General features: G+C 33.6%; 13 protein-coding genes and 1 pseudogene across 21 annotated transcripts; 8 read left to right on the top strand and 6 right to left on the bottom strand.

Moving 5' to 3' along the window:
* Positions 1 to 662: 662 nt before the first annotated feature.
* LOC133668286 (uncharacterized) lies at positions 663 to 4,374 on the top strand. Its single transcript, XM_062088061.1, has 2 exons — positions 663 to 1,305; positions 4,055 to 4,374. The coding sequence occupies exons 1-2, from the start codon at positions 1,003 to 1,005 to the stop codon at positions 4,217 to 4,219; spliced, it is 468 nt and encodes a 155-aa protein (XP_061944045.1). The 5' UTR covers positions 663 to 1,002; the 3' UTR covers positions 4,220 to 4,374.
* An 8,959-nt stretch (positions 4,375 to 13,333) lies between these two features.
* On the top strand, positions 13,334 to 20,538 carry LOC133667887 (protein STRUBBELIG-RECEPTOR FAMILY 3-like). 5 transcript variants are annotated; one of them, XM_062087578.1, is made up of 17 exons: positions 13,334 to 13,505; positions 13,873 to 14,047; positions 14,426 to 14,555; positions 14,662 to 14,733; positions 15,339 to 15,404; positions 15,512 to 15,583; positions 15,671 to 15,742; positions 15,827 to 15,898; positions 15,975 to 16,040; positions 16,186 to 16,251; positions 17,186 to 17,619; positions 17,709 to 18,112; positions 18,535 to 18,806; positions 19,118 to 19,256; positions 19,534 to 19,670; positions 19,753 to 19,909; positions 20,055 to 20,538. In XM_062087578.1, exons 2-17 carry the CDS (start codon positions 13,924 to 13,926, stop codon positions 20,151 to 20,153), a joined length of 2,382 nt encoding a protein of 793 aa, XP_061943562.1. In that variant the 5' UTR covers positions 13,334 to 13,505; positions 13,873 to 13,923; the 3' UTR covers positions 20,154 to 20,538. The 5 variants fall into 5 exon arrangements, with proteins under 5 accessions (XP_061943562.1, XP_061943563.1, XP_061943566.1 ...); XM_062087579.1 differs by lacking the exon at positions 13,334 to 13,505 and adding an exon at positions 13,571 to 13,659; XM_062087582.1 differs by lacking the exon at positions 13,334 to 13,505 and having other exon boundaries at positions 13,906 to 14,047; positions 14,487 to 14,555.
* A 634-nt stretch (positions 20,539 to 21,172) lies between these two features.
* Positions 21,173 to 26,151, top strand: LOC133667888 (secretory carrier-associated membrane protein 1). 2 transcript variants are annotated; one of them, XM_062087584.1, is made up of 13 exons: positions 21,175 to 21,493; positions 21,885 to 21,950; positions 22,587 to 22,688; positions 22,781 to 22,843; positions 23,190 to 23,223; positions 23,312 to 23,434; positions 23,793 to 23,855; positions 23,931 to 24,024; positions 24,891 to 24,936; positions 25,019 to 25,086; positions 25,344 to 25,392; positions 25,580 to 25,645; positions 25,739 to 26,151. In XM_062087584.1, exons 1-13 carry the CDS (start codon positions 21,440 to 21,442, stop codon positions 25,823 to 25,825), a joined length of 915 nt encoding a protein of 304 aa, XP_061943568.1. In that variant the 5' UTR covers positions 21,175 to 21,439; the 3' UTR covers positions 25,826 to 26,151. The 2 variants fall into 2 exon arrangements, with proteins under 2 accessions (XP_061943569.1, XP_061943568.1); XM_062087585.1 differs by lacking the exon at positions 21,885 to 21,950 and having other exon boundaries at positions 21,173 to 21,493.
* A 4,313-nt stretch (positions 26,152 to 30,464) lies between these two features.
* Positions 30,465 to 31,251, top strand: LOC133706234 (uncharacterized). The gene has a single exon (XM_062131720.1). It carries the CDS (start codon positions 30,555 to 30,557, stop codon positions 30,759 to 30,761), a length of 207 nt encoding a protein of 68 aa, XP_061987704.1. The 5' UTR covers positions 30,465 to 30,554; the 3' UTR covers positions 30,762 to 31,251.
* A 6,071-nt stretch (positions 31,252 to 37,322) lies between these two features.
* On the bottom strand, positions 37,323 to 42,780 carry LOC133668639 (putative wall-associated receptor kinase-like 11; annotated as a pseudogene).
* A 3,934-nt stretch (positions 42,781 to 46,714) lies between these two features.
* LOC133667839 (uncharacterized) lies at positions 46,715 to 50,115 on the top strand. Its single transcript, XM_062087515.1, has 3 exons — positions 46,715 to 47,775; positions 48,526 to 48,603; positions 48,788 to 50,115. Exons 1-3 carry the CDS (start codon positions 46,882 to 46,884, stop codon positions 49,886 to 49,888), a joined length of 2,073 nt encoding a protein of 690 aa, XP_061943499.1. The 5' UTR covers positions 46,715 to 46,881; the 3' UTR covers positions 49,889 to 50,115.
* A 1,303-nt stretch (positions 50,116 to 51,418) lies between these two features.
* Positions 51,419 to 56,353, bottom strand: LOC133668596 (protein ULTRAPETALA 1-like). Its single transcript, XM_062088547.1, has 3 exons — positions 55,601 to 56,353; positions 53,732 to 54,056; positions 51,419 to 51,823 (listed from the first exon to the last, which is right to left on the bottom strand). Exons 1-3 carry the CDS (start codon positions 55,806 to 55,808, stop codon positions 51,649 to 51,651), a joined length of 708 nt encoding a protein of 235 aa, XP_061944531.1. The 5' UTR covers positions 55,809 to 56,353; the 3' UTR covers positions 51,419 to 51,648.
* Positions 56,354 to 71,601: 15,248 nt separating this feature from the next.
* Positions 71,602 to 76,794, top strand: LOC133668576 (beta-glucuronosyltransferase GlcAT14A-like). 3 transcript variants are annotated; one of them, XM_062088516.1, is made up of 5 exons: positions 71,602 to 71,858; positions 72,355 to 73,109; positions 74,765 to 74,840; positions 74,954 to 75,069; positions 76,172 to 76,794. In XM_062088516.1, exons 2-5 carry the CDS (start codon positions 72,482 to 72,484, stop codon positions 76,681 to 76,683), a joined length of 1,332 nt encoding a protein of 443 aa, XP_061944500.1. In that variant the 5' UTR covers positions 71,602 to 71,858; positions 72,355 to 72,481; the 3' UTR covers positions 76,684 to 76,794. The 3 variants fall into 3 exon arrangements, with proteins under 3 accessions (XP_061944500.1, XP_061944499.1, XP_061944498.1); XM_062088515.1 differs by having other exon boundaries at positions 72,297 to 73,109; XM_062088514.1 differs by having other exon boundaries at positions 71,602 to 73,109.
* Positions 76,795 to 78,333: 1,539 nt separating this feature from the next.
* Positions 78,334 to 86,425, bottom strand: LOC133706357 (uncharacterized). The gene is made up of 3 exons (XM_062131882.1): positions 86,051 to 86,425; positions 84,000 to 84,408; positions 78,334 to 78,930 (listed from the first exon to the last, which is right to left on the bottom strand). The coding sequence occupies exons 1-3, from the start codon at positions 86,072 to 86,074 to the stop codon at positions 78,389 to 78,391; spliced, it is 975 nt and encodes a 324-aa protein (XP_061987866.1). The 5' UTR covers positions 86,075 to 86,425; the 3' UTR covers positions 78,334 to 78,388.
* Positions 86,426 to 90,070: 3,645 nt separating this feature from the next.
* On the top strand, positions 90,071 to 94,043 carry LOC133706289 (uncharacterized). Its single transcript, XM_062131796.1, has 2 exons — positions 90,071 to 90,517; positions 92,265 to 94,043. Exons 1-2 carry the CDS (start codon positions 90,323 to 90,325, stop codon positions 93,864 to 93,866), a joined length of 1,797 nt encoding a protein of 598 aa, XP_061987780.1. The 5' UTR covers positions 90,071 to 90,322; the 3' UTR covers positions 93,867 to 94,043.
* Positions 94,044 to 94,610: 567 nt separating this feature from the next.
* On the bottom strand, positions 94,611 to 97,871 carry LOC133706290 (uncharacterized). Its single transcript, XM_062131797.1, has 4 exons — positions 97,561 to 97,871; positions 97,172 to 97,242; positions 96,634 to 96,720; positions 94,611 to 94,899 (listed from the first exon to the last, which is right to left on the bottom strand). The coding sequence occupies exons 1-4, from the start codon at positions 97,679 to 97,681 to the stop codon at positions 94,876 to 94,878; spliced, it is 303 nt and encodes a 100-aa protein (XP_061987781.1). The 5' UTR covers positions 97,682 to 97,871; the 3' UTR covers positions 94,611 to 94,875.
* A 3,598-nt stretch (positions 97,872 to 101,469) lies between these two features.
* LOC133668733 (probable galacturonosyltransferase 10) lies at positions 101,470 to 105,818 on the bottom strand. The gene is made up of 2 exons (XM_062088714.1): positions 105,404 to 105,818; positions 101,470 to 103,103 (listed from the first exon to the last, which is right to left on the bottom strand). The coding sequence occupies exons 1-2, from the start codon at positions 105,554 to 105,556 to the stop codon at positions 101,652 to 101,654; spliced, it is 1,605 nt and encodes a 534-aa protein (XP_061944698.1). The 5' UTR covers positions 105,557 to 105,818; the 3' UTR covers positions 101,470 to 101,651.
* Positions 105,819 to 107,689: 1,871 nt separating this feature from the next.
* LOC133668312 (protein TIC 20-IV, chloroplastic) lies at positions 107,690 to 110,675 on the bottom strand. Its single transcript, XM_062088090.1, has 3 exons — positions 110,507 to 110,675; positions 109,497 to 109,669; positions 107,690 to 108,659 (listed from the first exon to the last, which is right to left on the bottom strand). Exons 1-3 carry the CDS (start codon positions 110,659 to 110,661, stop codon positions 108,001 to 108,003), a joined length of 987 nt encoding a protein of 328 aa, XP_061944074.1. The 5' UTR covers positions 110,662 to 110,675; the 3' UTR covers positions 107,690 to 108,000.
* Positions 110,676 to 114,599: 3,924 nt separating this feature from the next.
* On the top strand, positions 114,600 to 115,706 carry LOC133668261 (uncharacterized). 2 transcript variants are annotated; one of them, XM_062088037.1, is made up of 2 exons: positions 114,600 to 115,002; positions 115,244 to 115,706. In XM_062088037.1, exons 1-2 carry the CDS (start codon positions 114,747 to 114,749, stop codon positions 115,558 to 115,560), a joined length of 573 nt encoding a protein of 190 aa, XP_061944021.1. In that variant the 5' UTR covers positions 114,600 to 114,746; the 3' UTR covers positions 115,561 to 115,706. The 2 variants fall into 2 exon arrangements, with proteins under 2 accessions (XP_061944021.1, XP_061944020.1); XM_062088036.1 differs by having other exon boundaries at positions 115,241 to 115,706.
* Positions 115,707 to 121,896: the final 6,190 nt, after the last annotated feature.

Here is a 121,896-nt window from a genome sequence, read left to right as displayed (position 1 = left end):
TAACATATTGAGAGTTATGGAAGTCGGGCTTGGGATATAGGTAAATCTTGATTTTTTACCAATGTCAACAAAGTTTTTTTTTTTTAATTTAGATTAATCTAGGTTCCAAATTAATGGGTCACACGTCATCCTTTCGCTGATTAATAACAGTATCAACAAGACATCACTTGGTTCTTTTACCATTCTAATATAGTTTAGTAAGAAAAATTAAAAAAAATAACACAAATTATAAAAATATTAAGAAAATAATATAATTTAAACATAAACAACAGCTAAAAAAATGGTTTTTTCATTCAAAATTAATTAATATATATAAAAACCAATTCAAAATTAATTAATTTATTTTAGACCAAAATAATATTGTTAAAATTATTTTTTGATAAAACGAATCTAATCATACCTTAAAAGACTATTAAATAAGATCTAAATTAATTAGAAATTTTGTTTAATGTTCATTTAATATTAATTTAGGTTTATTTTCAAATTGTTCACCTTATATTATTCTTCCAAAAATTTTACCAGCCCTTGTTATTTTTCTAAAAACAAAAATTCAGATTACTTGCATAAAATAAATCTAATTTATTTACCAACCAATGACCCAAACCCATATCTCTTCAAGAAAAAACTCAACTTTGTCATACAAAACGCTCTTGTTCCCACCTTAGAAACTCACAGTTCTCTACTCTCTCTCTCTCTCTCTCTCCGTGATTTGTAGTAAAACATTAAAACTTTGCTTTAGAAGCACGAGTCCATTGTTACTACCATAAAAGCCTTGATCTTTGCACTCATATAGAACCCACCTCTCTCTCTCTCATTCACTCCACTCTGCTACCTTCACTAGCTATATCCCCATTTCCATGCTTAACAAAGCAAGTGTTAAGACCCTATGACACCCTGAAAGAAACAGGCAACTGGGTTTGCTTTATCTTCTCTTTCTTTAATGAGAGACAAGAAGGTAGAGAAAGCTTGGATATTTTTGCTAGACATATATAATTGGTTGTAATGGGTGTGGAAGATAGTTGGGATACAGTAGTGTCACCACCAACAACAACATTGGTGCCTTTGAATTTAGAAAGAGATGATCATTGGAGACATTTTGATAATTCAGTGAATGCTGTGTCTTTTGGGTTTGTAGCTACTGCTATATTGATATCTATGTTCCTTGTTATGGCTATCTTTGAAAGGTTTTTAAGGCCAAGATCACTGTCTTCCTCTGCTGGTGCTAATGGCAGTTCTTCTTCTTCTTCTAATGATCTTGAAGCGCAAGTTGTTTTCCATGGCAAGCTTGATTTCCCATCTCCAAAAGTACTCTCTCCCTCTCATTTCATTGGCTTATATTTTGGATGCAAGAACACAATTTGGTTGCATTTTTGTTTCTGTTTCTTGCTTTTGGTTTCTGGGTGAGGAAGCGATAGTTTTTACTATTTACTAAATTAATTTTTGTGGTGACAAAAGCAGCGTTAATTTTGATTTCCTTTCTTGTTCTGTTTATGTCTTGAATGTTTATGGGATGACCTGCAAAGTGTAATGAGTATACCTGCAAGCATGACCGTGACTGCTCCTTTTGCTTTCTTTCTGTTTGCAATGATAACTAATCTATGGCAGTTTGACTGGTATTATGCGAATTGAAATATTTGTATTTATGTGTTAAAAGCTTTTTCTCTTTTATGCTTTCTTAAATTTGTCTTTCTGAAACCACCTTTTGTCTTTGGTTTATTGTAGTAGTAAGTAGTAACCAATGAGATATCTATTTTTTAATGGTTTAGGCTCTCACATTATGTATATATCTACTTACTTGACAGCAATTAAGATGAAAAAGATTAAGTCTTTATGCATAGATTAAGTATCCGATTTTTCTTGTATCTTATTTCATCAGAACTTGAAATGAGCTCCTGATTGAAAGAATACTATGTCACATGAGACAGAAGGCTGAAAGCTGGGACCTGTTGATACGCATATACACCTTCCAATTGATTGCTCTATATTGGACTGCCCATGCTGGCATGTCCTTCAAGTTCTTGCTGATTGAATGATCCATTTCAACTTTTGATTACTGGAATTAATCCCTTCCACCGTTTGATTTTCAGTATTTAATTGCCCTTCCAATCATTTATTTAGTCTACCCAGTAAGTTTTCATTTTAGTTTAACTTAATGTCAAGTAGTAAATTATCTTTAGCTCCTAGTGTCAATGAGCAGTTTTCTAAACCATGATTACATATGTCACAAGTGATTTAAGATTATGATTAAAGATGATCATTGTGACAATTAAGCTTTAGCTAGTTGAAGTATGGTGGCTTAATTTGTGGACAGATCATACAAATTTGGAAGATTAGTGGGAATTATTTGGAGCTTCTGTACTTGGCTGCATTCTGTTAAATAATTCATCATTTGCACTAAAATATTACATTATGACGGCTCTTTAACGCAATCTCATTCGATTACAAACATCTTAGAATAATAGAAATTATTATCCTAATGCATCTTCATCGTCATTAAGAACTATAATATTATTACCTTCACACCTTTCTTATTTATCATTTACAAAATATACGGTATTGTTTTCTGTGCTCGTGTGTTCAATACAGAGGATTTGATTAATTCAACAGTGTTTGTTGAGCCTTTTGTTAACTTAATTCTGTAAAAGGCAGTCACCTCAGCCAGAATCTACTGCTAAGCCAAAGTCTAAATCTACTGCTATAGTGCTGTAATTTATGAGCAGCTGGTATTGTTGACATGGCTGGCTGTTGTTATTGTGATTAAGCTGTGTGTATTATATTATTGATTGATATAGGTGTCTATTAAACAATCCAGTGCTCTTTCTGCGTGGTTAATTATGTTAAAAGCACACATGGGAAGAAAGTCATTAGTTACATTGATGTGCTTATCTATGCTAGTTTATCAGGCCAATGGGTCCATTATAGCTTTCCAGCATGTGATTTTTGTCTTTATTGCTTAACACCATTATAGTATCTTTATGGACTATGAGATTGCTTGCTAAAGATTAAATCATGAAAGAAGAAAAGTCCTGCTTTATTTACTCACAGAGAAGAACATAGGAAATGATGTGTGAAATTCTAATATGCATAGAGAGTTGTGTGAAACAGTTGTTGGCAGATCTTAGAGATTAGGGCGGCCTGAAAACTCTCAAACAAAAACATTTATCATAGAAAATCTCTCCTTTCTGCCTCCCAAGACATGTCCTATGCCATTAAATGCAACTAAACATGTCCAGACACAATGGTCAAGTTTTTCATGTCTGAATTTGTTGATTAGCTTCAAGTAACTTGCAGCAGGCCAACAGCACCACCTGATGTGATGCTGTGTGTGAGAGAAGATGTCTTTTGAAACATAACTGGTATCTATATTATGTGCCCATTGGTTTTCCATGTCTCATCGCTCCTTACCTTCCATAGTCAAGACATGCTAGGCCAGCTTATCTTTTGTCTTGTTCAATATATTGTCTTGGCATGGCTACCTAATTTTTTACCTTTCATATTTTAACATGTTTCAATGATGTCACATTTTTTCTACACTAGATGCTCGCAAATTGATTTGAAGTTGATTGAGGCCCTTGATTTATGGAAAAGAGGTATGAAATCCGGAGACAGTGGAGATAAATGTAGGAGGTATTAGTGCTTGTTAAGAAATCATTCCTACTCCACTATTTCATGCCTTTATACTTGTATCTTAAGAATGATTAAAGTAAAACCCTTTTGTCTCTTTTTGCATGGCTTCATTTTTCAGCTTCTCTCTGCTTGAAATTTGTTCGAAAGTGTTTATGTTCATTAGTTGCCGAACCTATTAAACCTTCCATGGCTGGAAAATTCCTGTACACCTTGTTTACTACATTAAAGTATGCCATGGAACTTGGAAATGATGCCTCCCACTAATATCTTGTTTCGTTGTCCTAAGGATTGCAAAAATATGATTCCTGAATAGTGATCCTTGAGTTTTACTTTTACATGTATCTGGTTAGTGCCAGCGAAATTCACAGCAATTGTTGCTGGTGCTTAGTCCATGTTTTCTTTGATAACTTCTTGTTTCATTATGCAGATGACAGTTTATGCGAAAGGGGTATCAGTCCTGATGCCCGGTGATGATGTTCCTACCTTCCTTGCACACCCAGCTCCTGCACCCTGCCGTCCGGAGCGCATCATACAACCACTCCAACAACATAGCCTATGCCACAGCTTCACCTCAACCTCTACTTCAAGCTAAAAACCTAACATGAATTCAAAATAACTGACTTGAACAAGGGGTTTTTCTCTTCCAATCATTGTCATCAACCAAATTTGAATTGAGCTGTGAACATTACTGATCATGAATTTGTGTACATTTGAATTCAATGATTACGTATCCATTTGGAGGTTGAATCTACTTTTCCTTTAAATTTGAATTTCTTTTAATAGTTTTAGATAATTTTGATGTCAAAACTAAATTTAAAAAATATATATTTTAATATATTTTCAAATAAAAAAAACTTTAAATTCTCAAACAAGTCCATGCAAGTTGGCTCTGCTTCTCTGAATCGATATCAACACAGCCGAGGGTGCCACTCCTTTCAATCTCCTTGTTTTGTTTATATTAGTATTAAAGATATTTTTTCATCAACTTATTCCTATTAAAACAAGGAATTATATATATATATATATATATAGGAGCATAGATAGTTTTTTTTTTTACGATAATTTATGTTCTATATTTTTTTTCAACATAATTTATGTTTCTGACTTGGAGATTTTGAAACTATAAAATTCGGTTTACTTGATTAGATTTTAAATCACTTGGTCAACTAAGTTAAACTCTATTCAAATGTTGGATCAACACTAAAATTTAAAATAAAATAATATCTTTTTAATTATAGATCAGAAAATTCATAAACAGATCTGTCTAGCAGGATTGCTATCACTTCTAGCCTTCTAAACAGTTCGAAACCAAATGAAAATGCAAGGGAAGAGATCATCGTGCTGTCTGTACCTTCTCAAAACCACCTTCTCTTCAATTGTTTGCTTTTAATTGTTGATTGTCTTCCATGAGATACTCCAGTGGTTTAATTTCTGGACTTTCATTTTTATTACAGATCAGAAAATTGATAAAGATTTTATTCCTTGTAATAAAGGGTAATATATTCATTTGACCACGGGGGTGGTAACTCCTGTTATTGATGTAAGAAGTAACTTCCAAACTACAAATTACAGCACTTTTTTTTTGTTCATCCCTAAAAATCACATATTCAAACCAAGGATGGATGCAGGCTTAGTATAATGTGACAATAATGCATTGTGTCAACGAGATGGAAGCGCTCTATGTTTGTTAAATTCAGTTTAGTTCCAGTAAATGATTTAGAAAACTTACAATTCAAAATTTAATTTAAATTGAATATCAAGTTAAATATAGTGAATATCGCTAGATTTTTAGTGATTTGCAAAACCTTCTAAAATGAATTGAATCAACGTCAATGAATTTTTCTTTTTTAAAAAGTAAAATAATATTATTTTAATAAAAAAATTTCCATGTTAGTACTCCGACCAAACCCCCGACAGTTATGGTCTCCAAACGACGCAATGCAGCGGCAATTGCTCTAGCAAATGACCTTGTGTACTCATTACATGGAAGAAAGATGCAAGATGCGGTCAGTCATGTCAGCAGCAGCAGCAGCCTTGAGCTAAATTACACCATCGTTTCACACATTTCCTCTGGGTCCCCAAGTCCCAATTCCAATCGCTTTTCATATTTTCAAACTTTAACATGGAAGTATTGGATGCATGGTCCCAAAGAACAAACAATCAACTCTTAATAGTCTTGAATATTTCCATTTCAAAAGAAAATATTCATGTTATCAGAAGAGAGATCATTCGAAGTTCCCAGAGAAAATTTCTTAAAAACCATAATATTTTTTGCTAGTTCTTGCGGACCTGTTGTTTCTTTAGTTCTAGCCATCATGCATGTACATGGGATGCATCGCATCTAGCAAAAGGGATCGTTAATTAACCTCTTAAGATTATCAAGTTATGTCAAATCAAAAATAAGGTAGAACAAGCTTTCATTAAGAATGTGATTGATGGCTATAAGATTCAGGTAATGGTGTTACCATCGAGCTATGAAGAAAGTGACAAGGACTCGTGGTCGCCTGGTGGTTGTGACCGGTGTGCTCTCTACGGCAGCTAAATGAGCCAGTCCCGGAGCAATGCCCTACCAACCAGAGAGTGATGGTCCCATTTTGCATCAAAATGGCCCTACTTTTGTTATCCAAGAATCTTTTTGTACATGGAGACTCTGTATAAAAATCAACACAGTGAAGCACCAGCTTGGTTTCAGCTCCCTGGTTGTCTCCTTGTACACAGTTTCTATAATAGCTAACACTCTCGAGATATATCGAATAATAAATGAAAAAGAAGACGCGACAACGTTAGAGGTATATTTTTCATGGGTAGAATTTTAAGTTGATTTTTAATATATAAAAAAATTCATATCATGTACGCATTTTTTGGATAATTTTCTTCATAGTTATCTATTTTCAAACTCAGATTCCAATCCAAATTTGCAATCTACCTTCTTACAGAATGATGTTGTTCTCCAATCTGCTCTAAGGGATTTTTATAAATAAACAGCAAAATCTATAATATACAGTAGAAAGCGATGGTGTTTATAGAAAGCAACCTTTTAAGCCCGTAAAGAGAGAGGAAGGAATTTCTTAGGAACCTGTCAATTCAAGACCGGAGGTTTAATTGTTCTGTTCCAGAGCCAACCACTTCAGGCACAAACCAACAAATGGGGCTCCGGCATGGACATTGCTGGAGATTACAAGGATAATAGATTTGTGGCTAAAAGAATGCAAGGAAAAAAAAATTGAGACTCGATGTATTTCTTCATAATTTAAATAATATGAATAAATAAATATAATGATAATAAATAAATTCATAATAAATAAAAGGACCTCAACTTGAGCCTAGATTGCTAAACAACCCAATATTTTATTGGAAAAAAATGAGAAAAAGTAATTTTTAAAAAATAATAAAAATATACCTAATTAACTAGATTAATTCGCAAACTTTGCAGCTATAGGCTTAAGATTGTGATAATCTTGTGGAAAAAAAAGTAGAAAATAAAATTTAAAAAATAATTTCTAATAAATTAAATGAGAATGTGATAATTTTATCGAAAGCAAAAAAAATAAATTAAAACATAGTTACTAGCAAATACAATATTGTTGGGTAAAATTAACAAAAATAAAAAAAAATAAAAAGTAAAACAACTTGATCCGACCATACTCAAATCAAGATGTAAAATATTTAACATAATCATAATGTTAGGTAACCACGTTTGAAAGCAAATTGAATAAAATCATGAAACTCAATTATTAAACAACTCAATGTCGAAGGATAAAAACAAAAAAATAATAATTAAAAAAAAATAAAAAAAAACCCAAGTCAACTTGAATTAACCTATTAACCCCACAACTAGGGGTAAGCAAAAAAACAGAAAAAACCGATTAAATCAAGAAAACAAAAAAAAAACGAACCGTGAAAAAAAACCGATTAAAATTTTAAAAAAACTGACCGGTTTGGTTTCGGTCTTATAAGCCTAAAATCAAACCGAATCTGAACTGAAAAAACTTGAAAAACCCAAACCAAACCGGTTGAACCAGTTGTTGTCCTAAAAACTGAACTGAAACCAGTCGGTTTGAACTGAGTTCGGTTCAATTTCAGTTTTTTTTAAAAAAAAATCAATTTAGTTATTTTTTTATATAAAAACTGAACCGAATAAAAAATAATCACCTCTATCCACAACCTTAGCTCCATAATCAGGATAACCTAATAGCGATAAGGCAAAAGAATGGTAAAAAAATCACCTTGCCACCGATATCAAATTCAAATACATTATGGTTCAAGAGCACTCTTATTATTACACTGTTATAATAAAAGGTGTTTGAGTATTGGTGAAGAATAATTTTTTTTTTAATTATATGATAATATAAATGTAAAACACAAAAAAATATTATTACCAAAATTGTCTAGGTAACTAACTTGGGATATTACCACGCAAAAAAATTGAAGCAACGGATCAATAAAAAATCAAATCAGTGTTATTTTAACTTTTTAAAAAGAATTAAAATTAATAATTCCGGAAAAATTACCAAACCTTCGACCTTGTAATGCACATGTTCATAAAAAATAAAACAATATTTTTTAGACCAAGCTTTCAACCTAACCTGTAACTTTAAAAGAAGCACAGCGAATAAGAAATTCGAGTCATCATCCTCAATATGGTCGGTGACGGTAAGAGATTCTCGATGGATGACAGCTTTGCTGGGAGGGCTCCAATTAGGATAAAGAGATAAAGACTGTTTGCCTTTTCCATTTATTTTTTAATATTTACTCCAATTGATTTCTTTTTCAAGACTTTCTTCTTTTTTGCCCGTTAAGAGGGGATAAAAAGGAGGAAAAAACTGCTTTTTCAAAAGTGGCCTTTGTTACCTGGAATTTTCCTATGTGACGACAAACGGTGCCGTAACGGTCCTTAACCCCAGCTGTAGAAAAAGTAGACAGAATTCATCACTTGCAAGTTTTACAACGAGCTGTCACCCTCACCCCTCGACCCTCTCAATTTTTTGATTTGTTAAAAAGATAGAGATAATAAAATAAAATAAATATGTTTTTCAACATAGTAATTTTTTATTTTTAAAAAATATAAGATACAATGAACATGTTTCATTTATTTATATTATCTTTGTTTTATCTATTTCAAAATAATAACTGGATGTACTTAATAAAAGAACCACTTTAAAAAATAAAATAAAATAAAAACAAAAGCAGTAATTTCATATATATAATTTGCTATAGATGATGGGTCTTGAATCTCCATTTGGTTTGAGTTTTAGTGCGGTGCAAAAAAAAATGTAAAACTTGCTTTCGATGATGGCTTTTTACGTAATAAATTGATTATATATTAAAAAAATTTATCATGAAAAACCCACTATACCTTCATTTTTAATGCAGGAATTATTAGGCCCACGCACGTGAATTAAGTTTTCATTCATTATCAAATATTTATTTTTTATAATTAACTTTAAATGTAAAAGCAACCACGGAAATAAATAATCTTTTAATTATACTATACTCTTAAACTTAGTCTCTACCCCTCAAAATAGGTATAAATATAATTAAATATAAAAAAAATTGTACATTTCATTTTACTTAAAAAAGAAAACTTATGTTGGGAGTGAACAAAATTCAATCTCTTATGTTTCCATTGTAAAAAATAATCAATCCTGTAACTTTGGTCTCCTCTACGCATGCTTTTTTCCTCTTTTTTTCAAACATCAAGAAATTATATTGTCCTTCGGCAACGATATTCACCCACATTAGTCAATGATAATTACCCCACATCTCTCATTTTTTATGTGCTTTGTCTAGGAATACCAAGGCAAGGAAGAACAATGGTATCATCGGGTTGCTGGCATGGAGATGCTCCCTTGAATTATTTTTTGTTTGATTGCTATAGCTTCTGTAGTTTCATTTTGACGATGATACCACTCCATGCCAGCAAAACATGATGGCTTTCTATAGTATTATTATTATTATTCTGTAGGATTCTAGCTCAAAAGAAAGTTGTGAGGAACTATTTTATGGTGAATAAACCTGTTTGAAAGTATATCATTTGTTTGAAATCTTGACACAAAAAAAAAAGAGATTTAATCTTCATGTACAGAGTTAATTAAATAATAATTATTAAATTCAGTGTAAATTTATGATTTGATTTTATTAAAGAATAATATAAATCATATCTTAAAATCTCATCTAACAGTTTAATCTATTGAGTTGAATTGATTTTTTGACATGCTATTACTTAAGGCTAATTAAGTCCATATTTTAGTTAAATTAAATAAAATATTAATATAGTGAAATTTAATTAACTCAACCAGGTTTTTAATAATATGGCGTGACCTTGTCAGGTTAATATCAATGAATTATTAAAAAAATATTATTATTATTTTAATAAAAATAATTGACTTGATGACTTGTAAACTGATATGATAACTGAGTGATTATAATTTTTTTTTAGATGAGTTTTCAAATCATATTTGATAATTAATGTTATTAAATCTAGTTTGGTTCAATGGATTAATTTATTGACTAGTCAATCTAGAATCTAAATTGGGTTTCATATAAAAATTAAGGGAAGCACCTAATCAAAATCCAAGTATGATTGGTTTAATTTTAAAAAAAAACTTTTCAAAATAAAATTTGTTTAAAGAAGATACTGAAACAACATAGTTTTAAATTAATCTACCTAATAGGAGACCAAGATCTTAAAACGGTACAAGTTTAATAACATTCTTGACAACTATGACTTGAATACAAACTCTTATTTCAATTTGTACATTGAAATAAGAATGGAGACCTTGACTCTTCTTGTCTCTTGAATCCCAGTGGGTGCGATCCTCTAGCAGAAAAACACAAACTACTATTCAAGTCTTTGTTAGAATGGATAGAATTGCAACGTAAGACTCGTGTCCAAATCAAACACAACATTCAAAATCAGGATTTACATGTGAGGAAAGTTGTAAAGTCAAGAGAAAATGATGCAAGAAGGACTCTATCCTCGTCAATTATCAACTCCATGCATCTTTCAATTAGTTGAATTAGTGGATTCTAATAATACTTAGTGAGGTGCGCGCACACCAATATCTTTGTAAATCATGATTGGAATGTTGAATTGAAAAATGGAATAGAATGATGATTTATTTACATTATCAAGCAAAAATAGCAAATTATTTAGCCTCTTTTTTGAAATTGTGTTTAAGACAGGAGTTCCGTAAATTTTGTTTATTTTTATTTAAAATTATTTTTTTATATTTTCATATCATTATCTGATATCAAAAATAATTTTTTAAAAATAAAAAATATTATTTTAATGTATTTTTAAGTGAAAATTACTTTAGAAAAAAACTACTACCACAATCCTAAATACCCCTTTAATACATTATTCCACTAATTGTTTTTCTTAATTACTTGGATTAAGTAATTATTTTTTGAACAAGAATATAAATGGGATGATAACCATACCAACACAATTTGGTCGGCTCAATGATTAAGATGGAATTTGGAGCAAAGTATTTTTCATCCATTCATTGAGATATCTTTTATCTCGACAGAGATGGGAGAGAGAACCTATAAAGTAAAAAATAAATAAAAAATACCATAGCTTTATGTATAATGACAAATTTGGAATAGTATGTTTGTCATTTATTCTCAACATCCAAATCAATAAAGAATCTTACTATAGAGCAAATTTTCTAATATTCGTAATGCGTACATGTTAATTTAATAATTAGATCTAAATAAAATTTATTTTATATTTATATTTTATTCAATTAAATAATCTTTTATCTGACCATTTTTATTCCGAGACAATAATCTAGTAATATTATCTTAGATTACTCATTAAATTCGGGTATTATATATATATATATATATATATATTTATCCCCTGTAATTTAAAGATTTTAAATAAATAAGGCCTTGCTAACAATTATTCGACCACGCACGTGACGCCCATAGAAAAACTGACGGCTAAAGTTGGCAATTACGACGCCACGTAATTTAACACCATCTTGGATATATTGCCGTTGAGTGCGTCAATACGCGCACTGGGAGGACGTGACAACACTGTCCACTAATATCATAGCATAAATTTCCCATAAAATGCACTCAACACTCTTTATTTTTTCTTTTAAGAAAATTTATTTTTATCGTTTAGATTTTAATTAATTATTGAAATTAAATTCTCGATACTCTTGAAAGATTTAGATGTCATCATTCAAAGCAAGAAGGTTTAAGAGTTTATTAATAGCATATTTCAGATTGTAATATTTTAAAATGTTTTTTATTTAAAAATATATTGAAATAATATTTTTTTTATTTTTTAAAATTTATTTTTAATATCATAATATCAAAACAATCTTAAAATATATAAAAAAATTAATTTAAAATTAATTTTTTAAAATATCCAAATAAAAAAATGATTGCAAGTTCAATCATAAAAGCTATTTTTCTAATCAATATTTATCACATTCAAACTTGGAAATTCAATTATCTAGATTTATATTCATGTAACCTAGTATAGATGGGTAGTATTTGCTCCTTTGTTTTGTAGGAAGGAGATATAATATTTTTACTTTTCGGCGTGTTCTAACTCAAGATCCAATTAATTTGAGGTATAAATTAGTTTTGATTTAAAAAAAAATTAGAAAAAATTTGCTTGATTTGAGAATGATTCATGACTTGATCAATCTCAGGTAAAATCTAAATAAAATCTAAGCAAAAAATTCATTGTTTTTTTTTAAATTATTTTAATTAATATAATATTATTTAAATTATTTTTTTAAAAAATTATTAAAATTAAACTCACAACTCAGTAAAAAATATTATTAAGCCTTATCTTGACCCCTGCTTTTAAAACAAGGCCATGGACAGTAGACAAGGAAGAGGAATCAATTCTCTTACAGCAAATAGAACCCTACCTATCTTGAGCCTGTTCACAACTCTACTAAAAATAGCCTCTCAACTGTACATAATTTTTGGGGATTTTCACCACAATCATGAGCGCCATCCTCAATTCCAAGACAGAAACACCCCATTCCACGCGCCATCATAGCGCGTAAAACACTATTATCACCAAGCCAGACACATCGTTAATGGTGCGTTTGGTTCTTCTACTCTCGATTTCATCTTATTTGATCTCTATACTATTCTTTGTTTCAATATCACCCCTCTTTTGTTTATTTACGCAGTTATTTGATCATTTTGTGAACTTATGGCTTAAGTACCGATTGTATCAAGAAACCGTTTAGTAAATAGATTTGGAATTACTTCCATTAAAAAAGTCACTAGATACACATTAAAGGATTTTAATTTAAATAACATTTAATTATATCAATTTTACTAGCAATTATGATAAAAGTCTATAAATAAACAGACATTTAATTTAAATGACATTCAATTCAATATAAGTAAAGATATACCATAATTGCAATTTAAATTAAAATAAATGTAGCTAAGTATATATAATAGTAAATAATGTCATTATAATGTGTATTTATCATAAAATTTATTTTAATTATTTTTTAGACAAATTCCATAAAAAAATTATTTATTTGTAGTGCCCATGGAAAATCGAACTTGATCCTTTATTGAACATGAGAGGATCCAAATCCAAAGAAATTAAAATAGAGGGATGATACGAGAGCACAAAAAAATTCAGGTAAACTAAACTAAGAACTAAGAGCAAAGTTCAAAGAAGACACACATGAACATGACTTGCACTACTCAGACACACAAATTGTTCACAGCTCTTATGCACTCCTACTTGACTGGCTTGTGGTCTTAGAGAGAGAAAAACACAGAAGGAAGCAAAAGAAAAAAAATCATACCTCTCTTTTTCTCCACATTTTCTGCTCAAAACTCTCTTTCTGCAACTCTCTTTACTGTTCTTTACGGAAGTAAGTTCTTTTTCTTTTTTATTTGGATTTGGTTGCGTAAAAAACTGTGATGTAATGTCTGCTTACGTCCATTTCTTGCTCTCTCCATCTCTTAATTCTTTGAATCTTAGCACTTAAGTTTCTCTGCTCTACTTTTAGAAAGAGCTTCAAGAAAGTAATAAATAAACTTTCTTTCATTTTTTACTGACAACAATTTGCTTCATTTAAGCTTGACATTTGTCAACTTTGTGTTTTTTCTGCTCATTACTGGTTTTTTTGTATGTTTTTTGTTGTTGGGTTTTCATGGTTTGAGTTGTTGAGCTTTGATAAGATCATTAACTGTGTGTTTTTGTGGTTTTCTTTTGTGGGGTTTGGTGGTTTTTTACAGATTGGAAAAGTGGTATAGAGAAAGAAGACATAATTGAGTTTGGGAGATTCGATGGGAGTCAAGAGATCTGGTAAAAGAGAGGACTTGAATTTGGAGATCTATGGAAAGTTTTTTACCGCGTTTGTTTTGATCTGCACAGCAAGAATTTCAGTTGGTGTTACTAATCCAAGTGATGGTAATTAAGCTTGACTTTGTTTTCTTTTGCTCTTTTTTTCCCCCGGTTTTCTTTCAGCTGTTTGGTTTATGAGAAAATGTGGGATACGGAAAATAAAGTGAAGTTTTTAGTGATAATTACAATGGTATATGCTATCAAACCAAGGTGGAAGAAGTGCTTTGATTGGTTTGGTAAACTTTCTGTCTTGCTTTAAGTTTAATTTTTCTCCAGCAACCAAATCAAGATTACTGGTAATTAGTGTGCGGTTTGGAGCTGGAAATGAAGTATTTGTCACATTTGTGTGCGTGTGCATGCGTGTGGATATAGTTGCTCGTTAATTTTGTTTTATAGTACATGGAGCTTTGAATCTTATCACCGGCATTGTTTTGATTGAATTAGTTACTGCAATTAATAGCTTATACCTTTCTCTGGGATCTCCTGTACTGCCTGGGTGGGTCAGCATTGGGGGAGATCCGTGCGGTGAAGGGTGGCAAGGCGTTCTATGTAATGTTTCAGAAATACAATCCATGTATGGAACTCTGCTGTAGTCTCTTCATGTTAATTGCAATTTTTCGGTATGGATAATGTAAAGCTGTGTAATGATTTTTTTTCTTTTAAAACTTGCTGTTTTACAGAGTTCTTAATGGTGCAAATTTGGGAGGAGAACTCGGTGATAACCTGGGAATGTTTGCTTCTATCAGATCAATGTAAGTGGTAGTCTCTCAGTCTCTCAATCTTTGGGAGCAGAACTTGTGCATATGTGCATAGGTGTGAGCTTATGAACGATGTGGTTGCCTAATTGAAACTTCTGTCCTTCCACCCCCAAACATTTTTTAACCTATTCCGTTGATGCTTTTAGAATCATCTGTTTTGATTTGGGCATTTTACATGTGCCTTTGACTGTTATTGACTACAAGAGGCATTGAAGATATTGCATGGGATTGTTTTACATGTACAGGTGCTTTTAGAATTTGAGCCGGGGTTGCTCCATTGCTTACTTGGAAAACACTGCATTGTTCGAGCAAAATGCCAATGGCATGGCGCTTTAATACTGGATATCATTCTGAAGATCCTTAACTACTTTACAGGAGCCACTAAATGTTATTTATCAACCCTTAAATGAACGGTCTAAATGTCCTGATACCCCAACTTTGCATTTCTAGTTGTTTGCTTCACTTTAGATGAAACTCAGAGGATGTATAACCAAAGTACATAAACTGCATTTGTTTGAATATTAGGCAATATTCGTTCTTGTGATATTCATGGATGCTGACATTAATCTTTGTGTTTCTTTTCTTTTATTTATTTCCAGAGATCTAAGCAACAACCATATAGGGGGGAGTATTCCGTCCAATCTGCCTGTTACCATGCAAACCTTGTATGCTTCCCCTTTACATGAGATAACATATTTGTTTCTTTGATTTCATATATCAATTCTGGGTACCCTTTTATGCAACAGCTTATGATAGTCTTTACCTTTGACAGTTTTCTTGCAGACAATAACTTCACCGGAAGCATCCCAGATTCTCTATCATCTTTAACTCTATTGAAAGACATGTAAATTTCAGCTCCTCTTTTGCTGGTGTTGATTCCGACTTGTCTCAGTTTTGTAATGCTTATATCCTAACTTTTTATGCCCTGCAGGTCTCTTAATGATAATTTTTTAAGTGGAGAGATACCGGATGCCTTTCAATCTCTTCCAGGGTTGATCAACTTGTAGGTTCTATTTTTAAAGTTGGCTTACTTTTCCAGTTTTATTAAAGGTTCTTTATGGTTAGTGTAACCACTTATTTTTTGCAGAGACTTGTCCAACAACAATTTGAGTGGACAGTTGCCTTCTTCTTTCGTAGATTTGGCTAGTCTTACAACCCTGTAAGTTGTCACAACAAGTCCATTTCTATTGCAATCACTTAATCTCCACGTGTAACGCTAACAACTTAGTTGGCAGACGCTTGCAGGACAATCAGCTGTCTGGGACCCTGGATGTTCTACAAGATCTTCCCCTGAGAGATTTGTACTATTCCTAACCATGTCTCTTATAATTTTAAATGATAGTACTTTGTTACATATTCAGGAATTTCATTGTCTAGTTTCGTATCTTGAATTTTGTGGAATAATTCTCTGCCTTACCTTTTGTCTCTTTGCCCCATTTAAAACAGGAATATAGAGAATAACCTGTTCTCAGGACCCATACCTGACAAGCTCCTGGCCATCCCAAATTTCAGGTGAAAGTCAAAATGTATTTCAGTTGAAATAGAGCTTGATGTTTGTCAAAAGCATTCATGTATCCATATGAATTGTGCCATCAGGAGGACTTGAATTGTTGAATGTTTATGTCAATGATATATCTTGTTCTCTCAATTTAGGAAATTTCTGGTATTTGATAGTTCTTGACAGTTGTATGAAAACTCCACTAAGGTTATATCTGTGAGTGGGCTAGTAGAGGATGTGGGTAATGATTAACGCATTTCCATTGCCTTGTTGCAACCAGAGTATGAGCAATCAAATGAAGTGTATCTTAAAACAATCAGGTCCTGGAAATCGTAGCAGGTTGACATGTCCAAACAATTCAGACTGATCATGTTGTTGACGGGGTGGTCTATTAGAAATGCATGGATTTTTTTAAGCCAGGATTTTTTTTGAAGATAATAAACATGCGAAGAAACCTGTGATTCTCTCTTGGAACTTATGGGGAATAATACATCCAATTCATGTATGTGGTAATTGAGGTGAATCACATAATTATATGCACATATTTGTGCCTTACAGAACTGGGAGCTGGATGAGTTCTTGAATGCCTGTCAGAAATTTGCCCAAGTTGTCTGAGCATTATTGATCATAATGTGCACAATTAAATCTTGACAATGACATGGAAATTATTCCAGAGGGACTTTCTGATCTCCACTTTCTGATGCAGCAAGTCAAAAAATACCATATGATTTTTATGGCTCCTACCAGCTATTAAATCTTTAGGCTTAATATTCTTCAAATAGCCTTGATGGAGGCATTTGCTTCAACTTGCAGTCTACTGTGTTTGGTATCTAAGTTCATAGAACTGTGCAATGTTATTTAAAGTGAATAGGAAGCCTGTTTTGTGTGGTTTGGAAAATTTGGTTATCACTTGATTCATTTGTTTGCTAATATGGTTGCTTGTTGCAGAAAAGATGGCAATCCATTCAATTCATCCACTTCTCCAGTACCTGCACCCATGTCCCCACCACCATCGACACCACCACCACCATCAGCACCACCACCACCTTCAACACCAACACCACCATTTTGGATCCCACCATCTCCTCCTTCTCGAAAAACACCTGGGAAGCAGGCTGATGGGCCGTCTTCAGCAGAGGAAACGAATTCTGGAGGAAAACAATTTTTAACTACTAAAAGATTAGTTTGGATATCCATTGCAGGGGTATTGTTGTTTGTAATACTGGCATTAGCACTTGGGCTTCTTATTCCAAAATGTAGCAGAACAAGGAAGGAGGCCAGTAGAATTTTCAAGCGGCATCAAGTTGGTGCTTATAAAGGCAACAGAGAGAACCCAAGGGACAATGGATCCTCAGCCCAACCAACTAATCAAATTGAAAAAGGCAAATGACTTATTTAACTTGAATCATCTGCTTCCATTGGAGATTTCAATTCTTTTGATCACTGACATGTTCTAAAATTTTTCTAACAGTTCCGAAGGAGACTTTACAGCAGCCAAAAGAGGACCATCCAAAGCCGCAAAATGTGCACAAGAGAAATGAACCTAAAATGGACCTTGCACTAAAGAGGGATGATTATTTAATAGACGTGAGCAGACTAGATTCAGATTTCACGCTGCCTCCGCCGCCGCCTCCACCTCCACCACCACCACCACCTCCTCCTCCACCCCCTGTTGAGAATGTCATTGTTAAGCCAAATGTTCCAGCTGAAGCAAGCTCAGGGAAGCCTTCTCGTAAAACTCGGACCTTCCTCACTTCTGCTAAGTCTTTCACCATTGCATCGCTTCAACAATACACAAAAAGCTTTTCTCAAGAAAATCTCATAGGAGAAGGCATGCTGGGAAGTGTTTATAGGGCACAGCTTCCTGATGGAAAGGTATGTATGATCTTTTATTATGATTGCTGTTGTTTGTAGCAATTTATTTATGGAGATTAATGAGCCAAGATATTCTATCAGTGGATTTGCTGTGTTATTATGTTAATTTTATTGTTTTCTTCATGACTTTGTTCCTTCTCTCTCTCAAAGACTCACTTTTTAAATCAGTTTCATTGCGTGCTCTTTTCCACAATTGCCTAAAACAATTGCTTTTTAATTGTTGAAACCATTATTACAAATCCTCAAACAAAATATATCAATGAGCTTTAAAAAGTTAGAACTTTAGTGGGTTGGTTACTCTTACTGCAACCCTCTTTTATATGGTGCATCTATCTGATTAAGCAGCTCAATTTTGTTGTAAAAAAACATATAGTTGAATGTCTTTGGTTTTCAACCTTTAATGTATTCGGTTGCTTTTGTAGCTTCTTGCTGTCAAGAAACTTGATAAGAGGACTGCAGAGCAGCAGAAGGAGAATGAGTTTATTGAATTGGTTAACAATATTGATCGGATCCGACATGCTAATGTCGTTGAGCTCATGGGTTACTGTGCAGAGCATGGCCAAAGGCTTCTGATCTATGAGTATTGCAGCAGTGGCTCTTTACAAGATGCACTACACTCAGATGATGAATTTAAAAGGAAACTTTCCTGGAATGCCCGCATTAGGATGGCACTTGGAGCTGCTAGGGCCTTAGAGTAAGTGAACCAACCACTGTGATAGAACCAGCTGTCCTTAGAAAAAAGTCTAAATTAACTAGTAAGAAACACGAATTCAAAGAGTGTGCATGTATAGAGAGACAGATTTGAATAGCAGAAAATTTAAGTCTTCTATTGCTATATCAGATGAAAAGACATAATTAAGTAGTCCAATATGCTGGAAATGGTTTATAGATTCAGGTCTATAAAATGGTCAACAGTTCGCAAACAATCTTTCTATGGGATGAAGGTGGGGGTTTTTTTTTTTTTTTTTGCCTCTTGTGCATACTTAATTTGTTCCATGTGTGAAGGTATTTGCACGAGGTCTGTCAGCCACCTGTCATACACAGAAATTTTAAGTCTGCCAATGTTCTTCTTGATGATGATCTTGATGTGCGTGTTTCGGATTGTGGTTTGGCTTCGTTAATATCATCAGGGGCTGTCAGTCAGGTAAGTCATGCTCATACAATCAGGCAGTGGTCCATGTTGAAATAGAACTCTCTTGGTAGTTGACTTTCAGACGTGTTAAATTGAGTTAATTTGCGGAAATTTATCTACTCATGAAAGTGCAATTAGAATGTAAAACAAAAGGAATTTTGTTGATCAAGTTGATAGCAATTGATGTTTTTCAGTATTTGGAAAAAGCTCTTCAATTGGTTTAGGGATGTGTATAGCTTTTTGTTTCAATGTCCACTTACTATCCTAAAATAGTTCCTCTTATTTTCAGTTGTCAGGCCAGCTGCTAACAGCCTATGGTTACGGGGCTCCAGAATTTGAATCAGGAATTTATACTGTCCAGAGTGATGTTTACAGCTTTGGTGTGGTCATGCTAGAACTTTTAACAGGCCGGAAGTCCCTTGACAGGTATAAATGTAAAAACATGCTGTGTTTGTTATCCTATTCAATTTTTTGTTTCTTAAATGTCCCTCCTTCAAATTTTGCCTAGGACACGGAATCGAGGTGAGCAATTTCTGGTGAGATGGGCAATCCCCCAGCTCCATGACATCGACACATTGTCAAAAATGGTTGATCCCTCTCTTAATGGAGAATACTCTGCCAAATCTTTATCACACTTTGCCGATATCATTTCCCGCTGTGTTCAGGTGAGAATTACACTGTTGGTTATGGTTTCCACAAAGACTTGATTCATCATTAACAAGTGAATGCCATCTAGTTGTAGTCATAGATTTTTTTCCTACATAACGAAATATAGGATCAGCTTTACCTAACCACAATGATATCTTGCAGTCTGAACCAGAATTCAGGCCACCAATGTCTGAGGTTGTCCAGGATCTAACAGACATGATAAGGAGAGACCGCCCCAGCAAAGAATCAATCAGTGACTGAGTCAAATTGGTACATAGAACTTGTGATTCAACTTGTGAATGTAAAGCTTCGAAGTATTAATCTCCCACAATGTCAACACTGGAAGATGCATCATCAACTGTAAACTAATGCAGCAAGCTAACACAATAACTGTTCACATCCACGTCTCAAGTTCATACCTCGGAGAAGTCTTCAAGGCAGCTGTAGCAAGAAATGTGAACAATCCATTCTTCTGGTCAAATGATTTGTGATTTCATTGTTCATTAAATCATGCAACCAAGCTTTTCTTTTGCAGAAATCTGCTAGCCAATTGTTTTGTATTATTATTTGTTGGCAATTCTTGACAATGAAATTTTGGTGCAATGCACCTGAATCTGAGTGAAACTTAAATTTAGCTCCAGCAAAATCCATATCATTCTGGTTCGATGGATTTTTTCAGTTCAAATGAACGGTTTGAACCCATGCTCATCCTTGAAATGAACAAGGAATTAAAAAAGGTTACCTGGCCTCTCTGTTGTGGGGTTAATTTTTGTTTGAGAAAATGAAACTTAGATAATGAAAGAACACATTGGTCTAATAAAATTTAAGGCTGATGGCGATTTGCAATGCTCTTGGGCACATGGAAACTTGTATTTTTAGCTGTAACATCCTGGGAAAAAACCAAAGGAGCTATGGGGTTGACCCGCATGGCAAATTGCTTGATAGGTCTGAACTGGCTGCAAACCTGTGTTGATTGTGACATCTTGACGGTGATCATGTGTCTCTTTCATTTTTTTTTTTTAAAAACTTAATTTAATTTCTTCATAAATCATTAGCTTCTGGAAGAAAGAAATTGATGACTCGTTATCACCGAATTTGAAAATTGATTTGGGCTATTGAGTTAAATCCGAGGCAAACTCCGAATGGGGTTTTATAACTATACCTAGAACCCTCCATTTAAAGTCCTAGAAAGAAGTTCTTTTTTTTTTTAAAAAAAGAAAAATTCTATAAAAAACTAACCAATTTTCTGAAAAAAATAAAATAAAAAATCAATTCCCGGTTCAAACCGAGTTGACACGGAGTCGATCACACCTATATAAACTCGGCACCTCTCTTCCCCCTCTCCCGCGAATATTTATCTTCCTTAACGTCCAATTTTTTTATTTTTTATTTTTTATTCTTCTCATTTTCACCGCTTCGATTTCACCAATCCGTCTCTTCCTCTCCATAAATTTGAATCTCTAATCAGTCACATTTCCTCCTCTCAGTTTTAGATATCCAAATCTGAAATTACGAGTTCAGATCTGGTGATTACTCAGTAAGAAGTAATGAGTCGGTACGATTCGAACCCGTTCGAAGAAGAAGAAGTCAATCCTTTCGCTGTACGTGTAAATATACGTATTTTACTTGTTACATCTGTGTATGATTATTAGTAATATTCGCGTATGTACGTAAATTATACGCGTAGTATTTTTCGAAATTTTGGATTCTTCGTAATGTAGTGTTTTTTTATTGTGTTGTTTGGTTGCTGAGAAAATGCGGAGGATTTTGAGAGAAAATTGAAGAAGCTCGGATCTTATTTAGAATAGAAAGAAAGTCACCCTCTCTCTCTGTTTTTTTTTTTTGCTTAATTAAGGAGAGTTGTAATGTTAGTACTTAATTTAGCAATATTAATTATAGATTTACATTCTAATCATTTTTATTTTTTTAATTTGAGTTGTTGAGATGAAGAGATGAAGCTCTTATATTTTGCTGTTTGTTTGGTAATGGAAGGATCAAGGAGGAAAGGGGAAAGGATCAGGGCAGTCAAATTATGGCGGAGGCGCGTTTTATATGCCTGTAACTTTCTGTTTTTCTCTTAATTTTCAGCATTTTAGAATGAGTTTGGGGCCGCCGTGCTGCTTTGAACATGGAAATTAAGTTTAATGTGTAGGTGTAATATGATGGATGATGAAATTTTTCAGTTGGTTGTAGGATAGTTTGTAGCATTGTTGAAGCGAGAAAGTTTTTCCCTTTCGAGAAAATTGTGAATCTTTTTTGAGCTGCTATATTTTGTTTGTATGTTGGATCTGAGATGGTTATAATTGCTAGTCCAATATGAATCTCAAGTCTGGATGCTGAAACTTAATCTTAGTACTTGTTCAGTAGGAATGGAACCCGAGGATGAAGTTAAGAACCTGTAAGTGACATGCAAGGAGAAATGGGAACACTAGCTAATAATGCTTAATGTCTCTCTTAAAACGTAACTTTTTTTTATGGCCAATTTCTTGTTTAGTTACTGTCCTTTATGGATCTTCTACTTGCTGCTGAGTGCGAGTCCCAAACTACACCTGGATATAGTGTGGCAGATTTACTTGTTCTTGCATATGTATGGATGTTATGAATTGGTGGTGTGCTTATTTTTTGGTGTAAAGATTCTCCGGTAATGCTGTTAACTTATTCTCGTGTTTTGCTGTATTCTTGCAAAATTTCTAGAATCCCGGAAGTGTCCCCCCTGCAACTTCAAGGCTTTCACCCCTTCCTCACGAACCTTATGATCGTGGTGCAACCATAGATATTCCCCTTGATTCTGGAAAAGTACTGTAAATTCTTCAAGAAGTGTGTTCATGTAATCACATTATCTAAATGTTGCTTTCTTAATTTTGTTTCTGTTCTTTGTCTGACTCTAGGAATTAAAAGCTAAGGAGAAGGAACTCCAAGCGAAAGAGGCTGAATTGAAGAGGAGGGAACAGGTGAGTGCTCTGTTATGGTGGCTTGTGTTCATAGGTGTTTACACACACGTGCTCTACAAGAAGTTTGGTCATGCAGTCACATTATCTTAAGGTTGCTTTCTTATTTTTGTTTCCGTTCACACACACACACACACACCCCAACTTTATTTTGGAAATCAATAGCATGTTCAGGAAAATCATGTTTGGCTGAAGATTATCGATTTTTGTTGTGTTGTCCTTGTGTCAAACTTCTAGAATCCATGAGTTTTGCAGTCAATGAAACCTTGAGAGTCTCGCAATTACTTTCATTTTTAAATTGTATTATCCTCAATGGTAATTTAGAATCCATTTTCCTTTTGTTTTCCAGGAACTAAAACGGAAGGAAGATGCAATAGCACGTGGTATGTTTATCTTATTGGTGTTTTTTTTGTTGATAATGAGGCTGTGCATGGTGATATTTAGTTTAACATAATGTTCTTTTTTTGACAGCTGGAATTGTAATAGAGGACAAGAATTGGCCACCATTTTTTCCGATTATCCATCATGACATTGGAAATGAAATTCCAATCCACCTACAGAAGATTCAGTATGTTGCATTCACAACATTTTTGGGTATGTTTTAAATTCTACTTCTTGGAAATTCTGTTTGATGGCCACTCGTCATTTTTTATTGTTTGCTGTCCTTGATAATGAAGTTTGTTAGGTTGTTCATCAAGTCTCAGTCCTGTTAGCGAGAACCAGGAGACAATATTTTCTAACTGTTGCATTTTCATCTCTAAGATGGACGATGCATCTTAATTGTCAGCATTTCATTTTATTTAGTTGGGTTTAGGTCATTCCTGTGATCGATCCTGTAGCTCAAATTGTGTAAAACAGTTTGGTTTAGTTGGGTAGAGGTGGATCAATTTGAGAAATGTTTTAACACAAACAACTATCAGCTGTTTGGTAACTTAATATCATGAAATTGCAGGTTTATTTGTCTGTCTTTCATGGAATATTGTAGCTGTTACCACAGCCTGGATAAAAGGGGAAGGTTGTTGCAAATCCATTCAACATGTATAGTGCATGATCACATTACCTGTTTGTCTAAACTCGTTTTCTTTTCTAGGTCCAACAATTTGGTTTCTTGCTATCATCTACTTCATATCAGGGGTTCCTGGAGGCTATGTTATGTGGTATCGCCCTCTTTATCGTGCAATGAGGTATTCTTCTTTGACTGTTGGCCAGTGAAATTTCTTCTATAACTATATCTGTACTTGTATAGCATGTGTTTCCTATTCTGGCTCTATGTTTTTGAAATGTTTCTGGATGCTGTAAGTATTTAAATATGATTATAGAAGCTTGATTCATGTGTTTGCAGAAACAGAGATAACCTTATGGATAGTGTGGAAACCTGATCTTTCATGTTCAATAATAATGAAGCTGTAAATGATGATTCCCTAGACATGGTTGATGACATTTCATATGTGAAAGCATGATTTGAATTGAATATTTGAAGATCCGAAGTATCGTCTTGTAAAAGAATATATACTTTTTTGAAATTGTAGGAAGAATGTGATGTTGTTCACTGGTATGACCTAAATTTATGAGGGAGGACCAACCAAAAAGAGGGGGAGAGGGAGGTGGGGAAGCTGAAAAAAAGGGAAAAAAAAGTGCAATGCTGTGTAGGTGGGATCGTGTGTAGTTTATCTTCTATGAGGTGGCATGCTAGCTTGGGAGATAATCATAATCCTGTTATGCTGGATAAGAATGTTTGTCAGACAATGATGTGTTTTGAACTTTGTCCTTGGTATATGATGGATTAACGGGTTCAGATTAGCTAGATCCTTTTTTTTGTTTATTTAGCACCATTAGACAACTATGGTAATTTTTGTGTGTTATTTTAGCAATAGGCTAATGAAAAATATAGGGAGGGGTCTTAAAGTACTTTCTCCATGCGTTCATCTCATTACGAGAATTTGATGGTTTTACTTCTACAGTTGTACTAGTCTTTTTTCATTTGTTCATTATATGCATTATGAATTGATGTCCCTACTTTTATTTAATTTTGCATCAACTCCTTTTGCAGGACAGATAGTGCTCTGAAGTTTGGATGGTTTCTCTTGGCTTACCTGGTAATCTCATTTATGTATTTCTTTCCCTTTTGAAGATCCTCTAGAAAATCCCTCATTTGTTGTTTCTTTACTCTCCATGCAGCTTCACATTGGCTTTTGCATCTTTGCTGCTGTTGCCCCCCCAATTGTTTTCAAGGGGAAATCTCTTGCGTAAGTTTCTTTAAGATGTTGCATTGAAGATGGTTCTTTTGCTAGAGAATCAAATACATCATAGCTTGTTTGGAAAATGAAGCAACTATTCTGGGCAAGGAGAATTTTCTCACTCATTCAAATTTCATATTATCGTTCTTTTCCTGGAGTGTCTTCTCCTGAAATTTTGGGTGGACTGATTGGGTAGAAATTATATTGATCTGATCTTCTTTTAGTTTCTCTACTCTGCTAATGTTTGTTTGATCTTTTGTGGACAGGGGTATTTTGCCTGCTATTGATCTTATGGGCAGCCATGCTTTAGTTGGGGTAAGTTTTCAGCTTTGGTTGTTCATTTCTTGATAATATCAGTGTACCTGCACTTCCATTATGAAGTATTTTCTCACTCATTCTGAGCATAATGGGAGAAATGCATTTACATATTTGATCGTGAACTGTTATTATGTAGATGTCCAAGCAAGTCTCACTCTAATAACATCACAATTTTTGTTTGCAGATATTCTACTTTATTGGATTTGGATTCTTCTGCGTTGAATCACTCCTCAGTGTCTGGGTTATTCAGGTTAAATAAATCCTCTTACGACTTGTGCATGCAACCTTACTGTTTCATTATGGCTTTGCTCAAGATTCTTTGTTTGCTGGTCCTGATTTGCAGCAAGTCTACATGTATTTCCGAGGTAGTGGAAAAGCTGCAGAGATGAAGCGGGAGGCCGCAACAAGGACCATGATGGCTGCCCTATGACAAGCTCCACTGGACAAAAATGCTATTCTTGGATGGAACTAGAAGACTACGCTTCTTGCCCACTTTTCCCCTTCATACATAACGCGTCTTGCTTCATTATTAACCTTGTTCATGTGTTCATCTTTAAATACAATTCCCAAACAAAAGAACTTGACAGATTAGAAAATTGAATAGGATCGACTTCTAGACTCTAGAGTATTGTGTTCAGCCGAGACGTCGACATAGAGGTTGATACATTGTGTCTCCCCATAAAATGATTGGCACTGTATGTGAATTTCTTTTGCTCTTCTGGTGATTGTAAAGAGAGGCAAATGCCGAGATCACAACCAATGGTCTTAGGCTTTAATGGGTTGATTCAATACAGAGTTGGCCTGTTTTGTTCATGTCCAGCCATGGAAAGTAGCAGGAGAGAACATCATCTCAATACTAGAGGACATGAAATCGAATCCTTCGGGTGGTCACGAACAGCAGATGCAGGAAACTTTGGTGTCGATGGATTGTCTCCGCATCGATTGCTCTTGAATTTTGAACCTGTATCGATTTTGTTCATGTCCATCCATGCATTTGTGCATTCATCGCATAAATTCTGCTTAGTAATGGAGTCATGGATCTCCTCCCTTTCACTTTATTTTATTTGTAGATATCGGTGGAGCCACTTTGAGAAGGTTTAGTTCGGCCGAAAATTAAGCTTGGCTGGGCCTTTTGTATTAGGGCCAGCTGGGTTTTTTTTTTCTTATACCATCACACTGACTATGCATATAATTGAACAGCGCAAAACCTTTACTTTGTACTTTCTAGGATCTGTTATCGGATGAATATATGTGAATTTTGTATTTTTTTTTTAAAAAATTAATCACCACGAATATTGAAAAGTGCATCTTATATTTATAACTCCAAATATCTTCATAGAAAATAAGCAAAAGTAATAATTTAGTCACGATTAGTGAAACATTATGTAAAATATTCAAATTCTAAATATGAAATAAATTAATTAGATGTGTTATTTTTTATACTTGTATATGCGCCGTAGTTGAATGATGCATGCGATTGACTAGGCATGATCTAGTAGACTAGTATAATTATCGCAGCCTTTTCAAGATGCATGAACTTTTCCAGGACAATGCCGTCAGGACAAAATCCAGACAAGTATTATTCCTTGAGATCTGGAGAAGAGATTTTTAATGATTTATAACGGATTTCAATGCCACCATTACACTCTCAACTCGCTCTCTCTCCTGAGATGCTAAGATTGCAAAGTTTTGTCGGACAATCAACCACTACCTTTCCAAGTCTTTCACCTGAGACGCCAAGGTTGCGAAGCTTGGAACTAACAAAACATGAGCTTTTGATGTTGATACTGCCGACGACATCACCTCTTTGAAGCCGAATTAATTTCCTTGATGTTGGGCCAGGATGAGATCCATTCACCGAAAGAGGACCCATCGTTAGCTCTCATAGACTTCGACGAGAAGAATTGCAAGTTCGGGAGCGGAATTGAGGAAGGCAAATCCCAATAAAGCTTTGGTTTATTGATGAAATCCAAAGTTGGATACCTCAATGACCCACATTTATGGAGGGAAAATGGCAAGAAAAAGCAGGGCTTTTTATTACCATTGACAATAAATTCGAGATAAAGCACTTCAACTCCATTGCGTATCGCATAAATGCAGCAATGTCAAAGGCCGATAACGATCAAACCAACGAAGGTGAAAACACAGCATCTTTCTTTCGCCACGGTGAGCCAAGAACCGTTCCAAATAATCAACCAATTTGTTTGCATATCCTTCTCCTCCTTTCTTGCCACTGAAATACGATAGAAAATCGAAAGTCAAGAACGGTGTGGTGAGGCATAGTTCTTGGCACTTTTTCGATGAACGGTGTATATATAGCGCAAAGAAGTATGGAGTTGGAAGCAAGGAAATTATGTTACGAGCAAGCTCTTCTGGAAGCTCCGTGAATCTATCTTCATGCATTGTATCCTTAGACAAATTAAACTAGTAGCTGCTGCCATTGTCTTTAATCTATCTAATACAGTAATTTACAGAACTAGAAAGTTGATGGTTAGGATGATAAAAATTCAATGGTTCAGTTTAATTAAAACAGATCATCTATATGGATAAATTAATTCTTCCAAGCCAAAAAAAAAAGAGATAAATTTGGGCAGACAATTATCAACACAGCAATATATTGATCAGAAGGAAAACTAAACACTAATATTTGGAGCAGCGCATGCAAAACAAGATGTTTTCTTTACCAAAAGTCTAAGAATATTACCTGAATGATGGCGCCGAGCTAATAATTTCCTGTGAAGGGTTTTTCGATCCTTGTTTAGAGAAGAAGAAGCATCGATGGTTGGCATGAAAATAATGGTCAGGAGCGTGCAGGATTAGGCTTTATAGCAAAATATTAAGATTGTTTTGACTATTCATCAACTCAAGGTTTTTATATAAAAAAATACATATTTTTTAAAAAATCATCTTAATTTAATAGCTTAAGTTGGTAGATGAGATTTTAAAATATAATTTATATTATTCTTTAACACACCCTTTTAAATGAAAAGCTTTTGAGTTTGAAACTTGCATAAACTCATATTACTTTATGCTTAAATTTTATCAAATAAATGAGGATGGTAAGATTTGAACTCGTAACTGTTTGGTCATTAAAACTCTGATATCATGTCAAATAACCATCTCAATCAAATAACTCAATCTGTTAGATGAGATCTTAATATATGATTTATATTATTCTTTAATAATATTGGAATGGATAACATGAATTATATGGGATATTTGATTTATTAAAAATACACCTATTTAAATATTTTTATTTGAGAAAATTTTATTGATTTATCAAAATAATAATAACCCTTTTTTAATGTTATATTCCTTTCTATAAGCTATATTAAACCATAAATAATACAAAATAGACTTTCAAAATTACCCCCAGCTAATCTATGTTTGATATAGTGTTGTTTTTTTAATTTTTATTGTTAAGAATCTAAATTTATTTAAAAAACAATATAATATTTTTTTCAAGCGAATCAAACATCCCTATGTATTATATAAAGCAATATTGTTTGAATTGTACCCGCATGGATTTTCTCATAGATTTGCAACCTATCATTTTTGTTTGTATTTGTATTATAAAAATATTTTTTTAAAAATTTAAATTTTATTTTATTTTTTTAAATTAATATATTTTTAATATTTTTAAATTATTTTGATATGTTATTATTAAAAATATATTTTTTTAAAAAATATTATTTTAATATATTTCTAAAACACAACTAAACCAAACCCAGCCCAAAAAAAAACAAAAACCTAATAATTGCCACCCACATTCTCTCTAGTCAACAAAGGCTACCAGACTGGCCTCCATGCTTGCTGGCGTTAACAATGACATTGCTGTTACAGTCTATGGCTCCCTTGCGTGCACGGTTCAGATCCTACCTCCATTGCCTTCCTTGTAGTTGCAAACCCGACCGTATTTTACCTCCTTCAACGAGAAAGGCAGTAGACCACCACCTCCATTAATGGATGGCTAAACAACGAACGACTCTTCCCCCTCATAAATTTGTAATCAATCACTTTTTTAATGTTTAGCCCTGCGTGGATTTGTTGTTTGTATTATATAATCGTTTAAATTCAAAATAAATGCTGCTAAAAAGAAATTTTTTATAAATATAATAGTAAGATTAAACCCAGCCTTGACTCACATAGTCAACCAGAGTATATAGGCAATTTAAGCAATGATTCAAGACCCTCACTTAACAAAAATATCTTAAAAATAAGTAAAATATACTTGTTAATTATGTTTTATGAAATAAAAATTACTCTCACTTAACAAAAGATTCTAAATACAAAATGAAAATTATTCAAGGCCACACTTGTTAGGCATATATAAAGAATAATAAAAAAATATTTTAAAAATATTTTAAAATACCTCATTTATAATTTTTCCCAAAACTTCTATTAAGCCAGTTTTGTTGCATAATTGACCCAATTAAAGGCTAGGGTGACAAGTTAGATGGGTTAATGTTAATTAAATTATAAATTGTCATTATTTCAAAAAATTTCTTAAGAAAATGAAAAGGATATTTTAAAAAAAACCAGTTAAAATAAGTTTTAACTTAATCATGAACCAATTTGTTGAGTTATATTAAATTAATTCTCATCTAATTTAATTTAAAATATAATCTAGATTAGAAATCAGATTAATAAATCATTGAGTTGGCAAATCAAACTATGAGTGTATTTATGTTAGTTGTTGTGCATATTTTTAGTGATGGGGGCATAGCTAAAAATTAAAAAAGCAACAGAAGAAGCATGAAAATAATAAATGCAAGGTTATACCTGTGTTTTGTGATTTCCAAGGTTATACCCTATAATAAATGCAAACTCAACCGATAGCATAAACCAAGTTTAATTACACTGTATATTAAAAGGGAGTAGACAACTAATAATAAAAAAAATAATTGTTTTTTTTTTAATTGTTAATGGCTTCAATTTTATTATTCAAAAGCAGATTCGAAAATTCTTACAAAACATATATCAAATGTCTGTGTATCTAACGGTTAAAGACCAATGAAGTTGCTCGATCTTTAACACTGCTCATGCATATATAAATGCACTTGTCTATCTGATATTTCTGTGCTTGCCATACCACATCGCCCTCTCAAGTCCCAAAATCAAAAAACACTGAAGCGCAAGAATAACAAGACTAGAACACCATGGTTTGCTTTTGTTTTCTTGTTGATCAGACCCGGAAGGTGAGAAGAAGCAAGCCGGCAGCCGGAATTTGTTCAAGGTGTGGTGGTGGAGCAAGTGTAGCTGATATGAAAACTTGTACAAGATTTTGCTATGTGCCATTTTATTGGAAATCTTGGAGAGCTATCATGTGTACTTTCTGTGGAGCTGTACTCAAATCTTACCACTGAATTATTTTGTTTTAGAGGACTTCTAGCGTGGTATTTCTTTCCTACTTAGTTTATAGAATTTTAATTAAGTTCTGTATGCTTTGGAGTTAATTATATAAAACTTCCCTCTTCTGTTTGTACCATTTTGTAATGTGAAATTTGCTTGAGGAAATCGTAGAAAGCAGCATTGTTCTTTAAAAAAAAAAAGGAAAAAAAAGAGAGTTACAGAGAGCTCCTTCCCAAGAGGGAGATGTGCAATTTTTTCCTTGTTTGCACCAAAAAAATATAAGACAATGGTTTGGTCTGCAGTCCTGCAGTTTGTGCAGGATTTGTAATAAATTTACAGGTGGAAAGCTTTTATTAGGAGGATGGAGATGGCTGAACAGTGATGCCTCATCAAGTGGAAAGGACATGGAAGGTGAAGTGTTGGTGATGCCGATAGCTATATGAATGTATGGAGTCTGTTTTCAGAAATAAATGAAGTGTGATTGAACCTTCCATTGACCTAAAACACGGCAGCAATTATACAACAATTAATTTTCTGTTTTCAAAGTTTAGGCTGCTCCAATCTTCTCCCAATTTCTTCATAATATTGAACTTAGTTTTCTCTGATGATCTAATGAACGAAAAGTAGAGGTGTTAAGCTCAGTTCAATGAGTGGTTTATTGGCTATAACTAGCCAGGGTTGGAAGACTCTCAAATTAAACCTTGAAGTTACTGTTTTTATTTTTTAATTATTTTCCAAGTTAATTTTGAATTCTTATTGTTTTTTTTCTGCATGGTTTTAGATTTTTTTATTAAATCAGTTTTTATCTGTATATAAATAGTTGGTATATTATTCTTTTATCAAATTATTGAATTAAAAAACTAAGAATAAATTAGAGAGTTTTTCTATCTTAATTTCTCTATAATTTAAGATCGTAGTCTTCTAATTTAAAAACCCTAGTTTTTATCCATCCTTCTTTATTTTAAGTGATTTAATTATCTGGTTGAACAATATCAGCTATTTTATCTTTTCATTGCCGTTAAAGCAGTGAAGAAGACATGCACCTCCTGCGTATCAGAAGATCTGTCTGGTAAAACCTACCAAAATACCCATATTGTAGTGAAACGAAGGTGATTTTTCAATCTTCCTCACATGCCTTTCAAATCCCCTCGAAGAGAGATGATGCATATACAGCTGTGCCTGTGAAGGCGTTGAATGAATTTGCCAATGTTCATGTGAAATTAATGCCAGAAAGAAATTAAAGTGTATCGCTGTTAGTGTTCCAGTTTCAGCTCCGTAAAATCATGAGAAAGGACGTAATAAATGTTCGACTTGATGAGAATGCCAGTAGAATTCGAATATATTTATTTGAAGTGATGTATTTAGTTGATAAGTCCTTATCATAATAAATAAATTTCGTTGAGGGTTGAGAGTTGTCTCCCTTCCTCTCTTTCCATGCTTAAGGATCAAGAATAGTTCATATTAAAGACGATCTGGTATTGACATAGCAAATTATTAGCTTGTGAGCTGGATGACACTTCCAAACTTTTTCATGTTAAAATCAATATATTTTTTTTTAAAAAATAGCAAATTTAATTATGACTCGGAAAGTGATCCAAAAATCTAATATTTGCAGAAATGAACCTTATATGCCTAGCTCGGTTACAGTATATCCATGTAGCATGCAAATCTCCGTTTGTTTTTGCCTGTGAACGTGTACAGTACTAGAACTTCTGTGTGGGCTGCAGAGGAGCTTCAAATATTCTTGTACATTGCACATTTTAATGCACATATATACGTATATAAACAGAATTCTGGGCATATCAGTGTCTGAAAATAGTAGCTATTCAAAAAAAATATTAATTTAAAGTAAAGAAAAAAATAAAAAAAATTCAGATTTTTTTAAAGCTTTTTTGAAACGCAAAAACAAACATGCTTTAATAAGAAAATTCAATCCAACTTCAAATGAAAAAAAAATTATCATCACCCAACTTTTATGTAATATAAAAAAAAATCTCATCAATTTATTTTCTCTTTACCGTATGAAAAAAATTAAATAAGAGAGAAGAAAAAAAATTTGAAGAGGAAAAAGTATAAAATTAAAAATATCTTAAAAGAAAAAAGGCTGCGCAGCAAGACTCAATCTCCTTGCCCAATCCTTGGGTCTGGTTGCAGAGCCACACGGGCCATACCTAATAATTATTTAAAAAACAATTATCATCACCAACTCCTCTTGAGTTTACGTATAGTTGAATCCAATTTCTCTTGAAATGAAAATCTTGAATTAGCATGTAATTAAGAAAATATCGTTTAATATTTACGTTAGCCATCCAATTTCTTAGAAGGGTTACATTTAAAGAAATTGATCATCATATGGTAGGAGATATGAGAGGATACTAATCCCATATCTTTTAAGGTATGGGATACTAATCCTGTATCTTTTAAGGAATGTCAATTTTATAAGAAATGGGATTAGCATAAGAGGATACTAATCCCATTTCTTTAATCCCATACTAATCCTATATCTTTTAAAGATACTAATCCCATATCTTCTAAGAAATGTCAATTTTATAAGGATACTAATCCCATATCTTTTAAGGAATGTCAATTTTATAGGACGTTCTTCTTGAAATGACTTTTAAAAAAATCTTATGCATTTAATGAGAATCCCATAACTTTTAATCACTTTAGTCCAATCATTGTTATGCCAATGACCATCTCAATTACTCTGTTCGGCATCATCTCGAATATACATCTTGAGTTCTACGCATTCATCTAATCAACATCATAACTTGTTTTACTATCTGTCATATTTAACGAGAGTACTTTCTATTACTAATACCCCACAGTATCACATCATATCTTCTGTTCTAACAATTTCATTTCTAACACTGAATAAACATTAGTTCCTATAAATGGAACTAGGTTCCCCTTCAGTTCCATCAATTACGGTTCCTTTCTCCCTATCCAAGTCACTAATGCCTTACAACAACTCTATAGATTAAGGCACCAACCCTTCAATCTAAAACCTCAATTAGAATTTGTGTTTAAAGCCTTGATCCCTAGTGCCTTTCCTTTAACGTCTTTAGTAATTCCTGGACACTAATCAACAATACCACTCTAGTAAATAGTGACCCATGTACTAGCTCTAGCTGATCAATACCAAGTAACAACACCTCGTCCAGGATCACCCTAACAATTCTACTCGGCCGGTCCTAACCGTTTAGGATTATTTTTTCCCAATCTAAATCAGGCAATAATTTATAAATTAGACAACTACTCTCATTCCTCCTCACCAAGCATTCGCCCCTCATCAGGTGGTAATGCTCATCACCCATAACAGGGTACAATGCTGCAATAGTTTGAAAATAAAAATTATCATGACATCCCAATCATTTTCACATATTCAATCACCATACACATTTTCTTTTTTTGATAAAATGTTTTTCCAAATTTGATTTTTAAGATTTCATGTTAACATTATACCGTGTATACCAATTATCCATTCGATAATTGCTTTTATTAGTTACCCTTTAATCAGGACACTAGTCTCAAACATCCGGACAACTAGTTCCTCGCATTATGCTCATTTACTAGGCATCTATCACATTTACCAAAACTCAACATTAATCCCAGGTCTAGTCCATTACTTCTGACTATGCAAAAATCCAACCATCCAACATCTAACATTAACCTCGTTACCGGGTCACTAATTTATCCGCCTAATTTCCCGGGCACTGACCCTCTTTACCGGGTCACTAATTTATCAGCCCAATTTCCCTGGGCACCGATCCCTTTACCAGGTCACTAATTCATATGCCCCATTTATCGGGCACATACCCCCTTTACCGGGTCACTAATTCATATGTCCCTTTTCCCGGGCACCGACCCCTTTACCGGGTCACTAATTCATCCGCCCCTTTTCCTGGGTACCGACTCCTTTACCGGGTTACTAATTCATATGCCTCATTTACCAGGCACCAACCCTCTTTACCGGGTCTCTGATTCATCTGCCCCTTTTCACGAGCACCGACCCCTTTTCTGGGTCACTAATTCATATGCCTCATTTACTGGGCATCAACTCTCTTTACGGGGTCACTAATTCATCCGCCCCTTTTCTACCCCTTTACCGGGTCACTAATTTATCTGTCCAATTTACCAGGCACCGACTCCCTTAACTGGGTCATTAATTTAACTGCCTAATTTATCGGGCACCGACCCTTTTACCGCATCACTAATTCAACGTATAAATTTGTCCGCAATTAGCACAACCACAATATACATAATAATATCACAAAATTACTTTATTATCAACTTTAAAAGCATAACGCACTACAATCTTTTTTTGAAAATATACGATACCGTTTGTATCAATCATTACAATCCTTCAATTAGTTCCACCACGGCCAATTCCTCACTGGGCAACTAGAACTTTTCAATTTTCTTAATAATAATATCACATCAATGTTTATATTTACAATGGCGTTATAAGAAAAATTACAATATCTTAACATTCGTAAAATTTTCTAAATAGATTAGGTGTCGAGCACCTACCTGCAGTCTGGTCACGAAATGCACGACCCTGATATTGTCCTCCCCGTAGGCAACTCACCTGTACCGACATGAATTACTATATCACTTATACAATTATTTCTTTCTGAAATAATTTAAATTTATTTTGCCATCGCGAAATTAAATTTAAACTTCACATTTATAAATCACTAATAAACTACTTCCAATCCATATACCAATAATAAATTATTTTATTTATAATACATTTATCACCATGGTTTATCCAACTAATAAATTGGTTGTATTATCCATTCCATGACTTCAATTCCACCGCTCTCCTTAATTCATATATATTACAACAATAAGATTAAACAAGGATTTTGTCACAATTTAACAAAACCAACTTGAACAACCCAATTCATTTATTTTCATGAACTTGGCCAAACCTTTATAAGATGGAAAATTAAGATTTTCCTTCCATCCTATTTAATCTGCAATTCAATCCTTCTCACCATGTTTCTTAATGTATTTCAACACTAATTTTATCATTACCCACATCCACATTCCATCCTTTTATTTCTTTCCTCCCTTTGCCAAAATTTCATAGTTTAGTAAGAATGACATTTTTTTTCCTGTTTACATCCTACTTGTTTATGCATTACTTAACCCCATTAAATATATTTCCATCCACACAAAAATCCTAACTTAGTCAAGTATAATTTTCTTCTTCTTCCATTTAGCCTTGTTGAATTTTTATTTATTATTTTTTTTTAACTTCCAGGAGGGATCCATTCTTCTTTAATTCTAGTTTTCAAAACCTCGTCTAAGGTTAATTTTATTCATTTGAGCATGATAGCTTTTCATTTCATGACCCCGGTCATTAGACCTAAAGCACCTTATCTGAAAAACCATAAAGCCCAATTCTCAATTAATCAAATGTTAAAGGATGAAATTAAAATATATATATATATATACAATTATACAAAAGGATTTAAAACAAAAAATAGCAATTCAAGGAACGAGGATCAAAATTGAAATACAAAATAATTTTTATTTTTTATTGAAGGGTGGAACTGAAAAAAAACTAATTTAACAAAAGGATAAAAAAAACAATCAAAAGAATGAGGATCGAAATTGTCATAAAGAATAAAATGAAAATTTTGATTGAAGGGTGAAATTGAAAAGAAAAATCAATTTAACAAAATGACCAAAAAACAATTAAAAGAATGAGGATCAAATTGGAAGCAATAACATATCACAAATTGGAAGCAATAACATATCACAAATTGGGATTAAATGATGAAATTGATAACAAGTCAAAATTTTACAAAAGGACCAATAAAAAATTAGAAAAAAAAAAAGGACCGAAGTGTAAATCCTCGTAAATCCGAGGACAACTCTGAAATTTTATAAAGTCCGTGCGAAAATCGAATGGAGAGGAGAGAAAAGAGAGGGGAAAGCATCGTCGGTGACAAACCGTGCCACCAACAACCACATTGTGGAAGGGGGATTTTTGCCATCAAAAGGCATTGCTCGTGTTGTAAAAAAAGGCAGGCCTCCCACACGTTGACATGTTCGTTGTGAGAGTCAATAACTTTTTATTTTTTTAATTATTTTTTATATTTAGTCAAATAGAAAATCTCATCTCAGATGGCCTGATAATAACAAAATTATCCAATGTAAAAAAAAAAAGCATTGGATGCTAGGTTTAAAAATTTTCTTTTAAGGGCATTTTGGTTGTTTAACTTTGCATTTAAAATTAGAAAAATCTTATTTGTCACTGATTAGTTTAGTAATGACTAATACATCTTATAAAAAAAACATGAATTCCCTCAACCCGGAAAGGTGTATCTTAACTGGTCAGGCCCTGGGCTAGATCCCTAGAGGTCACCAATTCGAGTCTCACAAACCGCAATAGAACTCAACACGGGGGTTTGCAACTCGTAAAAATCAACAAAATCAGGAACGAGAACTAGATGGAAGGCTGCGATAAAATCCACCTGCTTCCCTTTAGAGAGGTTGAGGAAATACATGTTTGATATAGCTAGGAATATCATATCTCCTGCCATCTTGGTCAAAGCTGCTTAGCCCCGGAAAAACTCTTGAAATTCCTTGGGAGAATTACTTAAAGCCTTCAATTTAGCCTGAGAAATCTTATTCTCTTCCTTGGCAGTTGCCAGCTCTGCCCGAGTAACAGCAAGCTCAGCCAAGTGCAAAGTAATGTAGATCTGGCATGCTTGTCAGTCACAAGGCGCCTGGACTTGATAGACATGCAAGTCCACGTAACGTGGGTCAGGCATGTTTTGCGGGCTCAAGGTGCTTGGACATGGCAGAATGCAAGTCCAAAGCGAGTGGACTTGGCAATAAGACACGTCCAAACTAACACGAGTCAGGCATGTTTGCCAGACCCAAGATGTCTAGACTTGACAGTCGGCCAAATCCAAAGCAAGTGGACTTGGCAGTCGACCAAGTCCAAAGCGAGTGGACTTGGCAGTAAGACACATCCAAACTAACGTGAGTCAGGCATGTTTGCCAGACCCAAGACATCTAGACTTGGCAGTCGGCCAAGTCCAAAGTAATGTTGTAAGAAAGCTGCAATGAACAAAAAAAACTATAACTTGAGGCGTGTATAGACACTGTCTTTAAGGGTATTTCTTCAACACAAAGCTATCCTCTAGGATCTAACAAGTTCCTCCTCTAAAAATGAGGGTTATAGAAACAACGACCAAGATAGAAAGGAAATACCAGCAAGCCTTGCAAACACAGAAAAATAATGCTATGTTTTTTTTTTGCTTTAATTTTTATGGGTGTGATTTGTATTTCTTTAGGATAAAAAAATCTGAATTCGATCTTCCAATTTGTATGTATATGTATGTATGATCCAAATATCATTTCTCAATTTGGAATCATGTATTTTTAACGACACAGTACATATGTGAAGTGCTAGTTAATAACTTCTTTTTTTCTTGTAAAAATGGACCTTAATTTGATGGGAACGTGGTTCAAGAAACGCTCTCGAAAACTGCCAATGCCAACGGTGTCGCCACCGTCACCGGTACCGGAGATGCAACAACAAAGTGGCGACAACATGTATAGTTTATCAACAAGGCGTAACCACAAGAGGCCAAAACTACAAGAAGTAGTTGCGACGACTTGTCAAATTAGAAGTTGGAATGAAATGGACCATGACATATTGGTTATCATAATGAACAAGTTAGTGAAATCACTTGGGTGGCGGACATTGCATTATAATACCATGTATTTCTGCAAGCCATGGTTGTTGGCCCTCCTCGATGCTCTCTTTCCTCCTGGAACAACTCTTGATCTCCATTCCTATGACAAATTTCCACCACATAGGTATTGCAATCGTGAATGTGCAAGGTATTTTTTTCTTCTCCACTTGGCGCTTGGTCCTTTTCGACCTAAAAACCATTACACCAAGTTTTTGTTTGGCGAATCACCCACTGATTTCTTTCCATGGGAATATTTTGGTACAAGGTAATATTGTAACCATGTTTATTGTTTGTTCTTAAGTAAATGGTTGCGTTTTTACCATCGTCTCTATTATATAATTAATTATACGACGTATAGTACTCATGAACTAATATTTCTTTCATGTATGTTTGTTGATGGACGATATTACTATTGCAGGTTGCCTTTGGTAAGAAGTATATATCTCATTTCCAGCATATAATGTTGTAATCATAGAATCAATGTGCGATGATGAATCTCTCCAACTCTGCGGCTGCCATTGATGTCGGAAATGCATCCTTGCTGCTGCTTGCTTAATCAGCCATGATGTTTTCTGTCTTTTGGATGTCTGGTTAAACATGTGGTGCTTGTGACGATTTAATTATCCTTTCCAAGTCTGAGGTTACTTCTTTCATTGTTGGTCGGTTTCTCCCATGCAAATTCAAGCACTTGTTTGCAATACTGGCAACAACAACAACTTCTTCATTTTGGTAATGCTCTTTGATTCGAGCATCCAAAATATCAAAGTCTCTTGTCTTCCATCAATGTAATAAAGTGCATGGCTAAACTTCTGGTTCCTGTTGGACTTGTAGAGAATACCGGTTTTTGTCCACTCATAAGCTCAACCAAAACCACACCAAAGCTATAGACATCACTTTTTTCTGTATATTGGCCGGATCGGAAGTACTCCGAATCAAAGTAGCCAAAGGTACCTTTTACTTGAATGGTCAAGTGAGTTTGATTGATGGTCACGACTCTTGAAGTTCCAAAATCAGATATTTTGGCTTTATATTCCTTGTCTATAAGTATGTTCATAAACTTAATATCTCGGTGATATATCGAAGTGGATGCTTCCGAGTGTAAATAGGAAAGGGCTCCCGCAACCTCTATAGCAATCCGCAATCGCCTTTCCTAAGATAATAAGAAATCACCGTGTGGAACATGAAGATGCCTGTAAAGATTTTCGTTGGGAATGAATTCATAGACAAGGAGAGCAACTTCAGTCTCCAAACAACATCCTAGCAACTTAACCACATTCTTGTGGTTAATTTGCAAGAGAACGATCACCTCGTTAATAAACTCCTCAAGCCTTTTTCCACCCACTTTTTTGAACTTTTTAACATCAACAATGCTACCATCTTCTAACATCCCCTTATAAATTGTGTCTTGCCCACCTTAACCAAGTGTTTTATATTCATTAAAACCATCAGTGGCTCTCTCCAACTCTTTTAAAGTAAATATCTTTATTTTTTTAACACTGTCATGATTTGAGGATAACTGTTGCTGTAACAATAAACCACCATTTTGCTTGAAGAAATTCCTTTTAATTAGTTCTCTGCTTTTTCTTTTCTTTGCTAGTCTGTATAACCACCATATGCCAATAAGTAATGCCCATACAAAAATGAATGCTCCTATAACTGCAGCAAATAAAAAAAATGTTAAGTTCTTGACATATATGACTGTTTAACCAAAGTAACATTTATTTTATTGTGAGTGATTCTTAATGCACAATGCAGTTGCAGAAGAGTTTGAGAATGCCAATATTACATTTCATAAAATAACATTTAATGTAATTTTGTTTTTTCTAAGTAAGTAGAAGACAATACAAGAAAAGGAGTCTAAATACAAAACTTCAACTTTTTAATAATTTTGTTTTGCTGATTTAGCCTAATTTATTGGCCACAAGCAACATCAATTTAATTAATTAATCATACTATTCAGTCTATCAAGAGAGTTGTTTTTTATTTGACAGCTTTTTTTCAGGCCCAGTTCTTGTAAGAGTCAAACAACCGATTTCTTAATTGGTTTTCTCTTTCAAGCATCTCATTTCCTAATGCATCAAGTTAAAATAAAATTTATTTTATTATGAGTGACTCTTTGCCAAACAGTAGTTATGATGCATGTTGAGCTATTCCCTGATACACCATGCAGCTGCAGAAGAATTTGAGAATATGAATATTACATTTGCTAAAATAACATTTCATGAAATAACGAGGCAAATATTTCATACCTATTAGAATTATATAAATTTTATTTATCTCGTAACTGCCTCTGGTATTCAATTTGAGAATCCCTTGACACCAGTTTTTCTTTGGAGTCATGCCTTTATCAACATCTAATAAAATAACGAAGAAAAAATCAACAACTATTTATATGAGGAATATTTACATAAGTAATATTTACATGAGGAAAGGATATTTACCGATGCATTCAAGGTAAGGTTTGCCCTCAAATCCAGCTCGGCACTCTCACTGGATGTGAAGGAGTTTTGATAGTGAAATTTACAAAAGGTGGAAGAAGCATTAACCTCATTCGAGTTGATCAACTAATGCAGGTACATTGGAACATAATTTCTAATATTTATATTAGATTTAAACCATTCTGGATCAGCAATCATGCATCCTTCACCACCTTGATTAGCAATAGAACACGTCTTATTTTCTCCCAAACTAACGTTATTCTTCATGTTCCTGCAAGTGGACAAGCAACTGACAATATCTTTGGTCATGGAAGCTTCAGTACTATTACTGAGAGATTAAGAGTTGCACTATCTTTCCTGTCAGTGCAATTGAAATATGCCGTTGGAATTTTAACAATAACGCTGCCTCTTTCAACTGGAATATTCACCACCTCCAATTTGATTGAACTTATAAAAGCTGTCGGAGAGCGGGTAGTTTGGTTGCATTCAATTCTGAACCACTCGTCCTTGTAACACTCTCTTTTAGTTCCAAAGGGATATGAGATGTGAATCTCTCCACATTGATCTGGGCAGCCAGACTTTACTAAGAGTGCTGCTGTTGCTAACTGTAACGTTAACATCATCATCAGCAAAACCATCCGAACCACCAAAGCCATTTTATCCATTCCGGTTACCTCAGAGCGGAATTCTTTCTCCACAAACACCAGCAATTACAACACTGAATAACGGTGTAAATATGCTAGACAGCTACCACAATAAGAATTAGACTAAGTTTGACGAGAAGAATCATATTTATTTTGGATTACATGTCATATTATCATTATAAAAAAAAGGTCATAGTCAAACAAAATAGGAAATTTTAAAACCCTGGCTTCGCCATGTGAAGCTGCGGTTCTTACCGCTATAGCTGGCGGGGATAAAAGTTGTTCCGAGTGGCTGACAAGCGTGACCTAAAAATGGAATGGTGGTTCACGAATGAACTTACATGATTCAGTCTTCATCGGCACTGGCGCCATTATTTACTTAAAATCGCTACATAATTAACATCAATCAGCCTTTTGTGATATATATATATATATATATATATACCATTTAATTATCCTGAAAGGAGTTAATGCATTGTCATATACCTACCAATATTCATGGTAGGAGTTCTTGCGTGGCGTCCTCGATCGTTACTTTTGATGAGTTATGGACACTAGAAACCTCATCTGCTTCAAATTTTGGATTCTCATTGGTTATGCTTATCATGTCTGTGAAGCTGGGTGGCACCAATTGGTGCTTCCTAAGTCAACAAAGTGGGCACCAATTCGATGCCACTTGCAGCACCAATTGGTGCCACTTGCCTTACCCCTTGTCTTTTGCATGGATGCTTGCCTATAAATAGGCAATGCATCCAACCTTATTTTGTACACCACAAGAGATAAGAAGAGGAGAGCAAGGGAGGGATAGTAATCCCATAAAATTGTGAGGTATTTGTGAAAGAGTAAGTGAGGTGTTTTCTCCTTGTAATAGAGATATTTCAGTTGTTCTCCTATTAGTAGAGAGAGATTAAGAGTTGCACTATCTTTCCTGCCAGTGCAATTGAAATATGCCGTTGGAATTTTAACAATAACGTTGCCTCTTTCAACTGGAATATTCACCACCTCCAATTTGATTGAACTTATAAAAGCTGTCGGAGAGCGGGTAGTTTGGTTGCATTCAATTCTGAACCACTCGTCCTTGTAACACTCTCTTTTAGTTCCAAAGGGATATGAGATGTGAATCTCTCCACATTGATCTGGGCAGCCAGACTTTACTAAGAGTGCTGCTATTGCTAATTGTAACGTTAACATCATCATCAGCAAAACCATCCGAACCACCAAAGCCATTTTATCCATTCCGGTTACCTCAGAGCGGAATTCTTTCTCCACAAACACCAGCAATTACAACACTGAATAACAGTGTAAATATGCTAGACAGCTACCACAATAAGAATTAGACTAAGTTTGACGAGAAGAATCATATTTATTTTGGATTACATGTCATATTATTATTATAAAAAAAATGTCATAGTCAAACACAATAGGAAATTTTAAAACCCTGGCTTCGCCATTTGAAGCTGCGGTTCTTACAGCTATAGCTGGCGGGGATAAAAGTTGTTCCGAGTGGCTGACAAGCGTGACCTAAAAATGGAATGGTGGTTCATGAATGAACTTACATGATTTAGTCTTCATCGGCATTGGCGCTATTATTTACTTAAAATCGCTACATAATTAACATGAATCAGCCTTTTGTGATATATATACATATATACCATTTAATTATCCTCAAAGGAGTTAATGCATTGTCATATATATATATATATATATATATATATATATATATGCTATAATTAGAAGGAAGGTGTTTCAGTGGATAGGTCCATATACCTACCAATATTCATGGTTTGAGTTCTTGCCTGACATCCTCGATCATTACTTTTGATGAGTTATGGACACTAGAAACCTCATCTGCTTTAAATTTTAGATTCTCATTGGTTATACTTATCACATCTGTGAAGCTAGCTGGCACCAATTGGTGTTGCCTAAGTCAACAAAGTGGGCACCAATTCGGTGCCACTTGCCTTACCCCTTGTCTTTTGCATGGATTCTTGCCTATAAATAGGCAATGCATCGAAGCTTATTTTGTGCACCACAAGAGATAAGAAGAGGAGAGTAAGGGAGGGAAAGTAATCCCATAAAATTATGAGGTATTTGTGAGAGAGTAAGTGAGGTGTTTTCTCCTAGTAATAGAGAGATTTCAGTTATTCTCCTATTAGTAGAGAGAGGTTGTAATTCTCACATTACTTAGTAAAATCTTTCTATATTTGCCCATGGACGTATCCAAATTTGGGTGAACCACGTAAATTCTTGTGTGTCTCATTTCTCATTTTATCCTATCCCTTGCCTTTTATCTTGGCGGGTTTGCATGTCAGTATCCTAACAACATCTACACGTGCTGTTTTGTGCTGTAGGATGCTATATATATATAAGATCATTAATTAATGAGAATATCATGTGACTTATTTAATTCAGGTTAACCTGCCAAAGTCGTGATCCGTGTTATAAGATAAGGATAATCTCATTAAAAACAAACCAAAACAAATCACGAAACTAATTTCCAATCAACCTAATGTTCAAATGATGAAATTTAGGAAGGAAAAAAATAGTCAATCAGGAGGACCCGACGGTGCTAGGAAGCAGGGCCCAAAGCTGTTGGGTCCTTCTGAAAAGTAGGGCCCATCTTTAGTGGGTTCTGCTGCCAAGAGGACACAGCAGCGTTGGGCCCTGTTGGGTAGCAATACCCAATATCATGGGGTCTGGCTCAATAAAAAGTTGACTCATCAATCTCCCCCAAGCCTTTAATGCATAATCTCGCATTTAAAGTCTTAAGAGAGGTTGAGGTGACAATCAGCTAGTAGGTGTTTTGTCGTCTTTTGAGAAAAAGACGGTAATGCGTTCCCATACCTTAAAAGATTTGGAGAGACAAAATGATTTTTTGGGAAGATTACCTAGCAATTACAAGCTCTTGGCCTTCCTAGGGTTACAGAGGTGGTGCCACCTATCCCGCATTCATGTTCTTCTCTCCTTTTGCACTTTTCTTAAAACTTGCCATTGATATGACATATGTTAGCAACTTCCAATATTTGACAAGAAGAGAGTATTTTAATAAGCAAAGAGCGACTAATTAACGAGGTATACCAGGACTTCTTTCCTCTTGTTTTTGTAAAAACTTTCTTTAATTTTTTTTCTCTTCTACAATTATGACTTCTAGAAAAGAAAAGGAAAAACTGCACCTGAAGGTGATTTCAATTTCAGACTTGAAACTGGAGCCACTCATGAAAGTTCTCCAGCTATAAGAATCGGCCCTAGATCTGAAAGAGGCAGTGCCCAAATTTCTTCCCCTGGAAAAAGGGATGAGGTTGTTCCCCAAGAAAGGGGACAACCAAGACAACCCAGGCACCTGTGGATGACACACGAAGTTCGGTGTCCGGGGACCAGGTATCCCAAGCTAACACTCACCAGTCAGGAGAATATATGGTGGTCGTCCGTGAAACCGGTGACCGTATCTCTCAGGTCGCTAGCAAATATAGTGAGGGTGATATTATCATTACAACCCCTATATGCTTATATGAGTTTGGATACTCATTCCCTCTACAGGGATTTGGGAGGGATCTTCTAAGGTATTATAACCTTAGTCTTGCTCAAATTCATTTCAATGGATGGATCGTTTTATTTTTCAAAAAGCAAGATTATAAACAAAACCTCTAATAATCTATTCTTTTTTCTCTAATGTTTAAATTAATTCACATGGAAATAAATTAAAAAACGAAGCAACGTAGCGTTTGAGAACGCTGCTGAGACTATTTTTCTTATAAATTTAAATTTTTTTATTTAAAATTAACTTTTTATATATATTTTTGGATCGTTTTTATATATTGATGTTAAAAATAATTTAAAAAAATAAAAAATATATATTATTTTAATATATTTTTAAAAACTACATAATTTATGATAGATCACTGTTCAGTAAACCTACCTCACATGGAGTTGACTTTCAATTTCAATTGAATGAATTGTTTATTGGAAAATAGTTATAAAAAAAATCTAGGTGCTTAAAGAATATCTAACTAAAATGGAAATAAAAGCTAGCTAAAGTATTTCTCTTTGACTTCAAAAGTATTTGAAATATAATAATAATTATTTTTATTAAATATGTTAAAATAAATAAAAATAAATATGTTAAAAAATACCAATAAAATAAATATACATCGCCAATGCAATCTGCGTTGACTTTTGTTCTTAAATGCTTACAATTTTTATTTTATTTTTGAAAAACCACTGAATTTTGTGGATTACAATCAGCACACATAACCATTGAGAGTTGACTTAAAAAATATTCATCATGTGAATGCACAAATATGAATACAATTTCCCATCTAACTTATTGAATTCAAAATCCACGATGAATTTTTTAAAAAAATATTAAATAATAATGATAAAGAAATGTAAAGGCTTTTTATCGGATTTTCTTTAATAAATCATACAAATAGTTTATAAGTTAATGATAGATAGCCCAAAAGGATTGGATCGGTGTTAAAAACATTTGTCCCCTTTCTTCATTGCTGCTTTTCCGAGAATACCCCTTACATCAAGTAAAAAAGAAATTAAATGACATATAATAATAATAATTTATAAAAAAATTTATAAAAAAAGGCTTAATTTGTTAGGTAAATTACAATAAGTGATTTTATATGATTTTCTAATACACTTAAACACCATTTAATTAGGCTTCAAACGTTTACATATTTACTGTTATTTTATAATTAATTTAATTTATTAATTTCATTGTAGAGAATAAGATAATAAAATTCAAACTCTGAATTTCTTGTTATATTTTAATTATTGGACTAATTTGGATACCAATGAAAACATTGAATTGTATTAATTTTATACTACTATAATACAATTGTTATTTCTTGTTATTTTATTTTTTCAAAGAAAATCTTAAAACAAGATCATTTTGGATTAATTTAATTTAATCTAAGCTAATATACTGAATTAATTTGGCTAACTTGTAACCGGACTATAGATCTTGCCAGGTTTAATAATTTTTATTTAACCTATCAAGAAAATTCTAAAAAAGAAGGGAAGGAACCAAAATATCTTTCACATGATTCAAAATGCTGGACCAAGAGGAGCCCAACCCACAGAAATAAGAAATCGTAGCTCAAGGATAAAAAGCCCTCGAAAAACCAAAACCCCAGTACCTTCCCAACTAGGGTTTAAGAGGCAAACCCTTGTTCCAAACAGAACAGAAACCTTAACTCACATACCGAAGGGGAAAGAAATAAACAAACTTTATATAGTAGCGATAAAATTGTCTCTGTTTTTCAGTTATGAAATTTCATTGCAACGTAGACTCTCCTCTCCCAAAATCCAAACTTAAAAATGGTGGGGTTTGTATTTGAGCCCTCAACTACTGAAGAAGAGAACAACCAAGTTTCAAAAGCTAGAAACTTTAAAGACCCAATTCAACCTTTTGATCAAAAGCTCACAAATTTCGCTGATTATTTTCTTGATTTTGATTCCATAGAGGAGTTTTTTGGGGACCCAGAAAGGGTTAGTTTGGATTTTGAGAAGAGAATGGAGGTGGAGGATAAACGGTTTGTTGTTAAGGATTTAACTGTTGATGGGTCTGATTTAGTTTTTGAAGAGAAGAAGGGAATTGTTGAGGGGTCTGATTTAGTTAATGAAGAGAAGAAGGGAATTGTTGATGGGTCTGATTTGGAGGGTTTAATGAAGGTGAAGGGAGAAAGAGTGGAGCTTGAAAGAGGAGGGAGCTTGGAGTGTTCGATTGAGGAAGAGATGGGAAGGGTTAGTTTGGTTGTCGTGTCGAGTTTTGTTGTTGCCGATGGGAGTGGAAAAGTGGTGGGTGAAGAGGCAGAGATAGATAATGGTGGTTTGATAAATGGGTCGGGTTCGGATATTGGTAATGGTAGTGGTGTGAATGGAAAAGTGGTGAATGATGAGGACGAGAGAGAAAGTGAAAGTAGTGAGTCTTCTAGTAGTAGTGATGATGATGGTGAAGAGGACAGTGAGGAAGAGAAGCAGGAGGAGAGGGAAGTTAGGGAGGTAGTAAATAAAGAGTTAGATGATTTGGGTGACATGGAAGAAGGTGAGATAAGGGATGTTAATGGAGAGGAAATGGTTGGTAGGGATGATACTGATGTTGAAGTGTTTGAGGAGGAGGATGGAGACAAGATGGTTGAGTGGAGTGATTTTGATGAAGATGAGGATGCTGTTAATGAAGGAGACCCTATTAGGTCGAAGAACGAACTCGAGGTAAATTGTTTCTGCTTTGATGCTATTCTATGTGAGTTGTTTTTTGCTTATTGTCCGAGGCTTTGGAATTGTTAAATCTTGCATCTCAAATGTTATTGATAGTGTTAGTGTGATCTATGAAGTTAAATATAGAAATGCAAGATATTCATATACACGATTTTTTTTCTGGTAAATAAATGTGAGGGCGTTTTATCATGTTCTATGATTCGGTCTGGCAATGTGCTATTTCTTCACTTTCCAGAAGATGAAGGTCAAACAGCCTTAATATGAATACTGTTAGAAAACAAAATTGCGGTCATAGTTACTGGGGCATGGCCCAATTTGCATCTGGTGAATACGATGAAGAGCTAACTAAGGAGGCAGAATTGTCAATAAATCCTATGCAAATTATTTTCGATAGCTGTGAGAAAATAAATTAATTGCAAATAAATTGTTCCTTCTCTATTTAATTGTCACTGATTTTTATGATTTTACATTAACAGGTTTATTGCTTTGATGATGATAATTCAATTTAGTGTTATTGTTAGTTTAAACATAGGATTTTTTTGTCTTGGCTCCTCTGTTTGTGATTTTTTTATGGACCAATACTGTAATGTTCATTGATGACAAGTACGCATAGCATGACTTCTCCTTTACATTCCTGACTAAAGTGGCAGATTGAAATTTGATCCAATGGCTTACTATTCAAGCATTTTCATGTTTTCTTTTTATGTCATATTGCTTATCAGATAAACTGTATCAAATCTGCAGTTTCTCCCTCCAGTTCCTCCAGTGGTTGCTTCCTTGGAACCGCATCATCAGATGCAGGCTGTTGGAGCTGTTTTGTCGGTAAGTCTATAGAAGCGAAGTGCATAGGTTTTTTTTTTTAAGAAAAAAAAAATATAGGCCTTAAATTTAACGCAAGTCTATCTAAATCACAACTATTTTTGCTTTTCCTATCAATTTAAGCTCTTGGATTGACTTTAGATTGGTGATAGCTGTATCAGTAAATCCTGTATTCTTGATTTTTCAGGCTATAGGTTCCCAGGTTATAGTAGAAGGGGCGGAAAAGCACAACCCTTTGAATGAGGGTTCTATCCTTTGGATAACTGAAAAGAGATCCCCATTGGGGTTGGTAGATGAGATTTTTGGACCTGTCAAGAACCCATACTATGTGGTGAGATACAATTCAGAGAGTGAAGTCCCTGGAGGGATCCACAATGGTACTGTGATATCTTTTGTTCCTGAGTTTGCCGATCATGTGCTCAATGACAAGAATCTTTACAAGAAAGGGTATGATGCATCTGGTGAATACGATGAAGAGCTAACTAAGGAGGCAGAATTTTCAGATGACGAGGAAGAGGCAGAGTACAAGAGGATGTTAAAAATGTCCAAGAGGGGAATAGATTGTGAGACAGTTGGAAAAAAGAAAAACAACAGAAGGAAGGTGAAAAATAGGGGTAGTGGTTGGAAGAACAATAAACCTTCAGGGGAGCAAATACCTACTGGTATAGATCAGCTATCACCCGATCAAAATTTGTTCAATGAATCTTCTGTTGGAACATCATTTGCTCCAGTGCCACAGACAACTGGCGTTTTTACTCCAAATGGTGTATGGGTGAATGAGGCACCTTCTCATCAGCCAGAGACTTTAGCAATTCCAGGTGGATTTCCAGCTAATAATATGCCTTGGGCTGCACGGAGTCAGCTTCAGCATCCCTATCAGATACCTAAGGCAATTGGTATGCAAATTCAGCCACAGTTCAATCCTTGTCAGGGAACACTTCCTAATGCTTTCTTCCCAGGCGGACATCCAAATTTCTTTGCTGGACCTACATATCCTCTTTCATGGCCTGCAGTTGGAGGACAAAACTACTTTAACCAAGCTGCATTTGGAACAGGATTTCAGGTTCAACCTAATCCCCATGCTATGAATACAATAGAACAAGGAATGATGTCCAGAGGACTGCCTTTAGAACAGAACTGCAGTTTTCAATCACCAGCCATCCCTCCTGGCAACATAAAAGCTCCTCAGCAATTCAACACGGAAGCCTCTTCCAGCCATGGAAGGAAACCTTATCGTAGAGGGGGTGGTCATTTTTCAGGTGGAAGAGGCAGGCAGCCATCAAACTAATTTTTGTCTATAACGAGCTGTAACTTAAAATAGGCTATGACTGAGTGGACCAGCATTGTTCTGCAGACCTGCCTGCTTTTTGTAAATTATCTCACGTTGATGTCTGTGTTAAAGAAAATGTTTGCTACATTATGTCTGGCAAGGTGGGGTGGTTGATAATGGTTCCTCATGGTTGTAATTTGTACGTTCATGGTGGTTGCGAGAGCCTAAGAGATCCTTCGCGCAAATTCTGGCTGTAAAGACTCTAATACCTTCAAAATTTCGTGTACAAGCTAGGTTAGGTGCTGCTTCAAAATTTGTTGTCTTCTTTGCAGGTATTGATTGTGAGAGTCAATCCAAATTCCATGCCCCGCTTATTTGATCGGCTTCCTCTCTGTTTTGCTAGCTAACCATTCAGCTCCCACCCCCTCCTCCTTTACTTCTATACTTGTGCAAGCTTATGGCAATTCATAGGTTCTGAAGTCACCAGCCATCCTTATGGCTGACAAATCACCTATTTTCAGTCTTTGTATTTTGCTAGATGAGGGTGCTCATAATCATAAGCAGTGATTTGATTTTCACATTACTAAACGATATACAGAAACGAGCAAGCATAGGCAATTTTGTTTCCATTAAGATCATGCTGTTAAATATAGTTTCGGAACATTTCATAAAGCCCTTTGCTTTGGGCTTTACGTTTGTTCTTTCAGTGGCCTAAAAGCATCACCAACTTGTCTTTCAATTTCCTCATCAATTCACTTCTAATTTCCTTCCAAATCTAATCAAATTTGGAGAAATTGTCACCATCAAAGCAATCGAATGGTACCAAGAACTTTTGGCACTTCTATGACTAGTTGACTTCACAGCTACACTCGCTCACCTTCATCAGCAAAATCCTAGAATAGTGTACTATTCTTTAGTCCTTGAGTTTTTAACACAATTATAATGTAGTCTTTGCTGTTTCCTATAGCTTTGTACCTTAGGTTTTCTTGCCAGGTTTTCGGCAAAACATATCTTACTCTTTTTCATACTTTTATCGTTGATTGTTTTGAGAATATCAATAAAATAGTGTTTAGTTATTGTTTTAAAATAGTAAAAACATGTTTTTATGCAACTTAAGTTCTTAAAATTCACTTTAAAATTGTTCGACTTTCATATTGAAACACTAACGCAACAAGGGACTAACTTACAAGTGATCAAACATGAAATACCAAGTTACACCTACATTCAAAATTAGGTGCCAAACGAGTATTTATTTTAGTGTTACAACCTCTTTTTAATTTTTTTTTATATAATTTTGATATGATACTAAAAATAAAAATAAAAAATCTAAAAAACACCTTTCTTGGTAATACTAAACACACAAATTCCGAAAGTATGTATCAATACGTTAAACGCCCACCATTAATTCAATTTCACCATTTTAATTTTGATACCACCCCAGCTCAGCCATCTCAACTTTCAGCTCCGTTGTCAACCAATTTTTCCAGTGGCCGCTTGATGATGGAAAAGGAACAGAGGAAAAAGACAGTACCAGGAGATATAAGGATGTAAAATAAAAAATAAATGAGATAAATTACTAAATTTAGAAGTTCTATACCAGCCAATGAGAACAACGAATGCCTCTCTCACAGACTGGAATTTCAAGTTTAACATGAGAAAATGTTACTCAAGGCTTCTCTTAACTGTGGGAGCAGGGGATTAAATGAAGCAACAATGCCGTGGAAAGGCACCAAATAAAAGGGGGATATCAGGACTGCTAAAGCATCATTGTTTTGAACTCAAACTTTTGCATTCCTGGTGAAGTCAGTGCAGGTTTGGCAGCTGCAATCTGAGAAGCGACAGATCTCACACCCAAAGCACACACAGGAAGTGCAGCCCTTGCATGTTGGAGAACGGGTGCAACCTCTGTATACCCTTCGACTTGCTCGTTCTTCATCATCATCACATGTTATTCTGAAATACGAAAAAGAAAACGTCTGCATTATTCATTTCAAACTTGACATGTGGTTGTAAATCCTTGAAAACCCATGAAACCACAACATAGTTAAATTTATACTCGCAAAATTTGCATGCAATGGCAGACAACTTTGCTGGGGACCAACTTAAACTTTTATAGACAAACTAGTTAGATTTATACATTCAGGTTGTGCATCAGGCATACTTAATCATACGTTAAGTTCATCTGATAACGGCAAGAAATTTCATAACTCCTGGAGCCATTCAAAACATTGTCAAAGTGTAAGAAAGAAACACAACAATGGGAAAATATATGGAAAACACGACAGCTCGTGAAGAAACACAGGTGCATTTGCTTCTTCAAAGGAGATACATTTATGAAGCAATCAAATTTGGGAAGCAATACAAGAAATAATCACAATGAAATATAGAGTGAAAAGGTGGCAGAATATAAAAATTGGAAATGTTTCAAATTCTGCAAATGGGATCTCAATAAGACCTGTTTAGGATGTAAACATGCTCCAGCAATTATCAAGTACAAACATTTTCAGTGGTGTTTCCTCGCATTTCACTCATCACAGATACGCTATAAAAGTAGAGTGAAATTTAGAAAATAGAATTACTTAAAAATATTATTATGTTCTGAGTTCACTCTATATCTTCTCATCAACAGCACTTCAGAATTAGAAAGTGCAAAGGTGGCGACGCAAGGTTGGATGACATCTATGGCTATGTTTCAAGAACTACATGATTCCATTATTATCATGGAGAATAAGCAATTTTTAAGAAGCTTTAGAAATTTAAACACGCATCAAGCACAATTATACCTCTGTTTTTTAATATTTTTCAACATGCTAATAAATGGTGCTTAATTCATGGAAAGCCTGAAGAAAACTTAATGAGTTCTGCTCTTGCAACATTTTTATAATCCAAATTTACAGAAACTTGGCAAATGCAATCATCAGAGGATAAAAATTGATAAGCATAAACATACATCATAACAGAGATCAAATAAAAATGCTTCATAAAGAGAACACTTGTTGAAAAAATGTCCAGAAAAAAGATAAAATGCATGAAGTCACTATTCATTCTAATAAATCTGAAATCCTTCTATGACATACCAGAGATCATATCCTTTATTTATGATGTATTCAGCAAGAATATCTTATTTCTTTAATCCTCTAAATGTCCTTTAGCTCTCTCCGATACCTCTTAATAAGAATAATCTATCTATCAATGAGGATAATTTATTTGGCCAGATATCAGCCTAATCACGTAAAGTTGAAACCCAATCGATTGTACTTTTATCAATCCTGACCCATAGCTCACTTGTATAGAGGCTTCTACTTGGCATCAAGCATTAGTCATATAAGCATGAAGGTGCATTATATAACATGAGCTTTTGTTTCTAAAGCATCTGCATACTTCCATCACCGAAATAGTGCAATATTCCATCTTCCATTATCAATGTCCATGCAAGCTAATTATTCATGTTATGAGCGATGATGCGCTAAATTCTATGTAAGAAATCACAAGTCAACAAAGTAGAGATGCAAATAAGGCAGCACAACAAACGAAATTGGAATGAAATTTTATTTGAATCCATGGCCTCCTTTTGCTCTCTAAAGCGTGTTCAACCACATGAGAAACTTTACCGGTTGAGCAACAGAGAGAACAAGAAATAATCAATACATGTTATATTAAAAACTGCAAAAATGACTGAATCTCTATACACGCATGAAATGCATAGACAGGATCTAGCTTTCAATGTAAAAAAGAAATAGATTTTAGAATCATGGTTCAAAATGGCTGATGAACTAAAAACTTCATGAAGATCAAAATAAAGCAAACCATCAACAGTCAGTGATTTTATTTTCATTTGATGCAATGTAATGGGAAACTTACTTGTCAAAAGGCATATCAGCACATTTCCAGTTCGCATCAGCCAAAGCATCATGGTGAATCTGACACTCCTCTTTGGTCCGTAATCGGAACCTGCGTTCCTTATTACATTTACTACAGCGAACAAACTCATCACGGTGACAAACTCGTCCATTATTTGACCTGTGGGATCCATTGCCATTTTTTGAGGCCTGATTGTAGTATTTGAGCAACACAGTCTTTGACAATGGAACCTTCTCCCCATTAACTATGACCCAGACATTGTTCTTCCATTTTCTAGCTGTCTCTCTTCCAGAGTGCTTTTCAAATGCAGCAGGAGTCATCGTATCTGGTATCAACCATTCAAATATTTTCAGAAAATAAAACAATCAAAAAATATAAACAAATATTAAAATAAAGGGGGCAAAAGGAATATACTTCAATACAAATAGCTATGATCACATGCAGAGAACAAATGAAAGCTCCACAAAAGTCAAGTCACATAGAAAAAGATATTACAAGCATCCTTAGAATGCAATAAATTTTCAACATTCAGGAGCACCAACCGCCATTTTTTAAGAATTGTTGGGAGGTTATCAAGTGATTGAGACATTAGATATAAGCCTAACTGGACTATTGTGCCAGACAAGATGCCACCTTCTTCTGCAGGAGACACAGAATGGCCAATTGAGCACAAGGGAGCAGTTGCATAATCTTGGCTCTAAAAGTTACCAGGTAAGTCCAGCGGAAGGTAGTTTCACTTGCGAGTATTGAAGATAAACAGTATGACAGTTTTCTCCTTTCAGTGAAAGGACCACAAGAGCTATTCTTACGAACAGAATGCATTCCCTTTCCTATGAACCTAACACTTTTAAAGGGTGAAAACTGCCCTTCCTGCAGTCAAAACAACTTTTACTATCAAGACCTTGCAAGTCTCCGGTCCTCAACAGATGTTGAAACCTCCACTTATACCATCCCAAGGCCTTGATTTTCCAAGATGATATCAATTCTTGAATCAACTCTGAGGAGTTACAGGCACAGGTTAGACAGGCCTTCCAGTTGCACTGTGGCAAAATAAAATTTACAGCAATGTCAAAGCAGATAGATCTTGAGTTGTCAGAGGATGTATCCTAACTTAACATTACGTAGCCAGAAGCTCATGCACACAAAGACGTTGTCCCAGCTTAAGCATCGGTGTGCATGGTAGCCCTTTAGAGGTCAACTTCCAAGATTGATCCCAGCCAGTAACCATCCTTGCACAAAACGACGGATTTTTTTCATAGAGTCAACCTTGAATTTGAACATAATCTAAAGCAACAACAGTAAGGGTAGAGAGCTATAAGGATAGAGTTGCCAGAGGGAGTACTATAAAGTATATATAAGAGTGCCAGGTGATGCTACACAAAGGCTTACTCTGTCCAACAGGAAGAACAGAACTCTGGCATCAAAAACCAAATCTTAGAGCACCAAAGTCAACCATTGTAATCAAAACAACAAAAGCAATGCAGCTCCATCATAAAGAAGACCACTCAAAGACCACTTTTTGAATCAAAACACAAGCTTTAGTCCAATCTGAACCAGAAAACATCAGGTTGAAAAAGTCCACAGACAAAACTGCATTATCTAGTTGAGCAATGGCATGCACAACCCACTCTCTCAGACAAAACAACATACACTTAGAGATTGTAATAATACCAGAAAACAAAATTTAAACCATACAACTGGCTAAGATCTCTTGTCACTTTTGATTAGAGAAGAGACTGATATCCATCAACGTCAAAATATAACTACATAAGACCTATTCAACACGCATAAAAATCAAACCCCATTTCATCAACGCCCTAAAAAAAAGGGTACAGAAACCAAGACAAAAACTTGTCAAAAAAAAGAGACCTTCATCGCAACCAGGAGTGCATTCACATGTGATTTCAAGTTCACCATTGATAAAAACCCTAAGCCTACCAACAGCATCGCCATATCTATGGCTGGTACACCCACACGTCACTTCTATGTACTCTTCACCTCTCTTGACCCCACTCATCTCTCTCAACTCTTCTTCACTAAACAACACCACCAGCTCTCTCTCAACCCCATTAGCCATTTTTGTCCCCCTTTCAAAAACTCTCCCTCTTCTCCTCCTCTCGAAAAACAACCAAAACCCAGATGCCAAAATGAGATCTTTAAGCCAAAAACACCAAAGAAATAAATAAAAAAAAAGATAGGATTTTGAGTGATGGGTATTGATAATAATAACAAAACCCCACAAAACCACAAGGTTCAAAAAGGCTAAAAAAAAAAGAGAGAAAGTCTCAGGCTTTCTTAAGAAACACGAGTCTCCAAGAGATCTGGTGGAGAAAACGTTGAAAGTGTCATCAGATAAATAGAGAAGAGCGGAGGTCGTTGTTTTGTGGTGATTTTGGACAGAGAGAGAATGAGCTAGCTAAAGGTTCGTGGGGGTGTGTGTGAGAGAGAAAGGCAAGGTTAAAAATCCCTTTTTATGTGCTAGAATGAGTGCTATTTCCTATTGCTAACCTTCCTTGCTGCATGACATGACACGAGAGAAGAAAATAAATATATAGAGAGAGAGAGAGAGGAGAGAGAGATTTGGGGTCAGCCAGGGGACGGTGGGGTTTATTGGGGGTATGGGAAGAACTAAGTGAGGAAACGAGGTTTATTTACTAGGGCATATGAAGAGGATTCAGTTTATGTTGGAAAGCTTCACTTTTGCCATGGTGGTTTTGTGGTTGCCTAATATTTTTTATTAAAATAATATTTTTTATTTTTTAAATTTTATTTTTCTATTAAATAATGCAAAAAATTAAAAAAATAATAATTTAAAACAAAATTTTATTTTCCAAAAACGCATTTAAATCGTCAAACAAAAATACATTGAAGATCAACAACTTGAGCCGTGTGGTAGAGCAAAAGTTTGCTACTTTTCTAGCCTGGGTTAGGTTGGAGTTATTCGAAGAGTCAAAGAAGTTGTGTGAGGTCTCTAATTTTTAGAATTACCTATGATTTTATCATAATCAATGAAAAGAAAAGGAGGAGATTTTTATTTTTATATTTTTGTTATGAAAAGGATAGCCTAATTTAATGTTTAAGTTATACTCCCATCCAAAATTTGCATATTTGTGTAGCATATGGTTTATTTATGTATCCAGAAGATAAAACTTTATAGTACTCGAATTATAGTTTATGGATATTTACCATATAAAACATAGATACAAAGAAAATAATGAGTGAACATATTTTTTAAAAAATAATTTTTTCATAAGAAAAGAATTCATATCATTTTTTGTGCATGTAATAAGCAACAAAAAAACAATATAGTAGTTCTTAGTTTCTAGGTTTGACAATGGTGGCCATGACGGTGGTGAATTCATAAAATGTCTCATGCGGTGGAGGTTTTAGTGGAAACTGTTGATCGCAGGACCAACTAGAACCTCCTTAATGGCCGCCGGATTTTGATGATGAATTTATTTTGCCGTGATCAAAAGGAAACCTCCATTGCTACAATGTCTTCAAATTAATTGTGGATAATTAATGAAGAGGATTGATTATTTTGATTTGTGGAGAATACCTTTAATTAATTGAATTACAAGACCAAGTAGAAGGTTTATATCCAAAGTTAAGATATACGTGTTTTTATCAAACAAGGGCTCTAAGAAATTTATTTTCTTATATATATATATCATTTTAGATATGGATTATCTATTTAAAATTTTATCTTCAATAGATTTATTTTTAAATGTAAAAATTGATGCAATATTTATCCCTTTATTATTACTTTTAAGGGGGGGAAAACAATAATAATAAAGACGAATTCACCTACTATACAAGTCAATAAATCAAGGATAAGTTAAATATATAGTTAGTGGATGAGTTTAAAACTTGGTGACTATTAAACTATTAATTAGTTACAATAAAATAATTGAATACACCTACTAAATTTAAATCTAATGGTCCAGAAGCTATCGTTAATTATCAGCCGATATTAAAATCGTTGCAATATTATTGGATATATTTTGAAAAGAGAGAATGAATTTCACGTAACTAATAGGAAGTGATTAATTAGAACTTGAATACCTTAGATTTAAGTGGGCTAAATCTAATGATAGTGTATTTAAATGTTTGAAACATCTACAATTTATTTATTTATAATAATATAACAAAATAGGACCCGAAAACATAATATAACACTTGAATTGGTTCAACGAGTCAAAGAATACCTTGTTAACTTTAAATTTAAACTAGTCCATGTCTAGATTTAAGAAATAATTAACTCGGTATTATCTGATTAACTTGGATAAAAACCAATCAAATCTATTAATATTTTTGAAAAAAATATACTCAAAACAACAACATTTTAATCTTTTTAAAAAATTAAATTAATTTATGAACTATACCCAGAAAAGGTAATTGGTACGTCACGATACATGATACGGGCTGCCAAAAGCTGGCTGAGGGAGAAGCAGCTCTCCGCTGATTAAACTTGTGAAAGATGCTGAACACTATTTTTATTCAATTATGGAATATAATAAATAGTTTTAAAAGCACTTGCTTTATATAAAAGTTAGCCATCTCATCGTAGAAACAATAATTTTTTGGATGCCTGACAAAATATCATATTAAAAGTAAAAAAACTCGAGTTAGTGAATTAATAATAGAACAATTTGAGGAATATCATATTAATTAAAATAAATATTTTAAAAAATAATATTATATAATTATTATTTTTAATTTGTAGTTATGATTTGATTGAAATTCAATCAGGTTTGATCTTATTAAATATATTACAAGTTAATCCATTGAATTATTTGAATTTAATCATGTCAACATTAAATACAATATGTATGATACTTTTATTTTTTTATAATTTTTAAAAATATATTTATCTTAAAAAAATTAAATTGATGATTTTTATTGTTTTTATTGATCTTCATATAATAATATCAAAAATAAAAAAAATTTTAAAAAAAATTATAAATTACAATATCAAACACTCGTTTAAATTGAAACCTAATCTATATCAAGTTAGTAATAGAGAGTTTGCTGGATCAAATGGCGAAACCAACTTTAATAATAATAATAATAATAATAATAATAATAATAATAATAATAGAGTTATTGATTTATTTAATCCGGGATCATAGGTCATAATTGCTGAGTTGTCATCGTTGAAGCCACCAAAAAGAACCTTGTCACGACTCACGAGTCATGTTCAACTTGGAGCTACCCAAGGATTTCATCTGTTCATTAGGTCATGTTTTGAGCTTTTTTTTTCCACTTTCCTTTATTTCTTTTCCTTTTCATTATTTGGGCATTTTCGTGTAAAGAAAAAGTAACCTCTAACCATAAAGTTGACATCCTCTGCTATTATGCATCTCAATTAATTCTCCTATGTTTGTCATATGGAGCCCTAAACATTAAAGATTAATAATAATAATATATAATAATATGGACCAAAATGAGAAGATTAAAGATTAAATACAAAATCCATCTTGACTAAAAGCTGGTATGATTATTTTTTAAAGTATTTTTTTATTTAAAAATACATCAAAATAATTTTATGAATTATCCATATAATATAAGAGATCGCCACAACTTTTACTGTACATGGCTGGAACATTCAAAGAGACTTCACACTTTTCATTATTAAAAAACACACCAATGATTAGTAGTCAAAGGGGAAGATGAAGAATTCGTGGCCTCCAATGCACAAATTGGGAAAAATGAGGAAGTCCTTTGATCACAAACTAGGCCTCTTTTTCATGTGCCCAGCTCCTTTTGTATCCCTACTGAACAACTTTATCTTATTAATTAGTATTCTGTTCTTCAGAAGCACTCATTCAAAGTATGCATGGTTTTGTTTATTTCATTATAAAGTGAATGATTGCAATCTCAATCACGCATGGAAGTTGCGCCCCCATGCTATGCATCTCACCTCCTTGTGTTAGTTGCCGGAATTTTTTTATTAAGACTCATCGGTTGTGCCAGAACAATTTCAATCGAGTGCTGCGTGAATAGTGTTTTAAGATACATAAAATAAAATAAAAATGTTTGGTTAAAAAGATAAAATTAAAAATATAAAATAAATATATTTCTAAAAAAGTTTTGTAATGAATATTTTTATGAATGGGAGGAGCTTTATCCCATTATTGAAACATGCTGTTTAGAAATATGATGGGTTTTAGAAGAAGAAAAAATTATTTTAAAATATTTTTGAAAGAGTAGACAAAGTTTATGTAAAAAATTATTTAGTTTGTGTGCTTCTACTGAGATTATGGTTTGATTGTAATAGGAAAGGGAATTGATTACATTATTTTGGCTGAAATTTATGTAAATAATTATCAAGTTAATTTTCATGAATAAAACTCATCTTAACTTGTGCTAGTTTTAATTTAATTTATCACTACCTAAACAAAGTCACTAGCTCCTAGTCTTTGAGCACATGAGACTATTTTCTCTGAAATGCAAGAACAAGATCGCTACCAGAAATGAGTTTGCTTTTCTGTGTCCACTGTCCAGGGTTGTCTACTGGCACACATGATCTTAGTTTTAACCTACAAAAGCTTGCAAAATGTGCCCTGCTACACCGTGAAAAGCCGATTTCATGGTGGTTTTGCCAGGAGACACCAGGACAAGTGAGGAGGCTACTGGATGGATAGTAGATCTCACCTGCTTTTATTGCCATTGGTCAGAAAACAAGCATCTTGTTGCCCTGCTTGTCACTGTATGCTAAGTAGCTGCTCTCGAACAAAATGAAGGCATGAGGCAAGAAAATCCTGTGCCTGATACTCGTGTCTGAAGAATGGCATATTAAGATATCAAGACATGACACTGTCTCGTCTACTGATTAAACCACTGTGATTTATGACAGTGTCTGCATTAAATCTAATGCTCCATTCTAGACATATAGAATAATCACTTTTGCTATGCTCAGAATGCATTAGTCCCATTACAAGAACATTTACATGCCAGCATGTCGCACCAAATTGGCATGTCAAGAAAAAAGTTGGCTTTCAATGGCAAGAATCCCTATGTGATTCGGCCTGCATTTCTTCATTGCTGCTTTTCTTGTGTTTGTTCAGTGAATTTCGAGAAGCCATGACAGCTGCCTTGGAAATTTATTTTAATTAGACAAATTATGAATGAATGATAAATTAATTCTAAAAAACTTTTGTTTTTTTATTAAAAAAACTTTTGATTTTTTTATATTTAATTCTTGATTTCTAGTGATTAATTAAATGTTGATGATAATAAGAATTAATTCTTGATTTATAGTGATTTTAAAATTCACTATAAAAAGGTGAGGAAAGAGTTTGTAACTTGAATTTTTTAAATTTTATATATTCTTCTTCACCTCATTTTTTAGTATTTCTTTTCTCATTTTTATGCTTTGATTTTCCTTCAAAATCTAGAGCTCAGGTTCATCTTGTTGATAGATATTTGAGCTGCATAATCTTTGGTTTAAAGATCTTGTTTAAAAGTATATCTAAACCAAGGTAATAGCGGTGAAATATTGGGAGATATATTGTAAACATCCTAGTTGTACAAGTGAGAAGCAACAAAATTTTAAAGATAAATGATTCATCCTTAACAATAATAAAATATTCATTATTTTCAAGTGTTTTAACAAATAAATACCTTTCTTGTTTTAATTTAAGCATGGTTAATTTTATTATTAGTATGTATGTTAGGTTTCTTGATTTTATATCAAATGCAAATATATTTTTAGTAAGCATACTAATATTCTTTATTTTTTGTGAGTAAAAACATGTTTGCCATTAATTATATTTTTGCATGCTTATACATTTAAAATTATATGAACTTTAAGCTTTCATTAAAAGCTTTCTTATATTTAGCATGTCTTGTTATGGTAAACTAAACATCATCGTTCACTAGTCTAATATACACAAAAACTCTGGTTTTACAAACCAATGGATCATCGATTATAAATTATCAGCATGCGCTTCAATCAAAATACTAAAATAAAATTTGTAGTGATCTATTGTAATACATGCATGATTTATATGTTAATATACCTACGTACTAGGTGTATATTAACATTATGGCCCATGTTATGCTGCGGGCGAGGTCATGTTTTTCCTAACGCAAAAAAAAAATGCTCAAGCAATGATAACATTTTTAAAGGAGAAATAAAAATTTGAGACCCAGGTCATTGATTTAAATTGGTTTAGTAAGCTTGTTTAATTTAATAGTATGCTTTTATATATATTGATAACCTCGTACAAAAAAAATAGAATAAAACATTGGAGGTCAACTCTTAAACAATTTAACCTATGGAAAAAGAAATTGAAAAAAAACAATTAAAAAATATAAATAAAATTTGTGTCATCCCAGGTTAACTCGACCAACCTATGACCCGAGTTATGAAACTAGAATAACCCTATAAAAAAATTACGAAGATCAAGGTTAATAATCTAATGTTAAATGATGAAATTAAAAAAAATTAAAAATGACCTAAAAAAGACCGAAGTCAAATTGGACTAATCTTCAAAACCTATAATTGAGGTCATAAGACCGAGATTACCCTGTAAAAGACAAACATGAAAAAATCTTGAATCAAAATTCTCAATCATCAAAGTATCAAATGATGAAATTAAAAAGAATGAAAAAATCAATTAAGAAAAGGATTACATAAACAAAACAAGTTACAATAAAAAAAAATGAAGAACAAACCTAGGAGATAAACTAAATGAAATAAAACAATTAGGGATCAAATTTAAAAATACAATAAATGAAGAAAATAATAAAAATATAGCATTAAAAGGAATGATGACCAAATTGGATATAAAAATTAAAAAAAATCAAATGTTAAGGGACAAAATTAAAAAATAAAATCATCTAAAAAGAACATTAAAAACAAAACAAATAGTAATAAAAAACAGGGATCAAAATTGATAAAAATACAATTGATAGAACACTTTTAAATTTTTAAAGGGTTGGTGCGAAACCCGAGACAATGAAAGAGAAAATAGAAGAAGAAAAATGTGTGTTGGTTTGCCATCAACATGTGCTCTATCTCATGGAAGATCTCGGTGCACCACTCTAAATACCACTTTTAAAGGTGATGTTTGTAGGTCGGACAGTGTCACTTGCGCTACCTAACTGTTGACGTGTGCAACCATTTCTTTTCTTTAATAATATTAATATATATTAAAATACTAAATTATTTCTAAGTCAACTTGATTATAAAAAAAAAACTAGGAAAAAAATATACTAAAATGTCTATGTACGCGACCTTAATTTCTTTTGCATAATTTAGTTATGTTACTATCTGTAGAAAAGTGAAAAGATAAAAAAGCATCTAGATATCAAAGTGACTATTTTTTTGCTTAGTAAATAAGTTATTTTACTATGTAAGCCATGATAAATATAATAATGATTAATAAATCATGGGAAAAATACTATAATACCGAATATACTTGAGATTTCTTTTTGATAATGACAAAACTATTATTTTATTGCTACAATCCATCACGAAACTATGTTTTGGTGAATAGCAAAAGAATGAATTTTTTTTTAATTTAGTGTTTAAATATTAGCTTTTCCATCCTTAATAGTTATTTCCGTAGTAATTTGATTTTTTTTAATAATAAAATATATTTTTAGATAATTTTTAATATACTGAACCCAAGCTATCTCTTCGTCAGATCATGACAAACTATTCACAAAAGTCAACGAGATTTATAATAATTTTAACTCTCACCTACTTCGAATTTTGAACCCGATAGCATTGTGAAGGCCATAGGGAAAGCTTGCTTGTAAGTGAATGTTTGCATGATTTGGATGTAAAGATGACAATTCCATCCAATTGTACGGATGTTTGGTGTTATTTGATATCGATCGAATCGAATTTTTATTCTAATTGATTGAAATCAAATTAAAAATATATATAAAATCTGATTTGATTTGACTAGAATATATAGAGGGAGGTATCCCAATCTGCCACACGATTTTTTAACCTTTTTTTTAATTTTATAGATTTGTAATTTTTTTTAATATAATGCGTCGATTAGTATAATTCACGGAGGAATTTTTTAGCATTATATGAAATTCAAAATTTATTTTATGATTTATAGAAAAAGATATACTTTGTTTTTTAAAATTTATTTTAATTAAAAAAATATCAAGTGTGCAATAGAATAGAAGATGGGTGGAGTAAAATAGAACTCTAACCTAACTTATTGCTATCCGAACCTTTTTGAAGGGAGAGAATACGTTTATCTTAGCATATTAAAAAATTATTTTAATTTAAAAATTTAAATTATTAAATAATATCTAACGTATAATTCATATTATAATTTAATATATTTTTTCAAATAAAAAAATTTTAAGATTGAAACTTGCATAACCCATACTATCTTGAGATTTTATTAATTATAACGGAATGATAAAATCTAAAGTCTTAATCACTTTATCAATAAATCTCTAATATTATATTAAAAAATTATTTTAATCTAAACGCTTTATCAGATAAAGAAGATTTAAATTATAATTTATAATAGATGATTTCTTAATATATAATTTATCCCATATTCTAATATATGTTTTCAACTAAAAATCATTTAAACTTTAAATTTGCATAACCCATATTATTTTGAGATTTTATTAATTAAAATAGAGCAATGATATCTTAACTACTCGGTTAATAATAATAGAAGATGGAAAATAATATGATTTATATCATATTATAAGGCATGATAGTAGGGAAGGACCACCACCTCAATGATTAATATCAAATTACAAGGCATGATGGCAGGGAAGGACCGCCACCTCAATTCAAACTTGATAATTGGCCTAACATTTTGAAGCTGCGTATGATGACCACGCACGCACATAGACTGCTATTGCTCTGACATTTCATTGGTACTTACCTGTATATAATTCGCTTGGTGCTCGCCGACTATTAGCCTCCGAGTCTCCCTTTTACTAGAATCCAAGGAGGATTTGCAATTTCAAAAAGATTTCAAATCCACCAACTATGTTGAAATATAGTAGCCTCGAACTACTTAGTTTCCCTCTGTCCTTTTCTCTCTTTTGCCTACCACACGCCCCCTATAGCCCTAGAAAGAGAGCCTGAAGAGTCCAAAACACTTGAATGTTCAGCCTCTCTAAAGATCACCACATGCATCATTGTTTTAGGTTTGATTTATTTGCATGTTCATATGCCATGAATGGACCTTGCTTTTGTTGCCACCAGACTAGCTATAGCTAGCCCAGAACCCCCTATGCGGCTCGCATCATGGAGCAAATCATGATCGCCACCAGGTCAAGCCTAGCAGGTACGCAAGAGTTCGAAGAAAAATGGGAAGGCGATAGAATATTGTGCTGCAAAATATTGCCCAGTGACAGACTTTGTACAGGACAGCTTGGTGAATGCAGATTACGACAACCAATGTGTGCGAATCACTGACTCTGTCCGTAATGGGTACATTGGGACAGCATGTGTGTAGGCTTTTGCTAACACTTGAAAGCTTACAATTATGTCTTGATCTTCGTCAAGGACTCGAAAGCTTACTTGGACTGTAATTGTACTTAATTTACCCTCTGTTAATAGGTATTTTTGGGGTTGCGGTTCTACGGTGATTTTCAAATATTTTTTTTTAATTTTTATATATTTTAATATATTAATGTCAGAATAAATTTTAAAAAATTAAAATATAATTTTAATCAATTTTAAAATATAAAACACTTTAAAAAACAACACGCAACATTTATATATTTGAGATTACTATAACGTTTACTATTACAGTTTGAAGAAGCGCATTCATAAAAAGTTATATTTTTAAAAAAATTAAAATATTTATCATGATTTAAAATATTGAAAAACAAGTTTAAATGATAAAAATTTAACCCCTTGTAGAGTTATGGTAAATCTAAAATCATCTTTTCTAAAATTTAGTTGGTATCTATAATGTACATGTATTACTGTAACATTATGGGACTCCATTGTTAAACATTAACCATGGTTATAGTAGAATGATCAGCAGGGCTGAATACCAAAAGAAGCCACCATGGAAAACTACCCAGGAAGTCGAGAAGTTCAACGAAACCTCACCATGGCGCCCGTAAATGCAAAAAAAGCAATGGACTGTAATAAGATACGTGGCCTAGCTAGGTGTGGCCATAGCATTGCTAAAAAGAGCACAAACGACTTGGCCTGTTTTAATTTTACCTTTTTTGCAATGATCATCGCCGCTAATTGTCATTATCATTGCCAACTTTTTCACTCTTTTTCCTCCTCCTTTTTTTGGGTTTTCTCAAAGTTTCAACTTTGATAATGTACTCTTGTTGTTACCAACAAAATCTTATCATCTAGGGAAGAACAAGTAGATGATATTCTTGTGAGGGATAATGACTCCAAGTGCAATTCTTCCTTCTAGGCTTGTTTGATATTGACATGGAATTGTAGGTTAAGAGTATAAAATTCATGTTTGATAATTATTTTTTATTTGAATATAGTAGATAATAGACGTTTTGGAGAGGAGCATGATACTTTAAATGCATAATAACACCAAATAGTCACTTAAGCTTCCAATTAAAATCGAATTTATCCCACTTAAAATATTTATGGCACAATGTATGAACAATTCTTGCAGGATAAAACCCAGAATGTTAGGAGCCCATTTGAGGTGTTGTTTCATTTCGTGACTTATTGATGCTATGCAAAAGACTCGCATGACCTACAGCAATATGTGGATCCTCCAAAAGGAAAGATAAGGTAGAGGTTTTTCATTTTTTTTTTAATTTTATATCCTTAGGTATATATCCCACCATTTTCAGTCCTAATGCAATAAATATTAGCATTTTTTATATCTTGATTTGGAACATTTAATTTATTATAAAAGTTTTTCATGAATTGCCTAATTCATAAAAAATTTAAAATGAAAAAATTAGTTTGAAAATACATGAAATTAACAGTATATTTGGTATTATATTGCTACCTGTGTTTGAATTTGTCTTGAAAGTGCATTTATCCTGAAAAAGTATTAAATTTATATATTTTTTAAATTTTTTATAATTTTAATATATTAATATTAAAAATAAAAAATTTATTTTAAATATATTTAAATAAAAATTATTTTTTAAAAAAATTATATATTACATTACCAAATAAACACAAAAAAAAAAACATTTGATAAAGGATGGAATAATAATTTATGAGCTCGCAGTGAAGTCATTCACTCTCTATCATTGTGTAGATAGTTGGACCTACATGTCTTTCAACTGTCTAAAATCACATCAAATTAGCTAAAGATGTACCTATGATTTTATCTAACATATCACCTTGTTTGAGAGTACAGCTTAAAAAAAGGTTTATTAAATTTTATTTATTTTTAAATTATTTTTTTAAATTATTTAAATGTATTAATATTAAAAATATTTTTTTAAAAAAATTAATATATATTTTTAATAAAAAATCCTGTAAAAAATAAAATCGAAACACCCTACTTGAGGTATATGAGTGGCTATTTCTTCTTATAAAAAGAAAAGGAAAAATACGATAACAAACAAAATATATTATCTACAAAATGCTGCAACAAATCGTCATTTACAACTCTGTTTCTTGGAGTCTTTTAGCTTGTCAATCTCGCATCTCATTGTGGCCCTACCGTCGTCGTAATCAAGCCCCCACTGATTTGTCCTTCGTCAGGTAAGGTTGCCACCTCCATATCAGGTGGCGATCAGCGTGACGGGACACTTGTTGGTGAGGATGGGAGAGGTGGGTCACTGCACAATGATAGATGTAACTGGCCTCTTCAGAGATGCTACCTTATTTGGCAATTACGAAAAGATATTGTTTTACTATATATATATATATATATATATATATATATATATATATATCGAAAAAAGTACTTGAAAATACATTTTCAATCTAAAATATACATGCTTCACAAAAACATTTGTACTACGTTATTAAATACATATAAATGATTGAATAATGTTAATGTATATTTTGAATATAAAACATCTTTTGATTTTTTTTTTGATAAATTTAGTTTTAGTAAAAAAAGAACATGTGTAATTTCTTAAATGCATTGCTAAATATTAAGAAAAATCTTAAGAAGAAAACACGCACAATCTACTAGAGATTGTGAGATCCACCATTGTAGCTCATATTAAATTACTGATAATAACTTACAATCTTCTCGAATTTTTTTTCCTTTTATTTACCATTTTTGCTGTGATAATGAGTCATTATGTCATATTATTACTGAATTCTCTGACCACGATGAGAGAGGTATATATATACTGGTTAATTTACTTGGAATCGTACATGAACAAAAACATCCATGTGCACCTAGCTACATGTGGCCTAGGAGGAGGAGGAGGAGGAGGAGGAGGAGGGCGACGGCGACGACGACTCCCAGTTTCATTTTTGCTCCTCCCTGCTTTTATTTAGCGTGCATGGTACAATGTAATAATTCTGTCTCTTCCCTGATTTGAAGGCATTTTCAACTCATTCTTTTCGTTACATCAACGAAGTCTATGCGAAGTGAAGTAATAATTCTTTCTTTTCACAATTTGAAGGCATTTTGAAATCGTTCCTTACGTTACATCAATGAAGCCCATCTAGAGGGCCCATTTCACATGGGCCTCTACTTCTTTGGGTAAGTTTGAAACGTTAAGCTGAGGAGATCATGTAGTATTCAGTGTTGCTGGTGGGATTTATTTTTTTAATATAAAAAATATGTTCAAGCATTGCTAATATAGTTTTTAATATTTTTTTAATTATTAACTCAAAATATAATATATATTAGATGAATTTTTTTTAAAAAAATTAATACGATAATGATATTTTTTTCAAATGATGAGATAATGATATATTAGATTAACTCATGTTATAATATCATGATAACCCTATAGAAAATAAATAAAAATAAACCATAAACATCAATTTTTAATCAACCTAATGTCGAAGGACGAAACTGAAAAAAAAACTATCCGAATCAACTTGTCAAACTCGTGATCCAGGTCATGAGATCAAAATAATCTCATAAAAAACATATAAAAAAATAACAAATCCTAATTTTCAACTAACTTAATATTGAATGATGAAATTAAAAAAATAATTCAACTCTACCTAAGATTAACATGTTAAATTTACAACTTGATTCATGAAACCAAGATAATTTTATAAAAAACAAATAAAAAATTCAAGTTTTTTTCTTCAATGTTTGTTTTTTAAAACTTGTTTTTTTTTTTCAATCTTATCTTTTGACATTAAATTATTGAACCTTGAACTTTATAATCTTTTCCTTTTTTTTTTGCGGGGGTGTTTTAATCTTATATTTAGGGTAATGTGATTATCAAGTTTACTCGGATTAACTAGAATAATTATAACTGTATTTTTTTTCTTTATTAAAAAAAATCTAACCTCATTCATGACATACCACGATAAAAAATGTAAGTAAAACCTAAACCAGGCCTAATAGGAAATATCAACGCAAATCCAAACATAAATTGGTCCAGTCTTTTTGAATAACTACATACATATATATGATTTATCTAATCTTTAAAGAATAACAAGAACCCATTCCCTTGCAACAAATCTTAATTAACTAAGGTCTTAGTTCTTATTGGCATGCACAATAAAATGATCAACTCAAATTTCGAAGGACCCCCCATGGATGCAAATTGCTTTGTTTTGCTCGGCACAAAAAACTCAAGAATGGGAAGACAACTTGGATATTCACTAAAGATAGTTTCTTGAGATGTCCTTATCTGACATCTTTAGGCATGCTGTTATGGCCATTGAACGCTATATGTCCCCCCAAAAGTGCCTAACACTTTCTTGACTGTGAGCCTTGACCTAACCTAACCGCTGTGAACAGTGAAGAGAAGATCGCTCCAATGGTCCACCGAACCAAAAACTTCTTGCAGGTGTTTTTAAACGTGTAGTAGTAGTTATTTTTAAAAAAAATTATTTTTAGTATTAATATATTAAAATGATATAAAAATATTAATTTAAAATAAAAAATAATTTTTTTAATTTTTTTAATTTTTTTAATTTTTTTTAAAATATTTTTAAAATATAAAAAAAACAAACAAATTAAATATCAAAAGCATTATTCTACCCCGGACGTGTGCAGCAGAATCAACGTTTTGTGGCTACCGGCTAATGGGTCCTGCAACAATTTTTATTATGGAAAACTTAGATTTAGTCCCTAGCTTATTATTTTATTATCAATTGAGTCTACAATCTTTTGATTTTATCAATTTTACTTTAAATGGAATCTACATTAATTCATCCTTTTGAAGCGTTAAAACAGTTTTCGATTTATTACAAAAGACAACTGTAACATTAAATCAACACAAGACGAAAGTCTTAACCATCTAAATATTTTTATTTCCTTTTAATCAAATATTAGATAATATCATCTCATTAATTTAAAGTGTTGAAATTAGTTTAGGTCACCATCCCAAATTACAATCTTAATATTAAAATTAACCCAAAATGAAAGATTAAGCGTCAAACAATCCTAGCTTTTCCTGCTCCTATTGGAAAATGATAGTAAAAGGCATAAAATGAAATAAATAAATAAATTAAAACTTTCATTTTTTATTATATAGAACTAACGTCCATGCTGTCCAAGGCAAAAACACAACGGTTACTACCGACAGAACAGGGTTCCTAAGTTGTTTTAAACTGAAGAGAAACAGAACAGAAGATGGTTCAGAGTTTGAGGTTTAGAAGTTGATAAAGCCGAGGTTAAAGACTTGAGATGCCCGAACTTCACGGTGTGGTGTAAGATTCTGAGATTAATGTCTCATTAGTCATGCCGTAAGTTATCTTTTAGGCATCCCCTGCTTGCATTGGCGCGTGGGTTAGCCTTGATTTTTAGAATTGTTTTTGGTATTATCATTCAACTGTTTTCAAATTTTTTGAATTTTAAATTATTATTTTGATATTTTTAGATTATTTTGATATCAAAAATAAATTTTTTTTTAAAAAATAATTATATTGATACAATTCAAAATGAAAATATTTTTTTAAAAGTAATTTTTATCACATTTATAAACAAGCTTTTAAAACTAATTGTTTTTGTGTTTGAAACGTATTTAAAGGTATATTTAGCTTGAAGAAATATTAAATTAATGATTTTTTAGTATTTTTTAATAGTTTTAATGTGTTGATATAAAAAAATAAATTATTTTAATATATTTTATCGTAGAAAACATTTTAAAAAAATATTCTCATTAAAATACCAAGCACACTTAGATTTTTGACAATTACCTATATTAATTAGAAGGAAATAAACATAAGAGTGGTTAAACTATGAAGACAATTTATTGACCATGCAGCTCATTGTATGCTGAAAAATTTAGTGACATATGTTTAACTTGGATCAGAGGTTATTTTTGTGTGATCAAAGGTTATATATATTAACTATGATTTTATGGAGTAATAAAAAAAATTAGTATAGTAACATGAGTAGTTTGACAATGTTACGAGAAACCAAAAAAATAAAATAAAAAATAGAACAATATTATTTTGAAAAGCAAGTTTCGTATGCATGTTAATTTAAAAATAAATGAGAATATTACTTGGTATTGGCTTTTTTTTTTCTTTTCTTTTTGAAGGAGATTCTTGGTCTTGATAGACGAAAAAGTTGAGATAGAAAATACATATATTTTTATATTTTTTATTAAAATTATTTCAAAACTAAATTTATTTTTATATATTATTTTCATGAATTCAAATATATATATATATATATATATATATGACGTGAACAACCTCAAGAAGAGAAAAAATAAAATCAAAGAGTTGGTACTGTAATATGGAGGAAAAACCACGCGCCATGAATTGACCTAGGAGCTCTTTCAATTCCTCAAGCGTCATTGTCTATGCTTCAAATAATTACCAAAAAATTCAAGCAAATTAATCCATGTTTTCACCAAATAATTTAATACAAATCCAAAATCTTGATCAATTATTCTCTATCGACTATCAGTGTTCCCATCGCCTGACGGTCCACGCGCCATCTCTCTTTGAAAGAATAAAAAATCAGCTGATTCTGCTCGAAGCTTCAACCTTTGAATCTCTCATTTTAAAAAGATCGCAACTTTCCCTCTCCTCATCTCTCTCTTAACTACAAACTCTTCAAACATAGTAAGTGTTTCTTCTTTTATTTCCCCTTTTTCGTAGTTCTCTTGTGTTTGAAGTTTCAAAAACTTGTACTCCAAGCATCTCTTCTTGTCTCCCTATGCCTATCTCTTTCTATTAACTTTTTGTGAGTGATAATTAGATCTGGAACAGTTTTAAGCAAAACCCCACTTTTTATTTATTGCATTTCTTAAATCTAACTGCTTCTTGGTCATTAAAGTTTGAATTTTTAAGTTGAAAGTTAACATTTTTATTGATTGCTTTTATCAACTGTAAATGCCTTTCTTTTATTGGAATTATTAGGTGTGCTCAGCTTTTTCCCTGTAACTGTTAGTGCCATGGAGATTTCTTTTTGATTTTGCTAATTTGGAAATTTGAGTTCTTAATCTGGGAATCTTGTTGAGGTTTTGTTATTAAACATGCTAGTGCAACTTTGCTTCAAAGTCTTGATAGGTTAGATGCTGTTCATTTATCTGAAAAGGAGGCTTTGGCTCTGTTACAGAACCTCCTTGCTTCTGTTTGGCTCTTTGCTGTTCAGTAGATTGGTTGGGGTTTTGCTTTAGTTGTTAGCATTTCTGGGCTTCCTCTGGCAAGTTGGAGTTCGGGAGCTTTTGAGTTAGAGGAGATCGATGTCTATCAAAAAGGCATTAGTGAGCATGAGGAAGAATGGCAATCCCCACTCAGGAAGGTTGTTTGGTGATAGAAGATGGCTTATTCCATTCTTTACAAGCTTGCTTGTGTTTTTAATCCTGTTTTCTTCAGCTACTTTTGGGGTGTTTACATCTTCTTATGGGGGAGAGCAGGTTCCGTTTGACATTGTTTCATATAAAAGGCCGGAGAACGCAAATGGGTATTTTGTAGAATCAGATTTAAAGAAATGGTTTAATAGAAGTAGGTATTCAGAATTGGAACCGCCTAGATTAGCTTATCTCATTTCAGGGACGAAGGGTGATAGTCAAAGAATGATGAGGACTTTGCAGGCTGTGTATCATCCTAGAAACCAGTATATCCTACATTTGGATCTTGAGGCACCCCCTCGAGAAAGGTTGATGTTGGGAGTGTATGTGAAGAGTGATTTGACGTTTCAAGAAGTTGGGAATGTGCGCGTAATGGCACAGTCCAACTTGGTGACTTACAAGGGGCCTACTATGATTGCCTGTACCCTTCAAGCAATTGCAATCATGTTGAGGGAGAGCTTGGAGTGGGACTGGTTTATCAATCTCAGTGCTTCAGATTATCCTCTTGTGACACAAGATGGTTAGTACATGATGCTGCATTTTTACTTGTTTCGTAATTATTATTGTTGCCTTTTTCTTGTTCTTTGTTTACCTTATTTTGATTTTGTTCCATTTCCATAAGAGGATTGGTGATGTTTAAGAATTGGTAATTTACCTATTGAATTAATTTGAACTTATCTCCACATATGCAGTGAAACTGTGCTCTGGTTCTTGTATCCAGTATAGGTAAATATCAGACAAATTGTAGTAAAAGAAGTTGATTTCTTAGATCGTATATTTAAATGTGGATGGAGTGAAGATTGATGCAGTAAGTTGCTAATCCAAAACAATAATGGGTCTTTCAATCTTATCCTTGCTTCAGTTCACAAATAAGTTAAATCCATTAACTTTTCCTGTGTGAACGTGGTGTGTTTGGATCCAACCAGGTTTCCTTCATGCGGTTCACATATCATTTCTCAGTGCTGATGTCATTCCACATCTTTAGTTCTATGAAGCTTCAATTTTTTGCCTTTAGGGCTAAGCTTTGAGTTATAGTTCTCAAGTAGGTTTTGCGCATTTTGTTTCTAAAGAAAAGAATGTCTTTGTTCTAAATTGGGGAAGGCATGAAATTAGCATACTCAATCGATCACATTGTCGTGCCCTCATTTTGCACATCAGCAGTCGTGTATGTTATGGAAGATACATTTCTGTATTGCATTTGTAAGATGTTTTGGAGATTACAATCATGCCTTAAATGTTCTTATGGGGTTCTAGTTATATTCGAATACACAAAGAACAGAATTTTGACACTGAGAGTTGCACATGGAGTCTAAAGCCATTTAACAGCCTTTCAAGGGAATATAGCCACTGTATTGTTGTGATCTGCTGGAGGTTGGCTCACTATGTGCAGCTGCTAAGTGCTAACCCAGTCTTTTGGGTTCAAGGAACCTCAAAATCTCCGCAAAAAGGAGACTTGGTATCAGGGCTGATAAAATTTATTTCTATAGGGAGACTCTTCTTGAAAGTTGTGGACTGGATTCTGGGGTGAGTTACTGTCTCCTGGAGCTCTGCTGTATGTCATTCTGGAGTGAGAAATTTTGCTATGTGCCTATTTTAAACATTTCTCTTGCCCCCTAATAACTAGATTTATGCTTCCACACGTTTTTCTCAACTCTAGTTATTTTTAATGGAAAAGATCATCTCCCGTGCTCTCTTATTCCATCGTGCAAGGAAATTCTCTTTGAAAAAAATCTATTTTCTTGCAGGGGCAATACTAGGTGTTGGTTCTGCCCAAGTGATTTCCTGCAAGGTTTAATTTGAAAACTTGTAAACTGTATAAACCATAACAAGATGTCAGCATTTATCTTATTAGATCAAGGATGCATTGTCTTATGCTATGGTTTTTGGTATACAATCATGTTAAATGGTTGTCTCTCAACTCTTTGATTGACTTGCTATTCATAAGTTGCATTGAATGGATGAACTGACAGAAACAGCATTCTGCCTTCAAATCTTTTCATGCTGTTCAGCAATATGAATAAGTTTTGTAAATTGACTTGCAAAATTTCTCTGGAGAATTATGAAGGGTATAGGAGGATTGAATTTTTTTTTTCTTCGTGAAGTTCTGGCAATTCTGTTTCTTGTAGATATGCAGATGCTTTGCAGTTGTAAAATCTGATTGTATTTTGACTGCAGATCTGCTCCATGTGTTCTCAAATTTGTCTAGAAATCTTAATTTCATTGAACACACACGGCTAACTGGATGGAAAATGTAAGTGAAAAGAACACAGAACTTTGCATTACTGCATTAGCAAATCTTCATCCGCGTCTATTTTCTGAAACAGAGTTCACTTGGGGCATTTTTGATCTGCCAACTTGTTGCAGGAACTCCAGGGCAAAACCAATTGCTATTGATCCAGGCCTTTACTTATCAAAGAAATCCGACCTTTCTTTGACCACTCAACGTCGATCACTTCCCACTTCTTTCAAGTTGTATACTGGTATGCATGTCTATTTAAGCTTCAAGGGTTATTTTTAGTTTTTTTATATACAATTATTTATCAATGAGATGCTGGTTGTAACTTTGTGGGATTGCATTGCATTTCTGATTCATGTAAGCTTGAAACCATTCATAGCTGAATATAAAATTCACTGCTTATCCCATACTCTATCACCCTCTTGCTCTGTGTATGTGCTGTGTGCGTCCAACATGTCCAACATGTTTACCGATGTGCTTGGGACAGGAAACATGGTGTAATGCATGGAAAGCACCAATACACAGGGCATATTGGGGAATGCATATGGCAACGCATTACCCTGACCAAAGTTTGGCATATTGGGGAATGCATATAGCCATGCTGACATCTTACATGTGATAAGGATGAATGCTGACATGTCATCATTATCATCTTAAATTCTTGTAGGTTTTAAGAGATCTCTCATGTTGCATTATTTAGTTGCGCAGTCAGTTACTGCAAGTTACAGAGAACGCAGTAGGTGAAAACAAAATATTATCTTTATCTTTTGCCTGAAAAGTGTCTTTAGGATCTCTCCTCTCAAGTTGGCTATCCTGGATATAGTAAGGGTCTTCTTTCTGTATTTTGTTTTCTACCCTCCCTTTTTGCATCCTTTTTCTTCAAATTTGAGTTGTTTTAGTTCATCCAGTTATGATCCCCACTTAAGTGACATATTGTGAGTGAGAATTTAGAGAGTCACCCGTCATTAGTATTGCTTGAAGCGGCTTCTCTTAAGAATTGAAGCTGCTCAAGCATTTGAGTTTTGTTACACATCCATTAAGAAGCAACTCCTTTTGAACCTCATGGAGCCAGTTGATGATCGCTAGATTATCTTTAGTGGTGGTTCTTAAGCTAGTATAAGACTCGACCAGAATCCTTGCATGATAGAGAACTATGAGGCTGAACGCCTTCTGGTCATTTGATTCTCTTAACTCTGCATCTAGATAATTTCGTGCAATTGTTTAACTCATGGCCTCTGGAAAATTGATTAGTTTCTATACAGAGACCTCGTCCTTTATTTCTTTTATTTTAATATGAAAAAGAAAGAGAGAAGAGAATGTGAATTTATCTTGCTTCCCGTATTCAGGTTCAGCATGGATAATGCTAACTCGATCGTTTCTTGAGTACTGTATAATGGGATGGGAGAACCTTCCACGAACTATCCTGATGTACTATACAAATTTCGTCTCCTCTCCTGAAGGATATTTCCACACTGTTATTTGCAACACTGAAGAATTCCAAGACACAGCCATAGGCCATGATCTCCACTACATAGCCTGGGACAACCCTCCTAGGCAGCACCCCCTCTCTTTGACAATGAAAGACTTCGATAAAATGGTTAAAAGTAATGCCCCATTTGCCAGGAAATTTGCAAGGGATGATCCCGTTTTAGACAAGATTGATAAAGAGATTCTAAACCGCACAAGCAGGTTTGCTCCTGGAGCATGGTGCATTGGCAGCTCAGGCAATGAATCTGATCCATGCTCCGTGCGTGGTAATTACTCCCAATTTCGACCAGGTCCTGGTGCTGAAAGGTTGCAAGAACTGCTTCAGTCATTGCTGTCCGAAGATTTTCGAAAAAAACAGTGTTCATCATGAAATAAAATTTTGACATAACTTTGAATTGTACATTGGTATATTCATAGATCATACAGCTTGTGTACACAACAATACTGTTTTTTAAGATGAAATTGTAACAGTTTCGTTGTATTTTGTTAGTGTCTTATGACACACACACACACACAATATATATATATATATATATATATATATATATATATGACACTATTCATTCAATAGATTACTACCAAACTTCTTCATCAGGTTCCAATTTATCACATTGACTTATATATTAAATATGTAATCGTCTAATGGTTATAATCAAATCTAAATCGAGAATCATGCAATCATATACATGTATAAACGAGTTTCCTACTGGTTTATTGCCTGCTTGCAAGCACTGGTAAAATGTTTTAATGTTGCCTAGGCCACAAGTATCGTCCGCATCTTATATTACTAGTGATAGTAAATCTAGCAAATCCATTAATTTGATACCTGATGTAAATTAAGTTTTATGTGAAATTAAATGGGAATTGATATGGTTAAATTCAATCAATCTAGTCAATTTTGTTGATCTAGAGGTTAATTTGTTATCTAGTTAAAATCTTTGATTTTTTTTTTTAAATTTCTAAAACTGAACTGTTTCATTTTTTTTTTAAAATCTTGAAACAGCACCATTTTTAATTTATCTATCTAACCTGTGACCGACTCTTAGGTTATACCATGAACAAATCATGCTTTGTAACTACGGAAACGACTAGGTAAATTATGTGGAAGAGCGGATAAACTCCATCAGTCTAGCAAAGCAATACTTGAAGCAAACTTCAAGAGGATAAAATCTTGCAATCAAATGGAATGGATCCTGGCAGCTGATGAAAGCAACTTGTGTAGCTTGGAGAGGTTGGAGCTTCGTTATTTGGACAAATTAAGAAGAATCTGTCGGGTAATTGCACCACCTAGTGCTCTTGCTAGCCTCGAGGATTTGCAGGTCAATGACTGCAACAGTCTGAAGAGTCTATTTCCATTAGAATTGATGAAGAACCTCAGAAACCTTGAAGACAGTGATGTTGAATGATGCCAGAAAATTCAGAAACTGGCAACTGGTGAAGGAAACAGTAGTTCATTTACACGTCCAGGTTTACAGAAACTAGGAATGAAGTCCTTGCCAAGAATGAACCCCTGCACGCTATTTAAGTTGTTGATTGCCCACTCCCAGAATCACTACCATCTGCTCTCAAGCAAATCAAAAGATGTAAAAAATGGTGGCATGCACTGACGTGGAACAAACTCTAGCACTCTTCTCAGTCCATTCTTCTTAGAGATGCAACAAGAAGATAAGAATCAGGAATAGACAACGAGTAGGAGCTGGAAGTTGAGCTAAGAAACGAATAGCAAGTGATTGAAGAAGTAGGCAACTGTATAACTTCTATTTCTCATCCAGTTTTGCTTACTAGAGAAACTTGTTTTAGATTGCCGTTGTGTTCAGCTATATACGTGCATTGTAAGAGTCTAGCTCACTTGATATATGCTGCTGCTGCTATTGACCGTAAGGTGGTTTTTGTGTTGATTTTTCCCGCTTGATTTTGCTTTTACGCTAGGCAATGTCTTGACAGCTTTAGCATCATTTGAGAGTTAAAACGTTTCAATTATTGTTATTAGGTTATGTTCTTTGAGAATCTGACCATTAGATCAATCGAAACTCGACAATCAATAGATACAATTAAATGTCCGAACAAGTGTTTGATCAGTCTCTCCTAGAGGAGATTAAATTCATGTACTTCTCAACAATCATTTCTGGTGGAAAATCTGTGAAGTAGCCCTTCTCTACTTCCAATCCTTCTTGGGCTGCCAGCATCTCAACCTCTGCCTGGACCCTGTCAGCTCCAACCTGATTGGGCTCTAAGAGGATACAAGCGATTTCAAATGAATCATCACCGTGAACGAGCGCCAATGCTTGCACGGTAGGAAGCCCGCCATCACGAGCCCTCACCATCCGTGCAATCTGTCGAGCAGTTGAAACATCGGCGCACACTACAGGAATGTTGTATAATGCGACCCATGGTCGAGCCCCAATCATCACTATTCCTCTTGTTCGCGACACATGGTTCGGACCTTCATCAGGGGCTCCAGGGAGAATCTCAGGTATGGTCCACCCAGCCCATTGGTTGCCCATGAAATTAGGCGTATAGTACCCCAGCTCGCGCCTGATGGTGTCAGGAGCCCTGCCTGTTGGATGTGCTGCAGCATAAAGAAATTGTAGTAATATAAAGAACAACCTTATGTTTGCTGATAAAAGAGAAAAGAACAAAGAACTAAGTCCATGATGGAAAGAACTAAAACAGCAAGAACACAGAACTTGGTATTTAAGTATAAAGAACAAAGAGCAGAATTGAGTTATTGGTTACTGCCATCCCATGCCCTTTTATTTATAGGAAAAGAAAACAGAATTATAAAGAAAAACAAACTCTAGAAATGTACCAGCCAACTTCTCCTTTATTTTAAGGAGATGTTTACAAGTTAGTTTAATCCTAGATAAACTTAACAAAAGAATTAAAAACATATCCTAATCTAGATAGTAATCTCAGCTAACAACTAGATAATCATGCAGTAGATTACTGCTAAGTAATCTGTTCTAGCTTAGGTACCAAACTTCAACACTCCTCCTTGGTTCCAAAGCTAGTCATTCCAATTCTTGTCCTCAGATCTTCAAACCTGGTTTTAGCCAACGGTTTGGTGAAAAAATCTGCTAGTTGATCTTCAGAAGTGCAGTAGCATAGTTCCAGTTCTCCTTCTTGCTGAAACTGCCTGATTGCATGATATTTGATTTTCATGTGCTTGGTTCTATCATGAAAAACAGAATTTTTAGAAATGGCTATAGCTGATGTGTTGTCACAAAACAATGTTGTGGGATTTTGTTGATTGCAATCTAAGTCACTTAGCATCTTCCTCAGCCATATAAGTTGTTTTGCTGCTACATAAGCAGCTATATATTCAGCCTCTGCTGTAGAATGTGCCACCACCGATTGTTTCTTTGAATTCCAGCAAAACACACTCTTTCCCACAGCAAAACAGTAGCCTGAAGTACTCATCATTCCTTCATCACTTCCTCCCCAGTCACTGTCTGAAAATCCAACAAGATTGATTGAGCTGGACTTCACAAAATGTATGCCAAAACCTGCAGTCCCTCTCAAATATCTTAATACTCTCTTAGCTGCTACAAAGTGGTTTTGACTTGGCTCTTGCATGAACCTGGAAAGATAATTCACAACAAATTGAATGTCAGGACGTGTGGCTGTTAAATATAGCAAACTCCCAATTAGACTCCTGTAGACTTTCCCATCAGCTTTTGGAGATCCATCTTCTTTCATTAGCTTCTGCCCCTGTATCATAGGTGTGCTTACTGGCTTGCATTTGCTCATTGCAAAATTGTCCAGTATTTTCAAGGAAAAACGTTTTTGACAAAGAAAGTAACCTTGATCAGACTGAGTTACTTCCATTCCTAAAAAATATGTCAACAAACCAAGTTCATTCATCTCAAACATCTCTTTCATATTGGTTTTGAATTCCTCTACTAGCTGCTCCTTGTCCCCTGTGATTAGCAAATCATCAACATAAACTGATACAATGAGTTTATGTCCATCAGCATGCTTCACATATAAAGTTACCTCATTCATGCTCCTGTTAAATCCCAGGCTTAAAAGATGATTATCCAACCTGCTATACCAAGCTCTAGGAGCTTGTTTCAATCCATACAATGCCTTCTTCAGTAAATAAACTTTGTTTGTTGAATTTGATTTTTCAAAACCAGCAGGTTGCTCAACATAAATCTCTTCTTTTAGCACACCATTCAAAAATGCAGATTTAACATCCAATTGAAATATATACCAACCGTTTTGTGCTGCTAGAGCAAGCAAGAGCTTCATTGTTTCATGTCTGGAAACTGGAGCAAAAGTTTCTGTGAAGTCGATCCCTGCCTCTTGTGAATATCCTTTCACTACAAGTCTGGCTTTATGCTTGTTGATCTTACCATCTGCATTTAATTTTGTTTTGAAAATCCATTTCACTCCAATTACCTTCTTATGAGGTGGTCTGTCAACTAGCATCCATGTTTGATTTTTGTCAATCATTGCAAGCTCCTCCTTCATTGCTGCTATCCAAACTTGAGAATTCATAGCTTCTTCAACATCTACAGGTTCTGCCTCAGCTACATTGCACCTGCTATAGATATCTGATAGAGATCTTGTCCCCTTTACTGGTTGATCATCAATATTCTCTGCAGCATCCCACTCAATTTGTTGTATCTGTTTTGATCCTTCACCTGATGAATTTTTCCAATCCCAAGTAGCATTTTCTACAACTTTGACATTTCTAGCAACCACAACTTTGTTAAAATTCATATCATAAATTTTATAAGCCTTAGATGTTGTACTATAGCCTATAAAGATCCCTATATCAGCCTTTTGATCAAGTTTTCTTCTTCCAACTTCAGGTTTCAGAACATAACAAATACTACCAAACACCTTTAAATGATCAATACTAGGTTTAAAACCATACCAGAGTTCATAAGGAGTTTTATCTGCTAAAACTCTTGAAGCCATTCGGTTTATAAGATATGATGCTGTGTTTACTGCTTCTGCCCAGAAATTCAATGGCAGCTTCTTCTCATATAACAAACATCTTGCCATCTCCATCAATGTTCGGTTTCTTCTTTCACTTACACCATTCTGCTGTGGTGTGTAGGGAATAGTCAGCTGGTGTTTAATCCCTTCTTTAGCAAGGTATGCTTCAAATTGTCGAGAGGTATACTCTCCTCCATTGTCAGATCTCAATATCTTCAATTTGTTTCCTGTTTCTAGTTCAACTGCTGCCTTGAACTTAACAAACTCAGCAAACACATCAGCTTTGGATTTTAGAAAGTAAACCCAGCAGTACCTACTAAAGTCATCAATAAATAGAAGAAAATACTTTGAACCATTTAATGATTCATTGTGCATAGGTCCACACACATCTGTGTGTACAAGCTGAAGTTTTGACACTGCCCTATATGCATTGTCAGGAAACACAGTTCTGGTTTGCTTTCCCAGCTGACAAGCTTCACAAATAATTTGCTGTTCTTGAATATCTGGTAACCCGTGAGTCATCTGCTGGTCAGCCATTCTTTTTAGAGTTGCATAGTTGAAGTGTCCCAGCCTTTTGTGCCAAAGAACAGAATCATTGTTCTCATAGGTATTGGCACTTAAACATACTTCCTTCCAGTTAACATTAAAACTTCGGTTCATCATTTTTGCAGAAAGTAAAAGTACTCCATTTTTATCTTTAATGTCACACACTCCATCATTAAAGACTATTGAATAGCCAGATTCAATCAATTGACCCACACTAACTAAATTTTGGTTGATCTTAGGCACATAAAGAACATTTTTAAGAATTTTTGTACCTGACAGTGTTTCTACTGCAATTGCTCCTTTTCCTTCAACCTTCACAAAGTCTCCATTGCCAATTCTGACTTTAGATAGGTAGCTTTTATCTAAGTCTTTGAATAAGCTTAAGTCTGCTGTCATATGGTTAGTGCAGCCGCTATCAATGAGCCATGATGAGTCCTTTTGCTCTGCTGAATTACACATGTCCTGAATTGTGACCATGAATAAAAGATCTTCTTTGACTTCTGAACAATCAGCTACTTGAGCTTGTTGTCCAGCTTCTGTTTTATTTTTGCAAAATCTTTGGATGTGCCCAAATTGCTTGCAGTTTCGGCATTGAGCATTCTTGAGCCAACACCATGCTTCAAGATGATTAGTTTTCTGACAGTATTTGCAAGCAGGAAAATGCTCTTTCTTCTCTTTCCCCCTCATGAAGCTGTTATTGATGTTCTGTTGCCAGTTAGCAGATTTCCAGTTCCTTCCTTTTTCTCTTTTTCCTTCTTGATTATTTCTGGAATTGTTCTTAGCCCGACTCTTATCCTTGTAAACTGCTACAAGAGCTCCTTCACTTGATCCTTCTTGTCTATATGCTTGCCTTTGCTCCACAGCTTGCAATGCATTTACCAGTTCTTGCAGGCTAATTTCAGAAAAATCTTTAGAATCTTCTAAAGAACAGATTTTATGTTCAAACTTTTCTGGCAGACTCACTAGGACTTTCTCTACAATTCTAGAGTCTGGAAAATCTTCTCCCAAAAGTCTTACTTGATTCACAAGTTTTGAAATTTGAGAAGAGAAATCTTTGATGCTCTCATTTTCTTTCATCTTCAGACCTTCGAATTGTCTTCTCAGATTCAGAATCTGCATCCTTCTTGACTTCTCATCACCATGGAACTCTGCTTTTAATTTATCCCATGTTTCCTTGGCAGATTTGCATGCCATGATCCTTGTGAAGATGTCTTCACTTACAGCACTATGAAGACAAGAAAGAGCTTTGAATCTCTTTGCCTTTTCTTCATTAAAGAACTTCATCTGTGCAATTGTGGGATTGTTACCTAAAGGAGTAGGTTGCCTATCACTTTCCACTATCTCCCATAAATCAAGAGCTTTGAGATAGGTTTCCATTTTTACAGCCCACACACCAAAATTCTGTCCCGTAAACAATGGTGTTTTTGGTGAAAAGCTTGCAGAATCCATTTAAAAAAAACTCACTTTATTCTCTCGTGTTTTTCACTCACCAACCCTCAAAGTAAAACTTTGATTTATCCTCACTGTACTCTCGTGTTTCTCACTCACAAAAAACCCTTCAAAGATCCTAAGGATGCTCTGATACCAATTGTAGTAATATAAAGAACAACCTTATGTTTGCTGATAAAAGAGAAAAGAACAAAGAACTAAGTCCACGATGGAAAGAACTAAAACAGCAAGAACACAGAACTTGGTATTTAAGTATAAAGAACAAAGAGCAGAATTGAGTTATTGGTTACTGCCATCCCATGCCCTTTTATTTATAGGAAAAGAAAACAGAATTATAAAGAAAAACAAACTCTAGAAACGTACCAGCCAACTTCTCCTTTATTTTAAGGAGATGTTTACAAGTTAGTTTAATCCTAGATAAACTTAACAAAAGAATTAAAAACATATCCTAATCTAGATAGTAATCTCAGCTAACAACTAGATAATCATGCAGTAGATTACTGCTAAGTAATCTGTTCTAGCTTAGGTACCAAACTTCAACAGAAATACTGGCACTGCAATGCATCGAGGAAAATAAGAAAGGAGATATATAATTCAAGAGCTACAAAATCCTGTTTGTCATGATATATTGAAACCTATATCATGTAATTTCATTATAATGCTAAGAAATCTCAAGTCATGGATAAATCCCTTTCCATGCAAAGTGATAACTAAGATGCTACATAAAAGTTCTGGACCAACCTTGAAATCTGCTGCCAATATCTGCTGCCACTGTCTTGGCCAGCCAAGCTGCTTCATCCAGCGAGGCCCGAGCCAAAGGGTGGAAAACAATGTCATCTACAACACCAAGCCGAGGGTGTGCACCGGAGTGCAACTCAAGGTTAATGGCTCCATAAGCAGCCTCAACCATGGCTAGCACAGTTTGGTGCAATGGACTATAAATGGGACTCCCAGTGCTATCAACAACAACATATGATACAATAGTGAATCTGATCCTATTATAAACTCGATCCTCAAATTTGTTTACAATAACACTTTCTGGGTCGAGCCTGGCAGCTCGTTCAATTAAGTCCAGAACTGCGCGGTTACGTGCCTCAGAGATGAAGAGCATGCAACATATCAGCATGGATTCATTTGCAGCTCTTTTGTTCTATGCATCAAAGAAGAATAAGAGCTACTTAGATATCTAATGACACTGGAAAAATAATTGAGATTAGTTACAGAGGTGGTAAGAGCAGTAGAAAAAGTGTTCACATGGGCTCAGAAGCCAGAGATCGTTGAATGTTAAGAATGCAAATCTGTGTGATTTGGTGGTAATATTCATTTTCTTTCTTTCTTGATGAAATAAGACAAAATGTAGATGAACATTCTTCAATATATAATTAGTCTGTTTCTTTTTGTGTTTTTGAATTTTTTTTTTGAAATTTAATTTATTTAAGTATTTTCAGATTATTTTAATGTATAATATCAAAAATAAATATATTATTTTAATATATTTTTAAACAAAAAAATATTTTAAAAAACAATTACTAATATAATACCAAACAAGCTCTAAATATGTTTAATTTTTTCAACAAATTTATCAGCTTTAAAATAAGGGTTTAGGTATAAGTGTACATGTATAAACATAACTGTAGCTAAGATAAATGCCAAAACCAGAATAATTTTCTAGGAAGAGCCAAAACTTAATTTTATTTATTTATTTCTTGTGGGACCATACATATAAAATATATTTACAACCTAAGAATTTTTTATTTTTTTTGCAGGGATTCGAGCCCAGTTGCCCTCCCTCTCCACCCTGTTGTATAAAAGTCGTAACTTGCTAAGGTAAAGATTCTTTTGGTACCCAACCAGTTAATTAGATACTAATATTATCCTACCACTTGATCATAATAATTCAAAATGTATAATCAAAATGGTCATTTTCAAGACCATTGACCATTCAATCCAGTTATGTTAGGTCGGAGAAGGGGTACGGTCATATTCTTTTTGTGTTTTTTATTTCAAAAATATAAAAATTCATTTCAAAATTAGTTGGGGATATTTTTTAAATATCCCTTCTTTGTTTTTAATTAAATATATTTTTGTTTTTGTTGTTTTTGTCTTTCTTATTCCAAGAAAATAACTAAACTATTTTGCCGTCTCAATGTACAAGAACTAAAATATTTCTGTTTATCAAAGTGCATTTGTATGCTTTGTGTAGCTTCCAACTAATTAATTAATTAAAGGCAGGTAAAATACATAATCTTTCTGGGTTTTGCTCTGTTACATGTGCAATTGGTTTAGCTTCAAATGCTTCTGAATAGTACTATTAAAGAAGAAAATACTTACGTGCATGGTAATTAAACATACATAAGAAGTAGAATACCAAAATATAATAATTCAAAAAGACTAAAATCTAAAAGAATACCTAAAGATAGCAAGTACATGGCATTCAGGGAGCTAGGCAAGAATAATAAAGGATATCAATGGAAAGAAACTACTCCAATTGCAGATTTTTCATGGAATGATTTGGAGTGCTTTCTTCATTATTTTTAGCATAATAATGATTAATTGTTGTATTATTTTTTTAATTGTGAAAATTTTCTTCATTATTTTCTAATTGTTGGATTAAATGGGTTTGATAAAAATTCAACAAAAAGATCGAAATGACTAATCTTGCAGTACATGTAAGAACATAAACATGAACAGAAAAGGAAAGATAACAACGCAACTCGAGCTCAAAAACTAGAGCAGAATAAAAGGTAGCTCAAAAGAGAGAGAGGAGAGAAATAAAATTCTATAGAAGTTACCTCGCAACTTGAGTCAGAATCCATTTCTTGCTGCTTTGCCTTGGCTTCAGTCTTCAAGGGAAGTACTGATGGTGAGAGGATAAGTCATTTCTCTCTCTCTCTCTCTCTCTCTCTCTCTCTGTATATATATACAAGCCATGAAAGTACTGCTAACAATTAAGATTGTGTGACTCAGCATTACACAAATTCATTTGAAAACTGTCCCCACGGTTTGAACCCTAAAAATCAACTGCCATGGATAAGGAGAAATCTGGCTTGTTTGCCAAAAGCATGATCCACATGGTGCTGAATAGCATCATATGTTACTCACATAATTAAGCAAACATTGTGTGATGTATAATAAGAGTGAATAAAGAAAACAACACAGGAAATGTCCAAGAAACTGACTCGACATGTCACAATGCCACACCAAAGCCCACGGACAAGTTAGAAAACTCACTATGCCAAGAGTAGGTAAGTGCTCTCGTGAACCTAATATCTCCGAGAGGAGTTAATACAAGAACACTCTCCTGTCCACAAATTAAGATATTTGTTGAGAATTATTGATTTCATATGGCTGATTACAAGGACACGAATGCATGTCTCTTTGTTATATAACATGGTAAAACAACATGTGATCATTTGTAAGATTTTTATTGACTCAGCCAAGTTGGTGACACCTAGGAAAATGAACCTTTACATGATCTCTAGCCACTAAAAGATGAAATCCATCAAGGGCGCCATCGTATACCAAATTGAGATTGATGACAGGAAGTAAAACCCACCTCTTTTTTAGGCTGTTAGATATGAATTTATGTGTTGAAAAAACCTTGAAACAACGTTGTTGTTGGTTTCAGTGAACATAAACAGGTATATTACAGCAGGTCAACCTGATAATATGGCTTGGAGTAGAGTTTTAAATTAAAATAGGTAGAGTTCTAAGAACTAACATCGATTTAACTTTTACTTTTAAAAAGATTTTGAAATTATATTGTTTATAATTGATTTAAAACAACTCGAGTTAATTTATCATGGATAAAGTCTTCATGGGCTGGATTGATCCTGTTTAATAACATTGTATGGTCTTCATAATTATTTCTGGACCCTAGACCTCTCTCGATTCATAATTTAAAACTTTGGAATTACTTTCAACAAACCATTCTTTAAGGTATTTCACATACTCTGTAAAACTTGATGCGTGCGTGCGTGTGTCCCCGCTACATTTATCAGATACCAAATACAGATGAGTACTGTTCTTGTGTGAAGATAGATGCCGATGATACAAAATAGAGAAACTTATACTGAAAAAGACAAGGAACCTCCTCACACCAACCTTATCTTTCTAGCATCTTTATGACCAACCACATCTTCATCTCTACAGAACAAGTAAAAGATGATCTAAGCATTTATTTTTCTTGTATTTGTTCTTTTTTCAGTATGGATAGATCAATTTGGTCATGCATTAGATATAAAAAATAATGAATTATTATCTGTGTGCTATGAATCCTCATAACATAATTATCGATCTGTGTATAAAAAATTGAAAAATCCATTATGATTGAGTTGATGAATCTAGAAATTTTTTAAGGCAACGTTTCATTATTAAATCAGGATACAAGAGATAAATACATCGGAAATAAATGAAACATGTTTCGAGTATAAATATTCATTTTAAAACTATATTAAAACTATATTTATTTTGTCTCCTTTCCCGGCCCTTCAACCATTCATTCCCTTTAATTTGGTATGCTGACAAAATGCAACCTAACAAAAGAAATTCCTAATGAAAATAAAAACTGCTTCTAGCATTTTCTCCAAGCTAAATTATTACATCCGAGTGTCATTAATTTCTTGCTACAGACAACAGTATTTCCAACTCATCTTGGCAACACGGTTTCTATTCTGATAACGAGAACCAAGTTTCATACTAAATACATCAGAACTTATGTGAAGAATTAGATCAAAGAAAAAATCAAACAACTTTCTTATCCAGTCTATTATTACAAATGAGAGGTTTAGGTTACTACCTTGTTACAAATCAAGTGATTTCTACTTCTGATGTAAGCAGAATCTGCATTTACTCTCTTGTTATGCTAGCTGATAAAGCTTTCTGCCCTAGCTGAAATACTTCTCTTAATTGTCTTACAAGCACTCTGCAAAATTGAGGCTGTTAAGGTCCCATTGATCTCCTAAGCAGATAAATCATCCAATTTCTAAGAGAGAGTTTAGTATTTGTCTTTATAAATATGTTGTGAGTTTCCATACTTTACAGTCAAGACCAGAGACGCCAAGCAGTATCCAGACCATTATTATTTCTTGTCTGATTTGCTAAAAAAAGACTTCCTACAGATTTCAATTAGAATGTCAAGTAATTGTTCACCAGACCATGAGATAGCGATTCAGGTTCAATCTCTCAACATTTTTCTGAAAGCAACTCTCTACTATCAAACAATTCCAGATATTGTAGACAACACTATGTTGCTTGCCTGATCAGTAAGCTTTGCTTCAACTCAAACAAAATTCTTGGAAACTAATCTTCAAAGTAGAGAACTAATCCCACCTTTATGCCATCCACATGCGTGAAAATTTAAGGAAAAACGGTGTTAAAAGCACACAGGAAAAGAGAAGATGAAACTAGTGAAACCTAGGGTTGATAATATCATATTTTAATTAGCATATTGCAGAACATATCATAGTTTTAAATCTTACTGGAAAATGTACTCTCCAGACATCTGAACTGACATGGTGATCTGCTAGATAACTTTTATGACAATTTACATACGGTAGCGCCGTAGCGTTTGGTTATTTCACTGAGATAAAATAGATGAAATATAATAATAAAGATGATCAGGACTAAATGCTCAATTTATTGAAATATATTTAAATGTTGTTGATTTAAAACAATATTTAGGGTTTTAGGGATTAAATTTAATATTAAAACATATATGTGAGATTTAAATTAACAGGCAAAATAAAAATGACTGTACACATCAAAAAGTGAAAGAACACATATCGCTCAAACAACTCAGGTAACCTTCTCCAGTAGCCAAAATCAGTTTTTTTTTATCATAAAAGAGTTGCCTATCCCTTTGCCATGGCTCCCAAAAGTTTTTTAATTTCTCTTATTTGTTTCTTGAATTTACAAGTTATTTCATAGCATAAAGTTATACATTTACTTCTCATCAAATTAACTTATTTTCTAATAATTATCCTTCTTTTCTTAAACTATTTTCTAACATGATTATTAAATCCAATTAATTTAGCCCATGTAGATCTACCTAGTAATTCAACGAGTCAATCCAGAGCTTAAATCAGATTGCGTTTTATTTTAAATCATTTTGAATATTGACCCGATCAAACCTGAATAATCTGATAGATTGATCCATGACTTAACTAAACTCGGGTTAGATGATCGAGTCAACTCCAAAAAATTAAAAAAATAAAACAATATCGTTTTGAATAAAATAATTAAATTAATATAAACTTAAATATCAAAACTAGATGATTTGATGCACTGACCCATGACTTGATTAAACTTAGATAAGATCAGTCAAATTTACTTCAAGGAATTTTATTTTAAAAAATTAAAATGATACTATTTTAAATAAAATAATTGATTTGAGGACTCAAGAACTACTTGTTATTAATAAACCAATGACTTTAGCTTTAAACCAAATTAGATTTGGCTCGGGCTAACATCTATACTTTTAAATATACCCTTATTTTCTCTTATTATTAGCTCGACTGTTTCCGAAATTCTAGTTATATAAATCCGCGTTTAAGTACATAAGCACCCACTTCTTATATCAAACAATTTCTTTCAGTTATCATGATAGGTATAAGCAGCTCCTGGTGTGGACAATTTTATACCTACTGATTAATTTGCAACCATGATCTCTTATTATAAAATTTGTCGCCAATTCAGGTTCATACTTCATAATTAATAATTGTAAAGTTAAAGGGGGCCTTATGGTAAAATCATTGGGTTGCATGGGAACTTGAAATATATATATGGATGGAAACTTGAAAAATATATATATTCCAGAATCAGCGCCTGGAAACAGTTCCCATGCTTCCACAACCTTGTTAACTCCGCTCTCATGTATGAGAGAGATAAAGAGGAGTAGATGCATGGCTCTTTTTACATGACAAGCAAGGTCCTGTGAATATAAAATTCTACAATTATACCTTGCTAAGGGAAAGGAAGGGGAAAGAACTCTATCTTTTTCTTCTTCTTCTTCTTGTAGCTTTACTACACAACTAAGAGAGAGATCGAGGGAAAAAGAGAGGATCATGGCTGCGGGAGGAGCCCACAAAGGAAATGGTAATGGAAATAGAGGAAGGCCGTATGGGTTGATGCTGCTTTTAGCATTTGGGGCTGCTTTGCTTGGTGTTATGGTGCTACATAAGTTCAGAGAGAGACGCATCTTCAACCTCCTTGTCAAAGAGAAGGATCGTGAGCTCATGTCCCTCCAGCTTATCTTGCAGGTCCCTCCCTCCCCCCTACCTCTCTCTCTCTCTCTCTCTCTCTCTCTCTCATGCATGCATGTTACTTTTGAGGTGTCTTTCTGTCCGCATGACAACTAAGAAGGTTTACGCACGCTTTCATGGCTTTCTTCACCATTTGAAAAGTGTGGAGGAGGGCTGTGTAGCATTTTGAGTTGTGAATTAAGCATGCAGGGTTCAGTTATGGAAAACCCACCATTTTTTGGGACCAATCTTGCTCTCTAGCTAGTTTTTGACGTTGTCTCTTTCTTCAATGTGCTTATGATATCATGTGAATTAGGTTGACCACGGCTTTCATTCTGCCATTTCTAGGAGGTAGAAGATAGCGCATGATCCCAAGATATTGACTGATTTATAGCAGATCTCAAAACAATACCACCAATACAGCCAAAAGTCCTTCATAGAAGGTTGAAAAACTCACCTGTAAAGAATGATTATCTGCCTATACAACTTGCTAGATGCAATTTGCATGTTCAGGACTAGTCATTTGGTTAGAAGGTCCTGTGATGTGATGACATTTCACAAGATGGAGATGTTCGATAAAATATTTCTGGTACATTAAATTCTTCTGGTACATTAAATTCTTCCGGTACAGATCAGTTGAACTGGACCAAACTAATCTTGTGTTTTATTAAGCACAAATCCCATGTAATATTATATTAAATTCCCTTACTATATTGTGTAAAGCACATGGTTCAAGAGTGGCTTCCCTTCCTCTGTCCATCTCTTGGCAAATTGCCACCATAGTTTCAGCTCTCAATCAACAATTCAACGCAAGCTATGTAGTTAAGATCACATGCATACACATGACAAATTATTATGTACATTGCAGCAAGAGAAGAAAATGAAAAAACTCCCCATTCAACACACTAACAACTAAAACGAGGAAGAGTTCAAAAAAAAAAAAACCTAATGCATCATCTGCAATTGTTTGTGCATTATCAGTTTCTAATTTTCCTGATTCAGCTGTGGAACTCAGTTGCTCCTCTATATTTTAACCTCCGGCATCACTTCACTTTTCTCTTGATTTTATCCCTTATATAAATAAGATCATAGTTATTAAATTCAGTTAAGAGTTGATTTGGTTAAAGGATCAGGTGAAAGATCAACTTGAAAAAATTAAAAAAAAAATGAGTTTTAATAACTTATGTATAAAAGTTAATAAATAATTTATTTAAATTCAAGTTTATATATATATATATATCAAAAAGTTAGAAAACATTTTATGAGAAAGTAACATGTTTATAGTTATTTCATATCAAAAAATTAAAAAATATTTTTTAGAAAATATGACTGAGCATTTATAGATTAATTTTATATTTTTTGAATTCATTAAAAAATATAAAAAAATTAGATCTCATCTAAGTTATATCACGTCATCCGGGTTCTGGATTAACTCGACGGATTACTTGAATTTGATCGGATCAATTACAAATTTGAGTTTTATCTATTTGAAACTCAACCAAAAACATCAAGTAGCCATATCGGTTCTCATAACTATCCAAAAGATGCAATGTACTTGATTATATAGTTTCCAAACCCAATCTTCTCCACCAATCGAAAAGCTAGGGCGCCATGATATGGTTAAAAACAAGCATGCACACATGACAACACTCAGAAAATTAGAAGCTGAACTTTGCTTTGCGGTGTATAATCTAGATCATGATGTTTAATTCTTACTACATTTTTAGCACTAAAAGTTGTCACATCTTTTCTTTTCCGTACTCAGAAGGAAAGAGAACGCAGCAAAGAAATGAAAAGAAAGGCAGAAGAGATGAAAGGGAAGATATACTCTCTAAGAACCCAAAAGATGGAGCTTGACAGGAGGCAGCTGGAGATGCAGTCCACAATTGATTCCATAAAGGATGAACAAAAGATTATGGAGTCTACCCTCGAGGAGAAGCAAAATGAGATCAAAATGCTAAGAGAGATGAACATTGATGCAGATAAAGGAAACCTTCAAATGGCGGATCTTATAGAAAGTCTGAAACAAAAGGAAGCTGAAATTGAGGAATTGAAGCACCACCTTGAATACCCAGCTAAGAAATGGTCAGTGAGCACAGACGACCCATCAAGCCCACCCATAAACATGACTGTATCCTCAAACATGGTAAACGAGGGTAACATAGAAGTCGATAAAGGTAAAGAAGAGGAGGTTCAATTGCATGAAACTGCATATGATGGCAATGGTTTGGATTCAAGGGGAAATGGAGGCAACTCTACTTCCACCAATCTAGAAAAGCAGGGTGATACTGCCATAGTTGAAAATGCAAGTGAAAGCAGGGAAGGCATTGCAGACAGGAGAGAAGTGTCAGAGGAAAAGGAATCACAGAAACTTGATGGATCTAGAAATGGAAGTTCCATTGGCATTGATAAGGATCAAGAGTATGAAAATGAAAGTTCTCAAGGGAAGCGTGCTTCTGGTGCAGGAGAGGAAAATAACACTTCAAATGCAACCGAGACAATTGTCAGCAGAATCGGAAGAGCATCAAAAACTGCTGATGCACATAATGATGAGAAATCAAGGGATAGAGAAGAGCATAAATTTAACCTAGATGGGCAACCTGGGCTTGAAAATGTTCAGGAGGCAGAAGATCGTCAAGAAACATTAAGAGGTGGTGCGAGGCGGGAAATGGTGGATAACTCCAGAAGTAGGGGGAAGGAGAGGTACCACCATGCTAGCAGAGTACGAGGAAAGAGGACAGTGGTTGCCAAGAATAGGCTGCTGGAGAGCAGAAATGATGTAAACAATGTTGCTGAGAAGACAAGAAATAGAAAATTTCCTAGGGATGATCAAGGTAGACTGATATACAGAGAAGGGGGAAGAGCATCTATTGATGGAACAACAGAAGAAATAACAAAGGCAGTAGGTTTTTCTAAAACCAAATCAATAGAGCATCAAAACCATGAAGACTCTAAGGACCTGGAAAACAAACTTGGGGAAGATCGACAAAATCAGCAGATGAGTGAAGTTCATGAGACAATGAAAAGGCTCCCAGTAGCTCATGACGCCAAAGTGCTGACAAATGGAAGCCTTGATGGCCAGCTCAGTAACATCAGAAGCAATGACAGAAAACAGAGCCTGGATGAAGATCAACAACAAGCCAGGGGCACAGAAGAAAGCCGAAACAGTAGCAATATGAACACTAAAGAAAACAGTGATGAACAAGTGATAAATATCAGCAAGCATGAAAGGCAAGAACAAATGGAGGATTCAGATGTAGAACACAAGACCGATGCAGGTGCTGGAGATTTTTACAAGGAATCAGTTTCTGATTTAGAAGAGGATAAAGAAGAGTACAGAGAGGAAACTGATGAGTCCGACTTCTAGCTGATTACAAGCATTTAATATTCTTGCTTACTGTAAAGGTTTTAAATATCTATCTTCACGGCTGTTAGGACAGTTATCAAGTTTGCTTAGTGTTTAAAACTAGAGATGTATTGGAATTACCATCCCAAATCCAAAAATACAATACAAAATTTGCAGGAGACTGCTGGTTAAATAGAACCGAAATGCCCATGGGAGTAAGCTTCAAATAAAAACCAGGTGGTAGGGATTTTCACCCTTTACGCATCCATTTCTTCCAGATAGCAACATTGCTCCATTGTTGTCAACTTGTTCTTTTAAATAACCTAATCATTAATTTCTCCAGACCAAAGTTTAATTTTTCATATTTGTCCTTGCTTCAATTACTTTCTCTACAAAGCTTCAGGTCAAACAAAGTGTCAACTTGACACACTCAACCAAGGACTGTAATATTATCAAACTTCAGTTCCTTGTTGGTTGAGCCATACAAATGAAATGATGCACTTCCAGAAAGCAATCCGGCGTCAGTCTCAGACATGATGGGCATAATCTAGCATATAGAATCCTCTAGGGCAACAATATTCAACAAAATACGTTCCCATGAGATAATGAATACAGATGACTAGTTGATAAGAAAACAAATGCCATTGTTTATATGATTAGTTCCAAAAGCTGCCACATTGTCTATTCGGGTAACCTGTTGATTAAAAAAAAATGTATTTCCTGTTGCGATAACATTAATTGAATTTGAACTTGGAGAAGATAGCATGTGATAATCAGAATATACTAAAAATCAAACCATTAGAGTGACAACAAAATGGCTATGCCAATGTAAAGGGCTTATTTTCTTACCAAAATAAGCAATTTAACTTCCAAGTTTAATCATCCATCATCCATCATCCATCACTAAAACAAATCACAATACTTTTTGTAGTATCATCAGCAAACAAGGAAAATTGATCCCATGACATGTGAAGTACAGCCGAACACATTATTACCAGAAATGTCATGGCTCGATTACACACTTCAAGCCTCAGTGTGCTGCTTCCAATGGTTTCTGTAAACAACAATCAAATGTAAGGAAAAAAAAAAAACTGCAATCTCAGAATAATTCTAGCTAAAATTGGTTTAATTTTTTTTTTTATTAAAAGTTACATTCCATCACGAGTTTGATTTATGAGTTCAAATTGTTAGTTTTCCTAAAATGAAAACCACATTCAGCTAATGATCTCTTTGCTCGAAAGCCATGAAATATCAAGTTTGCAAATGACTTGAGCAATTGAGAGGTAACCTCATAATTGTGGAAACTGTGTTCTCCTAAATGGCATTCCATCTATAAGCCTCGCTATCCCCATTAAGACAAAAACTAGCCTCAAACTTTGATCTTGCTACTACTCTATGTTATACACTATACTTGGGCACAATCTCTCTCCTGATAGCCAGATTCCCTCTTAAGATAATTGGTGTAGTGATGTGTTAGGTGTAGCCATATTCAATATGATCATTGCCTTTTTATATATCATCAATATTTATGAGGTCCATGCATTAGAAATTCTTAAGAGTCAAATGATCTACACATGACTGTTCGCAAGTCAATTCCTTGGATAATTGTGTATCACATAATCAAATTGTTTAGCACAAGATTGAAGAAGCTTTTCCTGGTATGTAAAACTACAAATGAAAAGAGAGAGAGAGAGAGAGAGAGAGAGAGAGAGAGAGACTTCAAAGAAGAGAGAATGAGAATAGACATTGATTGTGGAGGAGCCTTAACCTTCCTCCGTGCAATTCAAAGTTAAAGATGCCAATGTGTTTGCCTAGGCACCCCAGATGAGGCCTTGGCGACTTGAAAGCTTTTTATCTGGGTACTTAGAGATAGGCACTATGCACTTGAGGCATTTCCTAGGAACCTTCTAGGGATAATTGTGTTTGAAATTGTTTTGCACTACTTTCATAACATTACCCTTAAGGGTTTTTTTTTTTTTTGATATTACCCTTATTTAATAGCTGTCTTAAAAGGTATTTTCTCAAGTTCATGAAAATACAAAACACACGTACTTCCTTTGATCAAAGAGCAAATGGACCACCTACTGGTGCATGAAAAGTAAAAAATAGGTATTTAGATAGTTTGATAATCTGTTATGCAATTCTTTCATCTCCCTTCTAATTAGTTCCTCTCTTTCTCCATCATTTTCTTTCATCTCTTGACTTTTAGCTTTCTAAGTTATTAGAATGCCAAAAAATTATCTAATTTTTTTTTCCAATTCCTGTTCTCCTTATGCTGCTGCAGTATTTTCTTTCCAACATCCAAACTATTACACTGCTCTGCAATTTTTTACAGCCTTTTTTTTTTCAATTCCTATTCTCTTAGTTGCGGAAAGTTGTCTTAGCAAACTAGCTGGCCTTAACACCTTATGGCACTTTGAACCTTTGGCAACAATAGTCCCATTTTATTTGTCTTCTATTGGATTTCCAACTATTAAAGAAGCGATTCAATACTTTGCCTATTGTACATATTAAAAAAAAAGAATATCTCTATCTTGAAAAATGCACAAGCCTATGTATTTTGAAACATGGTTGCTAGATATCATAATAATTGGAGATAAAATTTGAAAAATTACATTTTGATATGCACTTCATTTATAAAAAGGACAAAAATTGTTAAAAGATGACCATATGTTAAAAAGTGGGATAAATGGAGCATAGAAACCATTCCAATTTTCTGATGAAAAAGGAAGAAATAACAGTAGAGTATAAGGTAGAAACAGTGAAAAAAATATATATCCAAAAGTACCTCTTCCTTATTGCTCTTGCCTCCTGTGAAGAACTTGTAACCCCCATAGATGAGTACACCCCAGCCGCTTAAAGAGACAATAACAAACTGCAATTCAACATCCAACAAACAATCAAGACAGCTCATATGACACACATACCTTCCATCATATCCATTTCCCCACCAACATCAACAAAATCAACATGGCAAAGGACAAGAAACTCATATAAAAGGAATCAAACATGAAAACTCCCATATAACACCATACAACTATTCAATCACAGAATATAACTCAAATTCAAAAGTTTTATTTTCTTCATATATATAAAACGACAACACTACCAGCAATACTACTCCAAAAAGACAATGCTCTAATATTCCATAAATACACAAAATTCTGAAAAATTCACAATCAAAATACTTTTGGTGTGGAAAAAAAAAAAACTTCTGCGAAAAAAATGTGTGGCAATAAATTGAGCAGATTCGTTTTTAAACAAATATAAAAACTTTATAACATCAAACATATAGTATGGTATAATATAAAATGCAAATGACTAACATGCTCTTCCTTCCACTTTGATGGGCTCATTGGATCTTGCCAGCAGTTAATCCTCGGTGGTCCATGGTGGTCTGCAATTATCAACAAACATAATGTAAAATTCATAATCTCCAAGCAAAAATCTATCATTTATTTTTTTCCTAGAAAATTTAATAATCTATTATTTCCACTGAAAACTTTAATTTCAAGATTTAATTAAGCTCAGAATTTTCAACGACTGAGCTAAAGATTGCAGCTTTAAACAAAATTAATGAATTTAATCAGTTTCTGATCTACGTCAGGGTGATACAGATCGACAGCACGAATACATACGTATGCGTGAATGTTTGTTCGTAAATCTATACGTCGTATATGTTAGTATGTGTATGTGTTTTGCGGGATGGATTTACCTGCAGCACCGGCGAGGCCGCGGCGGTGGATGAGGGCGGCGGCTTGAGCGGGTGTCTTGGGAGAGGAGATTCGGGAGAGAGTGACGGCTTGTCGAGCTGCCGCCGCCGCTAATGTGGCCATGGATTTTCTTTTCTTTCTTTGTAGAGATCGATAGAGAGAGGAGAAATGGAGAGAGAGTAGACGATGGTAAATTTTTGCTTAAAAGAAGGGGGAGAGTGGAAAACTCGAAAAGACACCGAATTTGTTCGTTTTCGTCAAATATGGAACTGAACGACTTGTCAGTTAGGTTTCCGGGGAATTTGCTTCTTGATTGGACTTTAGAGCTTCTATGCCATTCTATGCATTCTTATCGTACCTTGCTCGTGTCGTTTGGTGACAAAAAGTGAAAATTTAAAACAACTTGGATTTATAAAAAAATAAATTAAGGGTAAATGGATCAATTTGAATTTATTTTAAAAAGATATTACCTTAAAAAAAAAATTAACAAAACTTTAACGACATTGTTTAAAAGAATTTTTTTTTTTAATTTGACCCAAACAAATTAACCATCATTTAAATTACTTAAATTTAACCGGATTAATTTCCTAAATAAATAAAAAAACAAACCTAACACAAATCATGCTATGGGTTGATGAATTATAGATCATCTTAGACAAGTTTTATAATTAGCTTAGGAAGTATTAGTTTTTGTGCTTCAATATATTTTTCAACATGGTTTTTGCTTTAAAAATATTATATTAATGTTTTTGAGGTGTTTTTTTTTAATGATTTTAATAAGTTGATATTAAAAATAAAAAATAATATACATGAAAATATATTATTTTAATTAAATATTTTTTAAAAAAAACACTATCTACAGCATTACTAAACACACTTAAACAAATCTGATAACTATGATTTTTAGTGGTGTAAAATATTTCGTACAAGTTGGTAAAAAAATAAAAGCTAATTTAATTTTTAACTTTAACGTGATATTATCCAACTAGTTTTCTGAAGTATATATATTTTTTTTTAATAATCAATGGTAATTTCGGGTTAATTTTTTTGTATCAATCCATCATCTCTTTATTTTAATTAAAGTTAGGCTATTCATGTTGTATCTAAAAAATTCATAAGAATTATACTTCCGCGTAATCTTTACTTCGTACTAAGCATTGACTTGTTAGCCTTTAACCTGGCAGAAACTTAGACATCAGCTTTGCGTTTACTGAGATCACTATGATCGACAAGTGTTCAGCTCTCTACCTGGAGTATAGATACTGTCTGAAGAAGTTCTAGGCACTCTTCGATTAGTAACTTCTCGTGTGCAGCCACCTCTGCTAACTGTGATTGTAGCCCAACTGTCTGCTCAGCCTGATGCGAGAGAACTTAATTAGTTCAGATGACATAAACAGGAGGCATCAAGCACCAACGCAGTATTGCTTTAATAGCTGCTGCTTACTGAGGGTGAAAATGTAGACATTGTTGACTTTGATGGAAGCTGAGAGATACGAAGCATGCTGAATTGCAAGCAAAACTGATTGTGGATCCACCTATAATTATGGATTCGCTAGTAAAATCACTTATTGCTTAGCTGAACTGGTTTAACACTAGCTGCTAGAAGGGGTTTCGATTCGTCTGTTCCTTTCTAGGCTTACCTTTGCACATTCGATAAGGGGTGCTCTGCGAATGACAGAAAGTGAACACTCTTTGGTCTTTGAAGCTGGAGTTAAGTCCTGCCTTTCCATGTCTCCCCAAGCTTCCAGCAATTTGATCTACACAAGTTATCCGAAGCGAGTCCATGAACTTGTATGCTCTAATCTTGGTGTTACATTATATTTGATATTAATTTCTACACGGGCATTATTAATTCATCATGCAAAAAGATTTGTTAATGATTCGATAATGAAGAATAAAGTTTAGCTTCATCTCGAGTTTTTCCTTCTGAAGCTTATTTTCTTTTGCACCTAACGTCGAAACTTTGAAAGACTGTTCCGTGCATATAAATTTTTTTTCTGCAAAACCATCAGAAAGAATTTTTTCTCAGACTCCAACTACTGTCGAGGAACTTTGTACTAGTTGATAGGTTAGAACCCTGTAAATTGCAACCATATTTGGTATTAATCTTTCTTGATTGAGCATAGTTTCTATCTCAGATCAACAAGTAGACATTTTATTTCAAAAAATCAATCTTGAATTAATAAGTGTGAACAAGTGATAGATTGTTTCCTAACATTAATTGATCAGTTAAGTTAATCATGCATACCTCCACTTGCTTAGTATCAGCCCTATCGTTGGCATACCGCCATTGCATCAGCCGAACTTGAAGCCTTCTTGGCTGATGAATGTTCTCAACATTCCCAGATCCTGAGAGCAATGAACTAGATGACAGATTTTTTATCCTTAAACAAGTCTAGACCCATATCCAGCAATTTCTCAACACCTGTAGTCCTCAACGGACTTGATTGTGGTTTCGAACTTTAAAAGTTCATCAACTTTACCTTGCTTTCCACTGACATCACCCTGTAAGTGAATTTGCTATTTCTATTCTCTTTTCTTCTTGTTTGTGCTTTCGTTTACATTACCCTGTAAGTGAATTTGCTCTCTTTATCACATTTTTTTATTGTAAGTTTCTTCATTTTTCGAGAAGCATCTAATGATTCTGCAGATTGAACACTAGCATCTGCTGTCCATCTTCGAGACCTTGTTGGTATATCATTCAAATAATTAGATCACTTTTATTTAATTAATTTAATATAAAAAATGGTTTAAAATAAAATTTGAATTGGATCTGGTTTTACTGGTCATTGACTTAACCTGTAAAGCCACATTGTGATTAATAATTACGATTAATGGGGTTCGCATTGCGTTTTTCAGCTTGAAATTACTGTCAGGATTCCATTGACGGTGTTTTTACTTCTCATTTAAGCAGGGTAATGTTGGAAATGAAAAGATTCTGTTGGACTTCCCGAGAAGCTTCAGGAAGTAGGAGACCAAGGTGAAGTAGTGTTGTTCGATGGTTACTTCTTGATTGCCGGCATTTTCGTGTTTCCAAGTGGTCTACCTGGGATTCTGCCAAGTGGCAATCATTTTTTCCCCAAAAGTAATCGATTTGTTTTTTCATTTGACTTCAGGTTTTGTCAACTTAAACATTTGGCAATGGTGACTGAGAAGCCAGAGCTCCATTTCTTGTGACCAGGATTGTTTCAACATAAATATTACCAAGCTCCATAGTTTATTTGCATTCTCCCTGTATTCATTTTGAGGGACCAAAATTTTTTTCATGGAGTCTGCCATTATGAAGACTCCTTGGTTGATAATCTTAATGCACGAGAGGTTTGCTGATAAGGCTTTGGAACCTACGCAAGTACCGTAAAAGACCATTGTTCTGCTAAGGCAATGAGCCAGTGGGTTTCATCAAGGTCAGCACCATTTCCCAAGTCCAATTCTCTTCCCAGCCCAACTATACGTTCCATTTCCAGGAGTGAGAATTTTTTATATACTCAAAACCTGAGACCTCCCTCGTAGGGAGTGAGAGTACCAGTTACTTGAAGCCTTCATGGTATAAATTCGACCTGATAGATCAATAATATTCTCTCATCAATCACCTTATTAGTGCCGATTGGGAGGGATGGGGAGGAGGAGGGAAACTTCATCACAAAGGAATAAAATGTTGGGAAACGAATAACAACTACATCTGTGTTTGAGAGAAACCACAAAAGAAAAGTAAAGTTGATACTACAAACCAGAAAGAACGGATGAGAAAGATTCAAAAGCCCCTTACAGCTCTACTAAACTCCAGAAGAAGCAAACCCACAATATCAATATCGCGAAGAGGTGTTGGAAAAGGGAAAGAAGATCAAGTAAAACTATAATGGATGACTGTTGGTTTGAGCTTAAAGCTAGCCAGCATAATAAACTGAAAAGACTTGCTAGGCAATAGGCAGTAATGCTTGAATAAATGATGTTAAATTAACATTCTATACTACAACAGGCACTTTTACAACCAACGGCCATGCTTGATCCTGTAAAAATTGTGCAAGCATACTTGATCTACAAAATTTAGATGTTCTTACGCACCAGGGAAAATATGAAGCTTCCATTTCCAAAATCAATGAAAATTGCACTGTTGTAATAAAGGATGACTGTAATCTACGTGCTTTTCCCAAAGAGGCTTGTATTTTTCCATCCCAATTTTCAACCATGGCTTGGAGTTTCCATTGAAGTGCAACACTGCCCCTTTCTCTATCAAGTGAGGATCAACATTTGTATAGCCCAATCCCAACACATGCCATGAGGGATCTAATGGCTCTGTCAACCCGTAGAAAGTCAAAAGCCCAGGAGGTAGTGTTCCAAGTTTCCAGAGTGTCCGATCCACATTCTTTTCTTGCCAGTAGTGGTAGATTTCAGTTACATTTCGCTTCCTCCACTCAACCAAATCAAAAACATTCATTCCAAATGCCCAACCACACGCATCAGGATCAAAATGTTCTCTAATAAGAGGGTGAGAGTAGTTCAGGTACTTGTGGTATCTGTGAAATGTCTCCATGCATGTCTCAACTGCTCCATTAACGTTGCTGTTCAAGTCAACTGAAAATAGACCAGATAAATCTTTCTGAACAACTACATCATCATCAAGAAATACCACCTTCTTCAATGCAGGAAAAACTTCAGGAATATAAAATCTGAGGTGATTAAGCATAGATAGATATTTTGGGTTCCGGAACTTGATTGGAGTCCGGCCATCATCATTATGGCCTGAAAAGTAATAGCTTTGAGTTTCAGAGTCTTGGAGCTGCTTAAGCACTGGAACATAAGAAGCATTTAGCCATTTAAAGTCTTCAAACTTCTGAACCTCAACAGTAACTCCTCGGAAAGTGTTCATGGCAAACCAAGCCTTCATTGCGATGTAGTTTATTTCATCAGTTACAAGATGAAACACAACCATATCTGGATTCTTGGAATTTAAAGCAGTTGAATTGACAACAACTGAAGTTGCAAGGATATTGTCAGAGAAGACGCAGAAATGATAGAGGTTGTTATCTCTAAGTTTTGTCTGAATTTGCATTCTCTCATTCTTTTTTCTCTGTAGATTTGGATTTCCAAACCATTCAGTAGTTAGCCGAATACCAATGCAGTAAAGTCCTTTTGGGATTTCTTCAGCAGCTATTTGACCATACTTAGAGCTTTTCTCATTCACAATACCCATTTGTTCGTCAAGAACTTGGATTTTGGCTTTCAGTCTCATAATCATAGTTGCACTATCATAATGAAGTTGCTGGGCTTGGAAGAGCAAAAGTGCCATGTCACGGATAGCAGTTTCTGATTCCCTGGTTGTTAAAGGAGCTCGCCTCGTTGCAGCGCTTGAAAGGAGGACCTGGGAATTGCGGATTTGGGCACTTAATTCCCAAGCAAACTGAAGATTGTTACTTTCTTTTGCAATCACAACAAAAGCTTTTGCAAGAGAAATTTGGTCACTAAGCTGCCTGGTGATTGAGTTGGGGCTCAATATTTCATCTGTAATGTTTAGGCCTTCAATGTTTTTCTCATACTTGGTATAGTACTGCAGAAAGAAAAAGAATCAGAGTTTTTAATTTCAAGGAGATAAGCTGGCACAGGAGCAGAAACAGGGAATGCAAGGATTACAGCATAATTATTATCAAAATAAAAATTAAGGATAAATGCTCAGAAGCTCAAACACGTGGTTTACAGTTTGAGATCACTTGCTGAATATAGCAGTAAATCCAACGCATATACTACTGAAAGAAATTGCTGTTATTGTGAATATGGACACGGATACCTTCACTTCTAAAAGTTTACGGTTAAAAAGAAAATACAGAGTAAAAAAAACAAACATGACAAACTAGGTAGAGTGTTGTTGAAGATCACAACTTCGGTGGCATGGAAAACACACAAACTGAGAGTGGGGTTGCTGCCATTACTTTCAAATTTTGGGCTATTTTGCTCTCTCTCTCTCTTTGTGAGTTTGTTTAGTGTGTAAATTAATCATTTTCTAATCTACAGTTCAGCAGTATGACCCAGGTACGCAAGTTTCATCATTGCCCAATTCTGGAGTTTAACTTACACTCAAAGAAAATGATAGAGGAGCCAGGGAGACACTTGTCCATAAGGTTGTTATACATCAACAATATTTCACCTTTTTTTTAAGAAGAAAAAGCAAAAATTTCATTAATCAACTAAAATAACAGTTTACAAAGAATGAAGAGTGTTTGCTACAATAAAAGCAACAAAACTAAACTAAACAGAATATAAACACAACAGAGAGGGAAATAACTTTAGTTCCATTTGATTCCCCATCTCATGCAGATTGATATAAAACACAGAATATTTCACCAGTTGCTATAAAAAAAATCCAATCACATCAATATATGAAGACATAAAGTCACAAAATGCCAGGTATTCTATGATATCATGAATATGTGGCATGTCAGCTATCTCCGAAATAATAACATCAAAAAGCCTGCACATGAGGTGCATGTTAAAACATGATTAGCATTTCTTACCATTGTCCTCAAAAACACAACTCAAATCCTTTAGATCACAGTTTGTTTGATGCTCTTATAAATAAAACCTCAAAACACACATATTTCTTCTTATATAGCAAGCCATTCATCTTTCTTTAAAAGTTCCTTTTGCTAATAAAACTGAATTTTAGCAGCACATTGGATACTTGAATAGAAAAATACTGAAAAGAATAGATCTTTCATAAATATAATTCTGTTTGCTTCTCTCAAAATTCTTCCCCGTAGAATTCAGGTAATTTATCAAACTCATCTCCAAAAAAAGTTATTCAATTTGTTCTGCATACAATTAACAACTACCTATTACTCATTCTTCTCTCATTTTCCCATACAGTATAACTTCCTATTATTAACTGCTCGTTTGGTAGTGTGGCCAACCACGCTACCAAACAATGCCTAAATATTCTACCCTCTCTTGTCAACATTACAATATACATGGAGCAAGTGCCCCATTAAGGTATTTATACAAAATCCCTTCAATCTCAATGCCCTGCTAACTTTGTTTGTGCTTCACATGCACGGTATTGAAGCAATGTATGGCACGTACACACAGTGCCTTAAACATAACTTTCTCAAATCAATACCTAAGAAGGTCATTTAAGTTATACATGGAGCAAGCGCCCCATTAAGGCATTTATACAAAATCCCTTCAATCTCAATGCCCTGCTAACTTTGTTTGTGCTTCACATGCACGGTATTGAAGCAATGTATGGCACGTACACACAGTGCCTTAAACATAACTTTCTCAAATCAATACCTAAGAAGGTCATTTAATTCAACAGCCTGAATCAAATTACCAACCTGGATCAAAGCCATTGCCTCCACTAAGGAACAGTACCTATTAAGCTATTGGAAGCATATGGCATATCCTAAGAATACAATCATGAAATGCAAGCTAAGGATTTTAAGACAATTTATTCACATCTACTAGTTAATGCAGCCCTTCTATCATGTAGGGTATAACTCCATCTAGCTCAAGCAAAGTCACGGATCAAAAAAAAATTCCATTCTACACATACCATTCTACACATAAAGACAAACTCAACAGCACAAAAGCACATACAAGCAAAAATAGCAATTTAAGCTAACAATCACGTCATAATACAGCTACAACCCCAGAATTGTATATCTCAATCTTCATCAAGCCCATTAACAGTACCAACCAAAACCCAATTAAAATTATTACATCTTCAAATCCCAAATCATAAGAATCCCAGAACTCAAAACACTGATTCCCTTCAAAATTCCTACATTTTCAGCAATCAAACACATTAACAACTACCCAAAATAATAAAATAAACAGTAAAGCACAGATCTTTACCTTATTAAAGCTGGTGGATCTTGATTCAATACGACTCTCTTTGCCAAAAATAACTATAAACAGCAACACAGATATACCACACAAAGTCCACCACACCACACTTGATATCCTCCTCCTCACTGGCCTCCTAAAGTCCACTGGTCTCCTCCTCATCTCAAACTTTTAAGCACTGTTTGGTTCCAAAGAAAGTAACTTTCTATATGACCCAGATCATGAAGAGTTGAGAACTTGAGATTGGGATCTGATATATGATTTGATCTCGTGTTTCAAGAATTTAGTTTTTGATATTTATTTTTTGGGGTTTTGTGTGTTGAAAGAAGTTTACTTTTCTTTGGAGAGGTACAGACTGCAAATACAGTTATGATTGTTATGGAACATGGATTTTAGAGAGGGAAATTGTTTTGGTTTATTGTGATTTTGTGCAGGTACTAATAATTAATTAATTTAGTAAGTTATAATTTAATCCCTAATATTTAAATACATTAAATAGTTAGTCCCTCTAGTGTAGAAAACTATAACTTAATCACTATATTTTTTAGCATTTGCATATAAAAAATCTTTTCATTTGAATCACGCTGCAAAGAGAAGCTCATCTTGTATTGATTGGTTATCATTTTAAAATATTATTTGTTTTATAATATTTCAAGAGTTTGAGAAAATAATAATGATTAAAATAATATATATATTTTATTTTTAAAATTTTATTTTAACATTAAAATAATTCAAAAATATAAAAAAATAAATTTCGAAATTTTCCCAAACTCCTGGTTAAAACGTCCCATGAACACCCGTTAAATCCACTCTAATTAATTTGGAGTTAAGGCATAGAAATGGTCAATTTCTGTGATGTTAAGTTAGCGGTTGTGATACATTAACAGGGACAGCTTGGCCTTTCATAATCAAGGCTGCTAATCTTTTAGGAAACAGCTAAATAGTTGATCTTGAGGTTTTGTATCATTGCGGTTAAAAGCCTAGTTATAAAATGCAAATCACTTAGCGGATCAATTTAGAATCAGGTTCATTAGTTGATTCAGGGTTTGGATCGATTTGATTTGAGTTGAAAAAAAACATAATCATCTTGAATCAGTTAAAAATCAAAGTTGACACATAATTAAATTGACTTGCAACCAGACTTGATGTAAAACCCAGCTTTTAACCCATTGATTTTTTAAAAAAAATTCTTGTTGATATTATTTTGATACTTGAAAAAAAAATAGATTAACCTAGATTAATTCTCTTGATTTATAACCTAATCATGTTTAAATTAGGTTAAGTTTTATAACTATGGTTAAAATTACAAAACTAGATCTTAAGTTAAAAGTTTGAGCATTGAAAACACTTTTATAGAAATGGAACTTTGGTTTTTCAAAAATGTATTGATGCCGAATCATAACTGAAAGCTGGCTTTCTATATTTATTCTCAAACAAGATCTTTCTTTCCTTGGAATGGAAGATTAAGGGTAGGAAATAAGAAAAGAGGAAGCCACAGAAATTTCATAGATGTTGCTTTCTTCCTCTTCCAATGACAGGTGTTCTCTCTGAAAAGTGGAAGGTTAAGGCACATTCTTGGAAAAGTGACACTAATGAAATTATTGATGGCATAATCACTTGCTTTTTGGGAGAATTGATGGGGCATTATTGAGAATCTTGGTGCATGATTTTTTTACAGCCGGGCCTGAAACTCTGATTTAGACTAATAATTCTCAAGAAAAGGTTAGAAACAATAAGAAATCAGTAGAGAATGAAGTGTGAAGATTCTTTAAGGTTGTATTTTATAGAGATATAAACATGTTTGATTGAAGTGAATATAAAAAAATTTGGCTAGTAGCTTGCATCTGCCTTACAGTGAAGGAGAGCACATATGACGAAGGTAATATAATTAACTCTGGTTTTTTTCAGCCATCTGCACCCACCATTCTCAGAAATGGACATCTTCACATGCTATTGTCGAGCTTCTGTACGTCAGAGTCACCAAGCCATTAGTTATTGTGAAATTAGGGCTCATCATTCACTACAAATCCTTTGCATATTTTTCACACCATTTTCGCTTCCAATACATTTGTGACATTTATCAATGATGCAACAATCCTAGATTTGGACCTTAACTGGGCGTGTCTGGAGTTCCTTCTATTATCACTGCAGAATGGAATTTATTAATAACATCCCCCAGAATGTTCAGGCTAGAAAGCAAGTCGTCGACTCTGGACACATACCAATACATAAGCTGCCAATGAACATAGCAAACATTTCATGGAGTAGATAGAAAAGAATCCTGCAAACTTCAGATCATCAAACATCTGGATTACTAGGCCTTATAATGCAACAAATAATATGCATCAACTGCAGCATCCTAACATCGACCATAAATATCTTCTCAAACACACATTAGGAATACAGAATCATTGAGGTTCAATATAAAATATGATAGAATACATTTTTTTTTTCTAGACTAACCAGCCCTGCTCCCTTTTCTTCCCACTTCTTATTTTCGTTACACAATGTTGAGAGTGTGTATCACATTGTCCTTCCTGGATCGTAGTCCCTCCAACCTGAAGATGCAAGCTCTGTGGATCTTCCTCTTTTCATAAGAAAGAAATCTAGAAAGGTCGTTGGTACCCTCCTATGTTAAACAAAGTATGAATATATGCAGCATCACTAACAAGAGGGAGGTGAGCATAACCGCCTGCAAGAGCACACCTTACACACTGCAACAAGATCACAATGTAGGCAAGTCCCACGCCTGCCCAGTAATGCATCCCAAACATACCATTATAGTGTATGAGAGGAAAAAAATTACTTGTATACCACAAGATCTGTAGGCCTGTTTCCAATAGCATGCCCATCATCAGATGGAACCTAAAGAAGTGAGGCACGTCTTTGTTCTTCACGATCCCAATGTAAGCAAAGTAGCAATATATCATAGAGAACCAGACAGGTAATCTCGTGATCGCTCCTGGTACAAAGTATATCAAATCTCCAAGGACATCGTAGTGTTCAAGGAAGGGTTGGATGAAATATCCTGTATCTGATATTTGCAAAGCAATCAAATAAGGGACACATGCCAGTGTTCTCCACCACCACTCAGGCTTCTCAGCTAATACAGGGTAGCGAAAACCAAAAAGTTCGTTCTTATGCATTGCTCTAGGGGGCGTTATGGATCTTCGCTGTGCAGGTGACCAGGGTATTGTGTCCAATAAACCTTCCATGTCTCCAAACATTGAAGAGTGCGCAGGCAAAACATGTGACATTGTGTTCTCTGCCAATCGCAATGAAATTACAATTATGAATAATTGATGTCACAAGTCACAATTATCACCAAAATATATGACCCCTTTTGTTTCCATAACTTTGAAAAGAATCCATGCAAAGATTTCTATCTGAAACATATATAGCCCCTGACCCTTTTCTCGACATAATCAAACCCTTACCTAACAAGATAGATAAAGATACAGAACACCACCATAACAACTACCATGGTTTTTACACCCAATAAATGCATATGAACAATTTAACATCTATTAACACACACATGTTTTGGCACTCGAGCTCTGTAAGAAAAATAATCCAACCAGGTGATCTTCTCTCTCTCTATTAGCAAATCTATACAGATGCAGCCTATTGACATATTAATTGCTCTGTAGAAAATAACATGTAAACATTTTGTTAATCAAACTCCGTAAAAATAGTTTGTCCAAACAAACATCATTTGTTACACTAATAATATATTCATACTGATGCAATGAATTAATATGTTAATTCCTCTGTAAAAAAATTACAGTAAAGATGGATTCCGCTAGATGAGGTGCTCATCGAGACATGTACTGCTGCATTGTTAACATAAGAACTTGCCATAGCTCTATGAATGCTTCTTGAGCATGAAGAACCGAGAGCAGCGTCAGCCTACATCCCGATTATATAAAATTTTTACCACCCATTCATCGTAGATGTCTAAACTTAACGCACACCAGATAACTTCACAAAACTTTTTAGGGACTTGTTTTCAGCCCTAATAATCAAGGTTACCAGAGACATCCATATTCAGTCACAACAAAAAATTATTTAAATGAAAATAGTATCAGAGAAATTTAATGACCTTTAGAAGACCAGCAAGGCAGCTGTTGATGAGATCTGAAACGTGAGCTTCTGCTGATCGACAAAGTAGGCCATTCAGGCAAGTTAGATTCACACGCTACACTGGAGCTACTTGAGAAGGGCTTATTAGCCCCTACGATCTCCTGACATCCATCTGCAAGCTCACTCTTATACCTGGTTGCCGTCATCAGTATAACATTAACATCAGCACAAACAGAACAAATTAGAACTAAACTCCCAATTTCCTCTATTAGATCGCGTTTACGATTAAATACCTCTACTTCAGTACTCCAAAACTTTGATTTTAAGGAAAAACATTAACAATGATTAACCAACAATACTCGGATATGACAATAAAGAAGCAATAAAAACAGCATACACTTAACATTGATTCATTAGCTCTCAAAACTGTTATCCAATCACAAAGTCAATACGTTTTTCATTAAAAAAAAAACTTGGTGTAACAAATGATGTCCCAATTATTTGATCAGTCAATTGGGCAATGGCAACTACATAATAATTCAGACGCAGAAACCAAAATGTTCAGTCCCAAATTTTCTTTCAATATAATTAAGCTCATTTCTAAACACAAGATCCCACAAACTTATATTGATTAAGAAATCCACTAATTGATCCTTAAGCCTCTCAAAATACTAAGAATTTTATTTACTTATTTATTTTTCCTAAATCCCATTAATAAGCATCAAAAGAAACACTTTTTTCTAACATCAAGCCCTGAAAAAATCTTCAAAATCAAACCATTTTCATAATAATAAAATAAGCAAAATTTTTCAAATCCTGAAAAAAGAAAAAAACATTTCAAAATAGCAACAAAATCAACTTTTTACACTATATATTACACAATCATGAATAAAAATGTAAGCCCTTTAATTATATTAAAAAATCAAACAAAATAAATATAAAAGTCATTTCCTTTCCCTTGCTTTCCGTCCTCTCTCGAAAAACAAAAAACAGAGAAATACTTTACTTTAAGAGAACAAATATACGTACCGGTAAGCAGCATACCCAGCGACGACGGCAGGAGCGAGAAGCGGAGAAGTCTTTGACAGGTGTTGGGCTGCGGTTGCGGTGGCGGACATTCTCCTCCTGGCGTCGCGTTTTTCTCCTCTCACTTTCTTAAAAAATGTAGGTGTTTCCTTTCTCATGCAAGATACGGAAGTCGGTGTGATTTATGTCTCTGTCAATACGGCAGCGTTTTGGCGCAAAAGTAAGGCGGTGGAAGCAAGGCAGGTCTTATTGTAATTGTTATCAAGTTGGGATGTCAACTCAAAAGAGTTTCCAGAATGTTCAGATTTTATAATAATTATTATTATTATTTTATAGTTGTGGTCATATATGATATTTGTTTTATAATTCATCAAAAGAGAGAAATTATTGGAGTTTTTCCCTTTAACCAATTTTGATTGTTATATTTTATTAGTTTTGATTACTGTTTCAAAATAAAAAATAAAGATAAAAAAGGATATTTTTGATGTATTTTCTGAATTAAAATAATAATTTTTTTTCAATATTATCATAGACAGATTTATTTTATATTTATATCTTTCTTTCTTTAATTAAATATATTTTTTTTTAATTTTGAAACAAATTAAAACCAAATACAATTAATATTTTTACATGTTAAAATTGGATTTTATTGTATTTAAAAAAAGAAATTTTTTTCTGATAATTAAATACAAATAATGGGAAGTAATATGTCAATTACGTGAGCAAATGCATAAAATAAATGTTTAGCGAGTTTAATAGTTGCTAGATAACCTAAGAACATCTTGCCAAATTAGATGTATTCTAGTCTGTTCATCATGCTTATTAATCTTTGAAGCTCGTGAGGTGCTAACAATTTTGTTTTGGAATATTTCAAAATAAAAATACGAAGAATAGCAAATAAAATATACAATTATAGAAGAATGATAAGAAAATATGCCGTAAATATAAAAAGCTAATAGGAAAGTGCGTTACCATTTTTTGAATAATTAGGCAGTAGAATCTATACTAATCTGACATGATTAGCTTGCTTTTAATTTGTTTATATCCTAATTGATGAAGTTGTGGAAAATATTTAGAAAAATATTTGTAGTTGTTTAATTAAGGCGGTGGTGTTCTATTTCGTGGTAATTTTCACAATAGCTCTGACTAAAATGTATGATGAAATAGTAAATTAAATTATATTCGTAACTCGGCAAAACCGAGTTCAACCAAACATCAATTGAGTAGGAAAAAAAATACTATTTATAAATAATAGTGAAAAGTAACATGCAATGAAATAGTACTATTCATTAGTATGAAAAGAGAGCTAAAAGGACTCTAAAATGTGGACAATTATTTTTTATTTTTACCAAACAGAATTTGTCTTTCTGATGGACCTGAAAACCAAAGAATATCCTACCTCACTTTGAGCCAAACAAATATAAAGCTTGTTTAGCCAAAAAAAGGCTTTTGAATTTTTTTTTGAATTTGAGTATTTTTCTTTCCATTTAATAGTATTGATATAACCTAATTTTAACCCATTAATTTTTAATTTTATTTGAGATTTTGGAGTTATTTTTATTTTAATTTGACATACTGAAGAGATTTTGTAAATAATTGCTAAAGATAAGAAATTCTGCAATTTATCTTTTAGATCTAGTTTCTTATAACAGGTTTTTACCAAGTTAGAGCTTCTGAACAAGAATGTGGGTTTAATCTAAATAGAAATACACATGTTACGCTTTTCAGAGAGGTATTATGGATAAAAGTCCGACTCATTTAGACCTTGAATCAGACATGCAAACTCGGGTCAGAAACCTTCTCGCAACAAGATTCTTTACTTTTACATTAGATATTCAAACAGGAATATTTTGAGCTTTTGATATCGAAATTAGGCAATTCAAAAACTTAAATTCATCTATACATTTAGGACTACAACTTTCATGAAGGATTCCAAGTCAAATAAAATCTTTTTGAAGTATAAAATATAGATGCAATTGAATTGGTCGAAATAAATCTCCTGATTTAATTTGGAAACTAATGATATCTAACATTCCAATACGGTTGAGAGCCTGATATAAAAATGATGGGTTTTAAGACCTAAAAAAAATGCAGATCGAACATTTAATATATCTTGAATGAAAAAATATAGTTGAGATGATCATATATTATAAGAAACTAAATCAAAATCAAAATCTAATTTCAACAGAGTAAGTATTACAGAATTATTACAGCAGAATTGTAACAGTAACAGAATCAACACAAATTCAGCTGTTATCCCAGTTTCTGCTCCCTGCCGCCACCCAGGCTTTCGGCCGGTGTTGCAGGAGACGCCTTCATCTACTTTTTCCCCTCAGTCCAGCAGGAGCTTCTTCTCTTTTCCATATAGGCTTTCAGCCGGTGTTTCAGCAGCTTCCATCAGCAACAGCCGGTCGGCAGAGAACTTGAGTCCCTTCTCTTCGGATAGCAGCAGTAACCTCCTCTTCCCAGCAGCGGCAGTACTATTTTCAGCAACTTGATTTTCAGTCACATCATCAACGACCAATGACAGCAGCTCCTCTCAACAAGCTGCCACTGCGAGCAGCAGAAATCCTCTTCTCAGCAAGCTACCATCATGAATAGCAGAAGCAGTGTCCAACATCTTATCTTCAACCGAGAGCAGCATCCAGTAGAGGTTCCCATTGCCAGCAGAAGGTAAACACAGGGAGAAGAACGAACAAAAAATAGGGAACAAACACAGGGGCAATAACAGGGGGGAGTTCACAGAGAGGACCAAAAAAAGCAGAGAGACAAGGCAGGAAACAAACTAAAAAAGGGAGAGAACGAGAGAACGCAGGAGACAGAAGGGAGAGAGACTGAAAGGAAGGGGAAGAGAAGGACGTTCTTCGGCCGGCGCTAGGATCATTACCCTCGTCTTTGTCTTCGCCCAGGTAAGTGTTCTTCCTCCTGCCCACAACTTCATTTCAAAGTTTTGAAAAATATTGCGAAGGTATAATTACCTTTGCAAGGTGCAGGGCACGCGTGAATCAGTTCACGCCTGCCTGCTTCCTAAGACGGGTTACTGGTAAGAACCAGTAACCGGGCTAGGTTGGATGGATCTGGCCCAGCTTATATGGCTGGGTCTAAAAAAAGAAGAAAAGGAAAACAAATGGGTTTTAGGCCCAATTCAAAATGTGTTGGTTAAGGTTGTGCTTTTTCCATGTATTTTATCTCTCTCCTGTTTTAATATCCGGCCAAATAAACTCTTTTTTTATATCAAAAAAATTCTAAAAATATTTAAGAAATTTTGTTAATTTATTTATGTGCTTTTCGAGCTTTGTTTTATTTTTTTCTTTGTGTTTTATATTTTTTTACTATGTGTTTAATTTGTGGATTATTATCATTGTATAATGTTTCTTTTATTTCCGTCTAAAAAAGGCAAATAATAATAAAGGGTAAAAAAAAAAAAATAGCTTAGAAAAATTCATCTTAAAAATTCAAATTTTTGTGAGCTTATTTATTGATGTCAGAGTCAAGAATATCACATATTTTTTAGGTTTGTGTAATTATATTTATCAATATTAGAGTTGGAAATATTTGTAGGAACTGTTCACTAACACTAGAGTCAAGAATATAATTAAAAAAATAAAAAAAGAGAGAATAAATTCTTAGTAATTTTAAAACAAAACCAGTAATTTTTTGATTTAGTTCGGTTTTTTCGGTTTCAGACTTATAAAACCGAAACCGAACCGAACCAGTTGTTTTTTTTTAAATTCTAATCGGTTTAATCAGTTTTTTTACAGTTCGGTTTTTTCAGTTATTATTTTTCTAGTTTTCTCAATTTAATCAGTTTTTCAGTTTTTTTTCTCACCCTACAAAACATAATAAATACATATCACGGAGAATTCTCTTTCACATTTTCGGCATTCATATTGCAAAAAAGACATCGAGGTTTCTTCGTGCCAAACATCCCCGTCATGTGAGTGGATCCAATAGCTTTCTCACAGAGTTGAACAAAAACTAAAACATTGTAATCTAAATTGCCAAAGTGAGAAAAAGAGGGATCAAACTGACAATAACTCTGGAAAAGTTGTGCAATGTTTGGCTGGACGGTGAGAAGTTTTTGTTTATAAATTGCCTTCAATTCTGGCTCTAGCTACTCTCAACACCTCTTACTTCAGAATAGTCACGCTTCCCAGTCTCCAATTACAACCATGTCAACTTAGAAGTCGATAAATTAATTAGGGGAGAACTCTCTGAGATCCGAGCAATCACCCAAAAAACCATGGAACAACCCAGGACAACATCCACTGATTCCCAACCAAATTCTTTTACAAAGTTCCGTGCTTCTTCTTCTTCTTCTACCTCAAGACGGAGACCTCCCGGCCCTAGACAACCCAGTGATGACTCTGAGCCGTCCTTGAACATCGACGGTGAGCCCGCTTCCAACGTTTCCATAACTAACAGACCTGGTGACAGTGTTTTGCAACCAACGTCATCATCTCTAGTCTCTTCAAAGCCTGCAAGGGACATCTTACGTGGTGAGTTTCTAGCAGCTCCTCCATACATGCCCAAAATTTCAACCCTGTGTCAACATGTCTGCACTTAATGTATCTCGCTCCCTCTCAATCAAATCTTTTGAATGGAAGGGGGGGAAAGGAACACATGTTTTTCTTGTTCTTGTTTTTATTTTTTAACTCTTCGTTTCTGGTTTTTTCCTTATAAATTAATGGTATATAAATACACTATTGTTTCTTGGCTAAATCATAATTAAACAAGCAGCTGAAGAAGAACACACGGTTGCTGCTTCTACAAAGATTCAGCGGCAAAGCATGATCACTGAAGCAAAAACGGATATTGAGTCCCCACTTGAACGTTTAAAGAAATTGTCGGAAATGGAAGCAGAAAGTAATGTTGTTGTAGAAATTGCTTATATTGTTAATTCCTTGAAAGCCTCATCTTCTTCAAAAGGTATTCCGGAAGAGATAATTAAAAAGTGCCAAGAAGGAGAAATGAGCCTGCGACAAGGTTTGATGTTAGCCAAGAAAGCGCAAGAACTGCTGCGATCTGCTCTTGATGAAGGGCTTTTCTCTGCCTGAATAAATTCTGCTCATAAAATTTTCATATTCACTTGTGATTGCATATGCTTGTGCCCTTTTGCGAAAGCCAAAATGGATTGTTTGTTGTATTACTTTCCTTTCTCTATCTTACTTAATTTCAAGGATAGTATCACTGCTTAAATTTCTTTTTTGAGACCATTAAATTTACAAAGAACTCTTTTTGCAAGATAGGGAGTAATCTGATAATGTATCTATAATATAAGAATTTTAACTAATAATTAACTTGTGGTGCGAATTTTGAAAAACTGGTAATTAATTAATTTTTTAGGTTAAAACATGAGGAAATTCAAGAAAATTTATTAAATAGACGTGAAGGCTCAAGGGTTAACATGAGGAAAGAGCGTCCACCTTTAAAGAAATGTCGGAAAAGACTTCGAAAACTCGCCCGCAACATTGCTCAAGAAAATATAAAGTGTGAAAAAACTAAAGGAATATTATTTTTTAATAGCATTATTGTTCATTTACCTAAATTTACCTGAGATGACAATGTTATACGAATATAGTTCTATTTTTAAAAATTCTCACTTTCGTCATTAAATTTCATTCTATCCCAATTTCATCATTGTATATTATATATTGAATGTTACCTTATATTTCGAGATTTTGTTTGTATATTTTTGCGAAATCAAGGTTTCTAATAAATTTTCAAAATTTAATTTGATGTCAATTAAACAATATAAATTTATGAAAAAAAACATTTAAAAGAAGGACAAAATTAAAAACTAAAACAAATAGGTCCTTCAATTGCACACAAAAAAGTTTATTTTCATAAAAAAAATCCATTTAAGTTGCATTTGTTAAATTTTTTATTCAATTTGTTTTTAACCATTTAAATGGTGTTTTGAAATTGAAAATAAATTCATTGATGTTCTTAATAAAAAAAAATTGGTGTGTTTTAAGGTATAAATAAAATGATTAAAATGTTTTTTTTTTTGAGTTATAAAAACCGAGACCATCACCTGTTAATCACCTTTAATGAATTATATCTTAACTAGTTGATGAAATATCATCTGTCTTATATTTTTTTTTTAAATAAAATGAATGATATTTTGTCCACCTATTTCAAAAAAGGAATAAAGCCATGAGCGATGACCCATCCTTCCAAGCCTATTTACTCAACTCTTTTTTATATTGATCTTTTAGTTTTTTTAATATGTTATTTATTTATATTTAGAGAACAAAATTCACCATAAATAAAATAAGCAAAATTATATTCAAAATATTATTCAGTTAAATATCATTTCATTTTGTCATAATTTTCAAATAAATTAATTATGACTTTAATTTTTCTGATATTATTAATCATTTTATTAATTATTATGTATGAGTCTAATATGGATTTTTTTTTTCTAATATGATAATGAATAAGCATTTGATATTTTCATAATTACCATTTTATTAATTATTAAAAAAATTTGCTATTACTTTTTATTGAATTTATTCAATGAAATAAGTAGTTAAAAAATCATTTCATTATGAAAAAAATAAATATATTACATGAATGAGAAAAAATAATTTTCATGAAAGAATATATTTCTTCTTTATATTTCTATTCATTATCCTATATAGAAATGGTTATTTTTATTTTCGCATACTTAAATAAAAATAGCTTATAAAAAACTCCAACTATACATTAAAGGGTAATATGAAATATCAAGGAAATGTTTACTTAAAATAATTAATAATAACTCTATGGAGTTGGCCAAGCGGAGAAGAGCTAGGATTTGACAATGTGTTCTTGTCCAATATTTCAGGTTCAATTCTTACCGGGTGCAAATGGTTCTATAAGGCCATCAGGCTTTTGGAAACTCCTTAGCTTTGACCCGAAAACTTTTTACTGATCCAAAACAACAAACTGGAAAAATGATTTAATCTCGGCTTGTTCTTGTTACTGAAATTCTGACTGAAATGTTCTAGTTTTGTTCTGGTGAAATAATTTTAAAAAAAATCTATATTTTTTTTCTATATAACCCAAAAAAAATGCCAAAATACTTTGAAATTAAAATATATCCTTCCAATTAAAAAAACAAAACCGTAATCTGAACAGAATTCACAACCATGCTCCAGACATATCCTCGCCAACTAATTAACATACCTTTTGTCTAATTTAAGAGAATAAAAATAACCCCACTTAAAAGGACCAATTAAATAATTCTCAACTTAAAAGGACACAATATTCCACTTCCATACTGCAGAGCACTCCCGATCAAATGTTGGCTGAGTTTATTTTACTTTTGCTGTTGGATTACATGCCTCCACCTTGTGTGTTTCAGCAGCTGTTGGTGCTTCTTTTAACTGCAAATTGCATCAGTTGTTAGATTTGTTTTTAGTTGATATTTTTTTTTGGTTTGTTATTTTTAGCACATGCTGAATCCTAAAATTCTTAACTAACCGATGTGATATTTTTGATTTTTTTTCTAGATAACTGTCTCTTTATATTATTTTTTTTATGAATGAGAGCGTGTATTCTTTTGCTTCTGATTTATACATGTATATATATGATTTGCCAATATCCTGGTATGTTTTATTTTGATTTATTATATTTGATATAAAAAAAATTCTCAACTTGCTTGAAAATGATCGAATTGTATGCTGTTTTGTGAGAAGGATAATTAAGATACCTTTACTGTAATTTAAGTAATTAAAAATGCCTCCACGGACAAAATTAAAGAATTCTCATCTTATTTAAATGACTAAATTGCGTGCTATTTCATGAGAACAAAAAATAACTCCATATTAAAAGTTGTTAATTTTGTTATGTTCTATTTAAAATGGCTGGTATATTTTATTTTAGTTTAAAAAACAAAACAAATTGAAATAAATTTAATCTTGCTCAGAATCTTAAGTCGTTCTGAAAATTCCAATTGAAATGTTCTAGTTCTGTTCTGGCCAAATAGTTTTTATTTTTGTTTTTTTCTTAAAAAAAATCCATGTATTTTTCTCTAATTTAATCATTCAACACTTAATTTATTGGAGATTAGTCTTTATAATTTATCATGATCCATTACTTTTTTTATATAGTTATCTCAGTCTTACTATCTATATTACGGGTTTGACGAGTTAATATAGTTGATTTGAGTTTTTTTTTTTAATTTCAATTGATTTTTTTTTCAATTTCATTATTAAATATCTTTAATATTTGGTTGATTATGAATTAAGTTTTGTCATTAGTTTTGGTTTGTTTTTTTATGAACTTATTTCAGTCTCATGACCAAGGTCAGTTTTACAAATTAACTTGAGTAGACTTGAGTTGTTTTATGGTTTAATGACCCGGGTCGATCCAATATGTTATCATCTCAATATATTTTTTTCAAAAAAAATATCTTAAGTTTAATTATTTTAAGTTAAACTATATTTTTATTAGTCATTCATGTTATTTTTAGACCCGTTAAGTTGATTAAGTTATATATATAACCTTGAAAGAACATGCCAAAATATTCCGAAACTAAAAAAACAAAACACTAACCTGAACAACCATGCTCTACACAGATCTCGCCAACTAATGAACATACCTTTTGTATGATTTAAGAGATTAAAAAATAACTAAATTGCATGTTGTTTCATGAGAAGAAAAAATGGCTCCAGTTAGATTCCACAAGAGATTAAAAATCAATGCGATCCCTTAATTTATACATTGCACATATCGAAGGATAATATCCTTGAGAATGACTCCAAATTATATTTTATTCTATATATGAGAATAAAACATGACCATGCAGAGTCCACGTCATCTTATTAGAAAAAAACCTTTATTATAACTCGAGAGTTTTAATAACAGTTATTTTTCAAATAATTTTTTATACTAAAATAAATACTAATAATTTTTTTATTTTTTAAAATTATTTTTAATATTAACATATTAAAATGATCCAAAACATATAAAACATATTAAATTTTAATAAAAAAAAATAAATCTTTTAATAACATGATTTACACCATAATTCAAAACATATTCAACCTGAACGGATCGGATCGAATATAGCCCTATTCTATCGAGCTCTTGTAGGTGCTATATGTCTTATGTTCTTCTCAGAGATTTCTTTAAATTGCTTGAAAATGACTCGGAAGTCCATGCCATGTGCGCGAAGAAAAAGTGACTCTAGAGTCCAGAGACAAGGCCATCTAATTAATTAAAAATGAACAAAAGGGGGACTCACTCTATGCCCTTTCATATTTTTCTATTCACCACTAGTGTGATGTAATCATTGTTTTGTTTTTCTCGTAAAAAACTGCATGTCTTTGAATCAATGTTACTTTAGTTCTTTTCATAAAAAACTAGGTGAGGCCTCCCTCGATCCCTGACACAGCATGGCCACTAACGACAATAATAACAAGAATAATGGTTTTTTTAATTAAATTGTGATATTTTAATTAGAATGTAAATGATGGATTCCACTAATTTTTATGAGAAGAAAAAAATGACTCCGGACCGATTCCTCGACAGCTAAGAAAGATACATTTACTATAGTTTTAAGAGGTTAAAAATGACTCCACATTGACCCCCCCCCCCAAAAAAAAAAAAAAAAAAAAACAATCCAGATTCCTTTATAAATAAGACATATTAAAGGATTCTTAATTTTCTAGAAAATAACTTTAGAATAAGAATTTTTTTTAATTTTATCATTAAATATTTTTAATATTTGATTGATTATGAATTAATATTTGTCATTTATTTCGACTTGTTTTCTTTGAACTTATTCTAGTTTCATGATCAAAATTAGTTTTACAAGTTAACCTGAGTAGACTTTGATTATTTTATGGTTTAATAACTCAAATCATTCTAATTTGTTGTTATCTTAATATTTTTTTTTAAAAAAAATATCTTGAATTTAATTATTTTGAGTCAAATTATATTTTTACTAGTTGTTCATGTTGTCTTTGGATCCGTCAAATTAATCAAGTTATAATGGGTAAACTCTTATAATGGTTATTCCAAAACTAAAACAAAACACCAACTTGAATAACCATCCTCTACACACATCTCGCCAGGTAATGAACATACCTTTTGTTGATAGGACCAAATTAAACTTGCTTAAAGAATGACTAAATTGCATGTTGTTTGATGAGAAGAAAAAATGGCTCCAGTTGGGTTCCACAAGAGAATAAAAATGACTCCTCATTGACTCCAAAAAAATCAATGCGATCCCTTAATTTATACACGGGACATATTGAAGGATTCGTAATAATATCCTTGAGATTCTCCGGGCCAACTCCCCGCCGGGACACATTGAATAATATACTTGAGAATGACTCCACAGTTCACATTGACTCCTGAAAAGATCATTGCCCTTAAAACACGGGACTTGTTAAAGATTTCTTTTATATATCGCTTGAAAAAGACTCCGATGTCCATGCCATGAAAGCGAAGAAAAAGTTACTCTAGAGACAAGGCCATCTAATTAATCAGGAAACATTTACTATCTTTTATGGGATTAAAAATTATCAAAAGGAGGATTCACTATATCGATCCACTTTCATATTTTTATTTATTCACGTTACAGTGTAATGATTATGCTATTATTCTCATAAAAAAAACAGCGATATTTGAATTTTTTAACTTAAATTTTGTGTGTGTGTGTCTATATATATATATATATATATATATATATATAGAGAGAGAGAGAGAGAGAGAGAGATTCCCTCAATATAGAGTGATTATATATAAGGATTCCTAAAAAAATAGAAAAACAAATTATTTAGAACAATTAATATTTGATTTTCTAAACAAAATAAAAAAATAAACACCACAAACAAAAATACTTTTCTAAATTAAATAAAAATAAGAATAACTAAAAAATAAATAATTCCCCCCAACAATCCTTCATGTACCAACCTCTTAGAGAGAACATTTCCTCGAATTCTTCCAAGGAAATAAAGGATAAACATTGAAAACGTCAAAAGTCTTCAAATCCTGTGCGAACCCTTTGTTGAAAGAAGAGCTATTTAAATGTTAATTTGTCTCTAGGTACTGGAGTGCACCGCCATGAAAAGTTGTGTGAGTGCCTTTGCGCTTCATGGACTCAGATAAAATATGCCAAGAATCAGTCCCACTCTCCACCACCAAATCATTCTTTATTGATGATGTTTGGACTCTGCGGAAGAAGACATCAACTTCAAGAATCTAAATTATATTTCTATCGCAAAACCATATATCAAATCGATGTATGAACAAGTGAATTCTGCCTTTCGCACATATATATAACAATCGCATCATCAGTATGAACAAAAAGTCGCATTATCTTCTCTCTCTTTTTTTCCAAACCTTTGACACGCGGGAAAAATAAAAGTACACTTTCCTCTCTTTTCTACTTCTTT

Source organism: Populus nigra, chromosome 11, assembly GCF_951802175.1.
Source record: "Populus nigra chromosome 11, ddPopNigr1.1, whole genome shotgun sequence".
In the NCBI taxonomy this organism is placed as follows: domain Eukaryota; kingdom Viridiplantae; phylum Streptophyta; class Magnoliopsida; order Malpighiales; family Salicaceae; genus Populus; species Populus nigra.
The sequence above is the reverse complement of the archived record's forward strand: the minus strand, read 5'-3'. Positions and strand labels throughout refer to the sequence as shown.

Coding starts and splice junctions, on each gene's coding strand:
- LOC133668286 (XM_062088061.1), top strand. CDS start 1,003: ATGGGTGTGGAAGATAGTTGGGATACAGTAGTGTCACCACCAACAACA. Junction 1,306..4,054: donor TTGATTTCCCATCTCCAAAA/GTACTCTCTCCC, acceptor TTCATTATGCAG/ATGACAGTTTATGCGAAAGG.
- LOC133667887 (XM_062087578.1), top strand. CDS start 13,924: ATGGGAGTCAAGAGATCTGGTAAAAGAGAGGACTTGAATTTGGAGATC. Junction 17,620..17,708: donor AACTAATCAAATTGAAAAAG/GCAAATGACTTA, acceptor TTTTTCTAACAG/TTCCGAAGGAGACTTTACAG. Junction 18,113..18,534: donor CACAGCTTCCTGATGGAAAG/GTATGTATGATC, acceptor TTGCTTTTGTAG/CTTCTTGCTGTCAAGAAACT.
- LOC133667888 (XM_062087584.1), top strand. CDS start 21,440: ATGAGTCGGTACGATTCGAACCCGTTCGAAGAAGAAGAAGTCAATCCT. Junction 22,844..23,189: donor AATTGAAGAGGAGGGAACAG/GTGAGTGCTCTG, acceptor TTTGTTTTCCAG/GAACTAAAACGGAAGGAAGA. Junction 24,937..25,018: donor GGTTTCTCTTGGCTTACCTG/GTAATCTCATTT, acceptor CTCTCCATGCAG/CTTCACATTGGCTTTTGCAT.
- LOC133706234 (XM_062131720.1), top strand. CDS start 30,555: ATGGTTTGCTTTTGTTTTCTTGTTGATCAGACCCGGAAGGTGAGAAGA.
- LOC133667839 (XM_062087515.1), top strand. CDS start 46,882: ATGGTGGGGTTTGTATTTGAGCCCTCAACTACTGAAGAAGAGAACAAC. Junction 47,776..48,525: donor GGTCGAAGAACGAACTCGAG/GTAAATTGTTTC, acceptor TCAAATCTGCAG/TTTCTCCCTCCAGTTCCTCC. Junction 48,604..48,787: donor CTGTTGGAGCTGTTTTGTCG/GTAAGTCTATAG, acceptor TTGATTTTTCAG/GCTATAGGTTCCCAGGTTAT.
- LOC133668596 (XM_062088547.1), bottom strand. CDS start 55,808: ATGGCTAATGGGGTTGAGAGAGAGCTGGTGGTGTTGTTTAGTGAAGAA. Junction 54,057..55,600: donor CACTCCTGGTTGCGATGAAG/GTCTCTTTTTTT, acceptor GGTTGATACCAG/ATACGATGACTCCTGCTGCA. Junction 51,824..53,731: donor GCTGATATGCCTTTTGACAA/GTAAGTTTCCCA, acceptor TTCGTATTTCAG/AATAACATGTGATGATGATG.
- LOC133668576 (XM_062088516.1), top strand. CDS start 72,482: ATGTCTATCAAAAAGGCATTAGTGAGCATGAGGAAGAATGGCAATCCC. Junction 73,110..74,764: donor TCCTCTTGTGACACAAGATG/GTTAGTACATGA, acceptor TTTTGACTGCAG/ATCTGCTCCATGTGTTCTCA. Junction 74,841..74,953: donor CGGCTAACTGGATGGAAAAT/GTAAGTGAAAAG, acceptor AACTTGTTGCAG/GAACTCCAGGGCAAAACCAA.
- LOC133706357 (XM_062131882.1), bottom strand. CDS start 86,074: ATGGATTCTGACTCAAGTTGCGAG. Junction 84,409..86,050: donor ATTCTGACTCAAGTTGCGAG/GTAACTTCTATA, acceptor TTTGATGCATAG/AACAAAAGAGCTGCAAATGA. Junction 78,931..83,999: donor TATTGGCAGCAGATTTCAAG/GTTGGTCCAGAA, acceptor CTCTTTTATCAG/CAAACATAAGGTTGTTCTTT.
- LOC133706289 (XM_062131796.1), top strand. CDS start 90,323: ATGGCTGCGGGAGGAGCCCACAAAGGAAATGGTAATGGAAATAGAGGA. Junction 90,518..92,264: donor CCCTCCAGCTTATCTTGCAG/GTCCCTCCCTCC, acceptor TTCCGTACTCAG/AAGGAAAGAGAACGCAGCAA.
- LOC133706290 (XM_062131797.1), bottom strand. CDS start 97,681: ATGGCCACATTAGCGGCGGCGGCAGCTCGACAAGCCGTCACTCTCTCC. Junction 96,721..97,171: donor CAAAGTGGAAGGAAGAGCAT/GTTAGTCATTTG, acceptor GTTGAATTGCAG/TTTGTTATTGTCTCTTTAAG. Junction 94,900..96,633: donor GCAAGAGCAATAAGGAAGAG/GTACTTTTGGAT, acceptor TGTTGTTTACAG/AAACCATTGGAAGCAGCACA.
- LOC133668733 (XM_062088714.1), bottom strand. CDS start 105,556: ATGAGGAGGAGACCAGTGGACTTTAGGAGGCCAGTGAGGAGGAGGATA. Junction 103,104..105,403: donor GATCCACCAGCTTTAATAAG/GTAAAGATCTGT, acceptor TTCTTTCTGCAG/TACTATACCAAGTATGAGAA.
- LOC133668312 (XM_062088090.1), bottom strand. CDS start 110,661: ATGAGAAAGGAAACACCTACATTTTTTAAGAAAGTGAGAGGAGAAAAA. Junction 109,670..110,506: donor GCTGGGTATGCTGCTTACCG/GTACGTATATTT, acceptor GACGGCAACCAG/GTATAAGAGTGAGCTTGCAG. Junction 108,660..109,496: donor GCCTTGCTGGTCTTCTAAAG/GTCATTAAATTT, acceptor TGCGATTGGCAG/AGAACACAATGTCACATGTT.
- LOC133668261 (XM_062088036.1), top strand. CDS start 114,747: ATGGAACAACCCAGGACAACATCCACTGATTCCCAACCAAATTCTTTT. Junction 115,003..115,240: donor TGCAAGGGACATCTTACGTG/GTGAGTTTCTAG, acceptor TAATTAAACAAG/CAGCTGAAGAAGAACACACG.